This window comes from Lissotriton vulgaris, unplaced genomic scaffold, assembly GCF_964263255.1.
Source record: "Lissotriton vulgaris unplaced genomic scaffold, aLisVul1.2 SCAFFOLD_336, whole genome shotgun sequence".
NCBI classification, from domain to species: domain Eukaryota; kingdom Metazoa; phylum Chordata; class Amphibia; order Caudata; family Salamandridae; genus Lissotriton; species Lissotriton vulgaris.
The window spans coordinates 1,273,509-1,395,404 of record NW_028249992.1 but is presented as its reverse complement, the minus strand read 5'-3'; the positions used below and the strand labels follow the sequence as shown (position 1 = coordinate 1,395,404).

General features: G+C 45.4%; 1 protein-coding gene across 1 annotated transcript; it reads left to right on the top strand.

Moving 5' to 3' along the window:
- The first annotated feature begins 18,999 nt into the window (after positions 1-18,999).
- On the top strand, positions 19,000-120,935 carry LOC147663436 (membrane-spanning 4-domains subfamily A member 4A-like). The gene is made up of 8 exons (XM_086950463.1): positions 19,000-19,255; positions 20,155-20,300; positions 37,939-38,116; positions 75,653-75,772; positions 78,529-78,585; positions 88,802-88,954; positions 112,440-112,559; positions 120,394-120,935. Exons 2-8 carry the CDS (start codon positions 20,197-20,199, stop codon positions 120,493-120,495), a joined length of 834 nt encoding a protein of 277 aa, XP_086806589.1. The 5' UTR covers positions 19,000-19,255; positions 20,155-20,196; the 3' UTR covers positions 120,496-120,935.
- The last annotated feature ends 961 nt before the right edge of the window (positions 120,936-121,896 follow it).

Genomic DNA, 121,896 nt, shown 5'->3' with positions numbered 1-121,896 from the left:
TCGCCAAATTTTTTAGTAAACTCAGGACACTGGTGAGACTTGAGTTAAATGTATTTTTTGGAAAGATCTACACAGCTCATCATCTGCTGGTCACATCCACCTCCAGATCAGTTGACTCCAGCATTGAAAACATAACATTCCAAATGCAATGACATCATAAACCCAGTGACAGCTGTAATCAAATGTCTAAGTAAACTTGCCTAACAATCATGGAGCATATAACATCATGTCAAAACATAAGTACTTAGAATATAACATACGCTATCATATTTGTGCTCCAGAGCCCATTAAGTTCTGTGATTAATGCCTAACTTTAGTTCTCAATAAACTATGCGGACTAATACATGAAAACTGTTCATGCCGATCAGCGTTTACATCACGTGATTTAACCTTGCCTAATGGTTCTGTATTACCGAAAAAAATGTAAAACTAGGTAGCACTATCGCTTGCAGTCTTGAGGAGTGACTATTTCTTATAGTTGAACTTACTCTATGATCAGGATATTGAGAAATGGACGGGTTTGTGTTCACCAGGAGCTACACGCCGCTGCTTCTTCATTCATGCGAATTTGATGACATCAGAAAATGTGCCCAAACACTCTGACTGCATGCTCCGACTCTTATTCATTACCATAAGACTAAACGCATCCCAAGAGGTCTTCATATAGCGTTAAAACCAATGTTCTGCAGAAACAATTAAGCATTTGTTGAGAAATGGTATCAGATTTTAAACAAGTGCTCTTTGAATTTGATTTTATTAATTGTAGAAGAATTATGAAACATTCTTAAGACTCTAGAAGAAGAGATATCAACGATAAAATGTAAATTGGATAAGCAAACAGATGAGAATTTAAGTAACACATTAGATGATATCAATCAAAAATTGTAAAGATATGCAAAAGTAATCCACAACTGTAAGATAAAGAAATATTGAAGAGATATGATTGATTATAAATTTGAAGATGTATACACTTGGGTAGAAGTTTATAATCAAAGAAAATGGCAACAGAAATCAAAAATAAGTTTATCACAAGAAAGTATGATATCAGATTTTGAAATAGCTCTAAATAGACCTCCCCTCAGTAGCATCGCAGGAACATCGGACCAACTAGCAACAAGTGCGTCAGGATCAAAACCTACTAAAGTGTAAGGGTGATCATAAAACTCAATGTGTGCCACAATCACATTAAATTTACCCATCAAATTGTAAAAGAAAGAAGTTTGTTTCTGGATGTTTTGGTACAGATAGACGAGAAAGGAATTAAAACCAATGTATTTGTAAAAGAAACAGATCGTAAGAAAGCTTTATATTACAAAAAGTTCCACCAAGAGTCACTAAAAAGACATCTTCTGTTATCACAATTCATTAGACTCAAGAGACTTACATCTGATCCACAAGAAGCAATGGAAACAATCAATAGATATGCCAAGAGATATAAGCAAAGAGGATATCCTAATCGCATAGTTGAATAATCCATGAAACAAGTAAGTACCCTGGATCGACAATTATTGTTGAAACCAAAAGAACCTATGAAAGAAAAGCCGACTGTATGCATTTTGAAGTATTCCAAAAAAGCTACCCAAATAAAAAACATCAAAAAACATTGGACGATGATCCAAAAAAAAAAAGATTTAGAACCTTTATTCATCAGAAATAAAGTTTTCACATGCAAACATTCTCGTAACATCAAGGAACTCTTGTCTTGCAAAAAAACCAAGAGTACACGGATAACGCATAAGGGTATACAGAAGTGTGAAAACTGCATGCATTGTAATAATGTTATCATTGGAAATCAATTCACACACCCCAAGCAAGGCACTATTATTTCACTTCAACATTCTAGTACATGTGACACAACTCACGTAGTGTAGGCTTTGAAATGCCCTACAGGTAAGATTTATGTTGGTAAGACAGAATGGAAAATGTAAGTTCAAATAGCTGAACATAAAAGTAATATCCGGCTTAAGAATGTGAAATCTACTGTAGCCTTGCACTGGTTAGAAGCAGGACACAACATCTCGCAACTACGCTTCACTGTCCTTGAAGTCATGAAAATTCGACATGATATGGATCCACACAAACAACTCCTAAGATCAGAGTTCTATTGGATTAAAAAACTGGATACCATGCAGCCAAATGGGATGAACGATCAAACAGAACTTACATGCTTTTATAAGTATCAATGTATACAGCATTACTTGTATATATTTTGGCATATAATTTTTTGTGCATACTTTAATGGCTATAGGTAATTGTATGTAGCTCAGGCAATCGTTATAGCTTATCCAGAAGCTCATCAAATACATGCATTATGTATACTTTGTCAGATATTGTAATATACACTCTTGACCTACACTTAGTAACAACATTGATTCTACTCTGTTTATTTTTTTCTGCACTATTAGTTAGTGACCGCGTCACAGTAACGGCTGGTGTATGTTTTGCATGTGGAATTTTCTTTCTGATCGCACTCCAGTGTGGACTAACCACCAGATTAAGCCTTTTCACTTTTAAGATTCAGACAATTTCAAGTAAACAGAAAGTACTGGTGCGTAACTGTCAATTGGCACGGTAAACAAAGTTTAAACTTCTAACTTTATTGTGCACTTGTGCGGAACGCACACCTAATCAGGCAAGTCTGACTGTTTGGGCACATCTTATGATGTCATCACGTTCACATGAATGAGGAAGCAGCGGCGTGTAGCTCCTGGGGAACACAGACTTGTCCGTGTCTCAATTTCCCAATCACAGAGTAAGTTCAACTATAAGTTATAGTCACTCTTCAAGACTGCAAGAGATAGTGGTTCCTTGTTTTACATTTGTTTTGTGCATTGGTTCACAATACCAGTAATGCGGAACCATTAGGCAAGTTTAAATCATGTGATGTAAATGCTGATCAGCACAAACAGTTTTCATGTATTAGTCCGCATAGTTTATTGAGAACTAAAGTTGGGCATTAATCACAGAACTTAATGGGCTCTGGTGCAAAAATATGATAGTGTGTGTACAAATTGTTTACTTTTTGTTTAAGTACAACTTGTTTTGTGTATACATGACATATGACAAATGTATGTGTTTCTTGCATCAAATCAGGATGTTTATTTTGAATCATGCTGTTGCATTGAGTCGCATTTATTTAGGACTGAATTGGCTTTTGTTTTGTATCATTTCCAGAGACCCCTGAAGAAGCGTCAACTTAGACCCGAAATGCAATGGGTTGTTTAAGAAATTGGAGATCATGTTCACAATGTAATATATTCGGATCACCAAGAAATAAAGATAGCAATCAATAAAATGATGATGAAATTAAGAATGAATCAATACTTAAGCAATATTTTTTGATAAAGGATTGCCTAAACTTTTGAGCAGAAACAAACCTGTTTCAAATTGAAAGTGCACCCATCCACCAGGGATTGGTTTGCCTAACCCAGTAGCGGCAGGTGTGAAGTGCTGCGGGCGGTGATGCGGGGTGGGGGACGAGCAGGGTGGGGGTAGTAAACTACGGCATACGGCCAAACAGAGGTAAGAAAGCAAATAAATAAATGAAAAGAATTTCATAGTGCGCGCTGCATTGCCAAATGCGATGCAGCACACACACCTACATTAGTTTTATTTATTTATTTGTTTACTTACCTCCATTGGGCCGAATGCCATAGTTTACTATCCCCCACCCTGCTCCCCCCGCCCCGCATTACTCCCACCACCAGCCGCTACTGGCCTGAGCTGACAATCATTTGTGCTTCATACATTACAACAAAACTGAAGGAGTGAGACTGTGTGGAAAGGAGTGTGAGGTGGTGGGTGAAAGTAGCATGAGATAGAATCAAGGCGGGACAACCTTAGTATTCGGTGACCCTGTCGTTTGGCAGTGCCATCAATAGGCTTCTGAGAAAAAAGTTGTGCCTCCTGACTTATTCTTTTACATATCAACAGTGTCAGCGGTGCAAGCCTACCTTAGATAACAGATAATTAGAAAATACATTAATTAATTGTGGGTTTCTAACGCGCTAGAATCGACTCCCGAAGGAGTATCTCTGCGCAATAGACCGCTGGGGAACCCGTCCTGGTTTCCCTGTGAGATGGTCCCTACTGGGTATCTCCAAGGTGAAACCAGTCATCCCCGGCGTATGTGGGGGGCCGTTGTGGAGATGAGGCAAGCTAATGCCCACAGTTGCCGAGTGTGATCCCTGGTTAGAGTAGGAACCGAGGTGAGAATTATCGAATCCGCTGACCCTGGTCCACGACCCTGCCGCATCGGGAATTGAACCCTGGTCCGGGGCCGTCCACTGCTCCTGGGTCTGCTGCCTCTAACCAGTGAGCCACACCACTCCATTCAATGTGAAAAAGGCAGCAGCACAAGCCTCTGTCACACTAAACAGGAACAGCTGTGCAAGCAGCTGGGCAAACATCTCTTACAAAACAGAAATTCAATAGGAAGCAGCAAATCTCCCTCACAAAACATGTTCTGCATCGACTGCATCTGTGACAAAAATTATTCGGTAAACACTCATCAACAAGCATGAATGCTAAACTTAGGAAAATGTTGAAAGCAGCAGAACGTGCTTCTTTGGTTAGGGTCAAAATCCAAAAGGAGATCACCAACACCTCACAGTCAGTGGTCCCAACTCCGGCTGGCAGCTAAGCGCACTTTGGATTTTGACACTCCTTGTATCTCACTTGCTCCACCTCTATCCTTCAAAAGTTCCTCACACTTGACCTATCTATCCTTCTTCCCTAGTTCTCATCTTTCCATTTTTCCCTTGCACCCTTCTATAACAGAGTTCAACTCTCGTTTCCGCTCTTCTCTTACTTTTCCTCTGCTTTCTTGTGGACGCACTTTCAGTTGTCCATTTTTCTTTCTCATGTCAAATTGATCCAAACAAGGGTGTTGTCTATTGTATTAAATTTTTTTTCACAATATGTTGTTGTAACATTATAACTTATACTTAGGGCTAAATTCAATTGTTTCTCCACCAGGGCAATGAAGTAAATGACTTCATAACCCTGCCAAAGTTGCCACCTGACAAATTTAGAAAGGACTCCAAACAAGCGGTTTTTGTAAAGTATTGTCAGGAACTGCTGTCATAGCGGTTCCAGTTAATATTTTTTCATAGTTTGGTGCAGAGCTCTGTCAACATGACTGAGCCTTGCAGCAAACTGTTTTGTGTTTTTTCTCAAAAGAAAATGCTGAAGCATGACTTTCTTTATGCAAATAAAAAAGATAATGCCCCTCACCAGGGGCGCCCCATCAGATGGCGAGGTGGGCATTTTGTGTTTTTGTTGTCTCTTTCTCCCAGTGTTTCCCTGGCAGTGAAGGACAAGCGACAACTGCTAAATGTCCGCTCAACCGAATTTTACGGAGTGACATATAGCAAATTCTCTGACGGCCATTACTCTGTCGGAGAAGTTTGGCTTCGGCGGTAATGGAGTAGTCACCACCATGGCCAAACTATGATCTGCCCACATTAAAATCAGGCACGCTGACCACTATGTTGACGGGGAGGACACACATTTACCATTGAGATAGAGTTTCCTCTCCACCAACATATAACTTAGGCCCTTAGACCCTATGTCGAACACCTGTGCCGATGTGTATTATTCACATCCTGAAGAACAGAAACAATATCACACATTTTGTTAGAGACCTTGGTTATCTGTAAGGGAGAAGGATGGATAGATGGGTAGAACAGACAGAGGATGAAATGCTGAGCCAATAGGTGAGTAGAGTAAGATGCAGTGAGGCATGTAAGGAGACGTGGACTTGGGAATAGTATAATTTACTATTCCAACTCCAGCATGCGCAACAGTAGGGAAAGTGTTGGAATAGTAAATGATGCTATTCCTTCGGTTAGATATATGGGTTTTGCAGTGCACAAGCTCTCCAATTTTATCCTTATTTGAACGTATGTCGTGTGCCTCGAAGGTATCACTCTCTGACTTTTGGAGTGTTATTTATGAAATCTATCCAAGCGGCGTCTAATCCTAGGGGTCGACCCTCTGAGCACTCGGATTTGAATCGCTATAAGCAATGTAATCAATCAAACTTGTTGTTTGTTCCAATCTTCGACCAATAAAGTTATTGTTGAAACATAAACTGTTTTGTTTTCATGAATTCATTTATTCAATTACATTTCCATCCAGCATGAATTTATATTGCTTCATATATTTCTCCTGATTCAAGATTAAATTCCCAATGCATTTCGTGCACCAGATGCATTGGGAATTTAACCGGAGTGCTCAGAGGGTCGACCCCTAGGATTAGAGGCGGCTTGGATATATTCCTTGGGTTAGAGCATCCCCTACAGCATGCCGATCTAATGACTTGCGTTGTAAAGGTATCGCGTTCTAACAATGCGGTTGTTGTAACAACCATGTTGTAAAATCTACGCAGTGTAATAGCAGCGTTGTAAACATTGTTTTCCTAATTAGGTGGCATTTGGACCATGAGGGCTGGGCTGGAAATCAAACACAGCTCTTACAAAAATGTTCAAACCTGCACGACAGTGTAAGAGCTGCGATTAGTAATGGGACATGAGGTTTCAGGATTGGTTATCAGAGTCCAGCCAGCTAAAGCAGCCTCTGAACAGCAGCCTATGTGGAAACTGCCAGAGTGGCAGAATGGTCAGTCCGGCCCTGACCCTTCCAACATGAACCCTAGTGTCAGAGCACCTGCTATACTGCTGATAGCGCACGAGTTGATTGTACCCCTAGGCTGCAGTGTCGGCTCCTCCGCTAAGGCAGAGAAGAATCGCTCCACTGCTCTCTCAGCAGCAAAAACATGGAAAATAAAATTATAGTAAAACAGCTGATTATAATGTTATTTTCCTTGCTGAGCTAACTCTAGAGTGGGGCTGGGCCATCCTAATGGACAGCAGCAGCAGGGAGGAGTGGTGCGTACTGGTGCAAGTGCGCATGTCGGTTTGAATGGCCATCTTAGGATCGCCAAACCAGCATGCCCACTTAGATCTCTCCACTCGAGCTGTGCTGCACAGCTACGTGTGGAAGATACAGGCTCCCCGGGCCTGACTGAACATCAAACCATACCGCTGAAACCAATCCAGGTGCTTCCCTCATGCTGGCTATTACCAGCATGAGAGCAGCATCTGGATTGGTCTAGGGGGTCTGGGAGGCTGTGCATAGAGTGCAGAGAGGAGCAGAGGAACAAAGGAGAACCAAAGCTACAAGCCCTATGTAAGTGATATTTCATTTTTTTCTTCGTTTCCTCCCCCTCGCTGCCCCCTACGCTACCCCCACACACTTATTTCACAGCAGCCCCCACTGTTAGGCTGCACGTGGCAGGAAGATGGAGAGGCATGAGCATCATGTACCCCTCGCTTCAGCAGCTTGAGCGGGGTTGGGTGCTAGACTTCAGTTGTGTGTAAAAAGAAACATTTAAAGTTGTGTTAATGGCTTCTTTGAATTTTATCAAAAGCTGATCAATACTAGCTCTTGCAGTTGAAGGGAGGGAAGGCTGTGGGAGGGAGGAATGGGGAATGGGTGAATGGGGAGAAAGGGCGGTGTCAAGAAGGATTCAGAGAGGATGGCTGGATGGACAGATTGAGAGAAGTATGTATGGATATATAGACTGATGAGTGAATGATGAATGAGGAGATCAATGTTTTAGGAAAAGGATTGATGAAGAGATAAATGCAAAGAGCAGTAGATGGATAGAGAAAAGAGGGGAAGAAGGAAGGAAGATGAATAATGAATTGATGGATGGTAGACGTAAAGATATATGGATGTGTGGTGAGAATGGAGGGTGGATGGATAAAGGAAGAAATTAAAATACAAAGATGGAGAGAAATATAGATGTGCATAAATAAGAAGGTGAAGAGAAGGAGGAATGGATAGAAGTAGAAAGACAACAAGATAGATGGATAGTTTGTGGGTGGAGTGGAGTGATAAAAGTTGAGAAAGGTTAGGAAGAAAAGCAAGGTGGAAACCATCAAATAGAAAAGCAGAGAGAAGGAAGGAAAGACAGACAAAAGACTAAAAGGAGGGAAAATAGGATGGAAGAAATGTTCAGACATTCAGAATTCCCTCAGAGGAAGTAATGCCCATAATGTCTGCCTTCACCTAGTGCCATTTTGGATACGTGGTTATTTTATTTTTCGGCTACACCCTGGTGGAGAGGCACCTGCCCCCCGCTGATCGTTCACCAAACAATTGATGTAGTCAACCCCATCATAAATGCTATAGTTAACGCCTCACTTAGCTCAGGCACTGTCCCACCTGATTAGAAAAAAGCAATAGTCAAACTGCTTATGAAAAAAACAAAATAAAAGCACAACTGATCTCTCCAATTTACGCCCAATATCTTTCCTCCCAGTTCTTGGGAAGATAACAGAATATATGGTCCACCAAGAGCTAAAGAACATTTTCGAAATGCACAATATTCTACATCCTCAGCAGTCGGGCTTTCGACCAAGGCATTCCACTGAAACGGCCCTTATTGAACTTACCGATTCTATCAAATTTTTACAGGATGAAGGTAAAAACGCCGTCTTGATATTAAAGACCTATCGGCGGCGTTCGATACCATTTCCCATAAAATTCTGATCGGTAGGCTGATAATAAATGGCATTACAGAGGTTGCCCTTGATTGGTTAAGCTCTTTCTTATCTCAGAGAACACAAACCATCTCATTGGGTTCCTTCCTCTCAAAGGAAAAAAAGTAAGCATGGGCTGAAAATTCGTTCCGCTCGCGGAATTTGCAGATTTTCCGCGATTTCGTGATCCGCGAATCTCGCGAAACCGCGGTAAAATCCGCGAATCAGCGGGACGAATTTTCAGCCAAGCCCTTACAGGGTTACAGCAGCAAGTGCAAAAGTTGAAGCTCATTTTTGTAACCTTTTACAAAAGGGTTACAAAGAAATTAACTTAAACTTGGGCACCTGCTGCTGTAAGCCCGTAAGTGCTTCCTGGTGCCTCGTTGCCTACTTGCAACTATTCTCTGACCCTTGAAGCAGGGACAGAGAATAGTTACAAGTAGGCAATGAGTCGCCTGTCACGAAAATTAAACCTCAACAGGAAGCACTGACAGATATAAAAACAAGCATTTGCAATGCAATAGAGCTCACATTAGGAAAGTTTGAGCTATTGGTCTTGTAAATGACAATTTTTTTTATTAATGTGTTGGTTTTGAAAATCGCTAAATTAATAGCTTTGTCATTTACAATACCATTAGTTATAACTTTCGCAAATGTGACACCTATAGCATTTGTAATGCAACATGTTTTGTATTTGCGTGACTTAAATGTATTGATATTGCAAATTACAATGGCTTTTAATTTTTTAAAATAATTAATACTTAAATAAAAGTGATTTTAATTTATAATGGCAATAGCTTAAACTTTTGTAAATAACTTTTGTGAAGATTATGTTCAGTGTATATTATTGTGACGAAAATCCAAGAACAGAAGTGAAATATTAACATCTTTTTGTGACATTTGTAATAAAGCTTGAAACATTGAGAGAACATATTTGAACCATGTTGGACCCGGCTCTTTTGGAAGGTTCACCCCGAGACTTTTTGCTTTTTCCTAGCCTGTTTTTGGAACCTGGTGGTGGTGATTTTAGGCCTCTGCGCACTTTTTCACTGTGGTACAGTGTAAAGTGCGCGAGCTCTCTGTGTATGTGTGGTGAGTGACCTGCCCTCCCATAGGAATGAATGGAGAATATGTATGCCCATGGTAGTTCCTGATGTGTGGGGAGTGCAGGGTCGAGTTTGGTATGTGCAAACTCGTGAGATTGAATGCTGCGCAATGGTATATGCGGCATGAATGTGTCTAGTGTAGAAGTGCCACTGTTAGAAGTTGCCATATGTGTGTAATTTGTGTCTGGCGTGTGATTGGCTGAGGCTGGCTGGTGAGCCTGGCTCCAAGAGTCTGGGAGGGTCTGCCCTGGTGGTGAATGGAGTGTTTAGCATGCTGATGTGATGTGAGGGGAGGAGTGAGCCTGGGCCTGTTTGTGGATTGACCATCTGGTTTGAGGGTCCTGAAAGTGGTCTGGGTTTTCCCCACACAATGCTGGCTCCACCCCCTGGGGTGCGTCTGATGTCCCTAGCCTGGTCAGTGAAAGGAATTCCCTATAACTAGTTCTAGCTGGTTCTCACACTGCCTGCACCCTTTAGACAAAGGATTTTGGGTATAAAAAGGCTGCTGTGACACTCTAAAAATGTTCTTGTTTATTTGACTTGAATCTTACCAGGGGCGTGCTGCTGCTTGGGCCCAGGGGAATCCCTGGGCCCTGCCCAGCCCCTGGATATCTGATGGACTTTCCTGTTCTGGGAGCTGCTGGGCTCCACATTATGTCCTAGACTGCTGAGGTCCTGGACCCCTGAAGGACTTTGCTGGACTTTTTGTGCCTTCAGAGCTGGGAGCGCTTTACTTTCAATGTTAAGCGCTGGGAGCGTTTTATCCCTGCTCTAAGCGCCTGGGAGCGCTTTTATTTCCACTGGGACCTTGTTGGTCCTCTAGCCCTTGGTAGTGCTTTTATTCCCCATTTATTTATTTATTTTACAAATTTGAGTGCTATCCCGTGTATGGCGCCTCAGCGAGTGCCTACCTCGCTGGTACGTTTATTTTATAAACCGAGGGTGCCCACCCCTCACTGCAGCCATTAAAACACACAGATCGCCACCGCAACCCGCCTGGTTGTGGGCGGGGCCTGCAACGGAAGCAGAAGTGCGGCCGGGAAGGGAAGAGGAAGCGTGGCCTGCTGCGGGGCTCCCGTGTGCTGAGGGAGCCCCGGGAGAAGAAGGGAGAGGTGTCGTCTCGAGCAGGGCTCCCGTGTGTCATAAGGAGCCCTGCGTGTGCGAGCGCTGCAGCGGGAAGAGCGGAGGGGGTGCAGGCATTGCCGGTGCCTGCCCCCACCGCGAACACAGAAGGTATCCTGCTGTCTGCCTGGAGGAGCCCCGCCAAAGAAGCAGCCCGGTGAGTGAACGCGCTGGGGGGGCTCCGTAGGGGCGTGTGATGGCACCAGTGCACTACCCAGGATGTTCGGGGTAGTTAGGGTGGCCCCGACAGGCAGTGGGCCGCCTCACCATTCCTCTCGAGCCCAGATGGCTCCAACGAGGGTGCAAGTTGTTTTTTGAGCCCCGAGGGGCTCAGGGACATATTTCAGTTGGTAGAGCCCATGAAGCTCTAAAGAGGGGCCATATTTGTTTTAAAGAGCCGGAGTGGCTCAAGAGCATGTTCGCCTTAAGGGGCTAGATGGCTCCCTCGACCCGTGATGTCTTAAGAGCCTGTGTGGCTCCAACGTTTGACTATGTGTATGGTCAGAGCCTGTGTGGCTCCAACGTTCTGCGCAGTGTTGCCCAGAGCCTGTGTGGCTCCAGCGTGGGCGCAGTTTGCGCCTAAGGGCCAGTGAGGGCCCTGTTGCTGTTTTGATGATTCCCAGCTGCCCGGCAATTAGTGGGCAGCTGCACCAATTAGGTCTTGTGATTGTTCCCAGGTGCCTAGCAAGTAGTGGGCACCTGCAACGTTTAGGTTTTGCGCCAGTGGCGCACCCCTGACTGGCGCTGCATGGCAGCGCGCCCTGACATTCTGGACAACAGGGCTCTTTAGTCCCTTTTATTAGATGGGGGCTGGTATGTGATTTTATTTAGGCGCAATATGATTATCTATGTGATGGTAATTGCCTAATGTGTTTTTGCGCTATTGAGTTATGTTGTGGCACCTCTGAATGTTTTTATGCATCATGTGTCTTCCTTGATTTTACACCTCTGAATGTGTTGGTTTATGCATCATGTGTTTTTCCTTCCTTACACATCTGAATGTTTTAGGCATCATGTGTTTTTCTCCGGTACCTCTGAATGTGATTGATGCATCATGTGCCATGTTATTACACCGCTGAATGTATGTTTTATGCATCATGTGTTTTTCCTTCCCTACACCTCTGAATGTTGGTTTTGCATCATGTGTAATGTGTTCTTACCTATACCCCTAAATGTATTTTATTCTTAGGTGGTGGTGTTTTGCCTAGTATAGTTATACTAGAGAGGTAATGTGTCCATGCGTGATCTAGGCCTATGGTTATTAGTATTGCGTACTGTGTACGTACCTTTACCAGTAGTTACTGGTTGTGATTTATAACTGTTATTTTGTGCTATACTTATTTTAAGTTCTAGAAGTGCTATTTCTAAAAGTGTTGATTCGACAGTGGCCCATGTGGCCCGGTCCTCGTGTAAATAATCCCTTGTGAATATTGCCCGTGCCAGTTGGCACAATGTACATGTGTGACTTCTATCTGATGTGTTTTTACAATACAGAAGTTATTTTTATATAACCTTGTGTGGAGTTCCTTTTGTGGTGTGCCTAGGATGTTGTTGCTGTTGTGTGCTGGCGCAAATGCTTTACACATTGCCTCCGAGTTTAGCCTTACTGCTCATGCCAAGCTACCAAGGGGGTGAGCAGGGGTTATCTTGGCGTGTGACTCCCTTGCCCTGACTAGAATGGTGGTTTCTGCCTGGCTTTGGCGTCAGCCCTAGCCTACCAGAAATAGCCAGTTCTAACAAACCAGTTGTTGTTGAATGGTTGCGCAGATTGATGCTGAGGTGGCGCTGAGTGGTACTGTGGTGCTGCTGAGTGGTGCTGTGGTGATGCTGAGTGGTGCTGTGGTGGTGCTGAGTGATACTGGGATGGTGCTGAGTGATGCTGGGGTGGTGCTGAGTGGTGCTGTGGTGGTGCTGAGTGATGCTGTGGTGGTGCTGAGTGATGCTGTGGTGGTGCTGAGTGGTGCTGTGGTGGTGCTGAGTGATAATGTAGTGGTGCTGAGTGATGCTGTGGTGGTGCTGAGTGATGCTGTGGTGGAGCTGAGTGGTGCTGTGGTGGTGCTGAGTGGTGCTGTGGTGGTGCTGACTGATAATGTGATGGCGCTGAGTGATGGTGGGGTGGCGCTGAGTGATGCTGTGGTGCTGCTGAGTGGTGCTGTGGTGGTGCTGAGTGATAATGTGGTGGTGCTGAGTGATGCTGTGGTGGTGCTGAGTGGTGCTGTGGTGGTGCTGAGTGATAATGTGGTGGTGCTAAGTGATAATGTGGTGGTGCTGATTGATCCTGGGGTAGCGCTGAGTGATGATGTGGTGATGCAGAGGGCAGAAAGGCACAAAAAGCAGTCTAACAAAGGGAAGAAGGGCAAAAAAACAAGGGAAAAACGAGTCTAACAGAGGGCACAAGGGCACAAAAAAGCAATCTGACAGAGGACAGAAGGGCAGAAAAACAAGGGAAAAACTAGTCTAACAGAGGGCAGAAGGGCACAAAAAACGAGTCTAACAGGGGGCAGAGAGGCACAAAAACGAGTCTAACAGAGGGCAGAAGGGCACAAAAAACGAGTCTAACAGAGGGCAGAAGGGCAGAAAAACAAGGGAAAAATTAGTCTAACAGAGGGCAGAAGAGCACAAAAAACGAGTCTAACGGGGGCAGAAGGGCAGAAAAACAAGGGAAAAACGAGTCTAACAGAGGGCAGAAGGGCAGAAAAACAAGGGAAAAACAAGTCTAACAGAGGGCAGAAGGGCAAAAAAACAAGTCTAACAGGGGGCAGAATGAATCCCGCTGAGCGTGTTTGTCCACGAAGATGCCACCGTTTTGTGCAATACCTCTACTCAACTGGAGTACTTTCTACTGACTAATCAGTAAGTGCTCCCTCGTTGGCTAAATGTATAGGGGCAGATTTACAATAACTGGTGCATCCCCAGGGATGCGACAGTTATTGTGCGCCGCAGCTCCGCCACCCATGGTCCGCCGCATTTACAATGCAGCGCACCATGTGGCAAAAAACGGCACAGATGCGTCACGCATCTGTGCCGTAAAAGCAGCGCATTGCTGGAGCTGCGTCGCAAGCGCGACGCAACTCCAGCAATGCTCTGGGGGGCCCTATCTCCCGAATGCTGCGTCAAGCCTTGCGCCTGCTTCAAGCAGGCGCAGGGTTTTGACGAAGCATTGGCCTAAAAGTGACTCAGTGAAATCTTGTAGATTTCACTCAGCCACTTTTAGGAGGCGTTCCTGCGCAGGAACGCCCTCTCCTGTGCCGGAACCCCTCCTGATGGCGCAGGGCTTTACAACGTGACGCATCTCTCAGATGCGTCACGTTGTTAATACCCAGCACCATGGTGCATCTTTTGTGTTGCCGCTGCGTCACAAAAGTGATGCAACTGCGGCGCAAAAGAGGCGCAAGCAACTTGTAAATCTGCCCCATAGTGCTTTTACTACACTGTAGCTGCGTAAAGGGCCAGAAGATGTGTCTCCAGTGACCATGTGTGCCTGTGCCTGTGTTACAGGCACACATGGTCACTGGAGACACATCTTCTGGCCCTTTACGCAGCTGCAGTGTAGTAAAAGCACTATACATTTACCCAATGAAGGAGCATTTACTGGATTAGCCAGTAGAAAGTACTCCAGGGCAAATCGCAAAAAAATCCGCGATTTTGCAGGAAAATTCACAAATTCGCTGATTTTTTTGCGATTTTGCAGGGAAATCCAGGAATTACCAGAACGTGAATTCGCAAATTTCGCCCATGCTTAAAAAAAAGGTTACATCTGGAGTTCCACAAGACTCCATCTTGAGTCCACAGTTATTTAATATTTACATGGTGCCTCTCATCACTTTAATCGAATCGCATGGGATACTAGTAACATCGTACGCCGATGACACACAATTGATTGTATCCTTAGATAAAAACACCACAAATGCAGAACAGAACTTTCAGAATTGTCTGACGGACGTTTTTCTGAGGATGGAAAATAACCACCTGAAATGTAATGCCAACAAGACGGAAATACTGCCCATGGGTAAAAATGTCAACTTCAACCCAAGTAAATGGTGGCCAGAGGGTACTGCCGCGCTGCCCAATTCGGTAGAAGTAGCCAGAAATCTGGGGGTCTTCTTTGACTCCTCCCTGTCCTTTGACCATCATGTAAGCAATGTGGCTGGAAGCTGCTTTAGTATTATAAAATCCCTAAAGAAATGTTTTGATTTCCTCCCTACCGAATCTAGAAAGGCGGTTGCGGTGGCCCTCATACTCTCCCGTCTTCATTATTGTAACGGTCTTATGGCAGGGGTTAAAAAGGCCACGTTGAAAAAACTACAGAGCGTACAACACGCAGCCGCAAGACTAGTGCTTAAATTACCTAGAATAGCCTCTGCATCCACGGCCCTAAAAACCCTGCACTGGTTGCCCCTTCATAAAAGGATCCTGTTTAAAATCCTTCTAACCACCTTTCGAGCTCTCAGCAACATCGGCCCCAGGTATCTCTTAAGAAGATACACCTGTTACAATCCAACTAGAGTCTTGAGATCAGTAGGTTGTAACCTGATCACTATCCCCAAGTTTCACTACAAAACCAAGGGGGGGGAAACCCTCACGGTCCTGGCCTCTAAAGCTTGGAATGCCATGCCCATAGAACTCAGACTCCTTAATCTAGAGAGTTCTTTCAGGAAACAATTAAAAACCTGGATTTTCAATCTTTCTGATGACTATTTGATGGACGCCATTTAACTCTCACAGTTGTTGTCTCAGATGCCCCGTAGTGCCAGGATGCTCCTTCCGGAGCGGCAGTTCGCGCTTTACAAATACCAAATACAAATACAGCCAGTGCAGGTTTTTTCTTCGGTCTGCGAGGAGAAACGATGACTAGAAAGTGAGGCCTGTTCGAAAGTGTCCACACGACATGAGGTACACCTTGCCCACCATGGGTGTAGACCTCCTGCACAGTGGAGGATCTCTGTGTAATTGAGTACTTGTTGCAACCTAGCAATGAAATCCAAGGCCCAGATCTGTATGAACGAGTGAGAAAATGAGTATGTGACAAACGGAAGAGTAAATGCAAGACAGAAGAATTCTGCGACTGATGCGTTACATCAGTGCTTTAATGGGCCAGTACGCACCGGTACTAAGTACCAGCACTTCTGAATTTTCTACCCTTAAGTACCGGAACTTCTCCTTGGCCAAAGAGAGTACCGGTACTCGCGGGATATCAATGCAGAAAGGAAATGGGTATGTTCTGATAGAAGAGCAACACAGCTGAAAACGAGCCGGCCTGTTTTCGAGCAGCACTCTGATAATCGAGTGATAACTTGCACTGTGCTGATTCGGTAGCAGACCCCATTGGGATCAAAAGTCTTCACACCCACGCCCCTTCCCCTCCATCATGTGTGTCAGCCCAGGCTGAGACAGCTACCTGGGCACACACACAGCGGCACCCGAGTACTTCACAGGTCTTTAAAAGACCATTTACTTGCTAATGAGGCATTGTTGTGTCTTCACCTCTTCTAAGAGCCCCTGAATCTTTACTCTGCTGATAGATGAAAGAATCATACCCCCCACCCCCAAGTGACGTGCTAGTACATCAGAGTATGCCAACACTAAGAGCAAGGTTGTAGGGAAGAGGTGGTGACAGAGACACTGAGGCACAGAGGGTCGGAATCACGGTTTTGTAATGCGAGGCCAGGAATGTAACCATGTCTAAAAACAAAAGTATTGAATGCAGTTGACTGTTGAAATGAGTCGTTGCCAGTAGAAGAATGAATTCAGAGAGTAAAGGCAAATAAGCAATCAATGAAGCTCGTTCCTCCATTATCAAATGTTGACAATAATAATCAGGTTCACAATTTTAAAGCAAGAATATTTTCTCAAGCTTCATTGTGCACAAGTGCTCGTGTATCACTCTGCGTGAGTTTGCATGCATTAATGTTGTCTGCAGTGTTCAGTACAGCAAATGTAAATGTAAAGAAAGCTCTTCTTATAATGGCGTCTTGCGTAGTGGCATGCCACTACGCAAGACGCCAAGCGATGGAGCTGGCTGTAATCCACTCCTGAAACTTGAACTATTACTGGGCCACCTTACCCGAGTGATTCGAGACTGAAAAACAGTGCTCTTCATTCCATGTGAATAAAAATCTGTGAAACAGAAAGGGAACTTCCCTTGTAGATACTTAATATCCATTGGATTGGAGAGAAAGCTACATTCCAACATATAAACATTATAAGAAGAGCTTTCTTTATTTGCCCTGAAGAAGTCCGAAGAGGACGAAACGTGTTGGCTACAGTGCATTATGAAGACTAAATAAAGATCGAACTTCAGAAATACCATCATTGATTCTGCTTTTGAATGTTTCACTACTGTGATTTATAAGATATGGTTACTATTCTGTATTTGAAAAAGAAATCTGTGTGCTGGATCAAAATTTGTTTGAATTGAAAGTTGGGACACTCGTTTGTCCTGGGAGATTTAGGGGATAAAGAATCTCCAATCTGTGGCACCAATAAGATTTAATAAGGCAGCACTTAGGATAGGTGCAATTGTGCTTAGACCCATTTCCCCAGTTTCTTTGCATCTAAGGATAACTCCAGGCACTTGATGACTGAAGAAGTGAGTGCAAAGGGAATTCAGAAAAGCATAAAAAATTGAGAGGTAGGGGCGTAGCTTAGTCAGTGAGAATCGGGGAAGTGGCGTAGATAGGCACTTGGCCTCCCATGGCGGTCCCTGCCATTTCCGCCCCCTGCCGCGCTGAGGAGCAGGGTGAGTGCTGGCAATATTTGCTGTAGCAAACTCATGTAAGAGAGGCGGTGTCACACCCAAAACTCATGCCGCCCTGGTCGGCCCCCCTCGCCCCCCCTTGCTTGTTCGGGGGGAGGGATGGGGGAAGTGAACTCAAATTTCTCAACTAAAAAAAATCAGCTGGCTGCAGAGTGGAGAGATTAAGGGACCAAGGCTTGGAATGGCCCTATTCCATGAGGAACAAGGTCAGGACTGATTTACACTGGGGGACCTCAGTAGAGTGGTACATTGGAAAAATGATGGATTGGAATGCTACCCTGAGAGATTGCCAGTGGTTGCACTATTTGTAAACAGACGTCCCATCACCTTTTGTGTGTTTGATTGCCGGTAGTATTTCTGGAAGCATGAGACTGTTGCAGCTTTCCAAACCTCCGGCTGCCAATGCATTTGAATTCCAAAAACTAGCACATTTTAACTCATTCAAGGTGTATTTCTTTAGGAGCAGAGTTACTACTTTTTGGGTAAACAGGTCTCCGGTTTTTACTAATATCAAGTGAGTATCGGCCTCCTGTACTAAGCCCCAGTTGTAAACAGAGCAGGGCGCTCAGGGAAATCAATAGAGCAGGCCGAGCGAGGGCCGAGATATGGGTCCGGCCTGGCTCTGAGAGTCCGTGCCTGAGCCGAGCCATAAAACATGTGGCATGCATTCCGTGCAACAAACATAATATAAAAATATGACACAATCTCTTCAAAGTTCAAAATATTATGTTTCTTGAACATGCAGAAGTGGTTCACCTTAGTTCACCAGACATTTATTAACATGGTGTGAACTGAGAGGCAAGTCAGGAGTCAAGCCAACCTTAAACCTGCCCTCGTTTCTTAGTATTGACGGAGCAACATTACCGTCGAATAAATATAAGAGGTGCTTGTGCAGTGCACATCATAAATTCAAGTATTTCAAACGGCGCTCATGTGTGATAATAAAGAAAAGGGAGAATGTGGATTGAAACGGGCACCTAGAAGCATACAGTTTGGACAAGCAGGGAAGCCGGGATTGATTCCAAGTTGTCTTTTTCGCATTTGGAAATTCAGTCAAGATTTGGGTCTGTTTGTCTGCCTCTCCCGTTTATTTCAAAGGTCACTGTTCCTTCTTGACTCTCCACAACAACAAAAAACACAACAAGACAGAGATAGCAGCAGAACCGATGCTGGGCCACCAGGCTCAAGTACCAAGCTAGGAGTAGATTTATTTGGGGTGTGACCCCCGCCTTTTTTGAGAGGTGGTTTGTCTCAGCGGGTTTTCACACGTAAAACTCCCCGGGCTGCGCAGGTAAGCTGCCCTCGCCTCCCCAAAAGGGCCTTCCTCTAAGAGAACCGAGGCCTCGCATCCGATTGCCACATGTTTGTTAATGAGGTCCCGGCGGGTGTCTTGTTACTTTCCGATGCGGTCACTCGGCTCCGTTGCCATGCGTGTCCTCTCGGCTCACCTGGTGCCTCCGGGGCGTACCTGCGCAGGGCACGGGATGCGCGCCTCCCTCCCGCCTCTGTTCTTCGTACCACTCGGCTTCCATCCGCAGCATCTCAGCACAACCTCGAGGCGCTAGAAGTTCCGAAGCACCAGAAGGGTGAAGGAGGAGAGAGCAGGCGGGAATCGGGCCGAGGAAGAGAAGTGACACGAGAGGTGCCCTGAACAGAGACGACGAGACCTCTAGGCGCTACGAAGAGCGCGCACAAATCAGAAAGAGGCGCAAACTACCAAGGTAGGGGGAATGGGGCACGGGACTTTGGTAATAAAGAGATAGAAGAATGACTGCAGGTAGAGAGAGACTGTGTGAGTCTGTGTGTCAGATAAAAACGGAAATAGACAGACAAAAAAAGAAAGAGACAAAGGGTGGACAAAAAGAGGTTACTCTACGTAGCGCTGGGTGGAAACGCAGCTCCCAACTTTTAGGACAGTGTTCACATTCCTGGCCAATTGTGTAATAGCGTAATGCATTCTGGGTGCTGTAGGTTTTTTTGTTTTGTTTTGCTTCAGTCAACTATTTAGACTAACACACATGACAGCAGTGTGTTGTAGGTGAAAAGGTGCCAGCACCCCTAGTGACAAGGAGATGCGGCGGACATACATACTGTGTCATTTAAAGAACATTAGTATGCACGCACGACTACACTGTCTAGTCACAGCACAGCAGATACAACAAGGGCCATCCATCCTAACTCACTCCTAAAACAGCTTCCCTTCAGAAAGCAGCCAGCAAATGAATGGGCAGCGGCCGAGGATGTGACTTTCCTTCCAGCTCTTAGAAAGGATTTCTCCAGAGACTGTAAGTGCGTCATCCCTGGAGAGCCTTCCAGCGAAACGCAAAGCACTGCATGGTCAGTGCGCCTGCGCGGTCACTCCCTTTGTTTATATGTTTATGCCATCTCTAGGGTGGGCATTAAGAGCTAAATCATCCCGAGGTGCTTGTTGTGTAGAAGGAATAAAGAGCGTGGACTCTTTCCCACTCCCCTGCAGCCTCTGTTATTCTGACCGAATGCTTTAAAGACGTCATGTTTGGCCGGATATGAATTGATGTTGAATGTTTGTTGTGCAAAAGAAGAATACCTCTTAGTATTTGAGATGCTAATAAAAATATACAATGGATGGAAACATCCCCAGGTGACGTGTTTCATAGCAGATTGATCGGGACCGCAGGCGCAGATGGACCCCACATTTCACAGACTGAAGCCCTATCAAGATGGCGAGAACTGGACCACTGTTCCTGAGGCCAGCATCATCCCAGAGCCTGGGACCCGCCATGTCAAGTACGTACACTCTATGCCAAGAACTACCACCATTGTGCCAATGTCAGTATTACATCGTTTGTGGGGGCTGCCAAGCAAAGCATGCACACACGTGCCAAGAATTACCAGCATTACACCAGGAACAGGCCCCATCATTCCTTGGATGCCCACAATATGCCAAGAATTATAACTGTTACACTAAAGCGAGCTGAGGCCAGGGTGACGACCACCAGAGCAAGAATGCCCACGGTGCATCATGGATGGGCATCCATGCCCATTGACGGTCTTTGCCTGTGGGAAACAACACTTACAATGCAACTTTTACAATGCACTACCTTTACAACAAAACTTTTACAACGCAACATCCATTGCAACGCATACCATTACAACGCATGTCACTACAACGCATACCACAACGCATGTCATTACAACACAGTCATTACAACGCATACCATTACAACGCATACCTACACTATCCAACACTTACCCTACTGTTGCACCCCCTGGAGTTAGAATAGTACTTTTTACCCCTACACTATCCAACTCTTACCCTACTGCTGCAAGCCCTGGAGTTAGAATAGTAATTTTTACCCCTATACTATCCAATACTTACCATACATGCAATGTAATGGTATGCGTTGTAATGGTACGTGTTGTAAATGTAGTATGCGTTGTAGTGGAATGCGTTGTAAAGGTAGTTTCAAAGAATTCGTTGTAATGGCATGCGTTGTAATGGAATGCGTTGTAATGGATATTGCGGTGTTAAAAATGCGTTGTAAAGGTATGCGTTGTAAAAGTATGCGTTGTAACTACATACATCCTTGCCTGTCGAAGCGATAAAAACATGGATGTTATCTTAGCACTAGAGAGGATAAAACTGCACAGTAGGAGCACTACTGCCACCAATCAATCAATTAATCAATCAGGTTATTGGATAGGGCAGCTAATCATCGGTGAGGGTCTCTAGGCGGTGGGGAGGGTGGTTGCAGTTCAGTCAAAGAGCCACATCTTGAGGTCCTTCCTGAAACGAGGCAGTGACAGCGTTTGCCTGAGGTGGAAAGGCGGGGAGGTCTGGGTCTTTGCAGCAAAGTAGGAGAAAGATCATCCTCCAGGCGAGGGCTTGTGGATTCGTGAGATAGTGGCCTGGGCCAGTTGGACGTAATGAAGATGTCTGTTGGGTGTGTGGAAGGAGAGGCAGTGGTTGAGGTATTTGGGTCCGTTGTTGTGTAGGGCTTTGAAGGCATGTGTGAGGTGCTTGAAGGTGATTCTTATGTTGAGCAGGAGCCAGTGGAGGTCTCTCAGGTGACCCGAGATGTATCTGTGGTGGGGGATGTCCCCTATAAGTCTGGTGGAGATTTTCTGAATGCGTTGCAATTTCTTTGGGAGGTTTTGGAAGGTGCCAGCATAGCGTGCGGTGCCGTAGTCGAGCTTGCTGCTGATGAGCGCCTAGGGGACCGTTCTTCTAGTCTCAGTGCGGATCCACTTGCAGACCTTCCGCCGCAGGCAGAGCGTGTGGAAGCAGGGGGATGATACAGCATTGATTTGTAAGTTTGAGAGCGAGGAGTCGAGGATGATGCTGAGGTTGCGTGCATGGTCGGAGGGTGTGGAGGTGGTCTGAGAGCTACTGGCCACCGGGAGTCATCCCATGCAGAGGGATCGGAGCTCATGATAAGGACTTTGTTGGAGTTGAGTTTGAGGCAGTTCTCCTTCATCCAGGTAGCTACTGCCTTCATCACATCGTGGAAGTTGTTCCACGGCTGTAGGTTCATCAGTGAGAATCTCCTGGGTGTCGTCGGTGTGGGAGAAAATGTTGTGTCAGTGGTTTCTGACTATGGCTGCAAGTGGGTGCATGAAGATGTTGAAGAGGGTTGGGCTCAGAGCTATGGAACAAACTCCCTATTGTCCTCAGATTAGAACAATCCAAACTCAGCTTCAGGAAACTCCTGAAGACAAATGTTTTCTAAATTTTGAGCTAAATTACTCTTAAAGAACTTCTAGTAAACCAGCAATGAGTTTTAAGCAGTGCTAGGAGGCCTGAATGGGTAGCTACACACTATACAAAAACACCTGAACTGAATTGAATGTACTTATTGTAAACATCTAATGGGCGGCCCACAGAAGTTTTTTGATCACTAAAATTCAGAATGTGGGTAATTCTGCCAAAGAGATTTTTAAGTCTTTGAAAGAATATACTAAATCTGCCACAGTCAGACATTAATCCCAGCTTCACCAGAAATGTGTGTAGCTCTGTTCACCTACTTCCATATAAGATTAGTAATATATAATAGTATTTTTACCAATAGACAAGCTTCTGTTAATTACAAGCAGAATATCTGTCCACCTTCAAACTCTCCTGGTCAGTTGGGAAGTTTTGATACTATAGTTTCGGAAGGGGTTCCTGAGCTGTTTTTCAAAGTCAAGTCGGGGTCTCCAGCTTTCCCTCTCCCTGCCTTCATATTTTCCTCGCATTGTTCTCTTTTTGTGACTCACTTTACTGATTTGTTTAATCTCTCCTTGAAAATGGCTAAGGTACCTTGGGCCAGATGTAGGAGCCTTAATACCGGTCGGAAACTGCCGATTTCGGCAGTTTCCGACCGGTATTTGGCTTTTGAGAAGTAGGGGGCATCTGATTTACAGAATCGGTAAATGTACCGATTCGGTAAATATACAGAATCGGTAAAATACTGAATTGGTAAATTTACTGATTCTGTAAATCAATATGTAGGTGGCACTTCACAGAGTGCCACAGGCCCTTCAGGAGTCGGTGTTTTACCACACAATCCTATTGTGTGGTAAAATACCGAATTCAGGTGTGCATGCACATCTGTGCATGCACACCTGTGCCATGTGACACACAAACATGCCCTTAGGGCATGTATGTGTGCCACATGTCACACAAGCCTGTACTTGGGGTGCTAGAGGGTGTCAAAGTGACACCCCCTGCACCCTTGCAGGATTCGGTATTTACCGATTCGGTAAATACCGAATCGGTATTTCCCATTGATTCCTATGGGCTTCAAGGCCCATAGGAATCAATGGGCAATACCGATTCGGTATTTACCGAATCGGTAAATACCGATTCTGTAATTGTGTTTTAAAAATTACCTACATCTGCCTCCTTCTAATTTACCGATTCATAAATACCGAATCGGTAAAATTCGGAATTTATGAATCAGTAAATTAGATTTACCTACATCTGGGCCCTTGAGTTTGGAAACTTGCCTATGTTGCACCCATTTTGAAAAACCTACAGCTTATCTTTTCTAATTAACAGCCAATCCTGCTGCTGTTCCCCATTAAGGTTTCTGGAGAAATTGACCACTTTGTGTCAACCAAATACTGGAGTCTTCCCAGTCAAGGTTCAGGGCAGCCCACAGCACTGAATTAACACAAGCAGTCACCGACTCTATCAGGACCAGTTTGGACAAAGCAAACTAAGCTGTTAAAATATTGCTTGATCTTTCTGCTGCGTTCAACACAGTCTCGCATGCAGTGTTGATCAAATTGCTTTATGCAATTGGGGTGCAATCACAGGCCTTGGCCTGGTTGAGGGATTTTTTGGATTGTAGATTCCAAGTAGTTTCTATTCTCCCTTTCAAATCCAGGACAGTTAGCAACACCTGTGAGGTGCTTTTTAACATATGTAGTCCCTTTGGCAGAGGTTCTTAAGCTCTTAGGTCTAGAGATTCTGTCTTATGCTTATGACACCCAACTGGTGTTGTAGTTTGGTCAAAGCATGGACATAACAGGGCCAGGTTCATGAACTGCATGCGCGTCATAGCTTCCTGGATGAAACAAAGTTGACAGTTCTGGCCAAGGCCACAGTAACAGATGGCCTGGTACCCCCAATAATGATAGTCCATAAATGTGACTGGCAGAAGATCAGAAATTGTTTTGAAAGAAAAATCTTATGTTAATACTTCCTTCTCTTATAAATACGTTCCAGATGCAGGATAGAATTAAAGACCTGTACCTCACTGTGAAACAAACTTCAAGCTGGTTCTTTAATGTCACTGTTCCTTTATGGTCCTCTGCAGAAATCAGCATGATATGGTGGATAATCATAATGCTGCATGAGTTACTGTAATGTATGCATTAATGAATTGCATGTTGTATTTCTTAACTCTCCCTTTTGGAAGTGGGCCTCTCTCTCTCTTTACCCTCAGCCTTTTTCCATCCCTTTAATGATTGGTAGACCTAGGATGGTAAAAGTGGTTAATGAGCAAACCAAGCAAAAACATCATTAGGGATACTTAGACTAGTGCCTGATACCGGAGAATCACACTGAAAATAGGAAACTGACACAGGGCCATCAGGAGTGACACGGGGGCACCAGCAAAGAGACACCATCACTTGTTTTTGGATAATGTCGAAAGTAAGGGGGAACATCGTTTACAATGTGGTGTTTACACCACACTACCTTAACAACGCTGAAATTCCAACGCAAGTCGTTCCTACGACTTGCACTGGATGGCGCTGTTGGTTAAGGAATATTGTAATTTTATATTACAACACCTTCCCTACTGTTACGTGGACTGGTGTTGGAATATAAAATTATAATATTCCACAATCCGTGTCCTCCAACGCAAGTTGTTGTAACGACTTGCGTTGTAATGGCAGCGTTGTAAAGTACCGCGATCTAAAAGATCGCTTTGTACTGACATACATCCAAAGTCAGGATGTAAGCTCTTTTAAGCGTAACCAGAATACTTGGCTTTTTAATAACCTGGGCAAAGCACTACACTACGCTCGAGTAGTTTGCAAAGTTTGCTCTACTTCGCACTACGTGAACTGCACGTAGCACAGTGCAAACATGTGTAGCATAACGTAGCGTAGTGCAGCGGTCATTTTGTGCTTGCTCGCGGTCCTCAAAGTCAAGTTGGCAACCGCGAGCAAACAAAATGACATCCCGTCGAGACCTTTTCCACGTTCGCGATCAGCAACATCAAGTTGCCGATCGCGAGCGTGGAAAATAAACCTCCCGGCGAGATTCTCAAAACGGGAAGGACAGGTTTCTCATTATGACCACTCGAGGTGAGAAACTACCAGTCCGCGTTGAGAAAGCTGCAGCTCGAGTAAAAATCTGCTTCAACGGTAGAAAACTACAGCTCGCACTGTGCAAGATGCCGTTTTCAATGATTGCACAGTGCCGGATGCTTGTCCGCACTGTGCAATCATTGAAAACGGCAGCTTGCACAGTGCGAACAGGGTACTACGCAGTTCACGTAGTGCTCTGCGCAGCTCGTGTAGTGTGAAGTGCACTTTGCATAGCTTCTCGTAGCGCTACTTCGCAAACTACGCCCAGCCCTACTTTTTAATGAGGCCTTTTAAACCACTCCCCCTTCCTAGTATAAGTTCCTTGATTTGATTTGGGGCATTGCCACATGAGCACAGAAACCGACACAGACACATTGACTGACACATCGACTTGTGCACAGTGAGAAAGGAGCCCTGAGACTATGACGCTAACAATTGGGCACTGACACAGGGGCACTTGCACATTGGTGCAGCCATTGGGGTACTGCACTAGGATACTGCCATGGGTACACTCAATCAGGAGCACCAGTACTGACAGGGGAACTGGAACACTGGAACACTGACAAACTAGTGCTCGGACACTGCCACTGGGCAGTTTCACTGGCAGATTGACCCAAGGATGCTACGACAAAAGGTTACTGACACTAAGATTGTGAAACTAGGACATTATGCCAGAACTGTGACACACCATAGGGAGTGACTGGATATGCTACAACACTGTACTGACCTGTGGTGAATGACGGGGGGTGCTGAGACACTGACACAGAGACTTTGAGAATGGGACACGGTCAAGGGACATGAATGCCAGAATACTGAATCTGGGGCACAGCAAATTATATGAAGATGTTGACATGGGCTTGGTGATAATGGAACATTTGACACGGGCCACAAAAGTTGCCACTACCTTGTGGGCACAGATACACCAACTCTACTCTAGGACACAGCAGCACTAGCAATCACACCGTAGCATCAACACAAGGGAACAGACATTGGCACAGTGCCACTTGGACCCTGTCAACAGAACTTCAACACTTTCATTGGGATACCGTCTTGAGGGCAATGACACTGGAACGCTGACAAACGGCACACACATATAGATACTGGGTCAATGGCATGGTACTCGACACAGAGGGGCACAGGGATGCTAAGAAACTGACACTGACACATAGACACAACACTTGACAGTGACATGAGACAGTAAAATTAACACAAAACACTCTCTGGTCAGACACAACATTGGGGTACTGAGCCTTCTTACTAATGTGGGTCACTGATGCTGGGAAACCGATATATAGACTCAGGCGATCACACTGAAACTGGGACACTGACATGGATATCAGGCACTGGAACACTGCCAAGGGTTTCAGCCACTGCAGCACTCCCAAACAAGGATTTTAGCCTCAGTGGCATGGCCAAACAAGGGTATCAGCGACAGCGGAACTCCAAAACAAGGGTTTCAGCCACAGCGGCACTCCCAAACAAGGGTTTCAGCCACTGCAGCACTCCCAAACAAGGGTTTCAGCCACCACGGCATAGCCATACAAAGGTTTCAGCCACAGCAGAACTCCCAAACAAGGGTTTCATCCACAGCAGCAATGCCAAACAAGGGTTTCAACCACTGGGGCACAGCCAAACAAGGGTTTCAGCCACAGCGGCAGTGCCAAACAAGGGTTTCGGCCACAGCGGCAGTGCCAAACAAGGGTTTCTGCCACAGCGGCACAGCCAAACAAGTGTGTCAGCCACGGAGGCACAGCCAACCAAGGGTTGAAGCCACAACAACACTAACGGAGTACACTTCCACTGGGCTAAGAAGACTCCAACACAGAGACACTATAATTAAAATGGGGACATTGACATCAGTGTGCTGATAATGACACATGGGTAATGAAACAGAAGAATTACCTTGGGAACATGGACTCTGGAAATCTGACCCCGGGCCCTTACATCGGTATATTTAGAAATAGAGACACTGGCATTCACACTGAAACATATGAGCTGGGAGTAATTTGCACTTGATTGTTCATTCAAGTTAGTTACTACTGTAGCACTTTAACCTCTCAGTGTACGGCACCCTATAACTCTGCACATCAGCAGTAATTTCCGGCTCAGCTTAACCTTTTTTTTTAATCGTGGAGATGCGGCCAGATGTAATTAAATGTTTTAATGTTAGCTAAAACGTTTGTCTTGTTTAAAAACGGTAATAGGAGCTTAAGCCGCGCCATTTATGTCCAAGATTACAGTTACCTGCACCTAACATGTGTATACACAGCGAGGCTGACTTTACTTTAGCTTTTGATGAAATTGTTACTACTCATCATTAACCCCGTATTACAGTGAATGATCTGTTCTATTACAGAACAGCACTTTGGTATGTTACAGCATTAGTTTTAAACTATGGACTTAGCCGCATCTGTTTGAGTCCCATTTTAACTTGGAATTGCTGCAAAGATAACGCACTATGTCAACTTTAGTATTTAGGCCCAAAAGTCTTGTTGGTAAATATCTATGTGCTAACTCATCGTTTCACATTGTAATAGTCACTCACAATTTAAAGAAGTATTTTATGAGCCTTATCTGCTTTTTTTAACCATTTTTATGAAACTACTGTTATGTATAGTGAGACATCGCTTGCCTGCTTACTATATTTTAATTGTTTTATATTTGTATACCTTATTATATTATGTTGTCGGCACTTTGATGGACTTGGTTGCCTAAATGAAGTATTTTTAATCTACATTAGCTGGGAGAAATAAAGAGAAGGAAACTGACACAAAGGCACTAACTCTAATGCTGAGACGTTGACAAAAGTGGGGTCAGACAGTGGCACAGGGATGCTACAATACATGGATTCTGATGCTAACGCTGATGCAAGTGATACAATACATGGGCACCAGCATGGAGGTACTAACACAGACCCATATGCATATACAGCACCATCATTCACACAAGGAAAGTGCTGGAGGAGCACAGACACTGTGGGCCCGATTCACAGAACTAACTTAAGACAAAATCCTAAACTCACTACTTTTGGTATTCACAGAAGTTAGGATTTTGTCTTAAAACAGACTTAAGACAGACTTAAGACAGACTTAAGACAAAATCCTAACTTAAGTATGTCTTAAGTCTGTCTTAAGACAAATTTAAGACAAAAACCTAACTTTTGTGAATACCATTAGGACTTTGCCTTAAGTTAGTTCTGTGAATCAGGCCCTGGGGCACCAATACTTACACACTAATACAGAAAGGGTGGACACAGACACAAGAGCCCTGATATGGTTACACTAACACAGAAACACAGAGAAATTCATACTGACACTGGAGCACTAACACAGACTTTAGGAAGGTGATAGCTGTCTTTGGGACACAGCAACAAACCGTGTGAGACAATGACACTAGGGCAGTTAAGGTAACATCGGGGCAATGACATTGGAATGGTGACACTGGGACAATGACATGGGCATTGAGATGGGGATACTGGCACCAGAACACTGACACAGGGAAACTGAAACTGGCAAAGGAAACATGGGCATGCAGATCCTGCCACCTTATGGGGACACTGACAGGCAGACATTGTGGCTGAAACTGACATTGGTGCATAGGGGTAAAAAGACACATGGGCACTGAAAGATACACAAGTTTATTGACACTTTGGGCCCGATTCACATAACTAAATTGAGACAAAATCCTAAACTTACTACTTTTGGTATTCACAGAAGTTAGGATTTTGTCTTGAGTTTGTCTTAAGACAGACTTAAGACAGACTTAAGTTAGGATTTTGTCTTAAGTCTGACTTAAGACAAATTTAAGACAAAATCCAAACTTCTGTGAACACCAAAAGTAGTAAGTTTAGGATTTTGTCTTAAGTTAGTTCTGTGAATCGGGCCCTGAGACAAGAGGACCCCAAGACACCAATGCATGAACACTAGGACTAGGCCAGGGAGACTGACTCGTAGAGCACTGACACTCAGACCATGGGCATAACAACAACCAAGCCTATGTTTCCAAATAAACAGCAATGATCTTTAATCGCTCTCCGCGGCTGGAGGTTAAAGCGTTGGCAAATGGTGCTCATCAGTAATACTGTTTGACTGTTATTCTTGAGGTAATAAATAGCCTCTCAGTTTCCACAAACAGTAACAACTCAGCCCTTCCCAAAATAATTCCAGCTGCAGGCTAAGTCAGTGTGAATTTTTAGAAAACACTTATTCAGTTTCCAGCAGAAGGCCACTCTGCTTTCCAGGATTTATCTGCCTTTAAACTGGACTCACTCTCTTTAGATCATCTAGGCAGAATCATAAGTAGTTTTATGATGTTTATACCAAACTGCAATTTTTCACATTCTTACGATGCATGGCTCACTATAGAAAACTGGATTAATATTTGGGTGAGGTGACTAGCCACCTCAAAGACATTAAATTAATATGCGCACAACCCCCTGGTAGCTATGGGGCAGAGAAGATAGGCCTAATGTTAGGCAGTGTGGAAACTATTTATGTAATACCAAAACAGTAATAAAGTTGAAAAGCAACCTAACAAAAAAGTTTTGGAAAAATAGAGTACAATTTAGTACACAAAATGATACCAAAGAAAAACCTAATCAGGAAACCAGAGATGTGAATCTTTAAAGCTTTAAGTAGGAATAGTACCAAAGAACCCCAGAGTGCCAATGAGAGTCAAGGATCGAGTTGACCTAGGCCATGAGTACTCTCAAACATTGGCCCAGGGTTCACAAATTAAAGTCTGTGGTGTGTCCGAGGGCCGCACGTATGCCAGCAGGAAGGTGGTAGGGTGTCTGGGTGGCTCTGGGATTGTGTAAGAAGATCTAAAAATTGATAAATAATCAGGCAAGCATTTATTTGCAGGTTAATAAATGCTTGCATGTCTATTTAACGTTTTATCTCAATATAAGGGTTTAGCAACTTAACTGTATCTAGTGCTGCTGTTCACCTTGGGGGCTGCATGTAAAGGTTAAGCGGGCGGCAAGTGGCCCGCGGACCGTACTTTGAGTATCACTGACCTAGGCTGTTGTGTGGGAATGAGTCCTGGGCACACCCTTACCAATGGGATAAAAGCTGCTCAGGCTAACCCTACCCTCTTTTGGCATTTTCAAGATGGTGTAAGTCTTTGGCCACTCTACCCTTGGACTCTGAGGTGTGTGTGTGTGGGAAAGGGGGTTGCACTATGATAATTCTAGTGAACTCCCATATCTAATAAAATCCTGTTTCTGACAGTCACTGTAGTCCCAATAAACCTAGAGACATAAGTCTGGTAAAGTAAAACAGGGTTTTCCAGCATCCAGACAGTGGATACACAAGAACAGTTTTGGCATGCTGTTTCCCTGCCTTTCAAGTGTGTCCCCAGTGTTATATGTAAAAACCCAGAGACAGACATCTGTTGGGACAAAGGAAGGATCCTCCTTAGTTGTCAGCTAAAATGTGCCTGTGATAGGACAGGCCTCTTTGAAGTTAATCCAGTTTCTGGGCCAAACTCCACTGGTCATCCGGTCAAGAGAAATATATTTCTGGATTCGTGAAGTGGAAAAGCAAATGGGGCTCCAGAAGCCTGAGGCAGGGAAAAGGTCACTTTCAAAAAATTATCTTATGCTTAATATTTATCAAAAATCCGACTTCACTGTTGAATTGAGTCTTTAATAAATATTAAAAGTGGCTGTTTAGTTATAGTTTTAGAAGCTCCTAACTGAAACTTAACATTATTAGATGTAATAAAGTAACTCAATATTTCATATGGAACACCAAACCTTGCTTTAGTGAAAAGGGTTATTGGGGCTTTTTAACAGTAAGGATATGTTTAACATTAAGAGCCAGTGGATTCAAGCTAGCCTGGCTGATGAGGGGTGTTACCCCGAAACCAGTCCCAGGATGCTTGTTTCCGGTCCAGGGAAGACATAGCTTGGCAGTTCAGGCTGGACTGCTCCCATGAGGCACCGGGTCAAGACTGATTATCCTAAAGCTGTGTCTTCACTGGGGTGGCAAAGTGAGCTGAAGAACGCTGATGGATTCAACCCAGATCTTTTGACTGGGGATGAGTGTCTGAAAAGTTTGGCGCTCCGTCCATCATCCTCTTGTGTTAGCATTAAAATCCTACAGGTCCTACATTTATATACCATTTACTCTGACCTTTGGGCATATGGCATACCTAGGCGTGACCTATAAATATTTATAAGGAAGGTTTCCAACTGTCAAAAGGGTTAATTCTGACAGATGGAATTGTATTTTTTACATTGCTAAATGGGTTAGGCCTGGAGTCATGTTTGCACTACCTGTATAGTAGATGGCACAAGAGGTGCTGCTGTCCACTTGTGGCATTAAACTTCCAGGCCCTGGGTACATCTTGTACCATATACTAGGAGCTTATAGGTATTATAAATTGGGTTGTTGGTTGACTGGGGTATGATCCCTTTTCAAGCAGCAACCACAATCCTAGTCAGGGTAAGAGGCAGGCAAACCCTAAATTAACCTGTGTTCACGCTCTGTTTACTTGGTACAGAGCAGTCAGACCTTATTCGAGGCAAGTGTTTTTTTTCAACACTTCAAACAGTAGAACATTGAAAACACCACACAAAAAGATCCCACACCAGGTTAGAAAATAGAACTGACTTTAATAAACAGAATAAGACCAAAACAACCAAAATCCAAGTAGTATAACCTGAGTTATTGAAGTTTATGGTGAAATATAGCACCAAAATGCAGAAAGCGCTATTAGGAGACTGGACTGGAACAATGTCACAACTTCAGGCTGCCCGTGATGTTACGCAGGTCGGTTTCAGAGACCCATTTAGGCACACTGAACAAAGTACCTTAATGCCTGGTTGTGGTACATTTCATGGAGCCTCAATGAAGATGCATCATGCAGTAGTGGTGATGTGGCGAGCCTGTGGTGCAAGGTCCTGTTGAATCGTCATTGAGGATTCTGTCAACAGGAATTGAGATGTGAAGTCTGGTGTCGAGGATGCGAGGTGCAGCCTTGGCGATGTGTCAGTTCCAGTGAGCGCTGAAGTTACAATGTAGTTATGTTGTTGCAGTTGAGGCTGCCATTGAAGAGGGATGCAATGAGCTTGCACCAGGAAAAGCATTGCACAGCAGCGGCTCTGAAGGCGATGCGTCAGTCCCAACATGCAGCAGTCATGTGTGTCTTTTGCGATGGGTCCAATCTACACAGCAGCTGTGATGTGTTGGTTCTGCTCGGGGATGTGTCGCTCAGCTGAGGAGATGCAGCAGTTCTGCTCAGGGATGCACAGCTCAGCAGAGAACATGCGTTGGTTCTGCTGACAAGCACCTTCGGCCCATTTACCTCTCCTCCTCCTCCTGTGCTGTTCCTGGGACAGTGTAATCTTGCGATATGAATTGTTGGTTAGTTTTAATCATGGTCCATCTCTCAACATTTTGAGGCAAGAGACTAGTCCTTCTGACTGTGCCAAATGTGCCAGCTCCACTGAACACATACCCAGAAGACACACTGGCTCCCAGACAAGCCAGTTACTTTATTGTCAGCCTGCTGAGCTCTGGCCATTGGCACATCTTTCCACACTAATAAACCAATGGGTTTGTATTGGTCATCCAGGTAGTTTTGGATGATCCTATGAATGGTCATTGGTGCTGCCACTTGCTTTGTCTCTATTCCATTTGCCTCAGAACTTGACTTAAACCCTGTCACTTGAAATCAAGCCAATGCAGAGGTTGGGTTGATTCTTCTGTTGCTGGTGTGTTGGCAGCTGTGAGGCAACAGCACTGCCCCATCTGAAGGGTGAAGGCTTCACACTAGAACATCTTCCAGGGCCTCTAGCTTCTAGTCGTTCCTCTTCCAGGTCTCTTGCTTGGACAGCAATCCAAGTCTTATATTGTGAAACATCCCCTTCTGAAAAATTAGTGAAAGTGGCCTATATTTTTTTGAACTGTGGATCGGGTATTGTGGCACAGAATACTCTTTGGATGACACAGTCTCTCTTTGCGGACTTTTATTAACAGAAAAGTGAAGGATTAAGCTCAGAATCAACTCAGATGTTTCTTTGCTCACCCTGGTGAACCTTTGCAACACCTTTTTAACTAGTCCTGCAGCAGATACAACTGCTAGATTGTTGGCTCATTGTTCTGTCCTGCTTGATGACCTCCTATGTGAAAACCTCAAAAGAAAGTAGCATTTGTGTCAGGCATTTGGCTAATACCCATTTGTTCATCTCCATGATCATTCTTCTCCCAGTTGCATCTCCTCCTCTTTGAAGGACCTTATTGGTGATCTGTCTGTAGAGTATCAACATGTTATCACCATCTGTATGTGGCTTCAACCGGTACTCTATTAGCACGCTAACTGATCCTCAACTGCTTCTGGGCTTTAAAAGAATGCCTGGAATGAGTGCAGATTATTCTGCAGGTGGCCAGTATGTCGCTGACTATGTCTTCTTTTTTGAGAAAGTTCTGAACAATCAGGTTGATGCAATGCCCCGAATGCTTCATGATATTATTGTCATTGGCCATCGCAACAAATACAATTCGAAGACCTATGGGACGAACCCATTGAAACACCTTGCTGTTGAAATCTTCCAAGACGTTTGCAGCTGCATGAGATTTCCCAATGACAAGCAACGCTTCTGTTGCTTGCCGCAAAAGCCTGTAAAACATTCTTTAGGGCTGAGACCTGCAGATAGCTGTTGACTAATCCCCATAAAAAGAGACCTTGTGTGTGTCATACACAAGCAATCTGTTGCTTGACAACTGGTCCATATGTCTGATATAAAGTTGATAGTTCAAACAGCACTCTGCTGTAGAGATTGGCAAACCAATTGCATTACATCTTGATGGAGCACTGGAACAGCAGCTCTGGCAAAAGATGTCTGGCTGGAAACCTTCTATTTTGGGCAGGTGGGCGACACACATTCTAAAATTCCACTCCTTCCCCAAAAGAAAAAGGGAGGTGGTCCAGCACTAACATTTTAGTCAGCTGACATGTTAGTCAGCTTCCTTTTAATGTTATTTACATTTACGTTCAGGTAGTTGCATTCATAGGCCACCTCCATCCTAAACATGCCCATAGTAGTAGATTGGATTTATTTCTTTTGCCGTGCCACTGACAGAGGTGACGTCTGGAGAGAACCAGGCAGTAGCAGATTCAATGGGTATTTTGGAAGAATCACTGTATGGAGTGTTGTCTGTATCTGAGTCTTGTGCAATTTTAGGTTGCTGATGGGGGTGATGCTGCCACACTGCAGGGGATAGGGCTGCTTTGTGTAAAGCTGTTATCCTCTTCTTCCTCATCACCTCCTGTTATCAGCATGATTGAAGCTGCTTCCTCTCTGTTCCACCCCCACCAGCAGATATCTCTTTAAGGCGCTCCTCCCACCGGATTGCTTGATATTTTTTCATTTGGGATGCTTGCCTGCAATACCATAATGTGAACCTGTCTTACCTCAATGAACACTCTCGTGGCAAATGGAGCAAACTGCAGTGTTATCCTTCTGCTGGCTAATTGTAAAGAAGTCCCTAACTTGGGAGGAGCAACTTTTAAGCATGCCACTGCCAATGCCTTAAGAACTGGAGGTAGGTGAGTATGTCATTTGCTTCTCTTCATGGTATACTTTTGACTACGGTAATGGTGGATGCGGGCCTCAGCAGGGTCCTAACAAATATGGAAGCTGGAGGTGGTGGTGGAACTAGTGCAACATACTTCTGAGCAGGTTGAATAGGAAGGGTCATTTCAGTATTCTTTGAATTGCCCTCCACAGTGACAATCACTGGGTAATCCTCATCACTGTCACTTTCCATAATTCTAAGGCTCACATGAACTTTCCTTTTCACTTGTCTCTCGTGGCAGGTCCCAGGCTTGGCAGGAGTCCAATCCATGACCAGATCATCAGAAGGGGGCTTTGAAAAGATAGTAGAGCAAACTTTCTTTTTCTTGCTGGAGATTGTGAAGTCAGTGGTTCAAACACTACTTCTTACTCAACAGGAGGCTCAACCTCCTGTTCTGCTCTTACTTCAGGAAGAACTGTTGCTGGCTGCAGCTCCTTTTGTCCACCTTGCTCAGTTTCCTGAGACAATTGGGTACTTTGCAACTGAGACCAATCCAATTCAGACTCACAGCTCATCACCATGACTGCAGTGGCTGCCTCAATGAGAGGCATGGGCTTGGGCTTAGGTTGGGGTGGTGCTGTTGTTGATACAAGAATGCTACTCCCAGCTTGCTGTCTGGAGGACTGTGCTGCAGGCACAACACGTCTCTTGAAAAAGGTAATATGGCCAGTGACAGCAATTTGCTTCTTCTCTTCCCCACTGGTCACTTTCTTGGCAGGAATACCTTTCTTGGGTCCATCTTCAAGCTGTAGCAGTTGTCATTTAGCTGCACAAGGGGAAACAGAGGCGGAATCAGTTGGTCTGGCAGTACTGTTGGTGATGTCTCTTGTGCACCTCAGAGCAAACAAACAATAAAAACATTCAGTGAAACGTGGCATTTTTGCTGTTTGAATTATTCACCCAGAAAATATAATTTAGTGAGATTATCACAAATAAATAACAATGCTATATCCATTTGAAACAAAACCATAACATACTATATTTCAAAAACAGATTTAAAAGTGTACCATATGTGCATGTAAAACATCTGTGGCAGGTAGGGAGTAGAGGGAAAAGAGAGTAATCCTTAAAATGAATTCTGGTGTGCACCTATGGCAGACAGGAGGTGCAGGGAAAAATTGTATAATCCTTAAAAATATAATGCTGGTGTGCGACTATTTCCTAAGAGACCTATGGCAGGCATGGGGTGGAGGGCAAAAAAGAATAATCCTGAAAATTAATCCTGGTGTGTGCCTATAGTAGGAAGGGGGTGCAGGAGAGGGTGTTGTGTAAAGGCCTGAGCTGCTAATTTCAGATCTGGGGGAACGAGGCTTGAGTCTCGGTGTTGGCTAAACAGCCTATGATTCTGGGATTTCACTAAATCTCCTGTGCCCACAATTCAAGACCTTGAGACTCTCACTGTGATTTGCCATGCTTTAAAAATCGTGGATTTACAAATTGTGGATTTAAAAAAATTAATGCTGGTGTGCTTTTATGGCCCAAGAGACTTATGGCAGGCAGAGGGGGCATGAAGAAATCAATAATGTAAAAAACGTATTTCCTGGTGTCTCACTGGAGACTATGCAAAATCCTTGGCGAGGCAAGGTGGTGCAGGGGGAAATGAAAGCGTATAATAATATAAAAACAGTGCACATACCTACTAAAATCATCCTCAAGCAAATTAAACTGATATCTGTAAAAAAGATTGGCCAGAAACAACAAGGCATAGCCCTCTTCTATCAATGTATCTGGGACGCCCCATGCACCCTACAAATCTGGTAACATAACATGTCCCTTGAAAATGACTTTGAAAATTGGAAAAAAGGATATAACACACTGGCCGGCTTCACAAAATGGCGTCTGCCCATGTCTTCAAACAACAACAAGCAAGAAGACATGGACAATGAAGAATACATTAAGAACTGTGACAAAAGCAATCTGCTGGCTACACAAAATGGCGGCCGGCCACATGTTCAAACAAGAACAACAAGAAGGCATGGGCAACAAGGAACACATGTAGGCCTATGGCAAAAGCAAACTGTACTTCGCTAAGGAGGGTCCTTCACCTAAGCCGGAAAGGTAGAGAGGTATTTCCGGATGTGGATATGTCCTCCCAAATCAAATACTAATCACTTGAGGTATCCTAACCTGTATAATAAAAGCTCAGCACTAAACATTTGTGGCGTCAACCACTCAGGCATGGGGAAGGAAGCCATTCCTTTCTGTTAAGTAACCCTCAAACACTAGTAGTGTCATGCTTCATCATCTGGTTTAACCTGACTCCCCTCACCCATCCAGCCTTGTCTTCCCAATACCAGCCGCTCCAGCTCTGCACCATATACTACACAAAGTCTTCCTCTTTAAACCATATGTTAAAATTCCCATCATATCAAATGCATCATACAGACATGAGACAATACTAACCATAATGAAAATACAAAGGTTGAAACAAGAATCAATTGAGACCTCACAACTCTCTACCTTGAAAAAAGTCAGATAATTCAAATGCACAGTGCAACTTGCATTTCCCCCAACAGCATAATATGAGACTGAAAAATAAAATCTAGGAATTCCACGCTATCCATAAATGAACTCTCAACAACTTGAGATGCTGTTGACCTTTAACCTAAATAAAGGGCGAATATTTACTCCTGGAATTCCACCCACGCCACTATAACATAGGAACCTGTTTTGCTTCTAAACCCATGGTCTGTACCATAAACATGAACATTTCTGCTTCATCATCAACCCTGAGAAGCTATATCTCACTACCATGCATGGTTAGAATGAGTGATTTTGACCACAAAGTGGTGCCAAGTTGACCATATTAGTTTGCCTAAGAAACAGAACCTACTTGCCTATCACAAAATATCTTTCAATATATCAATGCATGGCCAAACCAATTGGCGTTATCAGCGGACACTTACATTCTCAAAGTTGGCATGCTTAGTTTGAACCATAACCATGTTCTGCTGAACTAGTTGGGAGTATGTCTTATTCCCATCACTCTTCATAATCAAAGATCCATTGAGTTTTCTTTTTGTAATATTTTCTTCCAGCTCATTAAGCATGAATCAAGCTATGGCAGGAGCCAATGGGGTGCTTGTGATTACTCAGGTGATCCCCCCAACCCAGCAGCAGCAGATCCAGGTCGGCACCAGTGTCTTCCAGAATGTCCTATGCCAGTTTCCAGTGCCCTTGCAGAGGTTCATCAAAGGAGAGCCAAAGGCCTTGGGGGTAAGTAGGTTTCTAGCTTGATAGAAGCACTGTAGGCACCAGCAATATAATAATTCAAAACCCTTAATGTTTTTATACCAGCATCCGTCTTCTATTACTAACTTTAGACATATATTCTGATGTGGGTATTAAATATCTCAGTTTGGTGGCTTTGCTTTTACTTTGTAGATACACATATAAAGGTTTTGAGAACCTATATCGATTATGCGCTTTGTATCACCACTTCGATGGTATAAAATAACAAACACATTCATAAAGTATGTGAAATCTCTTTATATGATAGTAGTCCAAATTTTAACTCAGAAACAGAGTCCTTGTAATATTCAATGGCCAATGAATAACACATGCCACAATACATCCCCAGGCAATAGTAATGCTCAATGTGTAATCGAATCTCGAGACCTTTTGGGGTCCTTGGACATCCTGGACCTTCCTCCAGCAGCCTGTCTGTATGTGGTAGTTCTGGCTGGAGTACCACCCCGAAGAGCCAATCAAAGAAAACCTTGGGAGGAACTTAGATACATAAGTGTTTTCGGGCTAATCAAGCATAAAGGCTTCAAGTTAGCTAATAAGCAACCTACTAATGGTCCAGAGGGTTGGTTGGCCTAAGAAAACCATTGCAGGTGACTAATGTGATTAACCTCCGAAAACTAGCAATAGCTTGTAATCTACTAAGACATCAGTAAGATAACCAAGTCTTGCCACTAGTATTTGTTGCCTCACACTGGGTTACTTTTACAAACACATGTTGGCAGGCCCTCAACACCCCCGCCACCTTTTGCTGGGAAATTGATTTGCCACCAAAGAAGGCTTAGATGAATGGGAATGACTGAGATCTAATCCTATTGATAGAACAGGCCTAGCAATTACTGAATATTGAAAGTGGTGAGATGCACACCGGCGTCATCCAATTTGTTAATGTTTAAACCAATTCAGAACTTTTAAGTCGTGCAAGCTTGTCCGCACTCCGCCCCATTGCGCTGCAATATTAACAAAACACCTGGGAACCTACTCAGATTCCCCAAGCTGCACAGCCACATATCTGAATTAATCAAATGAATTAAATTAAAATAGTTTAATGCTCTACGTATCCATATTTTCCACTTTTACTTTGAATCCTTCTTTTTTTCAATATTTATTCAATTAGCTTTACTCATTCCAGTATTTTGCAACGATATTCACACAAGCATAGGAGCACCATAGAGTTCCACATGTCACGATTTTATTAAAAATAACCCAATGCATTTCGGGATTAAGAATCCCTTCATCAGGGGTTTCTAAAATATAAAAGAAAGTATTTTAAATGATGCTATCAAAATTATCATTACACTCCCAATACAACTGACAACCGAATTGCTTCCGTTTTACTCTACAATTATTTTTCCAGTAAACATTTGAAGCACCATTTCAAATAGCTATTACTGAGCCATCTTAAGATCTTGTCCCCAAGAACACTCTTGTTTCTCAGCATAACGTAAAGCCCTAAAAAAATACTCTAAAAATGCTGAGCTGGAATATAGCCGGGTTACAAACCAAATTATCATGACCCGATTGGCTCACCTTCATCGCCCAGTATGACATTCTGATGCTTCAGGAGACCTGGTTACTAAATGAGGTACACATGAAGGGTTTTGTCTGCTTCCACAACCAACCATCGCTGTCAAGGTCAGGGCGTGCGATAGTGGGGATGGCAACTTGAGTGAACATTAAGGCCGGAGGCAGTGTAAAGGCCCTTGAGATAGTTCACCCCAATTTGTTGACAAAAAGGTATAAAAGAGGTTGGACACTTCAGTTAACTAACTTTTATAATAATGATTTTATCATGGGCACAGCACCAAATTTATCTTCCTATTGGAGCGTATCTCTGCTCTCCAGAATATCACAACAGAGAGTGGTCTAACCGAAGCCGTTGGCTTTTTTATAGGGGGAGATTTCAATCATAGACTTTGCCCAATACTTTCCTTTTATCCCCATAGAAAGAACCCTCATGTCAATTATGTGGAGGACATAGCTGCTCGGAAATACCCATAATGGAAGAGGACGCAAGCTGATCTCCCTCCTGGCCGCTCATGATTTATTCAATGTCATGGATATTGTATACAGAGAGTATGAAATACCCCATACTTTCAAAGGCCGAGGCCAGAATTCCAAAATATATTAGTTTTTATCCTCTAATTTTGTAGACACTCTGTTACATGGCAAATTGATCTCCTCAAGCTGTAGCATCCACAACCCTGTTGAAACCTGTAGTGATTACAACAGTCAAGGTAAGTGTAAGAGCACATACTTTATTGACTGTTCATCTCCACAGCTTCCAGGAACGGACAACCTCCTGGATTCAAACAGTAACATTCCATTGCCATAACAGTGACGTCATAGGACTAAGAGTATGGAAGAACAAAATACTAATAAGGAACTACTACAACATCTCCTCTCTTTCAATAAAGAAACAAAAGAAGAGAAAGATGAGGAAATATAAAGAACATACACCGAGGAACAAGAAGACAAGAGAATAAAATGAACAAAGGAAAAATGGACCAATAGAAATTAAAAGCATAAAAAGTGGAAAGTAAAAAAATATATAAATGTTTAGCCAAATATTATTGCAATACATAAAAAGCATAAACTACAAATATAATAATTTTGGACTTAAAGATTTATTCGTTTGGGCGAAACACTCGTCCTACCACTCCGAGGAGGAGGAACATATATCAAAGAGGACTTCCTGACCTGAGAAGACTGAGGCATATTCTCATGGGGCCCGATTCACAGAATGAATTTAAGACTCAATCCTAAACTTACTACTATTTTGTTATTCACAGAATGCACTTACTGCTTTTGGCATCCACAGAATGAACTTACTACTTTTGGTATTCACAGAAGTTAGGATTTTGTCTTAAGTCTTTCTTAAGTCTGTCTTAAGTCTGTCTTAAGTTTGTCTTAAGACAAACTTAAGACAAAATCCTAACTTCTGTGAATACCAAAAGTAGTAAGTTCATTCTGTGAATGCCAAAAGTAGTAAGTGCATTCTGTGAATACCAAAATAGTAGTAAGTTTAGGATTGAGTCTTAAGTTCATTCTGTGAATCGGGCCCATGGACATTACCCCTTTTAGAAACAGAATCAGGCTGGACGATGTTGTTTGTGTCAAGACCCAATTGTAGAAGCACCTTTATTGGAATCTTATATATCCTAGAAAGATTCCACCATTTTTTTCCATTGACTCTAACAGCAAATTGAGAGGTGGCATCCACCCTAACAAGAGGACCAAACTTAGAAATTCGGGGAAGAGGGTGGGAATCTACCCAAATCTCCCTTTTGAGGCTGCGCAAGTCAATATAAACCCTAAGAGTCCCATTTTTTTCAGCGCAACCACCAAAGGAGATAACCAGAGTGAAGACTCAATGGGTTCAATGACACCAGACTCATACATCTTCCTAAGTTCAAGTGAGAGATCGTCCCTGATGCTGAAAGGCACATTACGTAATTTGTGTTTGATCGGAAGAGCCCACTCCTTGATCATGATAAAGTGTTTGAACCCTTTAACACAACCAAGTTTATCACCAAAGAGTTTAGGAAACTTCATGGAACAAGAAACTAAACTCTCTCCTTAGGGTTGTTCACCCACCGCAGAAACCTGTTCAGAAGTGCCAGGCCTAAGAGTCATTCCGAACAACCCCTGGTGGTACCAACCCAGGATGTTGAGACCCATTTTGGCCACACTAACCTTCCCTTGGATGTGCCTGTCCTTAAAAACCAAGGAAGTCACAAAGAAACCTGTCAAATCAATTTTCTCCCTTCATAAGAGACAGGGCTTCTGTCAGGAGGATTGAGAGGTCTGTTCCCCCAAGTACTCTCAAATAGCTCATTCGTAATCGTAGTAATCCGAGCACTCGAATCCACCGGTAGGTGCAGACACTGCCCATCAACCAATATATCTACAATAGGATCAACACCATTTTCAGAATCATCCTTAACAACCACTACAAAATCAGTAAGAGAGCTAACAACTTCACTTATAGAATCACTCTTAGGTTCCTCAGAATACACAACATTTATACTCCCCCGAAAACCACCCATTTTGGCGAAATGAGCTTGTTTGCTACATTTAGGACAAGAAGCACCTTTGAATTGGGAAAATGCAAAGGGAACCCACACTTATTACATACATTCTTTGAGTAAGATTTCTTCTCAACCTTATTAGACAAAAATCTGTTACTTCTTTGTTCAGATTAAGTTTTAGCTTTGTCTATCTGATTTTTTTTCACTAAAATCTTTTTGATCTTTAGCTACAGCTACAATATTCTTCTTTGATTTAAGTTCTTTAGATGCTTTTTTAGAAAGTTCAATACTCTTGTCAATGATAATTGTCTCATCTGAAGAAGGGTTCTTTAAAGTAAGTAATTTCTCTTGAACTTTCCTCTCCCCACAATATACAACAATTTTGTTTTGTATTAATTGGGATGTAAAATGTTCAAATTGACATTCAGAAGCAAGAATTCGCAATGCGGCTACATAGGACACAATGCTCTTGTCACACTATTGTTTTCTTATAAAAAACTTGTGCCTAGCAACAACTCTGCTGCTCGATACATCAAACTGTTCCTCTAGCATACCCACAGCTTGATCATAAACATTCAATTTCTCTTTACCCTCAACTACATTTAAAGGAGGAAGATGTTCCAAAATAGCTTCACCCTCAAACCCCAGATTATGTTCTAGGCTGAAACACTTCCTTTCTGCACTGAATCTTGAACCACCCACAGCACCTAGATATTTCTCAAAGGCTCTGTACCACACTTGCTACTTGACTGGTGGATCACCTGGAAGATGTAAAAAGGGAGGAGGAGGCTGTACATGTTGCATGGCGAAAATAACAAGAAACAATCACTACGTTTGAAGACTACCCGTGGAAAAAATATTAGTCTTGCAATTGTTGCTATGAAGTTTAAATCAGAAATGACAAATGTTTACTCCAGGTTGACTGAAAAACAAAGAAACAATCTCAAAGTTGTGAGATACTTGTCATTCCACCGTGCCACACACTTGTTTCTATAATGTTAGATGTTGTTAAAAAAGCAAAAGTACACACACATCTTGCCATCAGAAAAATGGATCTTACTTTCTTGTGCAAAAATGTTACGTCCCACAAAGATTGCCGGAATGCCTGGACTTCCACTTCCTTTCAGCTCACACATCGCCGTAAATCAGTGCTGAAAATACAAGCGCTTTACTTGACAGAACCAAGTAGAATCCCGGAAAGAGACGCGCACTGCTGCGCTCTGGCCCGTAGCCAAAGGACACGCACCAACCTCTGACGCGCTGCTCAGCAACCAAGGTAACAAGCCATGGTAACCACAGAAACAATGAAACTCCTGCATCACAGCGCTGCGTAGACTTCTCCACACGGTAACTCAGGAAACCACAGGATGCTCACCGCAAACGCGCTGCTCTGCTGGGCACCTGTGACTCGTTGTTGTCGACAGCCTATCCGTCACCAAATACAGTCCAACTTGTTGCTAAATTTGTAGTGATGACACCAGACAAGGTAAGTGTAAGACACATACTTTATTGACTGTTCATCTCCACAGCTTCCAGCTACTGACAACCTCCTGCATTCAAACAGTAACATTCCATTGCCATAACTTTGACATCATAGGACTAAGAGTATGGAAGAACAACATACTAATAAGGAACTACTACAAAACCCTTCTTGCGCTAGCGCCTAAGCCAACATTTAATAAGGAGATTGAGGCCAGCCATCTTGAACCCTCCTCAGACGGTCTAAGGTTAAGATGGAGAGCTGAATCACTGAGCGTTTATTTTAGAAAGTGATTACTGAAAACTTCCCCTTGATACTGGCATGCCTCACTGAGGCCAACACGGCTAACCCTGCAGTTGTTGCCTTTGCCCACCTCTGTGATAACAATAAAAAAGAGCTTACTGTACCAACCCAGAAACCACCCAGTAGACCATGATGGTTCAATTGGGAGTGCTCTCTCAGGGCCCGATTCACAGAATGAACTTAAGACTCAATTCTAAACTTACTACTATTTTGGTATTCACAGAATGCACTTACTACTTTTGGCATTCACAGAATGAACTTACTACTTTTGGTATTCACAGAAGTTAGGAATTTGTCTTAAGTCTGTCTTAAGTCTGTCTTAAGACAAACTTAAGACAAAATCCTAACTTCTGTGAATACCAAAAGTAGTAAGTGCATTCTGTGAATGCCAAAAGTAGTAAGTGCATTCTGTGAATACCAAAATAGTAGTAAGTTTAGGATTGAGTCTTAAGTTCATTCTGTGAATCGGGCCCATACTAATTGCCCACCTTGGCATACTCTTACGGTTTTCCTAAAGAATTCCCCTACTGTGGCTGAAGCTCGCAAGCAGTGTAACTGGACCATATGCATCAGGACAGCAACACTATTGGATTAGCAATGGAATTCCCTTACCTCAGCAGCAAATAGTAAGATTAGCAAACTCTTCTGAAATGCCGGTAAAAAGAGGAAACAACCCAATCAATCAGAGCCCAACATCTATTGTAACATTTCCAGTCAGGACAGGGAGGCCCATTTTACCAGAAAATATGCCCAGGACAGTCCAGAAACAGCCTGCATGCCCGATTTTAACTTTATTCCAGTACAACTGACCTTGGAGGAGGTAGAGGAGCCATTACAGCTGTGTCTCTGGTGCAAGGCACCCAGTCCTGATGGGCTCCCTATCGATCTCCTGAAGCATAATCCCGACTTTTGGGCACCAATATTGCTGAATGTATTCTATATCCTTGCCTTTGCCCCTGTTCCTACTTCATGGTGAACTTCCATTATAGTACCCCATTTTAAATGCGGGGACGGCTCTCTGCCCAACTGTTATAGACCCATTTCACTAATCGACACTACCTCAAAACTTTTGGATAGGGTCTTATACAATCATATCAATTAATGGGCCAAAGCAAAGTCAATAATGCATCCCAGTCAGCATGGTTTTAGACCCAAAGTGGGCACTATAGAGCAGCGCCTTCACCTCTAGGTAATTATAGGAAAATATACCATTGCCAAAAAGTCTCCAGTTTGCCTGGCTTTTATGGATCTATCAACAGAATTTGAATGTGTAAATCGCTCAAAGCTGTGGCTCGTTTTAATCTCCATTGGCCTGTAGAATCACGGAATGCACTTTTTGGCATACTAGCATAAAGGTATGAAAGCAAGAATACGAATTAATACCAATGGGGAAGTGTCAGAATACTCTGACATTCAGAGAGGTGTGAGACAAGGTTGTGTTTTAGCTCCACTTTTATTAATTTTATACATTGACAACCTTCAATCTTTTTTAACTTCAATTACCCCTGATGTCCCGAAAATCCAGGGTTCAGTTTTACCAGCACTATTGTACACCGACGATGCTGTGCTAATGGCTCGTACTCCAAAGGTGCTTTCTCTGTTAGTAAGAGGCTTTGTAAATTTGATGGCATCATTAGACCTCTGAATACATTTGACCAAATCTATAATTATGCCCTGCGGCTTAAAAAAAAATATATCATTCCTAAAACTAGTCTAAAAACTCTAGTTTACATTGACCAAGCACTTTTTCTTATCTTGGTATGACCTTCAGCGATAGTGGTACTTGGAAAGCACATATAGCAAACAGTGGGAGCCATCTTTCCAGAGCAATAGGCTCGTTACCCAGCTTTCCACCGCCCCAGGAAAGGGAGAGGCTTAGTCCCCTTATTCCAGATCTACAGATCACAGTGCCTCCCCATTGCTAACTATGGGGCTGAAGTCTGGGGAATTGAGAACTGTCATCAAATCCAACTTGAGGAGCAAAGATTTTGTAGGAAGATCTTGGGGGCGTCGATTTCTAGCTCTAGCTTTTTTACATCACAGGGAGCCAGGCATCGCTTATGTCGAGGATTATATTAGTGCCCGCCCACTGCCTTTTTGGTTTATAAGCTGGTCTAATACGGAGAGAGCACTAATGAAAGACATCCAAAAAGTCTGCCTTCCTGTGGCAAAGGTAGTACAATACCATGGTTGAAGAATATTGACTCATGCATGCACAAGATAGGCTATAATCATTGTTCAAGAACCCAGGGGGCTCTCACACTGTCAGTAAAAAACATTTGCAGGCCTAGTGGTTCAAGTTTGGGCTGGATTGCACATGTTTTGTAGCTCCTATCTTCCAGCACGGGGCTTTGGTACAGAAAATGTAGGTATGGGTTCTAAGCTCACTGGAGCCTGGTACATGTTATAAGTGAGAATGCTACGTTTGCTGGATTTGTAGTGGGGTGCTTATCATCTGAAAGGTGTCGCACAAAATCCTTCTCGACCGCTTGAGGGGAGTGGGAGTAAAAGGGACCGCCCTTGCGTGGCTTGAAAGCTTTCTTGCAGATAGGCAACAAGGTGTCAAATTAGGCTCCCATAAATCTATCTGTAGGAAGCTCACCAAGGGTGTGCCACAGGGCTCATGCCTGAGCCCCACGTTATTTAACGTATATGTGGCCCCCTTGGCGGAGATTATAAGATCTTACGGGTTCTCCCCAATCTCCTACGCTGATGACACCCAGCTGTTGTTTCCCTTCCAAACTATTACACCTGCAGTCATGCAATCTTTCCAAAATGGTATGAGAGCTGTGGCAGGTTGGATGGCCCAGAACTTCCTCCAATGCAATGTGACTAAAACCGAAGTCATGTTGTTTGGAGGGGCCACCCTGCTCTGGTCTCAGGACTGGTGGCCACTTGAGCTAGGACCTGTCCCTGCGCCCAAACAGACCATCAAAAACTTGGGAGTGCGCCTGGACCAAACACTGATTTTAAAAGATCATGTCAGTCAAGTCACGGGAACGTGCTTCCGAATAATTGGTCTCCTACGGCGCATCTTCCCCTTCCTGCCAGACATCCACAGGAAAACGCTGGTACAAGCACTAGTTCTTGGGCGGGTAGACTATTGCAATGGTCTACTCATCTCTGCCAATCAAGAACAATTATGCAGACTGCAGGTGGTGCAGAACACCGCAGCAAGACTCATCTTGAATGCCCCCCCCCGAACCCCGTCACGCCCTCTCCTTTCTCACCTTCACTGGCTCCCAGTGCGACAACGTGTCAACTTCAAACTTTGTTGCATAATGCATAAGTGCATTCACGGGTCCGGCCCCAAATACTTAAAAGACATTTTTGTCCCCTACTCTCCTGGACGTGCCTTGCGCTCCAGTAACACCATGTTGATGCAGGTACCCAAAGTTACCAGAGCAAGACAGGGAGGCCGAGCACCCTCTCTTAAAGGCCCCTTGCTATGGAACTCCCTCCCATCACAGCTGAGCCAAATCTCCAATCTTTTTTCTTTTAGGAAAAAATTAAAAACATACCTAATGTCGGAAGCAATTGCAGTTCCCCTCCTACACATATGGAACACGTCCATTGCTACGGGCAAGTTTCCGGACTGTTGGAAACAGGCCACACTTCTCCCGCTGAAAAAAAAACCCAAGGCGCACCGGATGATCTGAACAATCTCCGACCCATCTCTCTCCTTGCAGCCCCCGGCAAAGTGCTTGAAAAAATAATCCAGCGGCAGCTTAACAAATTTATTGAAGACAGCGGTGCCCTACATGAAACTCAGTCGGGCTTTAGGGCCGGCTTTAGCACCGAGACGGCCCTCATTGAGGTTGCCGAGTCTATCAGGTGGTCCTTAGATTCAGGGGCATCAGCAATGCTGGTGCTCCTGGATCTATCAGCTGCTTTTGATACTGTAGATCACAGCAGATTGCTGACCCGACTTAAGGACATAGGTATTGGAGACAAAGCTCTCAACTGGCTACTCTCCTACCTCACTAATCGTTCCCAGAAAGTGGCCTTGGGCCCCTTCTCTTCTGGACCAAAAAATCTCTGGTGTGGCGTCCCACAAGGGTCGGCACTCAGCCCCCTGCTGTTTAATGTCTATTTGGCCCCACTCTTCACCTTGATTGCCAAATGGGGGGTCAAGGCAATATCCTACGCGGACGACACGCAATTAGTCTTCCCATACACAGACACGTCCGAGGCAGCATTTAGCAAAATCAGGGGCTGTCTGCAAGACGTGGCCAAATGGATGAACACTAACAAACTTAAAATGAACGCGAGCAAAACGGAGGTGCTATTCTTTGGTAACCCCAAACATCCCCCTCCGGATCTGTGGTGGCCAACGGAAATGGGCCCTGCCCCATCTCCCATCCCCCTTGCAAAAAATCTAGGAGTAAAATGGGATGAAAAGTTGTCTTTCTTGCCGCATATACAACAGCTCACCGTGGGCTGCCTGCATAAACTCAAAAATTTGCGGAAAATTCTGCCTTTGATACCAGTCGAGTGCCGGAAAACGGTTGTTCACGCAACAATCACTTCTCGACTCGATTATTCTAATGGCCTCTATCTTGGTCTACCTAAATATGCGGTGCAACGCTTACAAATCGTGCAAAATGCGGCTGCGAGATTAATAAAACGGGTCCCTTTTAGGCAGCACATCTCTCCGCATCTGCACGAGCTGCACTGGCTACCAGTGGCAAGCAGAATTAAGTTCAAAGTGTTAACCCTGGCTTTCAGAGCGCTAAAAGGCACGTGTCCAAATTATCTGAAACTCCGACTTCCCCGCTACCACCAAAAACGTGAGCTACGCTCAAACTCCCTACTCAAGCTAACTGTACCGCGCGTAAGGAAAGCGAGACTTGGAGGCAGGTCCTTTTCGTCCGGCACGGCGAAACTTTGGAATACCCTGCCTCCTGCCATCCAATCCGCCACGTCAGAAGCAAGCTTTAGGAAACTCCTAAAAACTTGGGTTTTTATGCAATAATCCTACCCCCCCTCCTGACTACTTACTCTTGTTGTGAGACTCGCTAGCGCCGGGACACCTCCCCAGAGGTAGCTGTTCGCGCTCAATAAGTTTCTGTATTATTATTATTATTCACCCTAGACTAATTTACTTCTGCTTTCCATACTGTCATCCCCTTAATAAGTTCTTTCAACCCCTACACAAGCTACGCGCGGAGATACCCCTTCGGGGCTGATTCAGGCGCGTTATAAGAATATAAATAAATAAATAAATAAATAAATATCCAGGAACTATTGCATGTGTATAGTTGTGTGAGGGTCATGTAGCTAGTCTTCAGCCCCTTGAGGAATTCAAGAAGTGCGGAGGAGACACTAATGTGTAGAGGGAGGCTATTCCATGTTTTGGGTTTGATGTCGGAGAAAGCCTGGCCTCCCATTCTGCTTTTGCGGACCCGGGGTGCAAGAGAGAGTGTGGCTGTGCACAGGTGTCTGATGGGTTGGTGGAAGTGAAGGCTGCTGTTGGAGTATATTGGGTCTGTGTTGTGCAGTACCCTACATGTGTGCGTGAGGAGTTTGAATTGATAGAGTTTCTGTATCAGAGGCTAGTGGAGTTCTCTGAGGTTTGTTGTGAGGTGGGAGGTCTAGGCTGCAGTGTTCTGGATGATCTGAAGTCGGTGGAAGGGGTGGTTAGATATTCTGGCAAAGACCGCGCTGACGCAGTCTAGTCTGCTCTAGTCTGCTTAAGACAAGGGCTTGCATGACTCTGCGCCTGGTGTTCCTGGGTATCCACAAACAATAGGCCCACAGTGTGCTTAGTCTAGGGCAGTGGGATACACATGTCACCTTCTTAACTTGAATCCAGACGTCAATAATAGAAAATTGATCCTTTGTCCAGTGGTAATCCTTACGTTCAATGCATTTTTGCTAAAAAACATTAGTCATCACCAACAATAAGTACTGTAAACATGATAACACCAACAGTATGGCAGAGTAAGCTTTGTGTTTATGAAATTAACCAAGCCAGGAAAATTATTTCCATTACAGACCCTAGGCCTAGGCTACATCATCTCCTGTGGTTCTGCCCTGGCCTCACATCGGCCCACCCATGAAGGGCAACCGTAACAGCACCATGACAAATCCTCTACATAAAAGGGTGGTAGCTTCCCTGCTCCTGCTGTCCACCTACAATGGCTTATGGCTCCACTGAAACCATGGAGGTGGCATGGGGAGGAGTATCCCTACTTTTTGATCCGGCTGCACTATTTGCATGGACTACATGTGCAGCATTTTCCATCCTGCACACCCACTGTAGTTATTTCCTGACCTGGCGACAAATTACAATATACTCTTCTGAGGCATGCTAAGCTAGGTTGTGAGGCTGTATGTATAGCAAGCGTGGCACATATGCCTCTAGCTATATTGGAATAAGTCGGTCATCTAAAGCCCCTCTGTCCGTCTGGCCTACCAGATAGCCCAAACTGGATTCACCTACCAAGGGATTTACCTTACCACAGAAAAGAGCCTCTCTTACCGGAGAAACATCAAAAGGGTAATTACCACCTTGCAGACGATGCACAGAGATGGAAGTCCCTCCCTATAACAATTCTAGGCCGGGCGGCTATGTTCAAAATTATCATTCTGCCCCGTTTCCTTTATGCACTGCAGAATGTGTATTTTCCCCTTTCCAGACAGACTTTGAGTGATTGAACCGGAACTACGTTCCCTTCTGTGGCTTGGGAAACACCAGAGGATCGCTCTGACTACATTGCACCGTAATCAATATAATGGGGGTATTTCGCTGCCAGATATAGAGGCCTACTACTGGGCAGAACACCTAACCGGTGAATGACTTGATATTCGGGACGGCAGACCATCCCACTTACAGGTTGGAAAGGGAAACCATGGCTTGGCATTCCTGCCTCCACTATCTCTATGGGGGACGGGGGAGCAGGCGACTTCTCTCGGCCACCCGAACCTCGATTGAAGTGTGGGGGAGAGCGACGAGGGCTATGAGATGGGATCGCAATCCCGCCAAGCAAACACCCCTTTGGCATTGTCCCTGGTTAAAAGAACTCCAAAAACTGAGGGGCTTCGAGGGGTAGGATGCCATAAGTATCTCCACTATAGGAAACAGCATGGCCCAGGGTAAGCTCAAGATCTTCTGCTCGCTTCAGATGGAGTTTGCGCTACATATCTCCCAGTTTTTTAAGTACGAGCATTTTCGACACGCCTGGCGAGCAGAGACCTCGCTCTCCTCACCGTTATCAGACTAAGCTCCACTGGAGGGGCACCTGATACAGGAGCATGTGCTTACTAAGGCAGTCTCACTCACATACCAGACCCTTAACAATAATACACCAGGCAGGTTGAGGGAGACCTGAGAGATGAATTTGTGCGCATTTGAGAACACAGACTGGGAAGCGACCCTGATGCATCATCGAAAGGTGGCTATTAAATCTCATCTCTGCCTCATCCAATATAAAATACTCCACAGAGTCTATTATGATAGGGTCCGACTCCACCGGAAGGGCCATGCTGGAGGCCCTAGTTGCCTGACATGTGGCCATGAAAAGGGAGATTTTTATAATGTGTTGTGAGATTGCACCGAAATACAGACCTATTGGGAGGGGGTATTGGGGGACCTGAACAAGATCCCAGACACAACGCTACCACTGGACCCTAAATTCATACTGTTGGGTATACCCGGAGATGTACATCTGGGCCGACCGCACCTAATATTCGCTCAGTTGGCCCTGGTGGTGGCAAAACGGGATGTAGCACGAACCTGGCGGGACGTAATCCCGCCCCAGCTCAGAGAGTAGAAGTCGGGGATGGATATGTATATAGCGGCAGAAAGGGTCACCTATAAGGCAAGAGGGTGTACGAGGAAATTCCGCATAGTGTGGGGCAAATGGAGGGCTTATTATGACCTGGATGGGGGACTGGGTGATAATTAACAGGCCTCTTAGGGGCCCTGCTCCTAACGCTAAAAATACGTCAAGACTCTCTGGTATAACAGTACTCCGGGTTTGAGGACACATGGGACACTACACCGGAGAGATGTATGTGGATGGGACTTGCAGGTTCACAACACCCTAACGAGGTATGTTTTGGAATGGTATGAGACATGGAATGTATATGGCTGTCTCTGCACGATTGTACCCGATTTTGTTGTGGTTTCTTTTTGTTTTTGTTTCTGGCAAAATACAAATATATATATATATATATATATTTTCGAAAGGGCTGACAGCTAACATCCGCGCTGCAGTCACACAAGAAGACTCGCACTCCAGGGTCTGTGTTTTTAAAGATGTTTAATGGCGACGCGTTTCGACCAGACGGTCTTCTTCCAAAGCCAACCAAAATCAAATGTGTTCACCATTTTATGCATAAAGTGTTTCACATAATTACAAAGAAATAGAGGTAGGACTGCTCTATTAACAAGAACTACAAATGATTAGAACTACCATGAAGGTAGAAGACAGACTTTACCAAAGTTTTACAAAACATAGGTTAAGTCCTGTTTTTGACATATTCGACGTATACACATGCAAATTCATAAAAGTTTAAATTAAATTAAATTCAATCATTGTAATTTAAATTATAGTTATGCACTATACAGTGTGAAGTGGAATTCCTATTCACAAATTTAGCAAACAGGATCTTCAAGATTTTACATAATACCTTGTCATGTTATCACGGCCAAGTGGCCACATTCTCCACAATATAAAAGAATTTTGAGAATTTTTATGAATTAAACGTCACGGCCAAGTGGCCAAATCAAAATGTCAATATTCCTCATTTGACTGTCTGGGTGGTTCTTTACATATTAGGCAGCACGACCTACTCCCTAGCTAAGGTAAGAACAGGCAATGTCTCAATAATATAACCGGAGTATCCGACACTATATAAGAGAAGAATGCCACCTCAACTTAACAAGTAAACCAAAATAAAGGGTGAGGGACTGAAATACCTCTTTCAGCCCTGTGGTGATAGTGAAAGTGAACCCTGTGTTGTCTAAAATCTACCTAGCCAGGTACGACATGAACAAGCACAATGGTGTGAGTGTGAAAAAAAAAAAAATTTTAAAATCATTGGTATTATCATCAGTACCCACATTTGGAAAAGGGACAGATCAATATATATGATGGGTTCGTAACACAATACAGAACCAGACATTTCAGACAGATTGGAATTGGTAAAGAGGCTCTGCGCCCAAGAGTTCTAGGGGTACAGATGTTTTTTACCGACCTGTGTCAGAGAGAGCCCTCTCTGAACAGGTTTAGTGAGGGAGGGGAAGACAAACACATGTACCAGAGAGGGGGGAAAAGACATGGTAACAGGGGGGGGAAACAGGATCATTCAAGAACTTGTGCATAGTAGGAAATGGGCTCAACATATGGTCTTAGCCAATATGCACATGCAGTTCTTCGTCTTCGTTCAGACCAAAGGGGTTCATAGAGTCGAGGTGAATGATATATCGGGATTCCAGGATACGTAGCTGTTTAAGACGGTTTCCCCCTCTGGGGTTTGCTGGGATCCTGTCAATGCCAAAAAAGGAAAACTGGTTAACATCACTGTTATGAGCTCGAAGCCAGTGTCTAGCAGTTGCATAGGATAGATCTACATTTCTGATAGCCCGCATGTGCTCAAGGATCCTCTTCTTTATAGGAAAGATGGTACTGCCTACATAGAATTTCGAGCAAGGACACATAATTACATACACACAGTGATCAGTGTTACAGTTCATAAATTTCGTGATACTCTCCGTTCTACCCGTGGGCAGTACATAGGTTTTCACATTGCGACTGGTTGCACAGGCTTTGCATTTTCCACATTTATAAAAGCCTTTTTGCTCTTTAAGCCACTGTTTACTCTTCCCTGGGCTCTCAAAGTTACTTCTGACCAGCATATTTTGCAGGGAACGTGCCTTCCTGTAAGTAACCTGCGGTGAACTGTTAGTCAATTTCCCAATTACTGGATCACTTTGTACTATGTGCCAATGTTTCTTTAGGATACCTCGTACGCTAGCTGCCTCAACATTGAAAGATGTTATCATCCTGACATTGCTGGAGCCAGAAGACTCAAGTGGTTTGCTAACCTTTTTGGCTAAAAGTGATGCCCTGTTTCTAGTTTTCACCTGATTTTTGGCTTTCATGAGTGTCTGTTCTGAATAGCCCCTGGCTCTGAACCTCTGGATCATGCTCCCTTGTGCCTTTTCAAAGTTGTCATCGTTGCTACAATTTCTCCTGGCCCTTAGGATCTCGCCATATGGGATGCTATCCTTCAAACTGTTAGGGTGGTGGCTCTTAGCATGCAAGATGCTATTTCCTGAGGTGGGTTTCCTGTATAGGTCTGTAACCATTTCCCCTTCTTTCACCCTAACTGTGACATCTAGGAAGTCCATCTCCACAGGATCTATCTTGCTCGTAAATCTAAGATTCACGTCATTCTTGTTGTTGTCTAGGAGAAATCTGTTCAGGTCTGTTCTTGACCCATCTATATATTTTAAATTCCCTTGTAAAGCAATCAGGGCTTGGCGCTTTGTCTTTACTGAGTGTAGTTAACATTAAGATTTTCATCACAAGTTATATCCTTTTCTAAGAAGGACAGGCCCAATTGCTTTTCGGTATGTGTTAAGGAATGCATCCAACGCAACTGCATTGGAGAGCAAACCTGTGGTATATAAATTGGAATAATATCCAGTAAAATGGCTTAGAATGTAATGTGATCGTTAATAAATATATTGCGTTTATCATTAATTACTTATATTCTGGATTTTTGTTTCTTTTAAGTAATTGGCCAATAGCTTTCCAGGTCTGTTAGACCCACCATAATATCTGGCATTGATAATCAAAAAGGTACCACAAGCAGTATGAATAGATTTTTTGTTTTGATAACCTGAATTTTAGCCTGTGTCAAATGATCAGCGGCCACTGAAGTCATCTGTGGCGTCCCACAAGGATCCTCGCTCAGCCCCACCCTCTTCAACGTCTACATGAGCCCCCTCGCCGCCATCGCACACCAGCACAACCTTAACCTCATCTCCAACGCTGAAGGCACCCAGCTGATCCTCTCCCTCACCAACGACCCCGCCACCGCCAGAGCCAACCTCCGGGAAGGAATTAAAGACGTTGTGGAATGTATAAAGCTCAACCGGCTGAAACTGAACTCTGATAAGACGGAAGTCCTCATCCTGGGAACATCCCCCTCCACCTGGGACGACTCCTTGTGGCCCCCTGCCCTGAGCTCCGCACCCAAGCCAACGGACCATGCACGCAACCTGGGCTTCATCCTGGACTCCTCCCTCACAATTACCAAGCAAGTCAATGCCATCACGTCAGCCTACTTCAACAAACTGCGCATGCTCCGAAAGATCTTCCCCACCGACACCAGGAAGACGGTCACCCAGGCCCTCGTCACCAGCCGACTGGACTACGGAAACACCCTCTATGCTGGAACCACAGCCAAACTTCAGCAAAGACTCCAGCGCATACAGAACGCCTCAGCACGACTCATCCTGGACACCCCCGCTTCAGCCACATCACACCACAGCTAAGAGACCTGCACTGGCTCCCCATCAGCAAGAGGATCACGTTCAGACTCCTCACCCACGCACACAAGGCTCTCCAAAACGTGGGACCCACATACCTCAACAACCGCCTTACATTCTACACGCCCACCCGCCAGCTCCGCTCCGCCAGCCTCGCGCTCGCCATCGTCCCACGCATCCGCAAGACCACCGCCGGAGGAAGATCCTTCTCCTACCTGGCGGCAAAGACATGGCACTCCCTCCCCACCCACCTACGACTTACCCAGAACTATCTCTCCTTCAGAAAACAGCTCAAGACCTGGCTCTTCGAGCAATAGCGGACTCCCCTCCCCCCCCAGCGCCTTGAGACCCTATGGGTGAGTAGCGTGCTTTACAAATTCCATGATTGATTGATTGATTGAGCCAGAATGTAATTTTGATTGGTGGAATAATATTCATGTTTACATTTTTTTCTTTGCTGCAACAGATTAGTAGGTTCTTTAAGGGCATTCCTCTTCTTTTAGGCTACATAATAAATCATGTGGCCCCCTCTCATTCGACGGAATCAGTCATTCTAAGTGTTGTGCATGACCTGACGGGAGGAGCTGACAGGGGTGCAGGCAAGCACTGGTCTTACTCGACCTGTCGGCGGCATTCGATACCCTGGATCATGTGATACTAACGGATAGAATGGCTGCAGCAGGTCTTAGAGGCACCACCTTGAAAAGGATGAAATACTTTCTGATAGATCTTACCCAATCAGTTAGGCTTGCGCCCTACAGCTCTGCCATTGTCACCTCAACCTGTGGGGTGTCTCAGGGCTCCACCCTGCCCCCCCACCCTTTTAACCTCTATAGTCGCTCCTTGATTCACTCCCTTCAACAAATGAAGGTTAAGATTTACAATTATGCGGACGATATGCAATTGATTTTTTCAATTGACGAGACTCAGGACTCCAAGGTATTCTTTCAAAACACTACGTTATTCATCAAAGACTGGATGAATGACAACCACCTTAAACTGAACTCTGATAAAACAGGGATAGTCATTTCCTACAATAGACTAAACCATTGGACGCCAACACCCTGGCCAAAAACATTAGGAGTTCCACTGACCCCCAAGAGTGCTGTTAAGAGTCTCAGCAACCAAAATGGCACTAACCTCTCTATGCAATCTCAGATAAATATGGTTACATCATCCTGCTTTTTTCAACTGAGTAACATCAGAAAAATCTGAAGATCTTTCGCTAGGGAAGCAACCATGGTGATTATGATGGCCATGATTTTTTATGATGGCCATGATTCTGTCCAGAATTGACTATGACAATGCCATTTACTTAGGTCTTACTATCTACCAAACGTATAAGCTTTAGTTCATACAAAATCAAGCTGTTTGAATCATCTTTCAACAACCAAGGCACTGTCATATGAAACTATTGATGACTGATCTACACTAGCTATGCGTTGTACAACGGTCCATGTTTAAAACAGGTTGTATTATCTTTAGGGCTCCCAGTTTTATGGTATTTATTTTTTTGCCATTTCCGTCTGTATTTATCCATATTTATTTTTCGGCATTTTTTCTGTATTTATCCACATTTATTTTTGCCACAAGCAAAAGACGGAGCTACAGCTAGTATTTTTCCACATTTATTTAAATTGACAATGCACACATGCGCTCAGTTGTTATTGGTCAACACTATATGCTGAAAAACCTGTAGTATATTTAGCACCAGACTCATTAATTCATAGTCAGAAATTAACAGGTAGCTGTCGTTTTTCAATGTAGTGATGACAGAACAGGGGTGCATTTTTGCCACCGGAAGCACAGTAGGGCTGTGCTCATCTAAAGAAAGAAAACACATAATTAACAGAGGAATAATTTTCAGTATTGGAATATGGTTGTTTTATTGTAACCTGCTTTGTTTCATTGGTGGGCTGCTGTGTAGTGGAAGAGCCCAGACGTAAAAAGCATGTCTTTGCACAACGGGCATGACTGCACACACAGTTTTAATCTATCAAAACTGCAAAGCGGACATCATCATCATGACTGTCGAGGCCATTGTCATGATATTTACTGTCATCGAGCCCAGTTGCTTTCACCAACACCAGTTTGGATTCTGGGACTTGACATTTTACTTTTCCAGCCATGTGAACTGGTGGGCCTACAATTTTACCAGGTGGGCCTGTAATCTAGTGCCTTAAATCACATAAGCCCTTCCTTTGTTTGAAAAAAAACATGCAGATGGTTTGTGTGGATGATGTAGTAGTATCTGTTCAATTGGACACAGCTGTAACCCACCAGGTCTCTTTGTACCAGAATGAAATAAAGGGGCAGAGAGTGTCTGGTGGGGTATGAAAGAGGCATGAAATTAAGTCAGAACTACACAGCTTTCGTATTCTGCACACCTGACATTCTACAGATGCGGCTGTGGCTGCTGGACAATAGTTATGCACTGAAACCGCTTCACACATCAGCACTGAACTTGTGTTGAAGACTGAGACCTGCGCTTTCTGTGTGTGTATTGCCATTTTGTATCTAAAATTTACTGCCCACCACTTTTAAAATCCCCCAGCCAAGGACATCCGATTGGTTGGTGACAGCGCGCATTGTGCTTAAATGACGCACTGGCTTAATCATTTGTAATTATTTAATGCACACGCACTCTGTGTTGTTTAATGAAACATTTAATTTCGCTTCATGCAGCCTGCCTGTTGGAATGCAACAAACATTTTAAGATATTATGAAAGCGTTTAAAACATGGTCCATGTTTTAAACGCTTTCATAATATCTTAAAATGTTTGTTGCATTCCAACAGGCAGGCTGCATGAAGCGAAATTAAATGTTTCATTAAACAACACAGAGGGCCTGATTCCCAGAATGAACTTAAGACTCAATCCTAAACTTACTACTATTTTGATATTCACAGAATGCACTTACTACTTTTGGCATTCACAGAATGAACTTACTACTTTTGGTATTCACAGAAGTTAGGATTTTGTCTTAAGTCTGTCTTAAGTCTGTTTTAAGACAAACTTAAGACAAAATCCTAACTTCTGTGAATACCAAAAGTAGTAAGTTAATTCTGTGAATGCCAAAAGTAGTAAGTGCATTCTGTGAATATCAAAATAGTAGTAAGTTTAGGATTGAGTCTTAAGTTTGAGAGAGCGCAAACTGAACAAAATGCATGAGTGCACCATAAGCATAAGTTAGTCGCACAATTATAATAGAAGTGTTTGTAAGTGTTGAAGAGATATTCACCTATACTTAGACGTGTGTAGTTAACATAGAGAATTCATATAGAAATGGGACTGACGCAGAAATGTGTGGAAAAATGTATTCTTATTAGACGTGATTAATCATGATCCATGTTATGTAGCTGCTAATGGAGGAATGTCATGCTGCAAAGCATAAAAGGGAGCAGGCCTCATGGCCAGGGCAGAAGGGTTCGGAAATGTACACTTATACATAAACATGGATTGTACTAATGGTATAGTAATTCCGTGTATTCGTTAGATTTATATTCCATGGAAGTGTTCCTTATAATCAAAGAATAAAGTGTTAACATGTTAGTTAATTCACGAAAGGATTTGTAGAGAATAAAACCTCTGCGAGAAGGGTTGTAGGCCTGAAGTGAAAAAAGGTTTTTCTGATTTACACGTGCTGGTACAGGCCGAGCTGTGTCGAGAAATAAGTTGCAAACTTCTGTTAGAAGTTTATGAGAATTGGGATCCAAGCTGCGGATGTCTGTCTGCAGGTGCGAGGGGGTTTCGATTAAAGTTTGATGAATAGAGCTCTGTTCAGAGAGACTGGTACAGACATGGAGGAGGGTTCAGGAATGTTTGGGGGGTATCAGCGTGCTGGAGAAGAAGCCTGAGAAGCAAGGTCAACGCTAAACACGAGGCCCAGAGGAAGATCATCATGGAAAAAGCCAGAACCGACACCACGTGAGGGGCGTCTTGTGAGGGGCGTTTCAACAGTAATTGTGTTTTTGTATTAGGGAGAGCACCCCTGGGTGGAGTTAGAGCAGATGCCTGAGGACCCTTCAGAGAGCGGATGGGTAGGCAGAGAGGGGTCATGACTGGAGATCATAGGTTTTCACCTAAAGACTAAGAGTGGGTGATCTTCTTAGGAAGACATTCACAGCTGACACCTTTGATAGGTTGGGATCTAGTTAAGTAGGGATACCATCTAGTACAGGGTAGGGACAGCCTAACCTGATTCCTTCCTTCCTTTGTAAATGACGGATAGATCACAATTCGTGTCTATGCTTGCAACCCTGCTGATTTTGGAACTAGTTCTAGTAGTGTTCTTTGCTCGCCTAAGAACTTTTAGAGAACATATGTTTGTATTAGTGCCTCTATATCTTTTGAATCTTGTTTTGAGATGCCTGTACTTGCAGTTATCAATGACTCTGTAATAAACCTTTAAACTTAGAAGTAGTATGTGGTTTTTCAGAGTCGAGTCCATTATTAGTCAAACTAACCTGGTATTAGATGCACTTTCTTTCCTCAATGACAGGCAATAAAGATTCAGTCGACCAGAACGGGGTTTAGATCTGGAGAGGTAAACAAGAGATCAAAAATCCCGCCCTCCCAGTTGGTAGCTATAGAGAATGGTTGCCTTCTTGAGGAAGGTGATCTAGGCCAGGTTAGATTACCCCAAGGCCCCTAGAGATCGATGATCGGAAGAACCGCCCGCCGAAGAGGGCGCTGACGGTGCGAGAAAGAAAAGCAGCAGTAACGGTCGAGAGTGAGTATAAAGGGTCATGCGTGTTAGATTGCGGTGTTTTTGTGTTGTATCTATGTTGTAATGTTTTGCGGAGTTGAATGCCTGTAGAGTGACTGTGGAACAGGTTGTGAGCGCGCGCAACCGGTGCAAATCTTAAGTTCAGAAGAGAGCTTAAGTGGTTCGGGTGTATCGGACATCCAGAGTAATTGTCAACCAGTGTGAAGGGGTTCATGAGGTACCACTGATCGCCCGCAGGACCGAGATAGGGGGAACGTAAGTGTGAGTGTGTGAGTAACGGACGCTGGTCGGAAGTTACCGTGTGTAAGCAACCTATCGGAGAGACGATTGCCTGAAAAGGCATTTCGTCAGTTGTGGTGACAATTACAGATAAACTGTGGACGCACAGGCAAGAGAAGTGATCGCTTGGTCGGAAGTAATCACCTTTCAGTGTATGAATGGGACGCATGCGTGACCGAGAGACGAGCTGAGAAAGGAGGGGAACTGCTGCGAAGGGGAGACGAGTGACGTCAGAAAGTGCCGCGCTGGGATTGGCCGGTACGGGTGAGACCGCGCTGTGATAGGCCAGCTAGCAAAGCCGCGCTAGGATTGGCGGATTGTCACCAGGAAGTAAACAGAATAGCGAAGCAGGAAATTGTACGTTTTATCATGAAATGTTTTAAATGGTTAAGAGCGGCGTTTAAGAGAGAGAGGCGGAGATCTTATGATGGGGAAGAAGCCCCGCCGGAGGGTACGCCGGCAAATTATATGGCAACGAATGTTGGGTTGCATACTATATTGTGGATTTCAAATTGGTGTAAGATTACAGAAGGGAATGAGGAACTGACGTTTCCAAAGTACGGGACGTTTAGATTAGAAGTATTACATCGACTAAAAGCAGTTATGACCTCAATGAGACCTCTGCCTAGACCGACCCAGTTTGAAGCCCTCAATGCATGGATTAGGGCGGCGCACGATAGAAACCAGAACAGGCGCCAAGAAAGGGTGAAAAGATCGGTAAGAGCAGTGCAGGATGCCAAATGGGATGCGGATGCTAAAAGATGGAGAGTGCATAACCTTGAAGTAAACAAACTGTACCCAGTGATAGAGGTGGCGGAAAACAGAAGCCCATTAGAGGAAGATGATGAGAGCGAGACAGAGGACAGCCTGGTAAATAGGTTGCTAACAGATAGGCCACCCCCGTACCACAAAGAGACAGAAAATGCCGAGCCCAAGGCGGGGGGGCTGGCATAGGGGAGTATAGACCGCTTCCTAACACAGATTGGGATCCCACTGCAAGTAAAGAATCGCCTCAACCTAGTCCGGTGCAGAGGGTAGTCGGAAGGTTTGTGGTACAAAAGGCGCCAGAAACGGAGCGTGCCACATCCTATGCACTGCCAGACGCCCTGCAAGTACCTGTTACTATAGGTCCCATAGTATCGATTTATGACCCAGAGAGAGCCAGAAGGGAGGAACAGGTACGACTGGACAGAGAGAGAGCAGAAATGGCGGGGAGGAACGATGCCATCAATTCCCCAAGGCAGCTGCCAGGACCAAGAGATTGGAGTACCCCAGTACATACAGCAGTAGATCCCACAAGAGATCTGGGGGGCCCGAGATGGCCGACGGATCTGAGGGGATCGGAACCGAAATCCTTCCAGGAGATAAGAGAGTACATGAAGGAATGGGATGCGGCACTAGAGGCTCACAAGAGCCTGATAGCAGCGGAAGCTGAAAGGGAAAGCCAGGGTAGCAGGATCCGGACTCACTGCGGGGCTGACGAGAGCAGTCCGGAGTGGGTCGGGAAGAGTCAGGAAAGTAGAGGAGATACTTGCCGTACCCGGAGCGAAGGTAGACCAGTACTGGAAAACAGGAGTACAGGCCCGGAGTGTGGGGGGGTGTCCCGTCCCATTCACAGTGAAGGGGATATGAGAACGCAGGAGTACAGGGACAGCTTTAAGTGCACACACTATGCGTCTGGCAATAGTGGACAAAACGAGAGTTGCGAGAGGTCTCACCATGACCCCTGTGATCACGGACATGAATGGAATCCAGGGGACAGGGGGAGCCGAGAAGGAGCTTACCAGATACTGAGTGACACTAGGCAAAGAGGGAATAGCGACAGGGTGGAGAACAGCAGAGAGTCCTATCATGGGGCCAAGGAGAACAGGCAGGATGGACAAAATGAAATTGGGGGAACCAGGGCAGTGTTTCACCACCCTCCAAGGGAAGATGGCCGAGCATGGGACTTAGAAAGATGGGAACAAGAGAGGACTCTCCTTAACACCCCTGAGCCTAGGCGTAGGACTCGGAGCTGGGATGGGAGAGATATCAATGAACACCCTAAGAAAGACATACTGCGAGCCGAGATAAAAGCCAAGAGACTTGATGTTGCCAGTTTAAGATCAGATCTGGATGACATGGTAGATGGTACTTTGCCTTTGGAGAGAATGGAGATGTACGAGCAGGATGAAGTACTGTTCATGGCAAAGGACATCACTAGGAAAGCGAGAGCAGCACATGAGAAATTAGTCGAACTGGCAGGAAAATACATGGTAGACTTGTCGAGGACCAAAGCGTTACAGGGTAACCACAGGCTACATTATTCAGATCAGGATCTAGATGAGAGAAGAACAATAGGACTAAAAACACACATAAGGGAATTGATCACTGGAATAAGGACATGGAGAGCGCTGGATAAATGGGAAGAAAGATGGTCCAAGAAAGGGACCGTCAGGAGGAGCATGCTTGGGATGTCCCCAGAGGGAGGGCTGCAGAAGATAGAGGCATACCCTTTGCGTGAGGTTGCAAACGGGAGCTACGTGCATGTGGCCTGGAGTAGGGGGGACTTAGCTGCCTTTACCAATTCCTTTCCTAAGTTGAGGGAGAACCCAGTGGAATGGTACAAGCAAGTGGAGAGGTTCGTAAAAATCTCCAAAGTACTATGGGTTGACCTGAACACCCTGTTTGACATTGTGGTACCAGGGGACCTGTGGTCAGCATGTAAGGTTAGTGCTGAATGGCCCACAGCGGAACCAGAGAGAGATGCACGGACTAATGGACCGTCCGAGACAGTCATGACAAAATATGAGAGAGTGATGACGTGGCTGAAGGAAAAGGTGCCAATGCAGGACATAGATTGGGTCAAAATAGATCGAACTAGGCAGGAACCCAAGGAGACATGAATATTATGAGAGACTGCTGAAGGCGTTTAAACAATATAGCGGGTTGGACGTAATGGATCCTAAAGACATAGGGCAGTTTGTGTCTAAGTTTGTTTTCGGTTTAAGACCGGATATTTGTTTAATGATTCAGCAACACTTGATTTGTTGGCAAAATAAACCTTTAGACGAAATTCTGAGATATGCTAGGTACTGCAGTGATGAGATAGATTCAAAGGCCAAAAAGCTAAAAGAAAAACTGATGGTGGTACAGATGCAGTCAGCTGGTAAGGGTGGACAACAACAACAGGGAACAGGGACTGTGGGCAGGAGACAGAACAACCAGAACAAAGGTAATGAGGAGAACTCCAACACAAGACCTAGAGTAGACATTGCGACATTAAAAAAGACGACCCGGTGCCATCAATGTAACGAGGTGGGACATTGGAAACGCGAGTGTCCCTACAACGTTGAGATTGGAGAACTAGAAAGAGAGGAGGAAGAGGTTCAAAACCCTCCAGGAAAAGGGGCAACAGCATACCAAGGAAGGGTGGTCAAAGGGGGGACCCCAGCTCCACAAGCCCAGTTCCCTCAACCACCCAGAATAGGGTCAGCGGGAAAGACCTATAGACAGATGCCTCTTTTCGTAGAAGGAGAAGAATGTTACTACTTGGATCCCCTAACGGGACAGAGAGTGGAGAGAGAAGACTGTACCCTCGGGGCTGTCTTAGAGGTGGATCAAAGGGGACCATACGTTGAGGCCGAAGTGGCAGGGTGCCCCACGACTTTCTTAGTAGACACAGGGGCCACTCGATCCACGATAAGATCAGCTGTAGTTCCAGGCCTGCCAATGTCAGGAGAAACGATTCAAGTGGTGGGGTCGCAAACAGAAGAATAACAAGCCCATTGACAGAACCAGTGCTAGTGAAAATAGGGAAATACAGCGATGAACATCAGTTTGTGGTGTGTGATTCTAGTCCTGTATGTTTATTGGGAAGGGATTTATTGTGCAAGTTAAATTGTACAATATACTGCACGCCACAGGGAGTGGAGGTACTGACTAATGATGATGACGCTGACTTTAAGGTCGCAAACTCAAGAACGTGCGTGGAGCTGTACCCCACTTTGACAGTGGATGAGCTTCCGTGGGATCTAAGGGAGACCGTAGCGCCCGAAGTGTGGGATTTCACTGGGGAAGAGATTGGACTAGTCAAGGGAGTGGACCCAGTGAAAATCATAGTAAAACCGAATGCTGAGTTTCCGAGAACACCCCAATATAAATTGACCCCAGAAACGATTGCAGGTATAAAACCCGTGATCGAGTCCATGATTAAGCAGGGAATACTGAAAGAAATCGCGGGTAGTCCGTGTAACTCCCCGATTATGGGTTTGCAGAAACCTAGTGGGAAATTCAGAATAGTGCAGGACCTTCGAAAAATCAATAACATAGTTGTTTCATGTTGTCCAGTGGTACCGAATCCATCAGTGATATTGTTTCAGATACCGTTCCAAGCCGAATGGTTCACAGTGATAGACCTTTGTCAGGCTTTCTTTTCGATCCCTTTGGACGAGGATAGCCACTTTCTTTTCGCTTTTAAGCTGGAAGGTCGCGTATTAACATGGTGTCGTATCCCACAAGGGTATACTGAGAGTCCATTGATCTTTAACCAGCTTTTGAAGAAAAATCTTGAAAGTCTAGTACTGCCCCAGAATTCGGTTCTGGTCCAGTACATAGACGACCTACTTGTCGCGTCAGAAACTGAAGAAGCTTGCAAGGTGGACTCCATTGCATTGCTAAATCACCTAGCTGCAAACGGACACAAGGTGTCCCCGAGCAAATTGCATGTTCCTAGGGATGGTGGGTTATTGCCGACAGTGGATAGCGAACTTTTCACTGAAAGCAAAACCCTTGCAAAAACTGACGCACAAGGAGGTGAGCGATCCGGTACCATGGGACAAAGATTGTTTTATGGCGTTCCTGCAGCTGAGAGAGGACCTGTGTCGTGCTCCTGCTCTGGGAATGCCAGATTACGACAAAACATTCTTGCTTTACTGTTGTGAAAGAGAGGGTTGTGCTTTGTCAGTCCTGGTCCAAATCCATGGGAATGCCCGTAGACCAGTCGCCTACTTTTCGGCTACCTTAGACCCAGTAGCCGCAGCGTTGCCCGGATGTCTCAAATCCGTTGCTGCAACGGGTGTTAGCATTGAGAGGTGTGAGAACATAGTCATGGGACACCAGTTAGAGGTGTATGTGCCACATTCTGTTGAACTGTTGATGACCAGGACCAAAACACAGCATCTGACCAATAGCAGGCTCACGCGCTATGAGCAAGTTATTCTTGCTGCAGAGAACGTGACCCTCAAGAGATGCTATGTTTTGAACCCTGCTACATTGATGCCACTCCCAAGTGACATTGATGATGATGTATGTACAGACCACGATTGCCTTGATGTGACTGAACTATGCACCAAACCGAGGCCCGACATCGTGGATGAGCCACTGACTGACCCTGATGAAGTTTTCTTTGTTGATGGCTCATGTGTAAGAGACGATGTTGGCCAGTTGAGAGCAGCTTATGCTGTTTGTACAATTACTGGAGTAGTGGAAGCCGCGTGCCTGGAAGGAGTACACTCCGCTCAGGTAGCTGAAATTGTTGCATTGACGCGTGCCTGCCTGGCAAGCAACCAAATTCGAGTCACCATATACACCGATAGCCAATACGGTTTCGGGGTAGTTCACGATTACGGGCAGTTATGGTCTCAAAGGGGTTACATGACCTCTTCAGGCTCACCCATTCGAAATGGTGAGTTTGTACGCTTATTGTTGGAAGCCTTGCAATGTCCGGCAGCTATTGCCGTTGTAAAATGTACCGCACATACGAGAAACACGGACTTTGTGTCACAGGGCAATAGATATGCCGACGAAGTCGCACAGTACTGTGCCGAACAAGGGTACTCTTTCACGGAGGTGGAAGTGGGTGGAATAAATGTAAGGACTGAATTAGCTATGATACTGGAAACTGTAGATACATGGGACGAGTTAAAATGTATACAAGAAAATGCACCAGATTTTGAGAAAAGAACATGGGAAACTGCAGGATGTGTGATAGGCGAGACCAACTTTTGGGTTTCAGCAGATGGAAGGGCAGTGTTGCCAAATGAGTTGGTGAGCCCAATGGCAAGACAAATACATGGTCCAGTACACCTAGGGAGAGACGCTATGCTGAGAGTATTCAGACAAACCTGGTACAACCCCAAGTTCAGAGTAGCAGCAGAAGCAGTGTGCCAGCGTTGTGTGACCTGTGAGCAGATGAACATAGGGAAAAGAACACCAGTCGCATTGAGTCACATAGGGAGGTCTGGAGGTCCATTCAATCGAATGCAACTGGATTTCATTGAAATGCCAAGGTGCAACCGCCTTCGATACGTGCTGGTGGTTGTTTGCATATTTTCCAGATGGGTCGAGGCATACCCTACACGCAGGTGTGACACCCTCACAGTAGCCAAGTTATTGCTTAGGGAACTCATTCCGCGCTTCGGGGTACCGGCCTCTGTGGAATCAGATAGGGGAACACATTTCAACAGCGAGCTTGTGAAGATGATTTGTGCAGCCCTGAACATAGACCAGAAATTGCATTGTAGCTATCGACCAGAAGCTTCGGGAATTGTGGAGCAGATAAACGGCACCATAAAGTCCCGAATTGCCAAAATGTGTTCATCAACGTCTCTGAGTTGGCCTGATGCCTTGCCACTAGTTCTTATGAGCATCCGTAGTACCCCAGACAGAAGAACGGGAATATCGCCACACGAGGTGTTAATGGGGAGGGCAATGAGATTGCCATCAGTACCGACTGCAGCCTTGTTGAATATCACAGATGATATGATCCTGGACTATTGTAAGGGTCTGTCTGACGCCATTCATTCTGTGTCCCTTCAGGTGCAGGCTGCCGAGGTCCCGTCGTGCCAGGACTTGTGTCATGACCTGTGCCCTGGGGACTGGGTACTGGTCAAAAAGCACGTCCGAAGAAGCTGCCTAGATGTTCGTTGGCGTGGGCCCTACCAGATCATCCTAGTCTCGAACACTGCTGTGAAAGTGGGAGGACTGCCCAACTGGATCCACGCGTCTCACACGCGGAGAGTTCCAGCACCTCTGGAAGAAACAGCTCCTCTCTCGGACGCACGTCCAGCTGTGGACAGAGAAGCCATAGAGGGGGCCAGCCAAGCTGTAGAGGTGCCAAAAGAAGCTGGGAACGTGTCTGACCAAGCTGAGGACAGTCAGTACAATAGTGAAACCGACGACGCCACAGAAGGAGGAAGTAGCTGGGAGTACGAATCAGACGCTGGCCAAGCTGAAAGTGAGTACGAGCAAAGCAGAAGGACAAGGAGCAGAAGGGCAAGGCGTGGAGAGGCTAGCTGGCCGCAAAGGAGAAGGTCAAGTCTGAGGTCGACTCCCGAGAGAACCCTTGCTCCAATATCCGAAGACTCAGACCCGGACGAAGGTGCTCTGGGCGCTGAAGCAACAGAACTAAGAAGGTCAAGGAGAGTACGTGTGCCTAACAGAAGATACGCCACTCCTGAGTGGACGTACCTGGCGACAGATGTCTTGGGAGCGAGTCACAGGGAGAATAAGGGCGGTGATAGTGACCAGCACTGAACCCATCATTACAGTAGAAGTACAGCTGTTGGTGCCTGGAGTCGAAACAGAAGGGTTACTAACGTTCAAAATCCCCAACCCTCCCTACCTGAGCAAGTTAAAGCACATGTTCTTCACCGAATTGCAATTCCCCGACTTTGGAACAACGATAACAAGTCATGAAGAGCACATTCTTCGTTTGGAGATATTGAACTACGCTATCCAAGCCGCTGGTCCAAGCCTCATTGTGGATGCTTAAAAACTTTGTATATAACCGAGAGTGAGAAGATAACCTAGCGCATAGTGAAAGCAGAGAAAACTTAGGGGTTTCCTTTAAGTTGACGGAGAAGGGCTAGGGTTGTCTGTGTTAAAGTTCAAAGAGACTTTGCCTTAAAGAGGTTGCCAGCTTCCGATTGTGTGGTTCTCAAGACTGAAGGAGCAAGAGAGACTGTAAAGGAACATTAAAGAGAAAGAACTTTGTGTTGAAAAGGAGAAAGGAATCATACTGTCTGAAGAACATGGAAGCCGGTAATCCGAACCGCAGAGCCAAATGTATAGTAGGCACACTAATAGTGGTAGTGATATTTCTTATAGCTTTAGTAGTTACTGTATCATATGTGATGGGACACGAGAGTGAGGCAAGGGTAACAGACACCAAATCTGTAGTGACACCAAAACCCACTACTGCTGATGAGAAAGGGGAAACAAACAAAGGAGAAAGCGTTATTAGCAGCAGAAGCCCGTAGGTTACATATGGATGAGTCCCAGGGTGACTATAGGTCAAATGCTTATGCCAAACTGTTATACTAATACGTGGATGCCATGGAGGTCAAAGACTGTTATGTGTGTATGCAACTGCCTGCGTCTGTAGATGAAGGCATTAGATATCATCACCTACCACTGACTTATGGCATTACATGTAGCTTATTGCTTAGCATATTTTATGGAAAAGATAATTTTGAATATTATTTTTCTAATTACGATGCAGTGTTACCAGAAGTCCCAAATTACAAGCAAATGAATAAGTGGGACTATTATAAGAGTGAAGACAGATTGGCAAAGTTCTTCATTCCCTGGGATACCCTAGATACTTCACATGCCCGCAGAAACAATCTGACTTGCAAAGTGTCAGAAGTCGAGAAGAAGTTTATAGGGCAAGTGGATGATCGTTATAGAAGGCAAAAGATTCTGAAGAAATCAGGACAGTGGAAGACAGATTGGACTGAGGAGGAGAAAGCACACAAAAGGAAGGGTAGTAGTGGTCCCATAGCTTTGGATAGAACGCAGAGAGGGAAGTTATGCCTTCACAGAAGTAAAACGTACTACGAAAATGTATTCGTAGGGGAGGTCAGTTGTGAACATGCTTTTTGATTAGAATATTACACAAAGGACTTCTTGAAAGGAATGCAAGTGATTCCAAATGTATATTTTGTATGTGGAAGAAATGCCTATGTGAGACTACCTGATAACTGGTACGGATCATGCTATTTGGCCATTGTCTTCCCCAAAATATACCACGCTCAAGACTTAGAGATCATAGAGGGCAAGGTCTCAACAAGAGGGAGAAGAGACCTAGGGGATGCAGAAATAGTTGGAGACGTATTTGGAGCTGCATTTCCTCTTTTAGGACTGATCCTCAATGATGTCAAAATTAGGAGACTGGCAACAGTCGTAGACAGATTGTCTGCCAGTACTGCTAGATCCTTAATGCTGGTGGAAGGAGAGATGCAATCGATAAGGGCCATGGTGCTCTAGAATCGTCTTGCGTTAGACGTTCTGCTAGCAAAAGAGGGCGGAGTCTGTAAGGCTTTGAAGGTCCAGGAATGCTGCACTTACATTCCAGACAATTCAAAACCTCTTGAGAAAGTTATTATGAACATAACTAATATTCACAAAGAGCTCGAAGACCTGACTAAAGTAAATGTTTGGGAAAAAGTGGGTCATGGAATCGGTGAAGTTGGAGGTTGGTTCGCCAACATAGGGAAGAGCTTTGTATGGTACATACTGAAGCCTATCATCATAATAGTGATCTGTGTGATCATGTTGTGGGGATTGGTGAGGTCGTACCAATGGTACAGATCAAATAGGTTGGAGAGATCCAGGAGAGAACAGGAACGGAGATTAGCTGCCATGCAGGACAATCAGTACAAGAGTCTGAGGGCTCTCGAATTGCTGAAACGAGGGGGGGTTGCAACTAGTTCAGTTTGAATTTTGATGATGACCACGAGAGGTCATCAAAGGGGGGAACTGAGAGAGCGCAAACTGAACAAAATGCATGAGTGCACCATAAGCATAAGTTAGTCGCACAATTATAATAGAAGTGTTTGTAAGTGTTGAAGAGATATTCACCTATACTTAGACGTGTGTAGTTAACATAGAGAATTCATATAGAAATGGGACTGACGCAGAAATGTGTGGAAAAATGTATTCTTATTAGACATGATTAATCATGATCCATGTTATGTAGCTGCTAATGGAGGAATGTCATGCTGCAAAGCATAAAAGGGAGCAGGCCTCATGGCCAGGGCAGAAGGGTTCGGAAATGTACACTTATACATAAACATGGATTGCACTAATGGTATAGTAATTCCGTGTATTCGTTAGATTTATATTCCATGGAAGTGTTCCTTATAATCAAAGAATAAAGTGTTAACATGTTAGTTAATTCACGAAAGGATTTGTAGAGAATAAAACCTCTGCGAGAAGGGTTGTAGGCCTGAAGTGAAAAAAGGTTTTTCTGATTTACACGTGCTAGTACAGGCCGAGCTGTGTCGAGAAATACGTTGCAAACTTCTGTTAGAAGTTTATGAGAATTGGGATCCAAGCTGCGGATGTCTGTCTGCAGGTGCGAGGGGGTTTCGATTAAAGTTTGATGAATAGAGCTCTGTTCAGAGAGACTGGTACAGACATGGAGGAGGGTTCAGGAATGTTTGGGGGGTATCAGCGTGCTGGAGAAGAAGCCTGAGAAGCAAGGTCAACGCTAAACACGAGGCCCAGAGGAAGATCATCATGGAAAAAGCCAGAACCGACACCACATGAGGGGCGTCTCGTGAGGGGCGTTTCAACAGTAATTGTGTTTTTGTATTAGGGACAGCACCCCTGGGTGGAGTTAGAGCAGATGCCTGAGGACCCTTCAGAGAGCGGATGGGTAGGCAGAGAGGGGTCATGACTGGAGATCATAGGTTTTCACCTAAAGACTAAGAGTGGGTGATCTTCTTAGGAAGACATTCACAGCTGACACCTTTGATAGGTTGGGATCTAGTTAAGTAGGGCTACCATCTAGTACAGGGTAGGGACAGCCTAACCTGATTCCTTCCTTCCTTTGTAAATGACGGATAGATCACAATTCGTGTCTATGCTTGCAACCCTGCTGATTTTGGAACTAGTTCTAGTAGTGTTCTTTGCTCGCCTAAGAACTTTTAGAGAACATATGTTTGTATTAGTGCCTCTATATCTTTTGAATCTCATTTTGAGATGCCTGTACTTGCAGTTATCAATGACTCTGTAATAAACCTTTAAACTTAGAAGTAGTATGTGGTTTTTCAGAGTCGAGTCCATTATTAGTCAAACTAACCTGGTATTAGATGCACTTTCTTTCCTCAATGACAGGCAATAAAGATTCAGTCGACCAGAACGGGGTTTAGATCTGGAGAGGTAAACAAGAGATCAAAAATCCCGCCCTCCCAAGTTCATTCTGTGAATCGGGCCAAGAGTGCGTGTGCATTAAATAATTACAAATGATTTTACCAGTGCGTCATTTCAGCACATGGTACAAGAGCCACAACTCACACAACAATGGTGTGAATAGAGGCTCCGAATCTGACTCTGGCAGGGGCTCTAAAAGGGGTGAAGCCTCATTAACAAGTAAATGGTCTTTCAAAGACCTGTTAATTGCTCGGGTGCGGCTGGCAGCTCAGTGTCTGCCCGGGAAGGTGTCTCAGCCCGGGCTGACACCTCTTAACCCTCTAAGGAGGGGGAAACACAAGATTGCAGCACAACAAAATGTACTAGTATTTTCCCGTTTTTTACATATAAGTACAGATAAAGGAAAACTTGTTTTTCGTCTGTAATTATATGTAAAAATCCGTAAAAACGGAAAACCGGGAGCCCTAATTATCTTCAAGTCAATCAATAACAGGGGCCCAAAATTTCTCTCCACAAAGATCCATCCTTACCTCCCAAAACGGAATCTCAGATAGGCACAAATTAATTTGTTGACAGTCCATAGATTTAACCGCAAAAGAATGGGCGCTTCACAATTCTCTAAGTTGGGTCCCCAACTCTGGAATTCTAAGCCGATCGAGATCAGACAGACAACTGATTATATGTGTTTTAGGAAAAACTTGAAAACCTGGCTTTTCACACAGTCCTATTGCTAGACATAACTTCTTTGGTGGTTCGTAACTTAGCGTCAAGAGACCTTTTGGTGCATGTGCGCTTTTTTAAATTCCCTCATAACATAACATAACTTATAAGTCCCTATTAAAGAGGTACTACGTGTACACAGGGCCTGTAAAAGAAATGCTACTACTGGCCTGAGGCACTTATTGTGCCACCTACTTAAGTGGCCCTCTAAAACATGTTTCTTGTCTTGCATTGTAGTCTGTCCCCCAGCCAAAATAACCAAATAAACCTTTTGCCAGGCTCAAACCTTCATGTTTAATATATATGTCACTCTTTTTGTGGGACCGAAACAGCTCATATGCAGGGCACAGTGTTTTAGAAAGTTGGACATGCGTTTAGCTTGTACGTGTCCTGGTAGTGAAAAACTCCTAACTTCTTTTTTCACTATTGTGAGACCGACTTCTCCCACAGGATAACATTGGGTTACCTTTTCACATTAAATAAATGCGACACTTTTGATTGGTAACAGGCAGAACATCATGTTTGGTCTCCAAATGGTTGTAATTTAAAATCCTCTTTAATGGTAAAGTCAGATTTTGACTCACAATTCTGAAATGCCACTTTAACAAAGTTGACATTTTCTTGTCCTGGGACACATGGCTGTGAATACTTGGCCTTTGTGTAGTCCTCCCAAACAGTGAGACAAAGGGGGACTAAGCATTGGCAGGATAGGCCATCCTGTCAGTATAGGTGGGATGTAACTGTCCCCTACCCCACTTACATTTCAAAAGGCTGCCTCCAACACACTAAGGACCATTGAACCAGCCTCTTGTCACCCTAGATCTCTTGTAGTATGGGCAGTGGAAGGGGGACATTTCCAGAACTAGATGTAGAAAGAAGACCTAGACGTTTATCTCACTTCAAAGGCTGGCTCCAGGTATAAATATTGGCCCCTCAGCCTAACTCTTCAGTACACTCCTGGACCGGTAAAAGACTCAAGAGGAACTGCCTTGTTCCCCAGAGAACGGCCCTGTTTTAGAGGCTTGCCTGAACCCCCAGAGGACTGCCCTGCTGCTACTAGAGGACTGCCCTGCTGTTATAGTCCTGCCTGGACCTCCGGAGAAGTGTCCTGCTGCTTGGGGAATGCCTTACTGAAGGAGAACTGGACCTCCTCCTTGCTCTCTGAAAGACTTAAGTGGCTCCAAGGGTCATTTGGCTGACCTCCTGTTCTGAGCTACAGGGACAGGGACACTACACACTTCAGAGGCCTCCCTGCAACTGCCCTGCTGCACTTGACCTGTCTGTACCTGCAACTAGACCTGCATGAGCCGTGCTGGCCTCTGATGAAGTACGTTCCTAATCTCCAAAAGGTGCCTCCCCAAGTCTTGGGCCCTGGGTTGGAATCAGAGAGAACTCCTCTTGGTTTAAATGAAGTGCAATCAAATCTGGTATGAAGCAACGCAAGGCCTATCTACACAGCCACAAGCTTCAACAAAACTGACTCTGAGCGACGCCAAGTCTGGCAAAGCCTCGCCGCACAGCCTAATTGGGATCGATGGCAGACGACACATGGCGTTGCAAAGCAACACCACACAGACCTCACACAACGGACATAAGGTACAATCATCAGTGGGCCAAACTCGGTTCTGTGCCCAACTTGCATTCCATCGTGGTCGGCCTGAACTTGTGACTTTGTCCCATCCAATTTGAGCAGATACCCACTGTTAGTGCTACCTGCTTCTTGGCACTATTTTTCTTAGATCTTTAAAACTCAATGTCTTCGGAACTGCCTATTGGAGTTTGTTATTAATTAGAATGTACTCTAAATTGTTTTGGGATTTCTCTTCTATTGTATTACACTTTATTACCGTTATTGTGTTGCATAAATACTTAACACATTGCCTCTAAGTTACCCTGACTGCTTTTGTGCCAAGCTACCCTAAGGTTAAGCATAGGTTAATTTAATGGTTTTTGTGGTTCACTCTGACAAGGATTGTGGTTATTGCATGATGACACCCCTCAATCAAAAACCTGCTCTCTTATAATATTTGGTTCAATTTAAGAATGAAACATTAAAAAAGAGATCTCACAACAAAAAGACGTTAACACTTAAGGAAAACAGTAGGAAAACAGAAAGAGAGAGATAGGTTAAACAACAATAGGAAACCCTCTAAAAACACACAAGTGAGGTATGGTAAAATGTAGAAGGGGTTTTAGCCATAAATGTGAAGTTAAAGTGATAGAACAAGTTCAGTACGAGGAGTGGAAAGACACCATAATGGACGAACAATCAGAACGCCCAAAGACAAAGAAAAGAAAACATGAATAGGAATCTGGATAGATATCTGTAAAAGAATGATAGGCAAATAATAGATAAAACAAGGAAAAGAATAAAAATACTAAAATATATTTACCTCAACATGATGGAAGTAAAAGACAGATGCATTCAAAGCCATCAAATAAAATAACGAGACAACATTTGACGATGAATAGGACATTCACGAACATCATTATGACAAATCAACAGTCTGTAAAGAGAACAAAAATACAGTTAAGTGATATCCAGATGATAATATTCTAAAAAATTATATATTCAATAATAGATACAACTAATCAAAGCGATGCAGTAAACTTGCTAGAAGAAAAAATTGATCTGTGGTTCTGTTTATTTCTTCACATGAGAGCGCAAGGTGAGAGCAGATAAATGAGAAAAAACCTTCATCCCTTCAATATGTATTGTAAAATGGAAATTTTAGAGCAGCTGTATGCAATTGAAGTCTTAATCCGCTTGCTTGAATTAAGAAGAAATATAAAGTAAGTATCAACACTGGTCCAAAAACACTTACCAAAAGCGTGGCCCAACACTCGAGCTGTTTCTGTCCTGCCCGCTTTTAAAAAATGGCATGCCTGTCATTTTCTGTCCATTATGACAGAAAGCGGGTCTGGGGGATCTGGAACTCAATTGCTGGTCAACCATCTTGCGGGTGCCCAAACTACGCCCCTGAACACTGAATGGTTTAAACTGCAAATAAGGTACAAAATATGAGACCAGAGGGGGAGTCGAGAGAATGGAATCATGAAAGGATAATAATTGGTATGTTGAAGAGTATGCAGAGAAGACCTCTGGGAGTAATGATCTGATGTGAGGTGCTAGGCTCAGATAGGACAAGTTAAGATCAGCTTGACATGGTTAAGATGCATGAACTCCAATAAGTGATTCATCATGATTCAAAAGAATTGAAGAACCAGGCAGCTCAAGAAAGTCCAATAGGAGGACTTCAGCCCTGATACCAACAAGAAGATTCTGGTTTGTAATGTATGTATTTTTCTTTGGAATGCAGGTCGCCCAGATCCTGATTGGACTGATGCAGATCATCCTGGGCATCATCTTGGCCATCTCTATGAGAGCAATCTTTTCTGTAGGAGTAATCGTCGGCATTCCCTTTTGGGCTGGACTCTTCGTAAGTATAAGAGCTGCAGTAGGGAAGAGGCACCATTGGATCTTCTGCACACTACGGTCCAGATTTACCAAGTTGTCATACAGCGCAGTACCCAAAGTTACTTTGATGCATTGTGTAAGAGGGAGAGACCAGGAAAGCTCCATATTTAACAGTGGTGCACAATCAGGGTGCCTAGCACCATGCAGACTACAGTGCAAAGGTGTTTGTTCATGTCTAGCATATGATTTGTACTGAAAGGTTTAGTGAAATACTATGCCTAGACAAACTTTAATGTTTTTGCCACTTTGGATGTGTGCTGTACATTGCAGCATGCATGAAAAGAGAAAAAAGAGAAGGAGAAATAAAAGCATTTCTTTTTTTATGCCCGCCTCAATAAGGTGTTATTTTTGGGTGCAAACTACTATCTGCTATTGTTAGTAGGTAGGGTTTTGCATCAAAGTTATGGTTGATGCATGGGAAAGCACATGTACCACCAATGGAACGCCTGTAAAAGCAAAGTCATGCAAATCAGCACAAAACGCTGCTTTGTGTTACTTTCAGGAAACATTCTCGGGCAAAACACATTTTGCAATGGAAAGCAAATTGAAAATAAGCATTTATTTTTTGTGATGCAAGCTTGGTGCAAAATGTTAGCATTTCTGAACCTATTTGTTGAAATCCTTCGCCCCTGCTGGTCCTTACGCCTTCCTCTTGCAGGATACTAGCCCAAAGTTGTCACTCTTGCATGAAAGTGTGCAGTATCCGAAAGTGGGTCCCCTTACTTATTCATCTACATGCTGATACAAGGACAGCCACTGATTTAACATGCATTGGCACAGCAATAGATCTCATCTATTGGCTTTGACAATGTGTTTTAGATATGCTGTGTGCCAGTGTGGCTGCTGTTCAGCATGGCTAAAAGTTAGTAGCCTGGCATGGAGTAGGTTGAGGTAGATTAAGGTAGATTGTAGTAGATTGGGATAGAGAGGTGTAGAGTGGAGTAGATTGTAGTAGAGTAGATTAGGGTAGAGTGAGGTAGGTTGCAGTGGGGTAGATTGGGGCAAATTGTACTAGAGTGGAGTGTGGTAGATTGGATGAGGTAAACTACAGTGAAGTTGAGTGGGGTAGATTGGAGTGGAGTGGGTTGGAGTGCGGTAGATTGGTGTGAGGCAGATTGATCTTGGGTAGATTGGGGTGGCTTACAGTGGTGTTGAGTAGATTGAGGTAGGTTGGAGTGAGGTGGACTGGTGTAGATCACAATCAGGTAGGTCAGGGTAGATTGGGGTAGGGTGGAGTGGGGTAGATTGGATGGGAATGGGTTGTTTGGAGTGGAAGTGGGTGGAGTGGAAAAGGTCCAGGGAATGTAAGGCTTTGAACAACACTTGACAGACTTAAAACAGACTTAAGACAGAATCCTAACTTAAGTCTGTCTTAAGTCTGTCTTAAGTCTGTCTTAAGACAAAATCCTAACTTCTGTGAATACCAAAAGTAGTAAGTTTAGGATTTTGTCTTATGTTAGTTCTGTGAATCGGGCCCAACCTGTTTAGCGATTAACTCAAAAACGTCCAAAATAAACTGGCATGAGATTCCTGATCTAAACACACTTTACGTTTTGGGGCACAGGTATTATACAGATTATCCCAAAAACTTTCGGGAGTGATCATGTCCAACCTTACTCTACGTGCTTGGTCTTTAGGTTTGATGGTAGTATTGGTGAGTTGACTAGCAATCCTACCCTTAAAAGCGTCTCATAGATAGAGATCTAGTTGCAAGGGGTTATGATCACGAAATGGATTCTGAGTAACACTTAAGTTTCCTCCAGCAGGTATTAACGGGGAGGATACCAGTATGTGGTCAAGTACACTTTGACAGCCATGGCCAGTATAGGTAGCTACTGGTACAAGTCCATCTGATTGCTGTAGGCAGGTCAGGTTATGGGCTGAAAGAATACCTTCTAAGAAGGTACCAGACAGGGAATGTTCAAAATGTTTTTGCCCCTGCAAACTGACCTCCTCCTCCAACAATGCCAAACAATTAAGAGGGCAAGTACGGGTGTTAAAATCTCCCAGAATTAGTGTATTGTGGTAGGCTTCGGTGCTTTCCCCATAAGCCACTAAAAACCCTCCAATGCTATTAGATGCTCAGTCACATTGGTCCTTGTAAAGGATTTGTAGAAATTGACCACAAGGAGTGTGGGTAAGTTCTTCCCTGTCAGTTCTACAGCTAACACGTGGGGTGAGCAGAGATCAATCAGATTGATATTGTATGAGAGTTTAAGACTAAGCAACAAAAGACCCTCCTCCCTCCCCCCCCCGGCTCTGCCCATTTTTGACTTTACAGCGGGTTTCCAAAATGATACATAGCCATCCAAAAAAAAGTGGTCAGTGGGCTTCCATGTTTATTGTAATGCTACGATATGGTAAGTGGTCACAAAACGTGGACAAGCAGTATCACCCTTTTTTTACCTTAGCCCAGCTATGTTCAATGAAAGTACAAAATCATTGGTAAATCTTGGGCCAGGTACTCACAGTTCCAATGGCAGTAGCAACTGGAGTGAAGTAACATAGAATTTAAGCTAAAACTATTTCTTCTCATGCGTAATTAATTTTCACATACACAATCCATTGGGTATAGCGTGCCCTAAAAGATGTTTTGGAGAAACACAGCAAGATTGTACATACTACATGCATGTGTCTCTAAGCATGACATGTAAATATGGTGAATTATTTTATTGCGATTTGTTTAAACTAAATCACTTCTTTATTGATATTCACCAGTTTATCATTTCCGGGTCCCTGTCTACTGCGGCTGAGCGGAACAGAAGCATATGTCTGGTAAGTACAATATATTCTGCAGTCATGTCAGTTTTCAGCCATCATGGTCTATTACTTCGATGTTCGTTGGTGATGTGACCTGTATACTGAAGATGCATCTACAAACCCCAGAGTAATGTAGTGGAGTAGCCAGTGTGTCTAACCAGCAGCAGCTCCTCTGCTATGGCGGAGGAGCATAGTCCCCTCTGCTGAGAGCCAGCTGAGAGCAACAGGAAAAATAAAATGATAATAAAGCCCTTTTTTTATCACTTTATTTTTCTTTCCGCTGTCGCTAGAGGGAACCAAGACGGGGTGGGGTCATTATGATAGGAGAGGAGTAGTGCACACTGTAAGTGCGCATGACGGTTTGGCTGGCTGTCTAAGGCCAGCCAAGCCGTCATGTGCACTTAGATGTCTCTCCACCCAAATTGTGATGCGCAGCCAGGTGGAGAAGAGGCAAAGGCTCCTAGAACCTGAGTGAGTGTAAAACCAGCCTGCTCAGGCCAATCACGGTGCTGCTCTGTATTACCAGTATGAGAGCAGTGTCTTGATTGGCATCTAGGAACCTGTGCAGTTTGCACCAGCCCGTAGAGAATTGGAGTCCGGACCGGAGCAGAAGAACCACAAGACGGAAGCCAGCAGCGGCATGTGTTTTTGTATATTATTTTTTTGTGGTTGCCCCCCCACACCTCTCCACCCCTTGCAATGAAGAGCAGCTGTTACTGTGTCTAACGCTTCTGCTTGAATTGTAAAATACAGCAGTAAGCACGGTTCAAGGAGCCCCTCACGTCTCTCGGCCCCGGTGCCACTGCACCATTGGAAGTTAGACTCCTGTATATGTGTAGAGTGGGAAGGATGTTTGGGGTTGTCTAAGCCCTGCCACCCTCTCTCGCTTATCTTATGATGTCATCAGCTCCTGCCATTAGCTCTCTTACCATTACCACTACTATCGTACCTTTTTTTACATTGCCTCATACCCCTAAATGTATCATTAACTATGCTATTATCTCGCAGTTCAATGTACCCTTTAAGGCGCGAGCATCATCCCTGTTAAATCAATCAATCAATCTGTCAATCAATCAGGGGCTTCTAACGCGCGCTACTCACCCATGAGGGTCTCAAGGTGCTGGGGGGAGGGGAGTGCAGCTCCGGGTCACCAAAAAAGCCAGGTTTTGAGGCTCTTCCTGAGGGTGTGCAGGGTAGGGGAGCTTCTGATGTTGACTGGGAGCTCCTACAAGCTGCGGTACACTCTCGTGCTTCCATGACTGAATTTTAACATGCTAAAACTTTGTAAAATTGCATAGCTAAATGTTTTTACTACTGTTCGATTTCTTATGTGCAGAATAACACTGCTCGTAACTGAAATCTGTTTATGATGCTGCTAGTAGTGGCGCAAATAGAAATGGGGTTTTAATTTAATCACACTTGCACTTTGATGTTAATGACTGCCAGAACCATTGCAAGTTATGGTACTTTATTTGTAATGTATTGCCGATTTTGCACATTGGTCTAAATTTCATATTTGCACTATGCCGTTATTGCTTCTAGACCTTGTATATCTGCCCAACTTTTAAAAGGTAAGTTTATCTCTTTGTAATATTGTTTGTACTGGAAGATAATGTGTATTGATGTCTTTTCTGTTTTTTAAAATTGTACTGTATTTTTATTATTGGTGGTGATGAACTGTGCTTTTATGGATATTCTTTATCCGAATAAAGATTATTTGAATTGAATTGAATTGACTGGGAGCTCCTTCCAGGCCTTGGCTGCAACGTTGGAGAAGGCTCTTCCACCTGCTCTGGTTCTGTGGATGTGTGGGGCCTCTGCTAGGGTGAGGTCGGTGAAGATGAGGTTTCTTTTGGGTACGTGGAAGGAGACACTTTCTTTGAGGTACACGGGTCCGATGTTGTGGAGAGATTTGGAGGTGTGGGTGAGTAGCTTGAAGGTTACTCTCTTCCCAACAGGGAGCCAGAGGAGGTCACGCAGGTGTTGGGTCATATGCTCATGTCATGGGGTGCTGAGGATGAGTCTGGCTGTGGTGTTCTGTATTGTCTGGAGTTTGCGTAGCAGGGATTTGTTGATTCTAGCATAGAGGTTGTTACCGTAGTCCAGTCTGCTAGTTATGAGTGCATGGGTGATGGTCTTTCTGACTTCGGAGGGTATCCACATGAAGGTCTTGTGGAGGATGCAGAGGGAGCTGAAACAAGTGGAGGCGACGGCGTTGATCTGGCGAGTCATAGTGAGGGAGGAGTCTAAAATGATGCAGTGGCTCCAGGCATGGTCCGTCGGTGTGGGTGGGTTTCCGATGGAGGAGGGCCACTTGTTGTCCCAAGTGGTGGGGAAGGGTCCGAGGACGAGGAGCTCTGTCTTCTATGAGTTGAGCTTTGGGCAGCTGTTGCTCATCCAGGCAGTGATGTTTATCGTTCCTTCTTGGAAACCAAGTCTGGTGTCTTCAGGGTTCTTTGTGAGGGAGAGGATAAGCTGGATGTCATCGTCGTAGGATACCATGCTGAGCCCATGCTGTCTGACGATGGCGGCGAGAGGGGACATGTAGATATTGAGGAGCGTGGGGCTGAGCGATGATCCTTGGGTACTCCGCAGTTGATCTCTGTGGGTTCGGAGAGTCTGATTCTTTGGCTTCTTCCAGAGAGTAAGGAGCGGATTCAGTCGAGGGCGGGTCCCCGTATGCCATTGTTGTGGTGTCCGGCTGCAAGAGTGCTGTGGGAGACGGTGTTGAAGCCTGCAGAGAGGTCTAGCAGGATGAGGGCAGCGGTGTGGCCCTGGTTGAGTGGCACACGGATTATTATTATTATTATCATTATTATATTCTTATATAGCGCCAGAATCGACCCCCGAAGGGGTATCTCTGCGCTTGCCTTGGGAACCCGTCCTGGTTTTTCCCTGTGAGATAGCCCCTACAGGGCATCCCCAAGGTGAAAGCCAGGCATCCCGCCGCGGGGGGCCGTTGTGGAGATTAAGCAAGCTTAATGCCCAGAGTTGCAGAGTGTGAACCCATGATTAGGTCAGGCACCGAAGCGAGAATTATCGAGTCCATGGACATTTGAGCTCAAGACCCTGCCGCGTCGGGAATTGAACCCTGGTCCTGGGTCTGACCTCTGCTTCAGGGTCTGCCTGCTCTAACCAGTGAGCCACACTTCTCCGGATGTTGTCGGTGGCGGCAAGGAGGACGGTCTCGGTGCTGTGGTTGCTGTGGAATCCGGACTAGGAAGAGTCAAGGATGGCGTTCTCTTCGACAAATGCAGGGAACTGGGCTTTGACAAATTTCTCAGTGACTTTCTCTATGAAGGGAATGAGAGAGATGGGCTGGTAGTTTTTCAGGTCCGTCGGGTGAGCTGAGGGTTTCTTGAGGAGGGGCTTGACCTCTGCCCACTTCCAGTCATCGTGGAAGATGCCAGATTCAAAGGTGGCATTGATGGTGCGCCGTAGTTATCAGGAACCAATCTGGGGAGATGAACGTTGGAACCCGTTCTTCTCTCTCCTGGACCCACAAAGGCAGCTGGACCCCAACAATCATCCGACGAACACTGAACCAGAGACACCAGTGCTCATCCGATAAGCTCAAGGGAAGGGGGTTTGGGAAGAAACAATAAACTGAAAAAAATAGTTCAAACAAAAAGCTAAAATAAAGAAAGAAACAACTAGTGCGTGTGTGTGCCGGGAGGAGAAGCAAACTCTCGGTCACAGAACAATCTGGGACATCTGTCCTAAAGTTCGGAATGAGTATGGAGGCCAGCTCCTGCAGCAGTAATAAAAGACATCACTAAGAACACAAATAATCAATGAAATATATTATGCATAAATGTATGCATTGGGTCACGATAAAATATGTTTTTTAGAATGATTAGAATAAATCAGAACTGCACTCACACCATATTGCGCCAAAGATAAATACACACATAAGCACACCATACAGTCTTATTTCAATGAGATAAGACATAATCTGTATCCTTCAGCTGAAGTTTGACCAAGGCTTGAGAGTGTTATCAAGACCTTTCAGCAAGAAAAAACAGGATGAGAATAAACACTGCAATAATAATATAGACTTCTATCAGCAAGAACTATGCACAACTACATAAATGATATGAGGAGAAAATTACCAAAATTAAGGCAAGTACCGTAAAGTAAGTTGAGTGGGAACAAGAAGGAACTGTGATATAGGAAGTCTCTGACTACGAAGAGTTTTGTGCACAGTTACCCAAGACCTCCCTAATAACCAGAAATGAGCCGGGAGTCAAAACAATGGAATTCCACTGAGCAGAAGAGTTAAATGTAGCCCAAAAAGGATTTAGACTTATCTGCGAGTAGCAGCAGCAAGGATGGAACAGGACTCGTCCGACCAACACCTGTAAAGAAGAGCCGTCACGCCACAGGATCTTCAACAGGAAACTCAATGCGTAGCACCGAAGATGAGCCTGGGTGAGAGTTAAATACCTTTTGCCAGGCTGATGAGTCATGGAGGTTGCTAAGTCATGGAGGCTTTTTGAGTCACGGAGGCTGCTGTGTCATGGAGTTTGCTGGGTCACGGAGGCTTGTTGAGTCATGGAGGCTTGTTGAGTCACGGAGGCTGCTGAGTCACGGAGGTTGCTGAGTCATGGAGGTTGCTGAGTTATGGAGGTTGCTGAGTCATGGAGGTTGCTGAGTCATGGAGGCTGCTGAGTCATGGGGGTTGCTGAGTCAGGGAGGTTTGTTGAGTAACGGAGGCTACTGAGTCAAGGAGGTTTCTGAGTCATGGAGGTTGCTGAGTCATGGGGGCTGCTGAGTCATGGGTGTTGCTGAGTCACGGAGGTTTGTTGAGTAACGGAGGCTACTGAGTCATGGAGGTTGCTGAGTCATGGAGGTTGCCGAGTCATGGAGGTTGCTGAGTCATGGAGGCTGCTGAGTCATGAGGGTTGCTGAGTCACAGAGGTTTGTTGAGTAACGGAGGCTACTGAGTCAAGGAGGTTGCTGAGTCGAGCTCTGGCGTGGCCTGCAAAAAAAGATAAGGAAAACACCACCACTTACCGGAGCAGAGAATTAAAGAAATTTAAGTCAGCTTTTCTTCCTCAGTGAACATGAGGAGTAAAAGAGGGGATGAGCCGAGGGTGAGAGGCATGTGTTGAGAACCTGCTGGGAGCCCCCACCCGACAGGCAGTCTTCCTAGGTAGGATGTAAGTGAGTGAAATGCACTGAGCTCTCTGGGGTTCACCCTGAATAGTTCCCCCACTACTTCTGGAGTGCGGATGGTGGTGGGCAATCCGATGGATCCTGACAGTAGTACACGTGCTATGGTGGCAGCGGCTCTGTGGAAGATGTGAGGCAGACAGGGGTCTGTCGGGGCTCCTGAGTGGGTGCTCTTCATGGTCCTGGTGGAATCTTTGGCGGTGACCAGAGTCCAGGAGGTGATGGTGGATGGGTTGGCTTTCCTAGCCGGAGGGGAGGGTGGTTTCTGAAGTCTGTTTGCTGAAGTTGCCGTAGAGGGCTTTGATTTTCAGGTGGAAGTAGGAGCCGAGATTGTTGAAGAGGTCCTGGGAGGGTGTGATGTTCGTGTCTTCGCCAGGGGGGTTGGGAGGGGGATGTTTGGTGAACTGCTGGGTGAAGTTGAAGAGTTCCTTTGAGTTGCTGCCGTTGGTGAGGATTTTGTTCCATATGAAGGTCCTCTTGGTGGTTTTTATGAGTTGGTGGTATTCTGTCATGGCGTACTTGTAGGTGGTCTGGTCTTCGGTGGTTTTGCTGTTTCTTCATCGTTTCTCGAGACTTCTGCAGGAGCGCCTGGCTTCTTCGATGTCAGTGGTGAACGAGGTCTTCAGGGGGTGTTGTCTGTTGGTGTGGCAGAGGGTGAAAGCTTGTCTGCACAGCTGGTGATCCAGCGATGTAGTTCCTTGGCTACAGAGTTGGCATTGGTCGTGGCGGAGGGGAGGTCGTGGATGAGGGTGGAGTTGAGGTGCTCCTCTATAACCTTACTCCAATTCCTTTGTGGCGGTCGTTGGGCGGGGATGTGTGCGGTGGTGGTGTTGAAAGAGAAGCGTATGCAGTGGTGGTCTGTCTAGAAGAGCTGTGAGGTGTGGCTGAAGTGGATGTTGGTACCTCCTGCGAAGATGGGGTCGAGCATGTGTCCAGCCTTGTGGGTGGGGGTGGTTGCAAGCTGCTTCAGTCTGAGGTTGTCGAGGTTGTCCAGGAGGGCGGTGGAGTCGGTGTTGCTGTGGTTGTCCAGGTGGGACTTCAGATCTCCGATGGGTATGTAGTCCATGGAGGTGATGGCATGGGGTGCGATGAGGTCGGCAATGGAGGTGGTGAAAGAAGCACAAGGCACCGGGGGTCTGTAGGCGAGGGTGCCACAAAGCGTCGTTCTGTGGCTGGTCTGGAACTGGAAGTGCAGGTGTTCATTGTTGGAGAGGGAGTTGCTTGTGCTGGAGGTTGAGAGCCGGAGGGAGCTCTTGTGCGCGATGGCAAGTCCTCCTCCTGGGCATTGGGGGCGGTCCTCCCTCTAGATCTTGTAGCCGTCAGGAATGGCGGTGGCGGGTACGGAAGCGGCGTTTGCCCAGGTTTCCATGAAGAAGGCGACATCTGGTGAGAGGGTGTCGAGGAGGTCCCAGATCTCTACAGCATGTCTGTGCAGGGAGCGCACGTTGAGTAGGATGCACTTCAGGGGTTCTGTGGTGCGGGCATCCAACATGGGTGCGGAGGTTGTGGGGGTGCTGTGGATGGTGAAGAATGTCGGCAGGTTCGGCAAGATAACTGGCCATGGGTGGTGTGGCGCCTACCGCTGGCGGTTGAGTGCAAGGAGGGCAGCAGAGTCGTAGTGGTGGGAGTTCGGTGATCCAGGGTCCCTGGCACTGGTTGGGGTCGGGTTGCCGACTGGCACTGGTGGGCTTGCCATTGGTGCCCAGCGGTGCGCCCTCTGCACGCGTCCTCAGTGTGCCCATTAATTAGGGATGGGGAGGGAAGCGCAGCTGGGAGGCAGGAGCAGGAACCGGCAAGGGGAGGGGCCATGGGGCAGCAGCGGCAGGGGAGAAGGGTGCAAAAATGGGCGCAAACAGGACACAACAACAGGAAAACTTAAAAACAGGGCACAACAACAGGAAAACCTAAAAACAAGAAGCTGAACAAGTATACAATTAAAATAAAAGAATGACACAGATGGCAAAGATACAATTAGTGGAGGAGGGCTTCGAACTCCTACCAGCCACAGGAGATCTGGGTCGGCGCCAGTCAGCACAACAGCGTAGCTGCTGGGGGAGAGAACCGGTTTCTGACTAGGAGGCCAGAGGTCTTTCTCGCATTCGCTCGCAGCAGCGGCCATTTAATAGTGAAGGGGGAGGAAAGCGCAGCGGGGATGCAGGAACCGGCAGGGGCAGCAGTGATGGGGGAGAAGGGTGTGAAAACGGGCGCAAACAGGGCACATCAACAGAAAAATCTAAAAACACAGCACATACGAATCAATGTGTTTGGTCAAAGCAGGACTTTGTTTTAGTTTGTTTCTATGTTTTTGGTTGGGAAGTCGGTGAGTAATTACAGGAAACTCTCAGCCTGGCTCAGGCTCTATTTACTTCATGCAAGTTGAGCCCATTGGAGACCATGTGCTGTTGGTGTAGAGCCCATTGGAGACCATGTGCTGTTGGTGTAGAACGCATTGCTTACCATGACTTCTTGATCCTATCCCAGGACGACGCTGGTATTCTAAGGGAGACCCTTCCAAATGTGAAAAAACATTACATAAATACTTGCGGAGCGTTACATCTGTTTTAAGGCTTGTGAAGGCCATTAAACTGCACAAAGAGTTAACTTTTCTGAAATATATCTTAATTGATGGATGTAAGGGATTTCTGTAAAAAGTGCCACTCCTAAGTGTCACACATACAGCACTGAAAACTCCCAAAACACGCCACTGTAAATTGGGATATTCACACAAAGTGAAACAGTAATATTGGCATTGAAAATGGTGAGGATGAAGGGGGGGGGGTCTACCTGGAGAATCATGTTTTCACTGTCATGGAAAAAAACATAGGTCATACTTTAGCGCTTTATCCAAATTTAGTGGCGTAGTCAGGCTAAGCATATTGTTTTCATACTCCCTTGGGTGCCACATTGGTCAGGCCACTACTTGCGCTGCAGTGGGGTCTGGTGACGTGCCTCTGTCATCATACTCAGGCCTGCGTCTCACCATGCCTTCCTCCAGTGGCAAGGAGCTGTTCTGGAGAGCCCCTGGTTGCACGGAGGAGTGGTTGCAGTTCTCAATGCAGGTCAAGCTCAAAGCTACCAATCCACCCGAACAAAGGTCTTGAGGATCTTGTAGGAGGACTGTGCGCTGGTCTCAGGAGCTAGCAGCTTGAGATTCTTGGTTCACAATGAAAGGGGGGTCTAAAGTAAAGGGCACATGAAAATCCCCAGCACAGTTAGGCGAAGCGGTAACTGTGGGATTGTTCATTGTATCTTTTTTGTCTAAGATGCTTCTGAAGCACAATTCACATCTCAGCCATGACAACTGGATGCGCTTGCACTTCTCATTGCAAAGGAAACAAGGAGGCACGCCACGGTCATGCTAAGGTTGGCTCCGGCAATGTCCCTCCATTGATCAACGCTTGTACACCATCCCAATCACTCCCTTGCCAGTGAAGGGGATGAGAAATGTCTTCACACTGGATCAGGGTAACTCCTTCAGCATCAGGGAGCTCACCACACCTGCCAGCCGAGCCTCTAAGATTCTTGGTTTGAGTTGGCAATTTCTTCAGTGGGTCAGTCCATGCTTCTGGACAGCTTCTTCAGTAGGCACCTGCAGCTGAGTTTCTTCTTCTCAGCAGACTCCTCCTGCAGGTATACAGACAGCACCTGTCTCATAGCAGAGCAGGCACAATCCTGAGGCAGACCCACACGGGTCAATAAGAGGTCCTGGAACCCTGGCTGGGAGGGTCAATCCTTCTCTTATACTCCTTACTTATGGCATAGTTGGTAATCATGTGCTATTATAGAACCGGTTTGAGGCAATTCCTTCAATTTGTGTTTCCTTATTTGTCCAGAGTGGACACATTCTTTGTCTCCAGTGATAACAGGCAGCAGGAGATGGTGATGGGAGGCCACCTGGAGCAACCTATGATATCAGCCTAAGCAGGCAAGAAGTCTTCCCACATGACACCCGTCAGCATTGTGGACGCAGGACCTCTTAGGAAGCAAGGGGACAGGCACTCACAAAGGCTGACACTGCACTTCAGGGGACACTGCTGCCTCTAACCACCCCCACACTCTCCATCTATTCTTAACCCTTTCGATGCTGATGACGAGCTCAGCTCGTCATCACCCACGGGTGTCGTGTGCTGATGACGAGCTGAGCTCGTCATGATGTATAGACTTTACAGAATCCCAGCACAGGGGAAAAATCCCCGCAGCAGCCATGTGGTTAAGAGGCTACTCCAGGAAAGAACAAAATGCAGGACACAGCAAAATGTCACTTCAGCACATCTAAAGAGAGCCCTTAATCTATCCTCAACACATCAGAGTCTCTTGCCACACAAAAGCCTCAGGAATGTTAAGAAAATACACAAAGCTAGTGTGACATTTTATGTGTAACCTTTATCTGGTTCAGCCTTCAGTAGCAGTCCAAGATGGATTCTACTGGAAAACCGTGATTGAGTCACTACTCCTCTGGCACAAACGTGTGTCTACCTATATGCCATGCTAGGAACATTCCATCCCAACAACATGGAACTCTACAATAGGTGCATTAACATAGTGAACTGTCTCAGAAGCACTGTGTCCTATCATCTGCAGACTACACATAGGATTATAACATAAAAGCTTATTTATTTGTCTGTTGTTTTAGATCTTTCATAGCCTTGTGTATTTGTCTGTTGCTTTTAATATTTCATTATTTTCTCTTCTCTACATTCACTTCCTTCTACTCTATTATTTTTGCTCTTCTTGTCCACCTCTGCTCCATTTCATCTGTATGCTGTATATTATTATGTCTACCAACCTGCCATAACTTCATTAAAATCAGTTTTCCAGACCTCTTAATGTGAGCCTGCACCTGGCACATGATTGAATCTACCCTAACCCTAAACGTTATTGAGATGAAATAGCCATATACATTGCTCTAGTGCCTCTGTACTGAAAGGACAAACATTGAATAAGAGACTGACATATTGGAAGGTGGTAGAGGAAGCAAAGGAAAGAAGTATGTCTAGCTAGGGATTTACTGTTGATGTATGTAGCACACTGAAAATCCAAAACTTTTTTCGTGCAGGTGAAGGGCAGTCTGGGAATGAACATCATCAGCTCCATTGCAGCCTTCCTCGGCTTCATCTTCTATGCAATTGACTTAGGAATCTGCTCTCTATATGGCTGGCACGGTGGCATGTACGATGAACCTCCCAGGATAATCGCCCAAAGCTTAGTGGTAAGTTTGGATGCACAATGACTCTCCCAGGAGAATCGCACAGAGCTTTGTGGTAAGTTGGGATGTACGATGACTCTCCCAGGTGCAAGTCAGACCAGCTCTACTATATCTGCAGTTGTTAAATAACCCATGGGAGATTTTTAATGTTGCAAATGGTTTGGTGGTGGCAGTCAGACATAGGAAGAAAAGGTGTTAGATATTTTAAAGTGTTGACTGAGTTCATATATAGATGTAATTGCTTTTATCGTAAGACTAATGAACTATAAGCCTTTTGTTTTTATTGCCATTATTTTATTCTTTGTATGTGGTATATTTTAATTAATTTAAAATGTATTAATGTTTCTTATTCAGTCTTTTACGTAAATTTTTCACTGTGGTGTACTTTTATGGCTTTGGTTAGCCGAATAAAGTGGTTTGAACTGAACTGACTCTCCCAGGAGAATCGCTCAGACCTGTGTGGTAAGTTGGGATGTACAGTGACTCTCCCAGGAGAATCGCCCAGAGCTTTGGTAAGTTGTCTACATTAATGGGAGAAATCTTTTTGGTGAGCATATAGTGGATACATAGACGCACAAGAGAACATGATTCCTTATTTAAGTACACAAGTTACAAGAAAGAAATAGCAGGGGTCCACTACAGGGTTGGATTGGGATCACAATTTGGCCCGGGCACTGACGAAAAAAGTGGCCCACATTTGCGGGGCGTGGCCCACATTCACATAGCGTGGCCCACATTCGCGGGCGTCAACTTTCATGAAACACACAAGGAATGTAAGTGGGCGGATATTGTTCTTGGGAAGGACACAGGGCCAAGGTGCCAATGTCCTATAAGCTGAGCACCTGAAAAACAGCCAGGCCCCTTTCTATTACCAAATTATTCCCAGCCCTCCAGTGCAGGAACATCTGAAAACAGTGAGGCCCCTTTTTTGTCGTAAAACATTATTAGCAGCGCAGGAGCACCTGAAAACAGCAAGGCCCCTTTCTCTAAAAAAATTATTCCCCAGCCCTCAAGCACAGAAGCACCTGAAAAACAGCGAGGCCCCTTTCTAATAAAAAATTATTCTCCAGCCCTCCCGCGCAGGAGCACCTGAAAAACAGGGAGGCCCAAGCCATTTGCCATTTGTAAATTACTCAGCTCTCCCGAGCCCTTCACTGCCTCAGGGCAACGGCGTGGCAGGAGAGGGGCTAAAGCAAAAACACAGCTTCTCCTCCAGTGTCATGGGATAATGCTTCCATTACTGTAATATTAAAACCTGGGAAGCCATCAACTGCTTGTGGTTCGTACAGACCAATCTCGATTCGAAACGCGGATTACAAGACATTCTCCTCTATTCTTGCAAATAGACTAGCCTTAGTTGCACCCTCCATTCTACATCTAGATCAGAAGGGGTTCGTCAAGGGGCGACAGCTTTTCGAATTAACCTTCGACTTAATAGGAGCTATAGATCTGGCAGTTTTGGAATCTCTCCCTTTGGCGGCTCTTACGTTGGATGCAACTAAGGCCTTCGACAGGGTCAATTGGTTGTACCTGTTGGAGGCCTTGGTAAAGTTAAACGTGGGAGGAGGATTTCATCGAGCAATTGGTCTTCTTTACCAGAACCCCAGTGCCTGCGTTCTGGTCAATGGGGTATTATCTGACCCCTTCAACATCTCGAGGGGCACTCGGCAGGGCTGCCCACTCTCTCCACTCCTTTTCGATCTATATGCTGAACCATTTGCCCAGAGTTTGTGGGATAGTGTTAACATCAAGGGGTTCGTATGCAGGGCTTGGGAGAGAAAGGTGGCCTTGTATGCGGACGATATCCTCATCTTTATGTCCGCACCCCATTCGGCCCTTCCTGCAATATTTAAACTGGCTTCGGAATTTGGGGAGGTGTCTGGCTACAAGATTAATACATTAAAGACTGAGATGATGACCTGGAATATCGACAAGAGTTCCTTTAGTTCTGGCGTACGGCCGGGTAAGGGGATGAGGTATCTAGGCCTTGTGTTGTTGGGGATATAGATCAGATCGCCACTAACAATTTTTTGAAGGTAGCTAAGGAATGTCATAAGTTGCTCCGAAATTGGGCTCTTCTCTCGTTGTCCTTATTGGGTAGGATTAATCTTGTTAAGATGTCCATTTTACCCAAGATTACCTTTTTATTTAACATTATCCCTTTTTATTTTGAACCTTCTCTTATTAAAAAACTACAGGCCGAAATCAACACCTTTATCTGGAATAAACACCTTCCAAGAATTTCGTGGAAAAAAATCAGGAGACGTAGGGATAAGGGTGGGCTTGCTGCCCCTGACCTGCAGATCTATGCTTGGGCCTTCCAGCTATCTCATGCTAGGATGTTATTAAAGAATCCATCTGACCATGGAGTTGGTTATATTTATTCTACATTGTTGATGGCAGAGGGGGTGAGATAGTCAAGTTTCCTCTTTAAATTTGGAGATCTCAAGTTTTTTTTAAAAGTCAAACTGAAAATTTTACGGGGTATGGCAAGAATTTGGGCCCAGCTAACAAACGTTATTAAAATAGGGTACTATGGAAGTAGAACGCCTTTGTGGGGCCTTCCCGATAGCCCGGCTTGGTTGGGAGATGTACTTGCTCAACCTATTAGAGATTCTGGACTTCTGGTGTGGGGAGAATTATTTGTTGCCGGTGTTCTGTTTCCCTGGGAGTGTTTAAGAAACAAAATTGGTCCAAACTTTGCCAGACTTAAATACTTGCAAATATCCAGCTGGTCTGGGGTGCCACAGCGTCAGTCACCTTGTGTGCTGCATTGGACTTTGGCGATTGTTCTGGTAGTTGGGTCCCTCTTTCTTCTGAGCGGGAGCTTTCTGCTGGTGTCCTCAGTATAGCCGGCAGCGCGGAGTGCAGAAACCGCGCTTCCAAGACGGACCTGCAGCAAACTTAGATTCAGAGTCCCAGAAGCCTCTGGGATACTCACACCTGCTCCGGGGCTGCCTCCGCCCCCAACACCGGCGCACACAAGCATTTAAACTCCACACAGCTGCCGCGTCGCGGGACCGCGTGCGGACCAGCGCCGGGCTAAGCCCGGGACAAGGGCGGGCCCTCTGTGGCCCTCAGAGGCCCTCAGAGGCCGGGCTGGGCCATATCCCTAACTTCTACCACAAGAGGTGAGCAGGGGATAATCCAACATGGGGAAGCGAAATAACACGCCTACAGTGCCTGCTCCCACGTGTTCCCCCAACCCACCTCCCTCCTTTGAATGTTTACTCGAAAATGCACTAACACTGGTCCAGGAGGAAATAGCTAACACAGAAAGGAGGATGTCACTGGGTTATAACAACACTGTCTTACACTCACCCCAAGCTAATCCTCCCAACAACCTCCCGCTATCTCCTGTAATTACCATCATGAAACCCTCCACCACATTAATATCATCGGAACTGCAGCCTGGGGATAGCAGTCCGGTCATAACCATTGACTCACAGCCTGACTGTGCTGTGCAGCTCATAACTCCATCCCCGCCCACGAACAATAAAGTTGGTGAGGGTAAAAGGAAAAGGGGCCCTTTGAAATCGATTGTTAACAAAAGGAAGCAACCTGTCGGTAATAAGAACCAGCCAACTCCGCAGAGCATGTGGACTAGAGGGAAACAACAACAAACTGGGGATCAAACCGACAACATTGATACGCCGCAAACTGATGTACTAGCCCCGTCCATAATGATTTTCCAGCGATGATCACAATTCCTTGGGCACACAGACTGAGTTTTTGACTGACAGTACTATTCAACCCAAGCCCAATGGGAATCTTATCGAGACAATCGTAGATACTGTTTTTAAACAACTGGAATGTCAAATGATCAAGCAATTTAATATTGTTTTTAAAAGGTTAGATAAATTAGAAAATTTAGTTAAAAAGGAAGAGGTCAAAAGGAAAGGGGCGATTAGCCTTGACCAACTTAGGGGCGACCGCCTTTTGAAGGACCTGGAGTCTGTCAGTAAGGTTATTCTGTGCGGTGCACCTAGCACCAGCAGTAGCAGCACGAAGGACGTTCCTAAACCTGCCAGCAGTACCCCAATAGCCAATAATACACCCAATAATACACCCAGGCTCATTAACACAGGGCAAACTAAACCTGTCCCTAAAGCCAAGCCAACCCCTCTCGTAGTCGCAGGCTCTTCTAACCCTACTATTACTCCCAACAGTACACGACAGGAGGGCCACAACACAACCACCCCTACTGTAAATCCTGTGGTACAAAGCAGTAACAACACCAGGAATGCCCAACCAACAGCTAGTAGACCCAGAAAATCTCAAGAACCTACCCTTCATTTACCACCTGACGCCTGCCCTTACGTTTTAGTATTGGCTGGCGTCCCACCTTTAAAGGAAGGACAGGGGGAATCCTGGGTCCAGTTGAATAATAAGTGTATTGATTGGCTGACCAAACACAAGGGGGTAGGTTATGACATTAGGAATGAAATTCTGTCTGCCCGTCGCGTGAGTTGGATTGGTCCCTTATGCAAAGACTTCAATGGGGACTGTATTGTTCTAAATTTTAGGCACCCTGGCACTGCTAAATACATACTTAACCATAATAGCACCAACACAGGACCTTCTACTGTTGTCACTCTCTTGCCCTTGGGTTATTTTTACAGGCCCCCACCTATGCAACCCTTTTCAGCCCCACATTCCTTCCAACCTTTTCCAGCGCTGTCGCCTTTCCCACTTTTTAATAGATTCTCCGCATTGGCAGATACATGGAGTTTGGACTGACCATTAGATATTCCTTCTTACACCTTAGCTTATGATCACACCAACAATGAGGCCCTTGTTGGCAACTTACCCATCTGTCCCAGTGCAACATTGTTGAATTCCTCAGACAGGTGTAGGATGTCATTTGACCCCACAAAAGGCGTTTCTGGCCAAACCTCTACTATGGACTTTGATGAATTCTCCATTTTGAGTTGGAACATTGCTGGCCTCAACGCTAAAATGAATATAAAGTCTTGGACTGATTGGGTAACAAGCTTTGATGTCCTAATGTTGCAGGAAACCTGGTGTACAAGATCTTTACTCCTTGAGGGTTACAGCTGCCATAATTTGATTGTTCGATCTCCTCCCATTGGCCGCCCCAGCGGGGGTTTATCAATTTGGGTCAAAATTACAGCTGGTGTTAAAACTGAACTACTGCCAACCACTAACAAAAATTTTCTGGCATTGAAATATACAGGACGGTTAAAGTTATGCTTTATTAATTTTTATAATAATGATTTTACAACCCATCCCAACATTAATTTTCTGGATTTGTTTACATTTATTGACGAAGTAGTGGGTGGCCAAAAATACGGAAGCTTTGATGGCATTTGCTTGGGAGGCGATTTCAATGCACACATTCACTATAGTTCCCTGCCTTGTAGGAGAGGTGAAGAACTATTAGACCTGTTAGCAACACGTGACTTAGCTTAGTTGATGCTATGAAGAAATTGGATATGGATGTGAACTATGTACCGGCCCCTACGTACATCGGCCGTGGGAGCTCTACCACTATCGATTATGTCTTCATTTCATCCCTCCTTGAGGATCTCCTTTTGAAATCTGAGGTTATCACGTCTCCGTATAGCGACCACTATCCAATTTTAATTTGCCTCAAATCAACCAAAACATCAACGAACAGACTAGAAATCGGGGCAAAAAAATTAATGACATCAACAGACAGGTTAAGGGTGGCTTGGAGGGGGATAGACAACCAAGGAGTCTTGGCTAGAGTCATTAAAAAACATCCTACTCTAGTCTAGTCTCAGTATGTCTATCAACCACCAGCCCGGGGCTTGACATTGTTAACTCTTTTTGTGAGCTATGCAAGGTAATAAAAGGGGAAATCTCCAAACCAGCCCCAGCCCACACCAATAGCAATCCCAGGTGGTTCGATACCTCTTGTTCCAAAGCCAACCGGGAACTTAGGGCTGCCCTTACTGCAGCACCACGAGACCCGTCTCTGGTAAGGACTTTGAGACTCAGATACAAACTTTGTCTAAAAACTAGATCAGACGAACTATTAAAAGATCACTGGGATTCCCTTGTCCGCACTGCAGCCCTACGAGACGTTGGAGGGTTCTGGAGGGCTGTCAAGAATCTTAGGTCACTGGGTTCTAACATCTGCCCCATTAATTGCAATATAACAGGGGATGTGTGGGTTGACCATTTTTCGAAGATCTATTACGCTTCTGCGACTGGCAACCCAATTACAACTATCCCAGTTATAAAGCCTTTAAATATTTTGTTGTCTGAGGTTGAGGATGCTATCATTGAAAGTGCTGGTAATAAAGCTCCTGGCCCAGATGGTTTATCCATCGATCAAATTAAATCTGAACCTGACTTTTGGGCACCCTTGTTATGCAATGTCTTCAATAATTTATCCACCACTGCTGTCCCGGAAACATGGTCTTGTAGTACCATCGTACCCATATTCAAAAAAGGCAATAGACTTGATCCTGGCTGTTATCGCCCAATATCATTAATTGACAATACTCTAAAGGTCTTAGGCAGGGTCCTTTTTAATAGAATTAGTACTTGGGTGGATGAAAATACCATCTTACATCCCTGCCAGCTAGGGTTCAGGAGTAAAGTGGGTACGGTGGAACAGTGTCTGAACCTAAACCTACTTATGGCCAAATATACGATCGTCAAAAAATCACCCATATATTTTGTTTTATGGATTTAAGTTCTGCGTTTGATTTTGTTAATCGTTCCCGTTTATGGTCAGTTTTGTTAAATTATGGTTTAGATGAATCTTTAGTTTATTTTCTGGCACACCTTCATAGTGATTTGAAAGCTCGTGTTCGTATAAATAATGATGGTGAAGTCTCAAATGATATTTTAATTGGTAGGGGGGTCAGACAAGGTTGTGTTCTGGCCCCCCTACTTTTTATCCTGTATATAAATGATCTGAGTGTTTGTTTGAGCAAATTAACCAATGATGTTCCGCAAGTTAACGGCAATTCTGTCCCTGCTTTACTATATGCGGACGATGCGGTCCTTATGGGCCGCACACCTAACGCCTTGCGAATTTTAATTTTTGGTTTTGTTAAATTTATGGCAGACCTGGGCCTTTGCACTAACTTCAAAAAGTCATTTATAATGTCTTGCGGCCCTAAAAGTTCCAAAATAAGCCACATTCAATCAGGGGATGATATTTTAAAATGCACTTGCACTTTCCCTTATCTTGGTCTGTTATTTTCCAACACTGGCTCTTGGCAACCCCATGTCGCCTTGGGAAGGAATAAAATGAGCAAGGTCATAAACTCTTTAACCTCCCGTCGCCAACCCAAACAAGCAGACGTGATTGTGTCACTTTAACAAATTTATAAAACACAATGTCTACCTGTGGGCACCTACGGTGCCGAGATATGGGGTTACTCCAATAGCTCACAATTACAGACCGAAGAAAACAGATTTTGTCGGTAGATTTTAGGGGGGGTTATAAGTGCACCAACTTACATCTGCCATAGGGAATTAAACCTTCCTTATATTGAAGATTTTATAAGATCAAGACCCGCATTGTTTTGGATAAAAATCTGGTGTAATTCCGCTGCTTCCCTGTCGCGTGATATTATTAGGGATTGCCTAAAATGTGAGAAGGCTAACTGTATACCCTGGTTTAGGGCTGTAGAAAATAGTTTATCAAGTGTGGGCCTGGGTCATCTTTTTACATCCCCACAACTGATTGACCATACGCATAAGAACTTAACAAAAAGGGCTCTCTATGAATGTTACCGTAACGAGAGGCTAAGGCGTGACTTGACAAAATCTACTACAATTAGATACACCACCTTTATGGAGTTAAGTGAGAAACCATCTGCCCTGCCTCAGAGTTATCTACGCTTAAAACTAGGCAGATGGAATAGGAGTTTGCTATTCCGATTCATGGACGGAAGCATTATAAACTTACTTTGTTTTCCGTTAGGTTTTAATAAATGTGTGGGAAACTTAAAATGCCCCTGTAATCTCGGTGGTACACAAAGTCTGCTCCATTTCATTTTCTTTTGCGGTTTTTATAGAATGCACACTTTGCACTTTTTAATGCCGTACTGTAGGAAAAACGCTTTGACCGATTTTAATCTAGCTTTTAAAGATTTTTTAATGTTAAAGACGGATGAGGCCATCTTCAGAGTGAGCAGCTTTCTTAAATCAGCCGTACGATCACGTGCTTCTCTGCTAATTGATTGAAATATTTGCACTATGCACATTTCTGCACATTTGCCTATTGCACAATGTATACTTTGCACTAAGAATTGTACTTTTGCACATGATAAAATTAAATACCGTTATGAGCTTGTAATAAGTGGGACGGAATCTGTGTTTTATATTATTGTTGGATTTTATGTGTACTTTTATGGATGTTTTACAATCCGAATAAAGATCATTTGACTTGACTTGACAGCTGGTCTAGATCATATAACGCTTTTCCATCTCGAGGAACTAAATTTCCCTTGGGTACACACAGTCACCTTATCACCCTTCTAGTTGACAAGCCTCCCACTAAGAAGGAGATTTCATCTTGGTACAATCTAATTCTGGAAGAACTGGATGGCGAATTCCTATTACCAGATCAGCTTTGGTCATCACATCTAAGTAACCCCAACCTGCAAGATCTTTGGAGTACATCATGTGGTATGATGTGGGATGTCGTCAAGCCGGCATGGTTACCTAGAAACCATATTTTTACTATACACCGAGCTTACTATTCGCCCCTTCAACTTTCTAAATTTAATCAGGGAAACAGGGTGGCATGTGCAAGATGTGGGCTCTTAGCCGCAGCTGATACCCACATGTTTTTCGAATGCCCTCATCTGTCCCTATTTTGGGAAGCCTTAAGTAAGACCCTTGCAATATCAGTTGGTACCAATATTGTTCTTGACCTTACCTCGGTAATTTTTGGCATTGTAGAAAGGGTTCCCACATCGGCAAGGAAGTTGATTTTTTATTCTATCCTGCCTGCTAGGAGGGAGATATGCAAGAAATGGAAAGACTCCCTACCTCCCTCAATTAATGACTGGTACACCTCGGCCTTGCAGGTCTCTAGGTTAGATTTGGCCAGAGCTGGGAACCGTGATTAAAGATCTTTCTGGCATCTCCTGAGGTGGGAACAATGAGAAACTGTTTCTTTTTTTCCTCCAGGTCCAAAGATTAAGCCATCACTCCCATCTTTGGGTATAGCCCTGTTTTGATGCTCTACTAGCATCCTGGCTGCACTCCTGAGACCTCCATATGGTTTTTGTTTTGGCGGTCAATGCTGGTCTAGGCACTTTTGCTGAGGGATGAGCGCCCCGTTCCATCTCTACCCCCACCAGTCGAAAGAACTGAGGCAGCATGTTGCTTGTATACCTGCAGGTTGCACAATCAGAACCTAGGTGGCATATGAGGACAAAAAAAAAAGAGGCCGCTATACATTATATCCAGATGCACAGCAGAGAAATCATGTTTTACTTGAACGGGCCTCTGCATAGGATGATCCAGCACAAGGGCCCAAGCTGGGTAGACACCTGCGGCAAGTTACAGGAGAGCAGGACATTTCTTATGATGCTAGACAGGCATTTGTGATGTATTTCGCGGATCGCAATGGTGTTTAACAAGCGTTTCACAGCGTTTGTTCACTGGGTATTTGCTAAATGCAGTAGTGTACGCCCACAATCTTGATTTTTTTTTATGGCAAGTGAAAAATCCGGGAGAAGGGGGTTCAAGCCCCCCCCCCACCCCAGCCGACGCCTGTCCCGGCAGAGTCCATGTTTGGGAAGCTTTCATGTATTGCTTTTACCACATGTCCCATTTGTAAGCACAGTAAATGACAGCTGGCACAATTTAACCATTCCAATAGTACTCAATTTATGAACTTCAGAAAGATAGAAGGCTGAGTCAGCACTCCAGTATTTAAACCCATCAACATATTAGTTTCCCAATTGAACCTTTTTTTACTTAATGCATGGTTTAAAGAGGTCCATCTCTTTTTTGAAGAAGAAAACCATGCAACTGTATGTCTAGGTTTCAAGGAAGAACACGTTTGGCTCAGTCACAATTAGGGCCTGATTCTGATGCTATTTGGAAAGCTTCCCAACCGAATGGGTTTGGGAGTGGTTTCCAACTAAATCGGATCAGGAGAGTCCAACCGACCGAGAACGATGCATTCAGATGCTTCCAGATACGATTTGGTTGGATTCCAATTGACTTCAATGGGAGCCTTCGTTCAGACCGAATGCATAGGTTTCCATTGAAGAAAGTGGTAGCTGGGGAAAATCGGGTACCCTGTGGTGGGCACCCCCTGGTGCCCGCCAAACTCTTCGGCTGGTAAGGGGGGACTCATGAGTACCCCCACTGCTGTCGGGTTTGGATTGGGGTATTCCCAACACCTAACTCGCATCATACTCAGCCGGTTGGAAACTAGTCGGTTGGAAAGACACATTCCCGATCTGATTTGGACGGAGCAAATGCCATTATGAGGCCTTCCTAACTGCATCAGAATCAGGCCTTAAGTTGTAAACTCTAAAAGGATTTTGCAGACACCTTAACATTTTAAAGGCCGATGTTGACACTTTCCTGACGTTCACACTACCTTTACTGTAGTACATGTTGATGGCAGCACAAGAACATGTTGGTGAGCATTTTCTTTTCTAAAAGAAAAGCCTAAATGCAAGAGGGAATCCTCCCTCATGTCCAGGGTATGATTTTCTTTTAATTGGCTGTAACGCCAATGAGCGCCACACTCTGACGTCACAAGGAAACAAATGGAAAGTAGAGCGTGTTAATGGCATGGTCAACTTTCACTTTTGATCAGTGTCAGAGGGAGGCATAGCTCTGCCCGAGCAGCAATCCTTGCACCGGAATGAGCAAACTTACAAGTTAATGATGGAGTGTGGGTCAGCTACAGGGACTTTAGCTCATCTGAACAGACTTCCTTAAACCCTGGTTTGCGGAGCATTGCAAGGATTCTCGTCGGAGATGTGTTGCACAGCCGAAGCGACGCATCAGATCCGAGATGCAGTGAGGCTGTGATGCGAGTGCCTGCGCCTTCATCAAGGATCTTGTCAACAGGACTTGTGATGTAAAGTCCAGCATCAAGCATGTGGCACTCAGTCAGGTGGATGTGTCCGTTCCAAGGAGGTGCGAGGCTGTGATGCGCGTGTTAGGCATCGTTATTGAGGGTGCCGTGGAGAAGAGTTGCAAGTCCCGGCACTGAGAATACACCACACAGCGGCGGTTCTGATGGGCTGCAATCTGGGTCTTTGCGACAGGTCCATTCCACGCAGCAGTGGCGATGTGTTGGTTCTGCTCCGGTTAGTGCCATGCAGCAGAGAAAATGAATTAGCTCCACTGGATCCACAGGCTGCTAGAACACCTTCAGTCAGTCTCCAAGGGTCCAGGACTGAGGTGGCACCACTTGGCAGGGTAGACTCACAGATGGCAGAGTCTAGGTGCTAGTGCAAGGTTGTTGGAAGCCTCTTATGCCCTTGAGGCTTCAGATCAGGAGGCCAGCCAACTCGTCCTTGGAGTCACTCTGGGGTCAAAAGATGCAGGTCCAGTCTTCTCACCCAGGCAAGAGGGCAGCAGGTCATCAGTCCTTTTAGCAGCACAGCAGTCATTCTTCATTGCAAAGTATCCACAGGTCCAGAAGTGTGCTAAAGAGTTGAAGCCTAAGGTTTAGCATTTATACCCAGTTGTGCCTTTGAAGTGCAAAGAAGCGTTTAGAGGCATGTCTTTGAAATACACAGGTGCCTTGCCTTACTGGCCCTGGCTTTAGACTAACCTCAGTGAGTATGCATCCCTTTGTGTGGAGACAGGACACAGCCTACTCAAGTGTTAGTGGGGAAGTGCCACTTATCTTGGGATTTACAAGTAAATTGAATATGCCAATAGAGTATTAGCCAATGTAACCTGTTTTAACCCCATGGCTGCTAGGCGTTTTCCCGTCCTGCGCTGGGTTTTATTGTTTTATATTGTTTTATGACGAGCTGGCCTTGTCATCCGCGCACGGCAGGTAAGCGCCATGACGAGGCCAGCTCGTCATTAGCCTCGAAGGGGTTAAGGAGAGACCACAATCACTTTAATACTGGTTAGGGGGGAAGCCATGCCAAGGGCTCCCAGTCTAACCCAAGCAATACCGTTTTTCTACCTTCCTTGGGAAACATTTTAGGAGATTTCAAATCCAAACGGATGGTTTGGCCCACTCTAGTTTTGCGCAATGCCCCCAACCTAAAAGTCTTCCTTCACGCTTGGGAGGCATAGCGAGGGGTTTACCCCAATCTACCACACTAAAGGATAAAAAGCCCACTATACACCAGGCATTTCTTTATTTAGAAGAGGAGGGCCCATTTAGGTAATTGCCAATGCTATTCTCTGTCACAGGTAATACCATTATTACAGTCAGGGGTCCAAGGGCGGGGAGGGAGAGCCAAATAGACACCAGGTATTTCAACATAAAAATGAGGGGGGCCCACCCTGGCTTCAGGCCATGCCCTTACCTTAGAAGGCAAACAACACACCATTGATGGATGGAATGCAGAACAAATCAAAACATCCACCCCAGTAAAGCTATCTGGGTTAAATCCATCATTCTGTTGCTCACCATGCCACCCCAGTTTAGACCTGACCATATGCAAATCAGTCTCAACCCTAGGGGCGCTAGAGGGCGCACTGCAGTATGGCCGCACTGCTGTGAGGCTCCTGCCGCCCGGAGCTTTTATCCGTGTATTGATCCTCTCGGCCATCGCCGATCCCTGCTTTGACCCTGGATTCTAGCTGGGGGAGCTGCCGGCCACACTCGGTCCAACTCCTGAGGTGATCGGAGCATGCTGACCGGAGATACGAGGGCTTGAAGTTTCCCCCGCCGGACACTCTTGAGGACAGGTGCTCCGTGGTCCGGCGTCCCTGCCAACTCCAGACCGCGGCTTCGCACGTGTGGTGGAGGCCCTGTCCCCTCCCCCTCTGAGTTCTTTCGCGGCTGGACACTCTGCCGCAGCGGGCGATTGTGGCCACTGCCTGTGGCCCGGGAGGCTTGTGTGGAGCATCGGTGCAGGAGCCACACCGGACTCCGGAGGTGAAGCGCGACGGGGCCACGTCTGCAGCCCGAGGTGAGAAGCGGCCATTACACAGGCGGGAGTGGCGGGGTGTTCGCGCCTGCTCGTGCCCCCGGCTGTGGTGTTCTTATGTCCGCTGGGAAGCTGCCTGCGACGCGAAGCGGTGGGCGCAGTGTGGACTACAGGTGCTGGAGGCGGCTGCCTGGACATTTATTGGTGCCATTTTCATCACGACGGTGGCTGGGTGGCGGAGCCGGCCAGTATTGATGGCGCCTGTTGTTGGAGCGCTGCGCTTTTCCTTGTGCTTGGTGGCACCTTCCTGCTGTCTGACCTATTGACTGTTGTTCCCTGCCTTGGGCCACAGGCTATGTGGTCCGGAGTGTGCTATCTACTTATTGGGAGACATCGCTGGTGCAGGTCTGTGCACGCAGCCCTTGGTGCAGCCTTTGCGTGGCGCTTATTCCCCTGCGCTATGATGTAATATGCTGACCTACTGTTGTGCCCCCCGGCCTGATTTTGCCTATGACTGAGGGTGCTCTCCTCTGCCACTACAGGAGCGGCTGGTTTTGGGACTATTGGAGGGGGCTGATCCCGTAGTAGCGCGACAACACTGTGTGGCTGGCCGGACATTACACGCCGGTCTGTGGCTTTTGTGCGCTGTGTGTTCTGGCTGGTGGGACACTCCGTTGGGAGCCCGTGGCTTTGGACCCTGCAGTCCATTGGCTTCTCCTCGTGCACCGCTGTGGGAGCTACCACACGCTGAGAGCGTGTTATCATGGGGAAACCTGACAACAAGCAGCCTAAGCTGTCCTTTGACTCTGTGGCGGCCAGGAGGGGTGTTCGTCTAGTGCAGGAGGCCGGGAGCTCGCGTTCCCCCCCCCCCACCAGTCGCTGATACTGCTCTGCAGCCTCCCAACCCAGACTTTCAGCAGATGAGGCAGGAGATGAGGCAGGGTTTTGCCACTATTGTGGATAAAGTGGACAAACTGTCCTCGCGCATGGACGCAGTGGTGCAGAAACTGGATGTGCATGAGGAACGCCTGACCACGGCGGAGCAGCGCATCTCAGATCATGACGACACTGCCGCCACTCATACCACCCAGCTGGCGAGAATGGACAATATCCTACGGGTAATAGCCGCTAAGAATGAGGAGTTGGAGGCGAGAAGTCGGCGTAATAACATACGCGTGGTAGGTGTGCCGGAGACGACAAATGTGGGGAAAATGGAGACGTATGTGGCGAGACTCCTGGTTGGCACGATTGGCGCGGAGGCGTTCTCTACGCAATTCATTGTGGAACGGGCGCACCGCTCCCTTGGGCCACGGCCGGCCACAGGGGCTGCACCGCGCCCTATCATTGCCCGTCTCCTGAACTATCGGGACCGGGACGCTGCTCTCCGGGCGGCTCGCACTAATCGTGCGCTTTCCTTTGAGGGGGTCAACTTCACCATATACCCTGACTTCACGCCGATGGTGCAGGAGTAACGGCGTAAATTCCTGGCGGTCAAGAAAAAACTTTGTGACCTGAACGTGGACTATGCTTTGCTGTATCCTGCTATGCTGAGGGTGACCCATCAGGCGAAACAGCATTTTTTCACGAATCCGCAACATGCAGAGGACTTTGTAAAGCGCCTCAGTAGGGAGCGATCTGCGCATGACCGGCAGGATGTGGAGGAACGGGAAGGCCACCGCTCGGCGGGAGAGGAGGAGGATGTTTGAATATGTTTCTTTCGGCACGACGGCTGCGTGCACGCTGTGCACGGACATTCGTATAGCTGCTCTTGTGGCCTAGGCTCTTCCAGCCTTGTACTGTTGGAGGTGGACATGAGGGTAACCGGTTTGGTCCGAGTGGCCGCTATTGAGGGTCACTGAGGGGGCGGTGGTTGATGATGTTGATGTGCTCCGGGCACCCACCCCCACGCTGCGCCTGGGCCGTGTATACGCCCTGTGGTTCGGAGTACGGCGTAGTGTGTGAGAGTGGTGATGTGCACCTCTGGTGGGCACCCCACCGGGAATGCCCCATTACTTTTGAGTTTCTTTGTGCGATTGACTTGTTGGTTGAATGGACGGATGGATGGAGGGGGGGCGGGAGGGTGCCTGGGGGTCCTGACGGTTTGGGGTTGGTCAGGTGGGTGGGAGGGGGGATAGCTGTGTTGGCAGCGAATGTTCCACTTGATCCTTGTGATCGTGGCGAGGTTGGCTGCGGCTGTGTGTCTGTCCTGGCGGTGACCTGGGATTACTGTTCTGCTTCGTCCTCGGCCGTATCGGGCCTAAATTGTTCTATTGCGTATGAAGGGGGGACTGATTTGTCCGCTCATTGTGGCCATTGTCGCAAGGGAAGGGGCGGACGATGGCGGGCTACTCCTGGGGCGCTCATGGTCGTTGCTGATGGGACATGGTGTGTATGCCGCGCGTTACTTTTTGAGCTGTCTGTGTGCCTGTTGCACAGATGTTGTTGTTTGGGGTTGGGAGGGGGATGTCTGGTTTTTTGGATTGAAGATGGCAGGGGTGAATGTGGTGTGAGGTTGTTAGTGAGGTTGGTGTGTGCGATGGTACCGTTCCACTGCCTTGACCCGAGAGAGTGGGATGGTGCACTGTTTGCGTATGCCCCGTTGCACATGGATCACGGGTGATGTCGATTGATGCTGTAGATAAGATATCGATCTTGTCTTGGAATGTGCGTGGGCTTAATGATGCCAGGAAATGTCGGAATGTACTACACTATTTGGATAGACATGCAATACAAATAGCTTTACTGCAGGAAACGCATCTGCGACGTGTGCCTGCTCCTACGTTTGGAGGGAGGTGGGCGGCAGTGAGGAAATTTGCATCGTACTCCTCGTATGCTCGGGGGGCTGTTATACTTATCAAGAAGTCGCTCTCCTTTCAAGAATTGGGGTCACATGTGGACCCTGAAGGGAGATATGTGTTATTATGGGGGAGGCTTGGGCAAGTCACTGTGCTCTTTGTGAATTGTTATGCACCGAATATTGATACACCTGCTTTTTTTCTTACACTTTGGGGTCATGTTCTTGCTGTGGAAGCCTCACATATTGTATGGGGGGGGACTTCAATTTAGCAGTTCAGGCTCTGGAGGATAGATCGGAGGGGAGTCCTCAGTACAATACACAAGCCAGGGATGTCTTGCGGGGCATTGTGGAAGAAGCAGGCCTGATTGATAGTTGGAGGTATGCTCACCCGACGGATAGAGAGGGCACGCACTTCACTGCACAGGCTCGCTCCTGGGCGAGACTGGACTATGTCTTCCTCTCCAGAGGGCTGGTAGCAGGGTTGCGGGAGGTGATACACCTAGCCAGAACATACTCTGATCATTGCCTGGTTAAAGTTGTGTTTTCAGTGCCCGGGCTGCACAGGCCGCGGCCGCCCTGGAGGCTCATCCCCTCTGCCTTGTTGGATCCCGTTTTTAAGGCGGAACTTGGCGAGGAAGTGGAAGCTTTCTTTCCAAGGAATAAAGGATCTGTAGATAGTGTGGAGGTGATATGGGAGGCATTTAAGGTTACGATTCGGGGTGTCACTATCTCCAAGAGCTGTGGGGTGCTTAGGTCTATTGTTCAAACTCTCGCGGGTTTAGAGGCTGACCTAAGACAGCTGGAACGCAGACTGCAGGCTGGTTCTGATCCTGACCTCATGCATCAGTTTAGGGGTAAGCTTTCAGAGTACGAGGGGGAGGCTGCCAGGGAGGCTAAGCACAGGGGGAAGTACTGGACGGCGAGGAGATACTGCGAGGATGAGAGGCCTGGGAAGGTACTTGCCGCACTCACGAGACATCAGAGGAATAGTTCGGATGTGTTGGAACTGGTCTTGCCGGATGGCACGCGTTGTAGAGACACGAAGGAGATTCAGGAGACATTTATCCACCACTACGCTCAATTGTACACTACTCAGCAATCGGGAGATGTGAGATATGGGGGATTCCTTGATGATCTGGCGCTCTGCTGGCTATCAGACGATCACAGGGCGTTCCTAGGTAGGCCCCTTGAGGAGGAGGAGATTAGAGGCGCCATCATGTCTCTGAACAACGGGAAGGCTACAGGGCTGGACGGCCTTCCCGCCGAATTTTATAAATGTTATGTAGATATTATGGCTCCAGTTCTCCGTGAGGTCTTTGAGGAGTCCCTTGATGTGGGGAAATTGCTGGGGTCTATGAGGGAAGTTGCTATCACCTCGTTACTCAAACCGGGTAAGGACCCCCTGGACGTGGGATCCTATAGGCCTCTTTCATTGCTTAACTGTGATGTCAAGATTCAGGCAAAAGTGTTGGCGGCGCGGCTTTCGGAGCTCATGCCTGTTATTGGTTTGCCCGATCAGTCCGGGTTCATGCCTGGCCGGGCGACGTCTCATAATCTTCGAACACTGTTTTCCCTAATCCTGACTATAGCTCCGGAGCACCCGGTAGCCGCCGTTTTCTTGGACGCTACAAAAGCGTTTGATTCCGTGGGGTGGGGTTACCTGATCGATGTCTTATGCAGAATGGGGTTTCCTCGGATATTTATCTCGTGGGTCAAATTGCTGTACACTGACCTGGTGGCGAGGGTGGTCGTGAATGGAGTGCTCTCCCCCCGGTTTCCTATCACAAGGGGAACCAGGCAGGGATGTCCCCTCTCTCCCCTCCTGTTTGCCATTGCCATAGATCCTCTTGCCTGTCGGATTCGCCAACTGCACCAACAGAGTGCGTTTAATTGTTTTCAGCGCCAAGTGGGAATCTCTTTGTATGCGGATGATGTCACGCTCTATGTGAAAGATCCGCAGGCGAATCTTAACGCGCTTTTGCGAGAGCTTGTTGCCTTTGGAGGTGTCTCTGGGATACATATCAATTGGCAGAAATCCCAATTCTTCCCGCTCACTGCAGCGGTTCATCGCTTTCCGTTGGACTACCCTCTGGAGTGGTGTGATTCGGAGCTGCGATATCTTGGTATTGTGGTCTCTCTGAACAGAGAGGAGACTATTAGGCTTAACTATGGCGTTGCTATCACTAAACTGGCGGATAATATTACGAGATGGGTGTCTTTGTCGTTGTCCATGGCGGGCAGGGCGTCTCTGATAAAAATGGTGATCTTACCCCGCTTTTTGTATCTTTTTCAGAATATTCCATATCACCCTGGAGCGTATTTTTTTAAACGTCTCCGCTCGGAGCTGATTCGTCTGTTCTGGGGGGGTAAACAACCGAGAGTGGCGTGGGCTACCTTAACGTTGCCCTATGTCGATGGAGGTTTTGATGTTCCTGACTTTGAACTTTATTATTTGAGCGCTCAAACACACTATGCATACCACTGGATGAGTCCCACACCGTTTATGCCACAGATTGCGGCTGAACAATGGGTCGCCCATCCTCTCCCATTGGAAGGCATGGTACTGGGCAATGTGGGCGATGTGGATACACACCAGACAACGGTAACGTGCACAGTGGATGCTTGGAAACGTGTGGCGAAGCTACTGGGTCTTTCGTTCCTCTATTCACCTGCACTACCCCTAGTATATCATCCTGCTTTGTCCCTATTGCAGGCGACAGGGTTCCAGCGTCTGTGCAAGCGTCTTGGGACGCTTACGTGGGGGAGCCTTTTTCGCGAGGGCACCTTTCGTACCCGTGAACAGTTTTTTGGCGGTGTGATTTGTTCCCCCTTGGAGATGTTTTATTATGTCCGCTTGCGACAAGGCCTGCGGACCTTCCTGCCTGAGTTCCCTAAGGAGACAGACGTGACCTTACCGCTCCACGTTCTGTTAGTCTCCGATGGGCGTCATTTGGTTTCTAAACTGTATGGCGCCATCAGACGGCAACGAGTTACGCCGGCTAGTCGGGTACGGGAACAATGGAACGCTGAGCTTGGGATTACCATCTCTGACGAACAATGGGCGTACTGTTGTGGTGTGACTGCCAATATCTCCTCTAGTTGCCGTTTGAAAATCATACACTACAAGTTCATACAAAGGTTTTATTACACCCCAGCCAGGAAACTTAGATTTCGGTTTTCAGAGGACGATAGATGTGCCCGTTGTCGGGCAGCGGGTGCCGATTTCCTGCACCTGGCATGGGAGTGTGAGGCCATCTCGGAGTACTGGGTGCAGGTCCATGCTGCTCTTCAGGCTATGACCGAGGATGGGGTATTGTTCGACCCCGTGGTCCTCCTATTGGGGTATACTAAGGAGGTGCCAGCACTCCACCGTAGATTTGTGGACGTGGCCTTATTGTTGGCCAAACGACGAGTGGCTTGCTGTTGGGGGCCGGGCAGAGTGCCAAAGTTCAAGGACTGGTTGGGTGATATCATTTACTGTCAGGACCAGTACAACGTATATGCGGAAATGATGCAGGTGCGCTGTAGGCCTAGGGATTTTTGGAGTTTGCTGCAAGTGTACCTCCTTACTAGGGCGGTGCAGGACTCTGAATCTGAGAGTGAGGATCGGGTTGGGGTTGGTTAGTGATACGATGTTTGTTGGACTACGCTAGCACCTACCGGACACCATATTCCGCAGTGAGTGGTGATGTTTCTTTATTTTATTGCTATGCTGATTGTGTAAGTCACACTGTGCTGTCCCTGTGGGTGGTATGGTGGGCCAATGACTGCTTTCTTGTGGTGGTGGTGGGGGTCCCTCATCTGACCAAATGTTGAGTGGTGGTTCGGCGTCCACTGTGTTGCTGCTTTTCATCCTTCATTACCGAGTATGAGCTACGGGTCCGTACCGCTGCAGTCACCAACTGTTCTGTGCAGATGCGTTGCACGCAGATCGCTTGCAGATGTTATGTGTTTTTCCATTGATGTCTACACTGTACTATGCCTGGACATGAAGCCTGGATCTATCAGGTCTATTGCTGCATTGCACTATCTCTGAATATTTGTATGGTTTGTGAATGTACCACTGCTATCTCCTGCTTGTCTTCAAATAAAGGTTTAAAAAAAAAAAACAATCAGTCTCAACCCTGTGCCTCATGGGAACAGTCCAGCCTGAACTATCAAGCCATGTCCTCCCTGGACTGAAAACAAGCATCCTAGGACCTGTTTTGGGGTTTCACCCCTCATCAGCCAGGCGTGGAAGGGTATTCTCAGATGTGAGACCCTTGCTCATTGCACCATCAGGATTCAAGCAAACCGGGCCGAAGACGGCTGTAATGCCAGAAACCGGTCCCCGGGAGCTTGTTTCCTTCCCAGTGTAAGAATTGGCTTTTGTAGTTTGGTTTGCCCTGTTCCCATCATGCACTGGGACAGGAACAGACTAATTTGCATACAGCCAGGTTCTGAAACTGGGATGGTGCAGTGAGCTAAAAAACGGTGTTGGATCTAGCCCTGATCTCTTGACTGGGTGAGAGCTTTCTGCTTAATTCAGAGACTCTGTCCCTCACCACCCCTTGTTGTAAATATTTTTGTCCACCCTAAGCGTGGAAGGGTATTCTCAGATGTGAGACCCTTGCTCATTGCACCATCAGGATTCAAGCAAACCGGGCCGAAGACGGCTGTAATGCCAGAAACCGGTCCCCGGGAGCTTGTTTCCTTCCCAGTGTAAGAATTGGCTTTTGTAGTTTGGTTTGCCCTGTTCCCATCATGCACTGGGACAGGAACAGACTAATTTGCATACAGCCAGGTTCTGAAACTGGGATGGTGCAGTGAGCTAAAAAACGGTGTTGGATCTAGCCCTGATCTCTTGACTGGGTGAGAACTTTCTGCTTAATTCAGAGACTCTGTCCCTCACCACCCCTTGTTGTAAATATTTTTGTCCACCCTAAGCGTGGAAGGGTATTCTCAGATGTGAGACCCTTGCTCATTGCACCATCAGGATTCAAGCAAACCGGGCCGAAGACGGCTGTAATGCCAGAAACCGGTCCCCGGGAGCTTGTTTCCTTCCCAGGGTAAGAATTGGCTTTTGTAGTTTGGTTTGCCCTGTTCCCATCATGCACTGGGACAGGAACAGACTAATTTGCATACAGCCAGGTTCTGAAACTGGGATGGTGTAGTGAGCTAAAAAACGGTGTTGGATCTAGCCCTGATCTCTTGACTGGGTGAGAGCTTTCTGCTTAATTCAGAGACTCTGTCCCTCACCACCCCTTGTTGTAAATATTTTTGTCCACCCTAAGCGTGGAAGGGTATTCTCAGATGTGAGACCCTTGCTCATTGCACCATCAGGATTCAAGCAAACCGGGCCGAAGACGGCTGTAATGCCAGAAACCGGTCGCCGGGAGCTTGTTTCCTTCCCAGTGTAAGAATTGGCTTTTGTAGTTTGGTTTGTCCTGTTCCCATCATGCACTGGGACAGGAACAGACTAATTTGCATACAGCCAGGTTCTGAAACTGGGATGGTGCAGTGAGCTAAAAAACGGTGTTGGATCTAGCCCTGATCTCTTGACTGGGTGAGAGCTTTCTGCTTAATTCAGAGACTCTGTCCCTCACCACCCCTTGTTGTAAATATTTTTGTCCACCCTAAGCGTGGAAGGGTATTCTCAGATGTGAGACCCTTGCTCATTGCACCATCAGGATTCAAGCAAACCGGGCCGAAGACGGCTGTAATGCCAGAAACCGGTCCCCGGGAGCTTGTTTCCTTCCCAGTGTAAGAATTGGCTTTTGTAGTTTGGTTTGCCCTGTTCTCATCATGCACTGGGACAGGAACAGACTAATTTGCATACAGCCAGGTTCTGAAACTGGGATGGTGCAGTGAGCTAAAAAACGGTGTTGGATCTAGCCCTGATCTCTTGACTGGGTGAGAGCTTTCTGCTTAATTCAGAGACTCTGTCCCTCACCACCCCTTGTTGTAAATATTTTTGTCCACCCTAAGCGTGGAAGGGTATTCTCAGATGTGAGACCCTTGCTCATTGCACCATCAGGATTCAAGCAAACCGGGCCGAAGACGGCTGTAATGCCAGAAACCGGTCCCCGGGAGCTTGTTTCCTTCCCAGTGTAAGAATTGGCTTTTGTAGTTTGGTTTGCCCTGTTCCCATCATGCACTGGGACAGGAACAGACTAATTTGCATACAGCCAGGTTCTGAAACTGGGATGGTGCAGTGAGCTAAAAAACGGTGTTGGATCTAGCCCTGATCTCTTGACTGGGTGAGAGCTTTCTGCTTAATTCAGAGACTCTGTCCCTCACCACCCCTTGTTGTAAATATTTTTGTCCACCCTAAGCGTGGAAGGGTATTCTCAGATGTGAGACCCTTGCTCATTGCACCATCAGGATTCAAGCAAACCGGGCCGAAGACGGCTGTAATGCCAGAAACCGGTCCCCGGGAGCTTGTTTCCTTCCCAGTGTAAGAATTGGCTTTTGTAGTTTGGTTTGCCCTGTTCCCATCATGCACTGGGACAGGAACAGACTAATTTGCATACAGCCAGGTTCTGAAACTGGGATGGTGCAGTGAGCTAAAAAACGGTGTTGGATTTAGCCCTGATCTCTTGACTGGGTGAGAGCTTTCTGCTTAATTCAGAGACTCTGTCCCTCACCACCCCTTGTTGTAAAAAAAAAAAAAAAAAAATTGAATCCAGTGGCACTGTGAGCACGAGACCCATGTCTGGGCCTATCCAGTGCACTTAGGGTGACAAAAGCAAAGAAAATAAAAATGATGGACGGAATGCTGAGCAAATCCAACATTCACCCCCAGTCACAGATCGGGGTTAATCCATCATTTTTGTGCTCTCCATGCCATCCCAGTTTGGACCCAGCCATTTACAAATCCGTCTTGACCCTGTTCCCCATGGAAACAATTGAGCCAAACTGGGGTGGCAAGGTGAGCAAAAAACAATGGATTAAACCCAGATCTGTGACTAGGGGAGAATGTTTGATTTGTTCAGCATTCCGTCCATTATCGGTTGTTTTTACCTTTCCTGTAGAAAACAGCCAGGAAAATGAAGGTGTACGATGGCCATGAACTGGAAGCGAGTAATAATAATGATAAAAATCTGCCATTATATAGTACAATAAGTCTGCTATTTATAAGCGCTGTAAAAATCACCTGTTATTATTATCTAATTTAATGGAATTCATTTTGACAAATTTCGAAAGATGGAAGGCTAAGTGTGTGGGATTCCAATGTGTGACCCAGAGCAGGTGTTTGCAACACGCATTAAGCTCGCTGAGCCATCCTGCTGGATGTGGCCTATCTAGAAAGGGGAGGTTGGGGAGAACTGGTTCTGAGATATAAGTAAAATAGGTTTTGCCTTCCAATGTCCATGATGGAGTCAGAGAGCCACTGGCTACCCATACTGGGTCATAGATTCTCTCACTATCCCTTCGCCCCATGGGGGTGAAATAACACAAGTTTGGACAATGCTGCAATGAGAACTGTATACTACTTTGATAGGTGAGGTGGTAAGCATCCCCAGGTAAGATGCTTTGGTTTTCTACTGATTTACACTAATCATGCTTACACCCACCTGTGGAACTGCATCGTCCAGACATTATTATGTGTGTGTGTACTGTGACTTGTCCACAGCACGGCTTACAGTTGTGTTTGCTCTTCCAGGGGGTGGTGAAGGGGATCGAGGCTCTGCTTCTGCTGCTCGTGCTGGTGGAGTTCTGCATCTCCATCTCCACCTCGGTGTTTGGCTGTAAGGCTGTCTGCTGTGGCTCCACATCTGACATGGTAATCAGGATTCTTCACGCCCTCTCCCTCTTTCTGTTTTTATGTCATTTTCTGGTCCTGGTCCTGTTGGGATGTTTGTCTTCATTATGGGGGCTCAATAGAAGCTGTTGACCTTAAGGGCTGGGCGTGAGTTATACCGGTTATGAGCATTATGTACAATATATTGATGAACACATTTTTTGGGCAATGATAATTCTGGAGTTGCTGATTGAGGTGCCGGATGTGTGGATGGCAGATGTGTTATTTATCATTATATAATTGTTTACTTTTGTCATAATGATTTTAAGGCATAGTGAGTGTAAGTATTTTCCCAGAACCACAGGCTTTGAGCCGAGGTTAGGATTCAAACCTGTCTTTCCAGATCCAAAGTCAGCAGCCCAAGCCACTAGGACATATCCCTTCCCAATTTAATCCTGATGTATTGCGCATAATCTTTCCCACAAGGCAAAAAGACAAATACATACAGCTCCTGCTAGTTAAATGCTCTACTAAAGAAAACCAATATAGCCTTAGAACCGTACAATAGCGGGCTCTACCGGCTAATAAAGGCCCACTCTATGGTGCCTTTAACAAAGGAGCGGGCCTTTAATGGCGGGCAGAGCACACTACGGAGGCCTCTAAGGCCATTAGAACATTCCGCCCAGAATGTTCTAATTTGTAAAACAATGGCCTCACAGAGCCCGAGGGGGTTGAAATATTGATGCTCAGGGTATCAACCCGCCATTAGAAGCCCGGAGCACTCCATTGTCTTCAATGGAGCACTCAACATTCCAGTGCCCTACTAGGTGGTTTTAGCTTATCCCCTCTCTCGATAGTATTTCTAAAAGCTCTTTTTCTGTTGATGACAAGGCCTTGCTTCAGCAACGCTGTCAAGCCAGACTTTAAACCTCGCGGTCACCAAAAATAAAGATGGTGGTGCCCACCAGCAACCACTGCCTCAAATGAAGTACTGTATTCTTTCCCAGGTGCATAAGACAGTTGTGTACACAATACTGTAATATGCGCCCACATGGGACTGTTGAGAGCCATGTTGCCTTTAAATCCGTTAGCAAAACACAAAACTGTACATTAATTGGGCACACCAGCACTCATTACACATACTGGATTATTACAGTGGTCTGAGCTTGACTGCATTGCCTTGATTGCTGCCTTTCTAACTGGCACCTGTCAGAGAAATAGAAGGAAGACAAAAATAAACACCGCTCAGCACTCGTAACATGGGTCCCCTAAAATGGGTGTCAATGTGTGCCACTGATACTGGCTGGATAGTTAAAGACAGCTATATTTGGGGCTGGTTGGCCTTCCACACTGAAGGGCAGGTTCTAATGAACCTGCTCCACCACTGACAGATACACCTAGTGCTGGCCAGAAACACTGCCATGAAGTTGCAACTATTGACTAAATCGTTTTTCTTTAGCTGCTCAATGCATTGTCTGATATTTTACTACAAATCTTTACAGTAGGTGATCAACAGTTGGCTAGGAGACTTTAAAAACAAGAGTTGGCACTGCCAATGATATTAAGCTCTTCTATAATTTAAAGGTTGTTACCAAGCTTCACTAGCACACAGTACAGGTACAGCAGGAGCAGTCCAAGCTTCCCCAACACACAAAACTCCTACAGGGGAGTAGGTGCAAGCGGCACAAGGCTAGCTTGCATGCACGGAGAGGTACAACTTGGGTAGCAGCTGTGCCGCATACAGAACAGATACAGCATGCACAGGAGCAGTGCAATATTTGCATTTGTACTAATCTCATTTTCCAATTCAGAAAGTTTTTTTTAATAGCAAACTGTTGTTTGTGGCCCACACTGAATTGCAATTTAGAAGGGGCATGAAAGGAGTGTTCCTTTCAAATTGCACGTTGGTGTGGTAATGTTTAATTGTTTTAAGAAGGCAGTTTTGATCCCAAACCACTGATCAGTTACGGATTCACAAGTTGCCATGTTAACTGATTCAGTATACAAAATTAAAAGCCGTGCTCAGCACCAAAACTAGAGATCTTGAATTAATAAGGAATTGTAGAAGGGTGTATAACCTAGCAAGGTCCCAGCAGAAAAGGGAGCTTAAAGAGCAAGCATGGCAAAATCTGCTTCAGGCTTCTGAACGCAGAAACCCTAAACTGTTTTGGCAAGCAGTAAATGCACCCTATTTTAAAAGTGAGGATAAGGCAACAATATAGGTTGCCATTGACGAAGGGGCATGGATTCACTTCTTCTCTAATGTGTATAAAAGGGAGGGGGAAAGTCTGTGTACCATTATTGAAACCGACGCACTAATTTCGGCCCACTCACCGATAGACCTAGAAATTCGCCTTGATGAAGTCCTGGTGGCAACAAATAGCAGTAAAGGAAATAAGGCACCGGGCCCGGACAGAATACCGATCGATGTTTTTAAGTTGACCCCGGATTTGTGAGCCCCAATATGCACACTAGTCCTGCAGGCATGTTGTGCTGTAGGATTTATTAAAACCTGGACTGAGTCGGTGATTATACCGATACACAAAAAGGGGGATAGAGAGAGCCCTTCCAATTATAGGCCAATTTCCCTATTGGACTCCCTTATGAAGTTAGCAGGTAGGGTGGTCCTAAATAAACTCCGTACATGGACAGAAGACAATAATATCCTGAACCCCGTTCAATATGGTTTTAGAGAAGGGATGGGTACGGTGGAACAGGTCCTCAATTTTGTAATCATCCAGGGGAAATACACACGGGCGAAGAAAGAACGCTTATATGCCATCTTCGTAGATCTCACAGCCGCTTTTGACTGTGTGGATCATGCGAAGTTATGGCATACCCTTGAAGAAATAGAAGTGGAACCAGCCATAGTATAATTTCTTCACCAACTGTATTCTGGGGCTACAGCAAGGGTGAGATTTGGGACCAAGGGAGAATGCACTGGGCCCTTCCGCATCGAGAAGTGGGTGAGACAGGGCTGTGTGCTGGCCCCATTCCTTTTCTCCATCTACACCAACGCTTTGGAGGGGGATTTGGAGGCCAGCACCATTGACTCCCCTAGATTTGGTAAGAGACAGGCTGTCTCACTCCTCTATGCGGACGACGCAGTGCTTATGGCCCGAACAAAGATAGGTGCTAAAAGGGCATTAGAAAAATATAATCATTTCATTGGGTCAAGAGAGCTGAAAATCCATGCAAAGAAATCGTTCATGATGGTGTGTGGGAAGGGGCGGGCCAAACATAAGGAAATTAAGGTGGATGGCCTTACAATTGGATGTACAAAATCCTTCTCCTACCTGGGGGTATTGCTTGATGGTTCGGGCCTGTGGGAGGCAGCCATAATATCCAGGGCCTTGCTATTTAAACGCTCTATAGCGGTACTCATGAATTTTTCTAAACAGCTGGGCAAAAGACCACCGGAAATCCTTTTAAAAATCTACAAGGCTAAGTGTAGGAGTATTGCCCTATATGGGGCTGGTATCTGGGGGATCCAGAATGCAATAAGCATTCAAATAGTCGAAAACTGTTTCTTAAAATATTTATTAGCACTGCCTCAGGGTGTGGCAACATTTAACTGCCATGCAGAGTTAGGTCTGGAATATATCTCCGATCTTATTAAACTCCAGCCAATATTACTCTGGCATAGGGTATGGACGACGGAAGCTTTGGGACTCAATCGGGACATCATAAAGGATGCGATGGCCCTTGACAATGTTAAATGTATTCCCTGGTTAATGTATGTTAAGAATGTTTCTCTGATTTGCAAAGACTAGAGTTATATAGTAACCCAGTTAATAATTTTGGAATTTCAAGGAAAGACTTGAAAAAATTATGTATGAGTCACTTTGAAATATTTAGAAGTCCAGGTGAACTCTTGAAATGTAAAAAATATCAATGGGGGGGAGTGAAGAGGTGGTGCTCAGCGGCACCAGGGTGGGCCTATCCTCCTCTCCTGAAAGTATAATTAATCAACAAAGGTCCACCTCACGTGAAGTTGGTATGTATCCTGATGTTCGTGGAATACACACTCTGTGTTAAAATATCCCTCACACACCAAAAGGGCCCTTGGTGTCATGCTTCATCATCGGGGTCTTCTCGCCCCGCTGCGGGACGGGGCTGTGCTGCGACAAGCGACTACGCTGGAGCACCTTTTTATTGTTGGTGCTATGTGAGTAAATGGGAGTGAGTGTCAGTAGGGTCAGTGTTGTGAATAAGTGGTGTTTAAAAAATACCTGGCCTAGTGGTAGAAAAAACTATTTAATAGACACTGGCTGGTATTGTTAAAAAAGTGATTCGGAGAGGTAAAGCAAGTTAATGGGCTTACTCTCCTGTGCGGGTCAACATGTTTCGGGGCGCTAATCCCCTTCGTCAGGACCAGGGTTGGATCCCCCTGTCACTCTCTCATGTTATTCCACAATAGATAAAGGGTGTATGTACAAAGGAAAGTGATGATGTACTATTTATGAATGTGTAAAGATAATTTTATATTTACACGTGTCCCTAGCTATATCAGTATTTCTGATGTAATAAGCCTGAAACAACAAGAGAACGCGGTTATTAATGCGCAGATCCCAATGCGCTGACATATTAGTCACCTGTAAGGGAGAAAGAAATTGAAGGACTGCACACATATATATAGACATATTTGCTACCTATATCTGATGAATCCTGAGGTTTTTCAGTGGGGTAACATAAGGTGCTATACAACATCTTAATAAGCCACACATACACTAGAACACACACACAGTCTGTTAGCTTGGAATACAGCATGTATTCTGACAGTGATACATACTTAGGGAGATTGGAATCAGTGCCTCATGAGCCAAGTCTGGACAAAGGGTAATGGAGGTCCATCTGTAAGGTGGGAGAGCAAAAGAAAGGGAAAAAGAAAATGTTTTCTTGTCCCGTATATTTTGGCCGTCCTAATGCTGGTAGTTTTTTGCAGTGAGTCGCAGTTGTGGGCTGCTGACTGTGTGTCCCAATCGGCTATGCCGTACTTACTCAACCCCCAGCACGTCGGTGCTTCCTCCTTCGTCCGTGGCTTCCGTGGTTGTGAGAAGCATCAGGATACATACCAACTCCACGTGAGGTGGACCTTTGTTGAACTCTTGAAATGTTCAGTCATCCAACACCAAGGGACCCTGATATGCCAGTGGATTCAACCCTATTTATCCATCTGCACTGTGGGTTTTGACTGTTTTATATTAACGTGGTTTAAGTTTGAGCTATTCTTCCGTCTGGTAACCTTTCCTCTAAGAAACGGCGGGTTCTTTTTTAAATTAACTGTTTTTATTGGATGGTGATTAAGTGTTTTACGGAATGTATATTTGTATTGTGAAGCTTTTATGATTTTATACTTCATTTAAATCGAATAATCGAATAAAGCATTTCTGAATCTGAATCTGATTCACAAAGGGGAAGACGTCCCCTTTGGACCATGTCCTTTTTGTTAATTGAGGTGGTGGTCTAAAGGATCACTGCCTTCTCCCCCTAAAGTTTCCTATTTTAGAACGCAATCAAAGGGATGGTGGTCTGCTGTCCCTGCATGCTATTGGCTTATTTGGCTGATAAACCTTCAGTGATTGGCTTGATATACTGTCAATCACATCATAGATCAACCAAGTGGGATACTTAAATCTGATATTCTTACTATTGGTCATTTCGATGTATCTTTCTACCGCCAGTGGAATATTTTAGGACTATTTTAGATCTGAAAATAATGGTCTTTCATCACACATTTAATTGTTGATCTTATCCAGTCATTATTGTGTATATAAAACAATCCTTTTTTTATATTTGTTTTGTCCTGCGGCACACGTTTTTTAATTTCTTTTGTCAGTGCTTGTGTGTGAAGCTAAACCTAACATAGTTGTTTTATTAAATTTCTTTTGAGCAGTTTGCATATGCCTGTCTTCAAAATGGCCTCCTGAAAGTTGCCAACATGTGAGATTTCAGGGGAGTCATTTATTCTTCCATCTTGAGAACACTCGCCCATTGTAGATATCCCCTGAATTTACGTAGGCATGGGCGTGGAACTCCACTCTGTTTGCAGAGTTTGCAAAGTTTTCTGCACTCAGTGTTCCACGGAGCTCGCAGAGTGCAGAAAACTCTGCTCTACATAGTGAAGCAGGGTTTTATACCCGTTCGTGCTTGCCAATGGAAAGTTGGTGAGCGCCAGCTGCGGCTTGGCTAGAATTTCTACTTGAGCGGGAGGAAGATCAGCGCGAACAGCAGTTTGCGCTGCATTCCGCCACTTGCGGAACTTCGTAGAGTTCTTTTGTCACTTCGTGGAGTTCCGTATAGCATAACTCCTCGAACTCTGCCCAGGCTTGGAATTTTGTTAAGGCTTAGATAAAAGGCTTCTGTGCCTCTTACCCTGCAACAACTTGCAAAACTGCAAAACGGGGTTGACAAAGGAATTAGGAGATATAAGTATGGGAGGTGCAAGCATTGCACCCACCCGCAGTAGATTTGTCCCAACTGAATACAGTTGGGACAAATCTACTGCGGGTGGGTGCAATGCTTGCACCTCCCATACTTATATCTCCTGATTCCTTTGTCAACCCCGTTTTGCAGTTTTGCTCCCGGGGCCTCTGCATCCACCACCAAAGATGCTGCATGATTATTCTGCATTCCCATGCCTATTTCTCTTCTGTGACTCTACCAAGCTCCTACCTCCATCGCTGGTACCTCGCTCTCTCAGATGTCTCCTCAGCCTCTCCTCCATCCCCTACTAGGACTCCCTGGAGTCCTCCCTCTCTCTCTCAAGCTGTAGTGTCTCATTGCCCTCACTCTCTCTCTCTCTTGCTATGTCCTGCCTTCAGTGTTTTTTCTTGCATTAGCTTCCAGGGTCTCCTTCTCTTAAGTTCCCTGGGGGTTGCTGCAAAACATAATTTTAAACCACGCTGGCTTCTCTACATAACTTATACTCTCTACAAACTTAAAATAGAAACACAAGCATATTGTTATTGTTCCATACTTAAAAATATACATTAAAAAAAAACAATGATGGATGAAATTCTTAATTAATCCCATCCACTGGTGATTACTCAGGGCTACATCCCAGTCCATAATTTTTTGCCCAACATGCCACCTTAGTTTAGACCCCTCCATATGAAAATCTGCCTTGGTCCTACTCCAATGGGAACAGTCCAGTCCAAACAGCCAAGCCGGTCACACTCTGACACAAGATTGGTTCAGCTTTGTTGGGCCGCTTCAGTCTGGTGCAGCTTGGTTCCAGTGGCGCAGCGAGCATGGCACTCACGTCTGGGCATTCCTGTTGCAGTTAGGCATGGTGTGGTGGGTATAACAATGAAGGACTGCAATATGGCTTAAGTAATTACCAGTGGTTGAGATTAATTCAAGCATTCTATTCATTACTTTCTTCACTTTTTTCTTTACTTCAGTAAAAAAAATATACAGAGGCAGAGGTTTGGTCCCAATACGACCATTTAGAATGAATGTTCAATTATATTGCATGCTGAAAGAAGTCAGCTCCATCACATTTGCTCAACAGCATAACTTCCATTCTTAGTCTACTTTCTCTATCCTTGGGTTCTCTTAAATTTAGTGGAGTCTAAAACAAAGAACAACTTGCTAAAGAGAGCTTGAATAATTGATTGTATGGGGTGACAGGAAATGTTGAAAGAGATAACTATAAATGGATTGGAGAAAGGATGGGATTTTCGTGGTTGATGTTGGTGGTCGGGATGCTGATGATCTGGCCGGCAGTGTGATTGGGGTCAATACTGTTTAGCGGGTCATGGGTGCTTTCGCACACGGATGACCTGACTGTCAATAACCAATGCATGCTCTTGTGGAGATGTCATTGAATGTGCTCTCCATCTGACCGTAGCAATCTGCTTTCCATTCGCAGCCGGTGATCATCATGCAGAACGAGCGTAGGCTTGAAGCCACCTGCCCGCCTGTGACGCCACCTCCAATTTACAACGAGAAAGACCAATTCCAGTGCCCCTGACACCAATGGGGCAAGGAACTGGGGAGAACAAAGAGGGGTTGAACTTGTGTTGAAGATGGACTTCCAAGGAAGAGAACTCCCCACACAGCATCTGCTACATTTGACACTGCCTCAAGGTTTTGACCAATGGGCACATCTCATCTCTTTTTCTTGCAATTCATCATTTGTATTCATAGTTGGTAAGAGTCGGCTTCATGCAGAAATCAAGAGAGATTAGTGAGATGACCAGTGTAGTTAAGTAAGCAGGAAAACAAGTGATCCGTGGTTAGTAGCATGAGGTAAAGACAGAGCGAGAACATGGATAGTAAGACATACATGTAATATGTCATGTGTTTATTTTGCTTTTTGCATGATATCATTTGGGCTCTGTTTGATTCCTAAATGAATGCAAAATTGATAGCAAGGCCATAGCTATGGCAGCACTCTGTGGCCATGGGAGACTTAGATTGGGGCTTCCCAGTGATCTTAATGAAAGGTTGTTTAGTATCTTATCCGCCGTCTCAGAAAACCCAGAAGAGACACGTCTCCGGTGAAGGCTGCACAAAGTCAGCACCTGGCCCAAACCTTTCCATCAAAAAGGCCCTGCCATTGTGAAGCCCAGTAAGAAGGCGGGGTGGCCTACAGAGGTTCTTCAAAGTCCAGGAGGCTTTGGTCTACCAGGTGGGGGTGGTTAGTTGCATAGACAGCATCTCAGTTTTATTTTTCTGGTGAGAATGGATGTAATTTCATCCTTACAGTTTTAAAATTGGTGCATTTTTTTCAAGTCTAGCTGCATTAATGTTTTAGGAGTACATTTTTCACACGAGAAATCAGTAGTTAGATTAATAAATACCACAGTTAATTGGGTTTTATTTTCAACCATGATCACCTGCACATACCACATATAACACCACGTCATGTACTCGCTGCTTAGATACAATAATGTGTAGTAAGCTGAAATAAATCACACGCGACATCTCAGGGAGAGAACCCTGCAAACAGTTTAAGAATAAACCAGAGGTTCCACTGCTGAAAGCAATATTTTTATAGTAATTGGCAAAATTAAAGGTCAAACAGAAAAGGTACATTGAGAAGTAAGTGAAGGAAAACAAAATGTGAAGACACTATGAAGATAGTAGGTTACAAACTGGGATGGGAATGGGGTGAAACAGAGAAAGTCTGCTTCTTCTAATCCCATGATGAAGGGCTGAGTGCTCTTCACCTGGGATATATATGTGTGTAATCGCTCTTCTTAATAAATATTAACTTCTCATGTGTCTCATGGTGATTGTTCCTAACTACAGCGAGGTTGATTAAATGCAACACACGTGTGCATGAATAAAAGTAGTTATTTCTGCATCTGCGGACAGTCTCAAGGGAGACAAGAAGCACTGGAAGATGTTCCATACGATAGTCTTGTCC

Bases quoted from the DNA above. Each gene is read 5' to 3' on its own strand.
- LOC147663436 (XM_086950463.1), top strand. From the start codon at position 20,197: ATGGACCCCACATTTCACAGACTGAAGCCCTATCAAGATGGCGAGAAC. The intron at 75,773-78,528 runs GTAAGTATAAGA...GATATTCACCAG, and splicing joins CCTTTTGGGCTGGACTCTTC to TTTATCATTTCCGGGTCCCT. The intron at 78,586-88,801 runs GTAAGTACAATA...TTTTTCGTGCAG, and splicing joins GGAACAGAAGCATATGTCTG to GTGAAGGGCAGTCTGGGAAT.